This window comes from Telmatherina bonti (genome assembly GCF_933228915.1).
Source record: "Telmatherina bonti genome assembly, chromosome: 9".
Lineage (NCBI taxonomy): Eukaryota > Metazoa > Chordata > Actinopteri > Atheriniformes > Telmatherinidae > Telmatherina > Telmatherina bonti.
This window is the reverse complement of record NC_136627.1, coordinates 21,812,178-21,956,356: the sequence shown is the minus strand read 5'-3', so window position 1 is coordinate 21,956,356 and position 144,179 is coordinate 21,812,178. Positions and strand designations below refer to the sequence as shown.

At 37.2% G+C, this 144,179-nt stretch overlaps 2 protein-coding genes across 2 annotated transcripts; both read left to right on the top strand.

The window, feature by feature from the left end:
• The first annotated feature begins 43,685 nt into the window (after positions 1-43,685).
• On the top strand, positions 43,686-92,791 carry elna (elastin a). Its single transcript, XM_079245951.1, has 51 exons — positions 43,686-43,929; positions 57,065-57,133; positions 57,703-57,750; positions 58,877-58,975; positions 59,223-59,249; positions 70,271-70,306; positions 70,395-70,466; positions 70,924-70,953; positions 71,946-71,993; positions 72,242-72,316; positions 73,664-73,711; positions 73,817-73,879; positions 74,190-74,210; positions 74,318-74,380; positions 75,926-75,967; positions 76,060-76,146; positions 76,237-76,287; positions 76,397-76,483; positions 77,160-77,195; positions 77,289-77,504; positions 77,610-77,705; positions 78,954-79,061; positions 79,279-79,395; positions 79,509-79,592; positions 79,696-79,725; positions 79,923-79,994; positions 80,290-80,328; positions 81,148-81,273; positions 81,373-81,471; positions 81,664-81,783; positions 82,009-82,098; positions 82,326-82,364; positions 82,453-82,485; positions 82,778-82,879; positions 82,957-82,992; positions 83,224-83,274; positions 84,099-84,101; positions 84,196-84,222; positions 84,329-84,343; positions 84,481-84,507; positions 85,082-85,117; positions 86,604-86,633; positions 86,717-86,797; positions 86,929-86,976; positions 87,207-87,242; positions 87,584-87,649; positions 88,305-88,343; positions 88,929-88,973; positions 89,979-90,014; positions 91,062-91,160; positions 91,328-92,791. Exons 1-51 carry the CDS (start codon positions 43,854-43,856, stop codon positions 91,372-91,374), a joined length of 3,171 nt encoding a protein of 1,056 aa, XP_079102077.1. The 5' UTR covers positions 43,686-43,853; the 3' UTR covers positions 91,375-92,791.
• A 1,128-nt stretch (positions 92,792-93,919) lies between these two features.
• On the top strand, positions 93,920-142,815 carry limk1a (LIM domain kinase 1a; the record flags this gene model as incomplete). The annotated part of the gene is made up of 16 exons (XM_079247055.1): positions 93,920-93,977; positions 96,843-96,936; positions 119,255-119,393; positions 134,828-134,937; positions 136,051-136,266; positions 136,392-136,497; positions 136,725-136,936; positions 137,096-137,282; positions 137,541-137,627; positions 139,156-139,287; positions 139,424-139,483; positions 139,791-139,856; positions 140,168-140,336; positions 140,460-140,515; positions 141,759-141,916; positions 142,247-142,815. 16 exons carry the CDS (start codon positions 93,920-93,922, stop codon positions 142,413-142,415), a joined length of 2,019 nt encoding a protein of 672 aa, XP_079103181.1. The 3' UTR covers positions 142,416-142,815.
• Between the last annotated feature and the right edge of the window lie 1,364 nt (positions 142,816-144,179).

Genomic DNA, 144,179 nt, shown 5'->3' with positions numbered 1-144,179 from the left:
TTGCACCCAGAGTCCTGTTTGGTGTGGTATCACTCAGCCTCTATGGCTCTTGTGCTTAGTGCCTGTTCTTGTGCAATCACTATCAGGGCCTCCATGCTGTCTTTGACTAGCACTGATAGAACTTCTCGATGCCCACCACTTCTTCAGTCTGGTAAACACCATGTGGGTTTATCCCTCCATGATGTTTCACTCTTCCTGCTCCATACTGGGTTTCTACAGCCAATTTATATAAACAAGAAGCAGAAAAACTGATATTTCCCGTGGTCCACACTAATCATACATTAACATTTTGAATAAACTTAAGCAGGGAGGGAAAATGTCCTGTGGTCTGATAAAGCAAAAGTTAAAAATCATGAACAAAACAACCTCTTGTGTAAAGAGGAGAAGTGGAATAGTCACTATTCAGCTTGTTGCCAGCACACAGTTTAAAAGCCAGCGCCTGTAATAGTTCAAGGGAGCATTATTGCACAAGGCATGGTTGACTGGTACATCTGTGAGGGCTCCTTTAATACTGAACAATTTATACAGAAAAAAGATTTTTAAAGAAAGGCCTGGGGAAGACAAGACAATGCCAAAACCACATTCTGCATGTATTTCAACAGCATGACTTAGCAACAAAAGTTTGTGTGATAAAGTGGCCAAGATAAAAAAAAAATGAAATAAAAAAAAAAAGTTTGTGGCTCAGAATTTGACAAATTTCTATATATGTATATATATATATATATATATATATATATATATATATATATATATATATATATATAGAGAGAGAGAGAGAGAGAGAGAGAGAGAGAGAGAGTTCGGGTCCTCTGCCAGAGTCCTGTGAGCTTGAGGGTCCTGTGCTCTTAGCTGTTCTGAGGACCACATTCTTCTGGATGGAGATGTCTGATGTTTCTGTCTGTTGGAGCCACTTCTTCAGCATGGGAGACATGCCTCCCATGCCTCTCAGGTTTTTTTTCCAGTTTTTCTTTGAGGCCTTGGCTTCTCCAGTTTTTCATGTTCCTTTTTCCTAATATTTCCATTATTCTGGATGACTATATCTACCACTGTGGCTTTCCTCTGCTGCTTTTCCATGATCCCTATTTCTGGCAGAAGTGTATAATCCAGGTGCCATAAAGTCCTGTCCGACAGCTGTTCCAACCAGCCACAAAACCATATTAATTTAGCTTGCCTCCACTGCAAGGTAGATGGGCCTGTAAGTAAAAGCACCTGTTCCAAATGCACAGGTGGATCCAAAACCATAGTAGGACTTTTACTTTACGGTTACTTTTACTTGTACTTTATACAGCTCTGATGTCTGTTTGGTTGGCCACAACCAATTTGTCGTTTTCAATCTGAAAGTCAGGATCTTAGCCCTCTCATTCTTCACTACTTTGGGAGGGGTCTCCAGTCTATATTCTGCACAGATGTTTCTGTACACTGGGAGGATTTTAATTAGATTTACAGTATAGCATAGCAAAATTATACTTCTGCACTTCTAAAAACTACATGTAAAGTTTTTATTATTTGCTTTTTTTTTGTATTTCTTTATTACTTTTAGAAAAGATGAGGAGTACTTACTTCATCCTGCACCTTTCCAGACTTAGTCCTGTTTGGTTCCATTGAACCAATCTTTTTGTCTTTCTTGTCATTATTGGAAACAAATTTAAAAAAAAAAAAAAAAAAAGCGAAAACCAAGCACTGGTGCACAGATGAACTGTCATGCTATGTATCTCTGGCTTCCCCTGCACTTCCTTGTTGTGCTTAGATTTTCCTCTTTCCATACCTGCAGCTGAGAAACAGGATTGTTGCACACCCGTACTGTACATTCTGGTTATCTGAATTTTCCGAGTTTGCCTTTGTCTGCATTTCTCCTAGTTAAATAAACCTTTGTTTTAGATCAGCCTTTTAGTTCTCCATCTGCATTGGAGAACAGCAAGGCTGTTGGAGTCATGACATAAACACAATGAACCACTCTGAACATCATTATAAAGGATTGATTGACAATTTTTGTTTTGAAAATTTCTAAGGCAATTTTCTTGGTTAGCAGGATTGAAGGGTATGTAACCAAAAGACAGAAGAGTTATTTGATATTTTACAGCCGCTATCATAACTTTTTGAAGTAACTTTGAACATCTCACAATGAGGCAAACACAGGTGCATTCTATAAAAATGATAATGGGTCTGTTGTACTCTGGGAAAGTCGTGCCACAGAGCATGCATAATACCATAACCCTTGAGCTAAAACACCTCGCCCATTGCAGCTTTTCATTAAGATTGTTCGTTGCACATTTAGTTTTTCTGTGTTGGCCTGTCGAAATGTATATCATTATCTCATACACTGTTTCCTCTCAGTGAGTAACTGCAGTGGATTATAGCTGGAGGTAAAACTCCCCTTGCATTGCCACTCTCTAGAAGATATTGGTAAAATGAATTCCTTCTGTGGATCTTGATCCACTATTGTGAAAGCTAGTCTGAATACGTCTAAGATGTTTTAAATACATCAACATAAAAATATGCAATATTAAAGGTGATACATTTAAATCAAATTTTATTTTCAGTGCTTTTAAATTCACCCTGTGTATGTATATTATCGTCAAAGTTTGTAAGTATTATGGTCTTTCCTGGCAGTGCATCAGTAAAAATAAAAGTGAGCACATAAATAATGTATTCTGCTATAACTTAAAATGTCAGATAAGAGAATGTGCACAATATGGTGTGCTTTGCGGTTACCTGGATACTAAAACATATAACACCTTATAAACAGGTGAGGGCACTATAATCCAACATGACGACAGCAAAGAAGCCGCTTCAATCTGCAATCAAACAACAAAAAATTCTCTTCATTTATATCTGGCTGCTTTCAGTCAACAGAAGAGAGGTAAACGATGGAAGAAAGCTTTAAGAATGCAAACAAAGTATGAAATATAAAGTACTATGACATGCACTGCAGGTCCACATATAACTGACTGGTGGTGAAAGTAGGTGTTGAAAAGACGGTTTTCAGATTGTAAATTATCTGCAAAGTATTTCAAATACTGACATGTACATCTTGAAATGTTACGTTTTACTCGAGTCAGGAGCTACTTCTGCAATCTTTACCAAACTGACCTTTGGAAGTGTATATTTCAAGGTAAGTGGGGAGGCTGCAACCTCCTGTACTCAACATATAACTCAAATATAACTCAAATAAAAATGTAAACACTTTGGAGAAGTTGCTGGCTCTGACAAAGAAGAGAAGCTATGACATTTTTATATGCAGCAGACAGAAATAACATACTGTAGGAAAAGGATGAATTGTTGTGTTGATTCTTGAAGGCCTTCAGGAAGAACATGTCACTGCTGCAGAATCTAGATCTACATGGGTGATTGAGGGGACTGACGGGGTTGCAACCACTGAGGAATTCAGTACAATTGAGATTGATATATTATTTGTCATAGTGACTATGAAGTTAATGGAGACCATATTGCTAAATCCTACTTGGCAACTTTACCACCAATGGAATTCAGAAACTACGGAGGGATTTGTTTTAAGTTCGAAGACATGAATCAGAAGGGAGAGTTTGCTCCGTGAAGCATTTTTGAATAGCAAAAGGCAAAATGTTGATATGTCTGTGAATTCAACAAATGACTAGACTAATCAAAACTTAGATCTTTCAGGTTGTAAATTTGTAAAGGTTATGTATTTTTTAAATGTGCTTTTATTAGGTGAGGCAACATTTAACTTCTCAATGCATCATTTGAATATGTGCTTAATTAAAAGGATCACTCATCATCAACAAGAAACATTAATGTAATGCTTAGTCGTCCTTCCAATCTGATTAGTATAGTAATACTGATAATGGCAGTATTAACAATAGTAGCCTGATTTGTGTTTTAAACAAATTTAGAAGGACATGGAACAGTTTATTTTATTAATAGAAGAGGTGAGATCAACTTCGGTAAGGTACCCATTTACCAGTACAGAAAAAGGTGCTTTGTGGGGTTTTATAGTAATGTTGTTGGAACTTTTAATACATGTTGTACCTTGCAGAATTTAGTTTTATAGTTTAAAGCCCACAATTTTAAGTGGCCACCTTGAGTACTGAATATCCTCATCTGAAAGCATCCTGTGTGCCACTTATTTACTCCACAATGACTTGCAATTGTATAATGTTGTTAAATCACTGCAAGTGAGTCAACAATATGTCAGTCATGAGATCTTTTAATCACTTTATAATCCAACAAACATTTTTATTGTTCTCCTCACTTATTTGCAGGTCATTGAGCAAATCAGCTATTATTTCTTGAACAGCTTTATTTTTGTCATTTTGGTTTAGATGTGAAGCGTTAACCTTGAACTTCAAAGTTTTTTTTTTTGTTTTTTTTTGCCAAAGGAAACTTATTCAAAGAGCACTTTGCAGCTTTTTTACATCGTGACAACTGAGCAATTGTAAGCATGGGATTGGCTTGGCATCTTAAAAAAAGACCATTTCTACTTTTAAGAATACATTTTCACTGAAACACAGAGATTGGTTGTTCTTCAGGTCCTTTTTACCTTTGCACAACAGGTAAGATAAATGTAGTTTTGCTGTAAAAGTTGGAGAAAACAAACACTATGAGCAACACTGAAATTAAACTGCACTTTTGGCTTTGTTCCTCTAAGATGTCTTTTTTGTTTGTAACATGGCTTCCATGATATATGTCTTACACAGCATTTAGTAATTTGAGTTGAACAGCTGCCTATAATCTGCAAGCCTTTTAAAACTTGCTGGTCCTGATTTCTCAGACTTCTCTTTTGGTAACAACAAATTGATCCAAACCAAGTTTTTTAGAAGAGCAGCTGTGAAAGCAGCTGATATGAATCCTCTCCTAATGCACCAGAAATCCATGGATGCCATTATCAGGGAATTCTGAAAAATGAAAAACGGCTCGTGAATCCATACGGCTTAGCCCCCCATCCCAGTCTCATATACAGGATGGATCTTCTGTAAATTGAATATCTCAAAGCCAAATGATCTAACTGGCTGTCACTGCAGTCTCTTTTGCCCTCCTCTTATTATTTTTGGCTTTATTACAGACACACATGATGGTAAAAGCTGTAGAAAAAAATGCTGTCAGACCTGTGAGAAAATATTTGAGTCATTTTGTCGACAGTTTTCAACCTTATCATTTCGGGGCACTGCAGTGAGTGAATGCAGCTCAACTGTACACAGTGGCAGTAAAACATTTATCGTCTGCTTTATTTAGATTAACATCCAGAAATAAGTCTGTGTTTTATCTAGATAATGTAACATAGATAAGAAATGACTGATGCCAATCTTAACTGGTGGTAAACTGATTGTTGGAAAAGCATCACAGCTCAGTTGACAGACAAAGGCAAACTTTCACAAAGCTGTCTATTTTGCTTATTTAAGAAACATTATAAACTATGACAAAGCAAAAACAACTATGTAAGAATAGACAAATAGAGGATCACAGCTCTAAACCACTATCTGAACAATTACAACCAACATAACATTTTCTCCTTTTTTTAAACAAATCTGCAGAATTAATGTTTTATTGCCAGGACCACCTCAGGTTTCAAACAAATATAAAAAAGCTGGAGAAGTTGTATAACATTATTTTGTAAAAAAAAGATTGTGCCGAAGATGATGAAGGTAAAGATGAAGAGGGGTTCTGCTTTCTATGAAAGACAAGTCAGTAATTTACAAAAAAAAATGAATTATTTTAGAATTTCATGGATGTTTCCTCTTTTATACTGATGAGAGGGAGGTTTCCTTGTTATCAGCTCACCATTCAAAAGGCAGCATCCTCCATGGTACTGAGGTGCTTCGGTGTGCTAATCTTGTTTAAGTCTTTTGTCATTTAAGTCTACATTAATGTGGATTCTTATATAAAGGGTCTGAAAAATTGTTTGTGGATTCAGATGATGTTTTAGGACAATATCAAACTAAATCCTGGACATATTAAAACTGTTCTTTAATTAAAAAGTCTGGATGGTAAGATAAGATTTTTTTGCTCCAGAAACATAAAATCAAAGAGCTGAATGAGGCTGAATCTTCTTTTTAGTTTTTCAGACTTCTGAAACTGTTCCACCCTGTTTCTAAACAGGAATTTTTTTTGATGATTTTGTGATGCACCACATTGAACATGCCCCTGTCCCAACTCATTTTTCACGAGTTGCTGGTTTCACATTATAAAGAAGAATTCCAGGATACTCAGCAATGACAGACATTTTCTTTTTCATCCCTGTTTGTAATGTAGGTTTTGTAATCAATTTTCACTAAAAGCCAGAGGAACTTAAACAAGCAACCTAATCACTGAGAAGTATCGGTCTGTATTAAAACAGAGTGAACTTTACACAACTAAAACCTCTGATACCAGCACTCAACGAAGAAACGTTTAAATCAACAAAAGACAAGGTATTGAACTTTGTCAAAGTCATTTCTATTCTAATGATTGCTTTAGGTCACTGGTTTCCAAACTGGGTTGCGGGCCTCCAAGGGAGGGCCCAGAGTTATTACAAGAGGTGGAGGGAGGGGATGGCCGGGGGCAGCAAGGCTAAATGAAACTTAAATAAAGTAAGAAAATATGATGGAGCATATTGTCCCTGGACTTGACCAGGTAATGGTCAAGTAATAGTATTAATCAATGGTGAGTAATTTAGAGACCACAGTATATTGTATGCATCAAAATATTATCATTTGATATTGTGAAGTGTGAAGCCAAACAAGTTACAACACCACTTGGGGACTTTTCATCCTAAACACAAAGAAAAGCCTGTAAGGTACTTTAGAAATAAACCACCTGTCATATAGCAGAGTTGTTCAACAATAGCAGCATTCGTCTCATTGAAAACTCGGTTCACCTAAAGCAGTGTGAAGAGATTCCTGGTTTGAAACATTCACACCAAAGCAGAAGAATAGATAATAAAACTAACATAAAAATGGTTTTAACTATAGTGAACTACGCTGCAGCACTAAACTGATGACGCATTTGTTCTTGACATTATTGTCATCAATGAAAAGGGGACCCTGTAGAAAAAGTTTGGGAACCATCGCTTTGGGTGACCCAGGGACACTGATCAATCAGCAATATAAAGTCACATGTAAGGTTTGACTGTGCTGTCTGAAGTTCTTTCTTGTTAGCACAAACAAAACTTGACAGTAGTCTATTTTTTTGTTTCATTATAAATTATCCTTCCATCATCATGATATAAAGGGCCCCAGGGAAATGCAGGAATCCTACAAACTTTCTAAGCTATGCTGTATTGTGTCTGTCTCAGTTGCTGCAACATTTCATTTTTTCCACATAGCAAAACACTGACATTGTTGAGAGGTATGAATGAAAAAGTACACACTCAAGGCCAATAATAAGATTCCTGAGAGGGTAAGAGTTGCCATCTTGCGCCAGGGCTTCTTTCACCTATGAAATGTTTGTCTGGAAGCAATTTGGCCTGTACATCAAATCTTAAAACGCATAGGAACGTATCCACAGATTACAACAATGCTTTTCTCATACATCAGAGGCCACTCCACAAGGTCAGTCCACTGATTTTGAGTGGGCTGTCTTCCCACTGCTCAGCAGCAGATGCATGTGAGGGAATGTGCTTTGGAGATAATGATGGATGGATATAGGGCTGGATATTTTCTCCACTCTGTCCCGATCAAACATTTAGAGGTATTTCAGACCACATGGTTTTCTTGGTAATAGTGGATAGCTTGCCATAGTTAGATAGGTTATTGCAGGATCCACCCCATTACACCTGGAACAACTAAACTGGTATCTGCTGAGTCATTTTTGAAAGTTTCTTACCAAATTAAAGAAATATTATGGATTAAAACTGGATTACATCAAAGAAAAATACAATGGTATATAAAGGTGTTTCTACAGTTGAGCATCCTGATATTTTTTTCTGTCGCTTTGTAAAGTCTGTCGCTCATTTTCCATATCATCGTTTTGTCCCTCAGGATCACAGGTGGCTGAAGCATATTCCTTTTATTACCTCAATGACCTAATATCCCCATGTGAATGAATGAAGTTCTATCGATTAGAAGAACTTAGTTGGAAAGATGTTGATTATACATATGGGCATCTCATCAAGCTTACCGGTACTTTTTCCAGGCATCTTCAACTCATACCTTCTCCATCTAAATTTAAATTAAAGGTATGTCCCACTTGCCCAAATACAGTTTAGTTGCAAGCAGGTAACCATTAAATGTCAAACCCTGAAGCAATTTTCCTTGTCTGCAAATTCCTTTTAATTCCCACATTTTCCCCTCAGATTGGATGTGATTACCTGGAAGGGACTGGTGACCTGTCCAGGGACCCTGCTCTCGCCTGCTAATAGCATGGATAAGCTCCAGCTTCCCTGTGACCCTAATTTGGACTAAGAGGTACAAAGAATGAATGAATCCAAGAATGAATGAATGAACGAATGAATTAATGAATAAATAAATAAATACATAAATGCCATTACTCTCAAATGAAATATGTAATTTCATATTTGATATATTTTATTAACTTATACTATGTTTTACTATAATAAAAATCATATCACGGTCCATATCACGGGGCTAATATTCATGTTAAAAATGAATAGTTTGACCAATAGCAGATTGTGTTTGTGCAAGTTTTAATGAAAAATAACTACAAAATATTTTTTGCCTCATGGGTTCACGGTATCTCATAAGCCAAAGACAGTCAAACTGATGTTGGAACAATACATCTGTGAACCTGTAATTTCCAGGCCAAGTTGTATTACATCTGCAAGATTAATTCTGAAGATGATTTTATCTTAAGCCAGCTATTTCAGGACAAAAATGCTCTGAAGTTCTTTCCACTGCACATCTGAATTCTCCTGAATTTTTCTTCTGTGACAAAATGAAGACTTCTACTTCAGAAAACATCAGTCTTTGGTTCACTGGTTAGTCTGGCTTTTGTGGAACTAAGGATCGCATTGTCAAATCCTTGAAGCAAAACAAAACTGTTGTGTGACTTCTAAAAACTATCATGTGTTTTTCAGTCTTATGTAAAATTAATTTACAAATATCTCTTATTACTGTGGTTTGTTAATCATTACATCATTCATTAAGAGAAGCTACATAGAATGACAACTTTTCCAACCTTTAATGAATGCTGAAAAAAAATCATTATGTTGGTGGTTAAGATGTCTTATTTGGAGTTTCTTTGGAAATGTACCCTGATGTCAGCAACAAACACTGCATCTTCAGTGGTGCACAGCTGGGTAAAGGTAAGCACCTGACTGCACCTTTTAGTGATTTTCCTGACATTGCTGATGATATCATTTTAGGTTTGAATGAGGAACATCCACTCAGATATGGGAAACTATTCAGTTCCTTGTAAAAAAAAAACAAACATACAAAAACAGCAACAGATGTATTTAATTTTTTGATACTTTCAAGTCTTGCTTCTTCCATGGCAGTCCAGTCTCACAAAAAAAAAAAAAAAAAGTCACTCTACGGGATGATATTAACGTGTAATGCAAATCTATTTTGAATTGTAATAAACTCTGTAACTATTTATCTCAAACTATTATTGTGTTCTTCAAATACAATGACTGAAATTAACCAAGTGTCACAGAGGTATTATCGTAAAACACATTGATAAGAAAATTATACAGGGGGAAAAAAAAAAATCTCAAAACCACCTGATGCAGACAGTCCTTTTTGGTAGTGACTACATTTAGTTTTGTGGCTAGACACAGCTTTGACACATTATTTTTTGAGCCTAGATTGGCCAAAGCAATAGAAAGGTTAGGGAGGTTAGTGTTTGATATAGGTGCATCTTTTATAGCTGAAAAACAGGAAATCAGGAATAAACATAGAGTACATGGCATTAAATGAATCCATTATATCCACTACATCTCTGTGCCACATACAATTTGGGGTGATGGATGAGAGCCATATAAAAAGAAAAGCATAAAACGCATCCTTCTGTATGTGATGGTTGACAATGATGGATGGCTCGTTGTTAAGATCTAAAGGCCACGGGAGGACATACAATGCCAAAATACTGAAAGCTTTCAGCCTCTTTAGTAGCGTATAAGTAATGACCTAGAGAACTTTTTGATTTATCATCATTGAAAATGAGCTCTCAGGGTGCTTTCAGAAGATCATGCACCCACAAAGCATTATAGTGTGATTGTGGCCAGTTGGCCACACTTGGAAATATAAATAATCTGAAATATCAAGCTTTTTATCTGAATATATGATCTCACTGCCAGTTTGTGTTACAGCAAACCATTAATTTGTCTGACATGAAAAAGATTTTCTTTAAAATGACAAGCAAGCCCAACGCTATTCATGGGTATGTTAGTGCAATTTTATCGCCATTATCTGCTATATGTTGTTGAGACGACTGCATTGCTAACATCAGAATGGCTGGTCTGATGGCATCACTTTATGGCAAGAAGTTTGCTCAATGTTTAGTTAAAAACAATCTCACTTCCCCTTAAGTTCTCCTGCTTGCACTCTTTCGCTGTTAGATACTAGAAAGCAGAAGATGACTGCAATAATTTTGACATATCGCAGTATAAATGTTTTTTTTTCCTTTTACATTTGTTATAGGAACACACTAAGAGATTAAATAGAAAAAAAATTGGACTTTTATAAGTCTGTCTGTAAAGCGTCTTGAGATGGCATTGCCGTGATTTGACGCTATATAAATAAAGTTGAATTGAATTGAATTGAATATAACCATTACTTCATGGGTCTGGTCTTAAAGGATTAAGCAGGTCAAACAGTTGCATTGTGTTGTCACTGTCACCAAATAAATTTAATTTAACTTTATTTGTATAGTTCACAACAAAATCATCTTGAGGCTCTTTTACACATACAGTTCCATTTAATACAATTAATTGTATTTAAATTAATCTAATAAAAAATAATCATTAACAAATGAAAAAAAATGTATTAAGCAAGTTGAAGAAGGGAATTCTAATTTTGGGAAAATTGCATTTATCTGGTCCCTGTTAGTCATAATCTGAAATAATTGTACTCATATAAGCCAATTCATAAAAAAAAAATCTAATTTAGCTAATAATACCAGTAAATCTGTGTTTCTACCTGAGATATCTATGTGCGAGTACTGATAGGTAACATACATCTGTAAAATTTTGGTACTGGCTATAATTGGAGTTGAAAATGGTAGAAAACTGTTTTCTAGTCAGCTCTATTTTCAAGACTTTACCTGCTTAATGGCAACATTTGCTTAAACGAAAGAGATAATATATAAGACATTTTTATTGCATTTGTGTAATGGCCTTTATGGACTATGTTATTTATGCCTCTGGGTGAATAAATGAAACAGCTATCTGTCTTACTTTTTATCATAGTTTCATTAGCCTGGTAAGACAATATCAAGCAACATAACTGGAGGAACGTAGAGTCCTAAATATGAAACAAATGTTATTAGAGCTGAGTTAAGTTAAGAATTCAAGAGCGGTACTGTTGGTTTTGGAGAACAGGAACAGGACAGCAATATACATCTGCAAAGAAACATGCAACATGCAAGAAACTTGTGTTGTCAATATCTATCTAGTGAAGGGAACAAGTTCACTGAGCACATCAGGCAGCAACTCACTGTCAGGCTTAGTCACTATACAACAGTTACTGAAGTAAACCAAAGTAAAGCATAGTTTCTGTTGATAGTTTTTGTTAACCACCTCTATATTGCAACAGGTAGAAATGTGTAAAAAAAAAAAAAAAAAAAAAGGTAAATGTCTAACAATAGCTGTTTAAATATCTTTTTGGTGACTGCAAATGGAAAACTGTGTAAGTGTTAGTAATTCTTCACAAGCCACTGCTGAAGTATACTTATTTGATTATTTTTTCTTGGACAGCGAATATGGCTGATGTGCAAGTAATATTCCAGCAACAAATAGTTGAAAATCCTTCTGTGGATTCCATGTGTTATAGTACTGCATCAACATGTCTTGAGAAGTTCTCAGTTTAGTACCATATGTTCCCATGAATGACAATAACAGTAAGCTCATATGATGATTCGTTTAAGAAGAAAAGACCAACCAGCATCTGTGAGCAACTGAGCATCTAGATAGTACAGTTGAAAACACCGGTGAAAGTAGCAGATTATGCAGCTGCATTGCCTTAATGTACTGAATCTGCCTAAAAATGTTAAAATAATGCACATCACTGAGACACGTTGATGGATCCTCTCATCGACTCGACTGTTTACTGTTCATTAGTTAAACTTCATGTCATGTGCATTGTTCACTTTCTGCTTTTTGTATATGTCCAACATTGTTTCAGTATTTATAGCAGAGGCTACACATCCATACTTGTACTTAATTCCTTATTCCAAGCACCATCGACATTTATCAGCATTTTATGAGACACCATGTTACCTTTCATGCAGCCAAATGTTTCCAGTATTAGGTCACATGCAAAATGGTGTTCAAAATCATGAAGCCAGAGTGCACATCTGAATTTTATTATCATGAAATGCTGCTTTCCATTAATGAAAATGAGATGTATAGAGACAGTGTGGTGTATCATTAGGCTGAAACTTTAACAAAAACTTGATTGGTGTGTATCTGCTTGGTGTTTATCTACAACCTTAAGAACCTAAAGAACATGGATATGTCAAGTAAAAATATTGTTGTTCCAGCTTTTGCTCATTCAAATGCAAAGTTGTTCATAAATGACGTGATTAACTTGTGTATGGGTTTTGTCATTAATGCTGTCATTAACATGTCATTACTTATTATATTCTGATTATTGATGTAAGGATGCTGTTTGAGAGTCTATTATCACAAAAGATAGTAACATATGGCTTCACTCAAGGTGAATTTCCACAGGGTTTATTTTTTGATGGCTTCTGCATGTTTGATATTATTCTTGTTGTGGCTCGTGTTTATTATTTCTCAGTTGGCACAGTTTTCCAGAGAGATTATGAAAAATTCCTCTGAAAGAGATGAGGCTGTCAATAACACTGAAAGATATTTTGGCAGAATATGGGAAACATTACATCCATATGACAATAATTACCTGCGTACGTTCAAAGTCAAAAGAATCAGTCAAAAAAATGGACCTCAAACTCAAGGACGATTATTTTCTTTGTTTTTAGGTGGAGTTTGGATTGACAGATATGTGTCAAATTATGCCCTATGATTTTAAGCGTGTAAGACAAACCTTGTGTCATAACATTACTTTCTTTATAAAATGCTGTGATTTCTTTGGAATCAAGCTCGTGAGAAAGTGAAAACAGTGTTGGATGACTACATTGTTTGGAACTGCTCTCGTCTGTGCTTACGTTTTACCTCATTGTTACCACAGAATAATCGATAAAATGTGATGTGTATGACATGTCCAACAGTGTATTTTTTGAGGAGTAGTTTGCAGCTGTAAACCCAAAGATTGCAGTTGGCATGAATTAACAGCAAGGCCGCAACCCCTTCTTTCATTGTATCCTTGTTCCAGTAGATTTGAATCTCTTTTATTAATATTCAGTAATGTCATGAGGAAATTCTTTTCTCAAGAGCGACGTTTATGGTGGCATTTTTCATTATAATTTTCTTTTCTTTTTTTTTTTTTTTAAATTTTGAACAATAATTCTGTTAATGTATCCTGGGAAAGCTAAAACTTTGATGGGGATATGCAGCATGTGTGATATTGCTCCACCAGTCGGGTTGTGCCATAAATCAGCAGAGCTAACACTTGGACAAGGTCAGGAAAGTGGGATTTAAGCTCTTTTTGAGCTGAAGCCAGGGTAATGATCGCTCCAGATCTGTGCCCTGTGAGCACAGCTTTTAAAATATGTATGAAAAACGCTTTAGTTAAAGGGAACTTCACTATTTTGTCTTTTCAGATTATTCTTCAATGTTTTCATTAGAAGTGATGCACTGAAATCACTATTAACCCCAATGGCATGTTGACCTATAGATCCAAGTTGTGACTAGGTATGTAGACTGCAAATTTTAAAATGTATGAGAAACAATCTTTTTTTTTGCCTTTCTAGAGTACTCTGAACTTTCTACAAGGCAGGAACTCGTCAGTGTCAACCTTAAAACAGCTAAAGGTTTGTGGTAGATGTCAGGCTGTGAGATTAGTAATATCACCAACAGTTTCCACAACAGCAATCATGAACACAATATTAGATGTCAACACACAGCATTCTATCAGTTCTGAAGATGGATGTTATTTGACTGTGTTTGGGCCATTGGAGTCTGCCAGTCCAGTGCTGGTCTCACCAACGAACATTGGAAAGGTTGAACACATTCAATCATTTGAGGCTTTTTGGGCCAAAATGACCTTGAAATTAAGGGCTTTTGATTCAGTCTGTTGAGTATTGATTTTACCAGATGTGAATCACCTTAATGTTAACAATCCTTCAGTATTTATTACAAAACCAAGTTTGACATGAGTGTGTTTGTCTGTGTTCTTATAAACATGATTAATGTTTCATTATTGTGTGTGTGGCGTGGGGTGGGTGTCATTTAGGTAAGTTTAAGTATTGCTATGGGTATCAATACTCATAATCATCACAATTAGTTTTGCTTCGCAAACACATTCATTCTAATTAGACTGAAGAATTTCTAGGAAATGTTTATGTCCATTATAATTTGTTTGAGCTGTGGTTTTATGTTTATTCATTCCATATTTAATCCATATTTTGCTTCTTTTTATGACTGCCTTTCAAAACAACATGCTGTCAGTAAATGACACGTTGCAACTAGATTGATTTCCATTTCATATTTTCTAAATGACATATACCTACAACCCCCCCCCCCCGCTCCCAACTCAAAGAACATTAATCTGCAGGCACTTCACATGACACCTTGTTTTAATTTTGTCTTTGGGTTTTGATTTGTCTTCGCCGTAGGAGGAACTTTCTGTCCATACTATGTAAACAGAATTCAAATTTGTTCAGATAAGTTAATAGTTTCTTTTTGAATTGATAACTTGATTCGCATAAGTAACTATGAATTTGGCAAGTTTTGGCAAGAGTCAGCTGATGTTGATCTTTTTAAGCGAAGAGTACATGGGGATTTAATATAGAACAACTTCTCCTTAATTCTCTCTACAACACTAGCACAGCTGAATCAACAACTGGAGGCCTCGACAAAATGTCTGGAGGATCATCAATTTATTTAGTCTAAAAGCAGTCGAACATCTTTTGTATCAAAGCAGACCATCACAGCTGCCTTTATATTTTATACTTTATGTGTGATTGTAGAGTTTTAGACCTGTTGTTTTTAGCTCAGAAAAAAAATAATAAAACAACCAAAAAGACAAACAGAAATGTACAGGAGTGTGGTGGGGGGTGGGGGACGCGCAAGTGATTTATGACAGAAGAGGAATAAGCCTCGACTTTGTACAGTCCCATTGTGGATTTGTGGCAGTGACATATAACATATGAAGTTTATTTGAATGCAACCTCATATTTCTATCTCTCTGGCTCATCAGGAACTTTACAGTTGTCCCTGGAAAATACATTACGTTGTCTAGTTGACCTAGAAATGACATTAGCTCTTACAAAAACATGAACTGTTTCAAAGCTGTATTCACAATTTATTCAGAGTATATATGGTACAATTACAATATGGGATATGAGAGAGCAAAACATTTAAACAATTAAGACATAAAAAAAAAAAAAAAAAACCAGGAGCAGACATAAAAACAAAAAAACATGACATCAAACTTCTCTCTAACTTCAAGCTTGTCTAAGGAAAGAAAAAGCTGAAACACTAAAGCTGCTTTTTCAATAAGAACAACGTTTTATCTGACTGGTTGAAGTGTATTTTGCTCCCAAGCAGTGTGAAGAACTGCTGATAAGCTGTGGTTAGATGACCTAAAGCTCCAAAAGTATGTCTTTAACAAAACTAAAATATATTGAAGGGTTTGACCACACAGAGCCACAAAAGTCAACACTTAGATTTTAAATAGACCAGATAAACAGCAGAGAAGTATTAAAAACATGACTCATGTGGGTTCCTGTTGGTTTCAGCTGAGAGCCTTGCTTCAACATTTTGTCCTGTTTCAAGAGAATAAAAAATTTGATGTAAAGACAAGTAAAAAGTGTTTTACAGTAACTGTATGTGGAGAATATTAAGACTCATCTTTCACTTAAATTTTGGCACCGGATCTTTTTTTTATTCTTTGAGAGAAAATTCTCAAAGTTCTGTCAGATAGTTAAAACATAAAACAAGAAATTATTTCCAGAAATCTGAAATACTGAAAACTTAATACATGAAAACCAGAAAGCTCATAAAAATATTAAATTCTATTATCCAACCACTGTCAAAAGCCAAGCTAAGATCCAGCAAAACTCTAACTGTGAACCACCTACAGTCTGTAGACATTATCTGTATACTTTAGCAGACCTGGTTCACCTATGAAAGCCAGACATAGATTTGTCATTAATGTTATGTTGTTCTAAAAAATAATTTGTTCAGAAATAGCTTTCTCAACATTTTTCAACATTTATGTACGTAACTCCAATGAAATTGGTCAGAATGCTTAGAAAAAACATACAGGGCAAGCTTCCAACAGGTTGACAAATATCTCAAAGACTGATCCAGGTGAAGGAATCATTCCGGATACATTGATCCCGAATATGAAAAAATGGGGGGCCTTTGGAATTTTCATCAAAGGAAGAGAACAAATAATGACAAAATGAGGAGAACTGTGGCCATGGCGAAGGTTTGCACTGTCTGAGTGATTTTCTAGTTGAGTATACAAATACAAGAGGAGCATTTGAAGAGACATGGAAATGATAAAACAGGAGTTTTTTATTAGTCATATTTGTGGGTTGATAAGCGGTCCTGGAAATATTCATTACATACACCTGACTCTCTCAGACAAGCTCTGCACATCTCTGCTAAATACACATTGATTTGAATCAGGTGTGTTGCAGCTGGGACACTTGCAAAACCTGCAGGACACCTTTCCCTGAGGACCCGGATTGGGGATCCCTGCTCCAGAGGAAAGACACAAGTTCACCTTGGCAAAGAATTTGCTTATTGGAGTGTGATGAAAGGACAGTGTGGATGCAAAACCCGCTCTGTGTTTGTCTCAGTGTTATTAGACAGAGGTCTCCTTAAATGATCACCTTAAATAGATCAAACTTAGAAAAAAGATAAAAGAAAATGCAGCCATGAAAACTCATACTGAATACACACAAACATTACAGAAGCATCAAGTAGGGGGAAACACTGCAAGCCAACTAGCCTTAATCATCCAAGTCTGAAAAGCAGGATACAAGAGCGTCTCTATTTATAGCAGAACTTGTCCTGATTAAAACAACAACAAAACAGGACAACATCACACACTGCAAAAAGTCATCTCTCTCTTGTGTTCTCCCAGCAGAGAAACCCAATAATTAGCAAAGAGACCAACACTGTTCCAGCTGTATGTGCTTTCCAAAAACATGAAATATCCCACCTTTTTGTGTTATTTCAGACGTTTGCTGATTTAAAGTGTCATACTGAAAATATCTCTTTAGACTTGCTGGGACTATTCGCCTGCATTGGTGCGATTTTGCACAATTCCCAGCATAAGCTGCCCTGCCAGCGTGGTGACAGACAGTGTACTCTGCAGCACAGCAGAATGCTTATCTCTTTATTATTTTAGTGTGATTAACTTCCCCGGGACTGTTCAGTTCTGTTGAAAGTGATGGATAAACTTGCAAACCAGGGGTCATGTGAAATAATTTGTAGCATGCAACATTTGACTTTCGTTCTCATTTATCTGCAGTAAAATGAATAAAACACTAAAAAAATGACATCAGGATCAGCATTTTCAGCTTGTATGTACATACAGAATAAAACATTTTTGGAATATTTAAAGGCAATAAAGAAGCTATTTTTCCTACTTCTAACCATGGTAATAACAGGAAATTAAAATGATCTAAAACTGGTACCTTATATTGATTTTCTGTCATTTTTTAATTAGAAAAATGAGAAGATAGGAGACTGTCGCTAATTTAATTCAGATGAGCCTTTTACAACCAATGTTTTGTTTTTGAACACTGAATATATTTTCTACTCGCTGCAGTACAATAATTCTTCCATATGAACATTTAACCAAAGGGCACAAACTAATTTTGCTTGCAGCATTTGATTAATTGTTCTCTATATTATACTGTGATGAATGGCTTCCTTGATTTACTTATTAACAGTCATCCTGGCTGCTGAAGATTCATTTGGAACACAGAAAAACTCTTAAGTATTGTAACACATCAACCATGTAAATGATTTAACACAGGCCGACATAAGCATGCAGACAATTAATTCAATCCAAAGAAACGTATGACATTACAAAAATATGATTTACCAACACAAGGTTCCCTTTGAGATCAAGTGTGACTGTTGCTAAGAAAGCATGACAATGAAAACAAAACACATCAGCCATATGGCCGTCTCATGCTCCTTGTTAGCGGTTTGTCAGCTCGGTCTTGCATTCTTTGACTTTTTGTGTTTGCTCTTGACAATTTCTTGGCTTTTTTGGGTTAATGTTCTTTTTGTCCTTTGGCTGCGACTCGTGTTGAGCATCTTTTTAAAAAAAAAAAACAAAACAAAAAAAAAAAACCCCCAATCGTGGCTTGGTGGCTGGGTCTTTGCCCAAGGACCTGGTTAGGCTCCGCCTGACAGGGCAGAATGGCCCCTTACTCCTGTAGGCTCAATACCTGTGGGGGTGGGGATAGTAGAGTTTGGGTGCAGAGTGAGATGCATGGCAGCCAAAGATGGGAACTCTGGCGGTCTGATCTCCAGGTGAGGGATGTTCACAAGTGAGAGAAGGCTAGAACGGGACATCGACAGGCGGACCGGTGCAGCACCTGCAGTAATAACAGCTCTGAATCAGTTGTGCTTACTAAAAACGGAGCAAAGCCTAAAGCCAAAGTTCTCAATTTACTGGTGGATACACCCTCACCCATGGTCACAAGCTGTTGGAAATGACAAAAAGAACAAGACCTCAGATACTAGTTCATTTTACCCTTATTTCACAGAAAAGGAAACTTTAAAAAAAAAAAGATATGCATGCTACACATCGCATGAGGAGTACTTCAGATGCAGAGGTTGTTGTTAGCAAATGTTTACATGTAAATCCTGTATGTATGTGATATAACTGTTAATTTCACTTTTATTTGAGTTTTATTTATTTTCAAAAATGTATTTGTATAACGTCAACACCTGTATTTACAACTGATGAACGTCTTATTATCATGATGAACTCAGATATAAATATATTATTGGCCTGATGCCAGTGGTCATATTTATATACGGATTTGATATATGATCAGGTGTCTGCAAAAGGTGTTTCATTTTGAAAATGACCTGCCTCTTGTGTCTGCACTCCTGATAAACTCATCTGCTTTGTCCGGCCAGACACAGTTTCCATAAAAAAAAAAAAAAAGAAAAGAAAAGAAAAAAAGACTGCTTGTATTTATTGGTGTACTGGATCAGTGAGGATGGCTACTTCTGAATCTTGCTGTTATACATTTGATGTAATCACAGGTGACCATTTCACAGCTAGCAATTGTCCTCAGGTCATTGAAAAGGATCTTCATGGTCTCCTTTCAATTCCTCCCTTAAGTTTGTTTTTCTAGTATTTTACACACTTCTACTACATACCACTATAATACCAATGCTTAATGTAAACCTTGTTAAATATATTTCACATGAAATGTGTTGTGCAAATACAATAAACCTGCCTTGCCTTCCTGTTTTGCATAGGCAATGTGCTCCTTTTTGAATAAAGATATAGTTGCAAGGGTCTGAATGTTGAAGTGCTACTTAGCTGGCAAGAAGGCCTTTACAGTCTGAAAGGAAGGGGGCATTTACTTGACCTCTGAGATTTTAGGCTTTGATTGAAATTATATTGCTCAGATACAGTGGAAGGTAAAATTGAATGAGCAAAAAATGAATGGAACGAAAACATGTATTGCTGCCAAAACATGCTAAACAAGTGAAACTGGACTATTGAAATATTCCCATTCTTAACAAAGTTTAGACGTTCGTAGGTCATGAACCACTGGAGGGAAGTCTCTTGGATGCCGCCTTAATCCTTTGGATAGTTTAGGAATATAAAAAGATTAACTGTAAGCAAAGACATCATATTTAACAGCTATAAGGTTTTTTTCAAGAGTTCAAGAACATCAGTTTTCATGTTGGCGATTTTCCTCAGTATTGGATAAGAAAAAGAGCTTGGGGAGAAACGGAAATTACTTGGTTCTGATTTGTCAAGGTCATGTTTTTTAATAATAAGTGGTGCTATTTAATATTAAGATAATAAGAGAATGAGATGGTTCAACTTAAAAGGCTGATATTCATTTTAAGAAAAATTGTGAGACCCAGTCGTTTCCAAAATCCCTTGATAAAGAGCCTGGAAGAATAATGTCCAGGAGGCAGGCGGTGGCAAATGAATAAATGTGGGAGACAGTCCCAAGTTAAATTTCCTAAATCAATGGCAAAACAAGGATATGCCACACTGGATCATTCTGCAGGATGAATAAAAATGTTCATAATCTTATTTCACAGATTTGCTAGTTGACAAACATCCAATCTTTTTATGCTTACATTCTGATTTTCTGCTGTTTCTAAGCTGAGTGTTATCTTTGAGCACAAATAATGTTTCTGTACGGCTTAGACTTGGCTTTAAGGGAAGAAAGATGGGGAACCAGGAGAAGCATGTTTTAGAACTGAATCCTCTGATTCCTGGGAGACAATGGACAGAATACGCTATAAAGGCCAGATCTGCGAAGTGTTTTTGGACTTGAATCTGTAAAGTCATTTGTAAATATTTGATGTAATGGGTTGAGAATTTTTTGGGCTTGTTTCTACATCGTTCCCATGAGTCTGAAATGCAGTGAAATGTGAATTTCCATAAACCTGTGACCTATAATGTTCATCTGTCTGTGGTTAGACCTGTCTGATTCTTTATTATTGCCTTAATATTTTCCAGTGTGGTGTAATGCAGCTGTACTATTTGCATTTGTAGTGCAACTGGGAAATTTTTTATTTTGTGGTTCCAGTACCATCGTAAAATCCTCTCATTTCCCCTCCTCCAAAACAATACCAATGGGTCACATATCTGATTATAAATCTTACTATCTCGTCATTGTGGCTTTTTTAAATTGACTTCCTGACAAAAGGCCTACTGTAGCTAACTGCTGAAGATCAGGCAGGTGAAGGTTAACATATAGTACTGAATCACTGTGGTTCATTTAAAGACCTATAACACACATTTAAAACAAGGCCACAAATTGTTTGTGGTTACAGAGTAAGTATACCTCTCCATCCAAAATCCGCAAGGTATATTTGCTTTGAATTTAGAATTTATGGTTTATATGTAAAGGCCTATTTTTTTTCAAGAACTGCTTCTCAGATTATTACTTAGGCAGAGATAATGTTTCAGCGACATTGTTTTGGTCTCTCGGTCTGTTAACATCAGAACTCAAAAAGTTATTGATGGAATTTAATGATATTTTAGGAAATATCAACTTGTGATTGTATTTATGGGGTGATCCAGGTCACAGTCTGGATCCAGGAAGTGTTTAAAGGATTTTTTTTTACTATTGAAAGACAGAGATAATTTTGCCATGAGAATTTCTAACTCAAAACAATGGCCACAGTCATTGGCAAATGAAAACAAACAAACAACAAAAGACGACATCCTGGTAGATGGTTATTACGTTAACAGCTATACAGAGTCTGGCTAACCCACATTGGAAAAAATGTCAATTTCTTTGATAATTTCTATGCTATTGTGGTCTTTTGCAGAGTTTTAAGATTGGAAAGATGTGTGTCTTTAAGTCTTAATGGCACAGGGTTTTTGAAGCAGACTGTGGAATGCTTTGCTGTAATTATGATGCCTGTTGAAACTGGCTTTATGCATGTTCAAAAAACATCAAAGGGATAAGTTGATTCTATTTTATCCAACTGATCAACCTGTCTCTGTCAGCTGGTACTAAGATTTATATCTTGTTATGAGCACAGTGTTTTATTTAGTCCTATTTACCATAGACATGCTTGATTGTATTTTGCAAGATCTGGAATGTGGTATTGGAAACATTCTACACCATATCTTTGCATATTAAGTTATCCTTACTGTTTTTCTACGTTGTCTGTTTTGATGGGGGATGTTATTTAGATTTGATTTGACTGGACATCCAATTTTACATCTCTGAGGTCACGTAGGCCAGCTGAAGTGAGCTTGACTTAATACAAGATGAAAGCGGTCCACACTGGCTTACCATGAGGGAGGGTAACCTTAGTAACATTAGTAATTAGCTGTTAAAAAAAAGCCAAAGTACTGCATGCATTTTCCTTTAACATAAACACAAGCTGCTAGAACAACAGATTTTTTAAAATAGCATCTGTAGCCTTAAAACTGCAGTTTTGTCACCAGAAGCCCTTAAGATGCTTCACTGTGTTATCTTCAACAGGAAGCAAAAATCAAAGTCTGCATTGCAAGTAACAAGTGCAATTCTCACAACTGTAAGGTTTAATTATATAATCTGATGAAAAGATCTGCTACTCTATTACATAAACACATATTAAAGGGTTAATGAACTGTAAATATTTAACACCAGTGTACAAGCTTTCATTTGTCATTTATCATATGTAGTCATCTTTCAGCCAACAGGCCTTCAATCTTTCACTGCCTTTTAGAGTGCCTTTACAGAACAGGTCATAGAGGCAGAGTGCTGAATATGACAGGCAAAAAACAGTTGAGGTGTAGCAGACATACCATCAAGGAAATGGGAGAAGCGGGGCAGGAGTAGCAGAACATGCCAAAAGAATTAAGTCAACAAACCTGACGAAGTGGGCCATAACAACAAAGACCCAAGTTATTGTTCACAGTGAACCAATTTCCTGAAAGCCTTTAAATTCTGTTACATTACTTTTTCCTCCTTATGTTTAATTTCAAAGTGTAATTACAACCATTGTGTTTTTACTTTTACTTTTTTACAGAAACAGGGCAACATCCAAACCTGGGGGCGGGAGTCTTCGATTGCTTCCATCTTAACAAAATCAACATCCTGGCCAACAAAATTAAAAATGATATCTTTTCTTAAAGCTGGGTAGGTAATGTTGGGGAGCTAGCTAGATCTGAAAGTGGCACCCTGTCTTTGCTCCTCCCCTTCTGATTTTACTCCTTGCGTGATCCAAGGCTTTTTTCTTACCTCCGCCAAGGAGGTTATGTTTTTACCAGCGTTTAACTGTTTGTGTTCAAGATAACTCAAAAAGTTATTGACTGATTTTTAATTACATTTTTGCGAGTTGTTGGAAATGTGAAAAGGAAGAACAGATTTAATTTTGGTGGTGATTTGAATCACTGTTTGGATCCAGAAACTTTTTAAATGCCATGGTGGAAGTTTGTGCTTCTAGTTCGCAGCTTTTTCCACCAGCGATTTTCTCTTCCTCGGCTGTTTAGTGGGAGGAGGCAAATAAACCGAGCCAGGTCGGGAAATCCAGGTCAGTAATTCCTGCATTGTCTCAACCGTGAAGAAGCTCATGAAATATAAGAAATGAACAACTTCAATTCGCCCCGAACGTTTTGATTGGTCAGAGTTTTAACAGATTTACAGTAAACTGAGGGGTCTAACTATAATTTTCATTGTTCATGATTTAAAAATGTACAGACTACAATAAGGACAAGGAACCACTTCACCCAGAGTAAAAAAAAAAAAATGTCTCTGAGCAAGATTACCTACCCCAGCTTTAATGAGTCATGGATTGATTAAGTAGAGCTGATAGAATACCAAACAATACAGTCAAAGCATTAGGAACAATATATTCTCCAGTTATTCTGGATCACATCAAAGATTCCAGACTAGTAAACCCTTAGAGAGGAACAGTGTCAAAACACGTGGACATAATTTGCAGAGACATGATGGCACCTATCACACTGAAGGGCAGTGTATTATTTATTCTAACAAGCCAAGCCTTGTGTATACATGTTAGGCGAAGTCTAAGTTTTGTAAAACCTGATGTTGAAGCCTTGGTGTCTTCTTTTTCCAGATAAAAATCCAAGATGAGACCATGTACCTTTTTGAAAAAAGAAAGAGGATAAAAATTTTATACACAGTGAAAGATACAAAAAATGTGCTAAGATAATCATTGTGACAGAGTTACTTTTGGTTGCCATAGATAAATTAAGCAAGAACCATCATTTAAATATTTTTTTAATTTGAGTAAGAAATTGTTCTTATGTAGCTTATTCAAGCAAGGTGTTCGCAACATTCACTTCCAGACAGAGAAAACCAGACACTGAGATTTTAAATTATAAATTGTTAAGTGGATCTCTGGATAGTGTATTATCAGGAAAAATCTTACCTTTTAAAAAAGATTTAAGTTATATTCTGAGATCTGGTTAAATCATTTTAAAACTGCAAGCGTAGTAGGAATAGAACATGCTAGATCAGAAATCAGCAACAAAAGATCATCTGCATACAAAGCAACCTTCAGCTCAACATTTTTCCTTGGTATGAAAACCTTAAATCTCTTAAAATCAGAGTGAGATTTAAGGGGGATTGACAAAAGTTTCATAGCCGTAGAAAATAATAAGGGGCCTTGCCTTGCAATGTAAACTAAACTATTCTGAATTTGTACTATTTGTCCCGACAAAAACTCAAGAACAAGAATATAATAATTTAACCCAAGAGATAAATTTGACCCCAAACCAAATTTCAACGAGGCAAAATACCAATAACTCCATTCCACTCTGTCTCCATCTATTTCTACAAAGACTATATGGGCCAAGAGCCTGGCTATCTTGGCTTGCAGGCTAATTAACTGGTCCGCATGGTTGTTAATTGCTGTCAGTACCTTCTCATCTACTGGTCCCTGGGCAGTTGCCACTTCTTTCTTTACAGACTTGGATATAATTGGTCATTAGGTTGTTCTTCGTATGCCTGATGGTACATAGCATTTTTTTCATTGGCATCTGGATTCTCCTTAAACTGCTTCCTTTCATGTCTAGATGGGTTTCTGACTGTCAAATTCAGTGTACAATGGAATAAGTGATTTTTACTTTGCAGGAGACAAAACACGTTATTTAGTCATAATTTTTAATTAAAAATATTAGTATTAGGACTTCATTTGAAGGTAAATCAAGGCAGGTGTTTTAGTCTGAGGACACAGACATGAATAAGTGTATGGTTATAGTTACTTAAAGATTAATTTGGTCTACTTAACATGTCAACTCAAGTAGAGTCAATTATTCTCCTAAACAGTTTTCCAGATGCATTATTTTATTACATACAGAAAGTTATTGTGGATTTTCCTTTTCAGTTCACAACCTACTAGAGGTTTTGTTTCATCTACATTATGGATGTTAGGCAATATTGGTCAGAGATCTGCCAGCAAATGAGTCATCTGTGTTCAGCAAGTGACTGTGAGACAAGCTATTAAGTGATTTATCGATCCCCTGGTAGATATTAAGCCAATATAAAATCCTTGTGTTCTTATTTCAAAATGTGGCACTTCAGCCAACATGAAGATCACACAAGGTTTCCAGAGAACTGTTGCCCAAGATGAACATTATTAACAAAGTTAAATGCCTCTTTAAGTACAAAGGCAATGTGCAGTTGCCACAATAGGAGTCACTTAAACTGCCATTTTCATATATGCACTGGAGTCCTGAATACTCTGGAGCAGTGGAATATGGGGATACAAATAACATTTGATCTGGTTCATTTACAGAGAATTTCCACCCAGTGTGGGTGAGACAATGTGCAAACATGTCAGCAAATTTCTTTGAGAATTGACTGTAGCGCTGCAATGCGTGTGTTCTGGTTGAAGTCAATCCTTTCTGCAGACTGGATATCTTTGTGCAGGAATAGAATATATCCTTGAGTTTTGTTTGTGGTTTTGTGAGTATATAAATATCTGCAACATTTTTTTTGTCTTTTTCCATTTGCTGCAGCCAAGAACTGACAAACCAGATACTAGACTCAAAATGGGGCTTTTACACTGAAGTGGTAGCTGCACATTGCCCATCTTAAAAAGGCTAATGAGAGGCATTTGCACTTGGCTGTGTTCCGATTTTTATTAAAGACATGGTCATTTTACACTTGGTAGGTGGTGACTGAGCTGTTCTAACACTAATCTTAAGCATTCTCACAGCCTGGGAGAATAGCCACAAGCTCAGAGCCTGCAGTGTTCCAGGCCACCCAACTCTACTTTGATAAGATATGAGAACTAGGGCCAGCAATGACTGCAGATGCACAGTGCTGAGTGGGCTTAAAGGTAGGATTTAATATGTTTTCCAGGAGCATTTTTTATTAAATTATTTAAACTTCCCTTCTCACCCCAATTGCAGCCAGTTAATTAGCAGTGACAAAAACAGAAATATCTAGTCACCTGTGGAATAGACAGGACTGAGAAAATATTTTCCAATCATTTAAACCTGCCTGTTCTAAATAATTGGCTGGTAAAATGTCTATCAAACTCAACTACCATTTAAAATCAAAGACCGATGACCCAGTAATATTGTAATCTTCTGCACTCTGACTTTGTTCTTGATTGACTTGGATTGATGTTAAGCAGCCCAGCATGTAGTTGTCACGATCACTGACCAAAACAGTGTCCAGCCAGACAGTGATGACATGAATAACCAGATATTCATTGAAATCCTAACAGTACATCTGCATTTCTGGATATGATTAGGGAGATTACTTAAGTTAGAGTGATGCTACTAAGCTATATTTAGCAATGTTCTTGTTTGATGATACATCTTGTGTCTCATCTGGCCGGCTGCAATAATATCTCTTTCTTCTCCATTAAGGAATCAGGAAGCAATACAATATTCAAATATGGTTTAACTTTGGACACAAACATCTGGCAACCTGACAAAGACAGATTTAGCACCACTTTAATCCTGATGTGGCTCAGTCATACAGCTGTTTGGAATCAAATATGTCTAACTTCTTTAAAACAAATAATAAGGAAACGCAACCCGTGTGTGTACGTGTGTGTGTGTGTGTGTGTGTGTGTGTGTGTGTGTGTGTGTGTGTGTGTGTGTGTAAATTTATGAATGTGGTGTCAATGCAAAGCTCTTTAAATCTTAAACTAAACTAGATAAACTAGATGTAAATGTCTAACATTAGGCCTAATTAATATTAGGAAATAAAACAGAAATCTGATGCTTCAGTCTTCAACGGCCTATTAAATAATAACTTTTTTACAATAGTGTGATAGCAGGTATCAGTTTCTTAAAAAACTAATAGAAAAAAACTGGCACATCCCGGGCACATCTTAGTTCACATTTTCCTTTCGTCATCTTGTCCCAGGCGACCACAGCTGCTGAAAAACAGGAGAACAAGAGGCGCTTCAGAGGAACTGGAGTGCACGAGAATGAGAGTTTTTGTTTTTGTTTTTCATGTGCCCATATTCTGACTTGCTTATTTAATTAACTTGAGTACAGAACAATAATGCCAAACCTTTCCTGAACATGTTCAATCGACATGTCACTAACATTACGCAGTGGCTTTGCCCCATTAAGCATCCGCATGTTCATGCCAAGAACCACATCCAGAAATGAACAAGGGCAGCTTATAGCTGTAACAATGTTGTCCCACTGCAACAATGTGCCAAAGGGATTGTCAGGAAAAAGGCCTCAGCTGTTGAATAGTGCATCTGTTTCATGAGGAAATGTTCACTTTTCTCTCACTGCCACAGTAAGTGTACTGAGCCCATGTTTAAACTGGCTCAGCTGTCCAGGGCCACTTTTTTTCCACAGTATGTACAATATTTATGACTGAAACTAAGCAAATGACTGAATCACTAATGCATAACTGACTCAACACATATAATATCAGTAGATACTACAAAAGTGAAAACAATTAGTTATATAAAATGTTTTAATATGTGTTATTTTCTATTTGAATTTAATTTAACTTTGTCTTCAACTTATATATTTATATATACACACACACACACACACACACACACACACACACATATATATATATATATATATATATATATATATATATATATATATATATATATATATATATATATATATAATTAGCAGGAAGGAGCTGAGGAGGTGGCAAACAAACAAAAAGGTCCCTTCAACTTCAAATTCAACAAACAGTTTTTTCAACAAACAGTATTTTTTTCCCTGTACCCTTATCATTTGCATTTTCTTTTTTACTCATATTGCTTAAATTTGGAAAATCTGAAAGAATAAAAAAAAAAAACACCTTAAGTTTCATTGTTCCATTTCTTAGCCTACAGCAGGGTCAACAACCATGAGGGCAACTGGCCTATAAGGTTAGATAGTTCCCTGCAGCAGAAGTACCAGGAGTCAGATGTGTTGGAGCATGAAAGCATCTAAAACCTGAAGGTCAGTGGCCCTCGAGGTTTGAAGTCAATGATCCCTGACTTACAGTTATCTCTTTACAGATTGTATGAAATTTTCATTTACTCACAGGAAATGTAAAGTCAACATTAGTTTAAATATATGATGAAGTATTATAATATAATGTTAACATTTCACTATAAATTTGTGGTAATCATTACTATTGTATTTATCATTGAATTATTTAGTGGAATTAGTCAAGCTATGTTGAAAACCAAAAGGTCATTTTTCAAATAACAGATCCTTTGTGAAATTTGCATAAAAAAAACCCAGAGGATGTATTTAGAGTTAATAATTTAAAACAACTTAGGATTCTAGATGCTACACAAAAGACACATGATATACTGTTATGGTGACATTTTTGTAATGGGGCCATGATTAACAACGGGGGCTTATGATTTTGCAATCGTCAGTTGTACAAATTGGATCCATCACAAGGTTGGAGGGGTGGAATAATGTTTGGGGTATTTTGAGGACTGATACATATACACTTTCAGAAAGTGATCAGATTTTTTATTCTAATTTTTATTTTTCCACGTCAGTAATGTTTTTTTTTTCCTTTAGGACTGACCCTACAGCAGAATGCTATTGTTATTGAAATAGTTCAGATATATTATCTGACCTTCTACATTGAATTTTTTTGTTCCTTCTGTTGAATGTGAAGGGACCGCTCTGTCTTATTGCAAAACATCTATTATACATGAGATAGTTGGCCGCTATTTTGCCATCTCTCCACTTCAGACAGAATTCATTGAGATCCTGTTGTGCTTTGCGAAATGGGGGACATCTTTATAGAAACACTCCGACGTCCAGCCACTGGCAGTCTGAGACAGCCAAACATAGAAGTTCACCTTCGCAGCTGTGTTTTTTTTATATACAAACATCAAAGAGACGATTATCTTTAAGTTTTATTGCTGTTACTTTCTGAGGCAGCTGGATTTAAGTGCAGTCTCAAAAGATTACAAGAGAATCCATTTTTGCCAGGTTTCAGAGTTTGTATTTAGGGTCAGTTTTTTGGACTGGTTAGCACCCTTTTGCATGTTGTGTTTACTAAATGTGTATGCATGTAATAGCTAGTAAAATAACTTGGATCATTTGAATCTTCAATCTTCATGAATAAACTGGTGGCTTTTCCCCGTCTCTCTTTTATTGTTTCATCTACCATATTAGGAAAAAATATTATGATACATTTTCCCCAGTGCTTATCTATTGTTTATTTCTGCAATGCTTATACAAAGAAGATGGGAATAATTTATTGCGTTGATACTGGACCTGCCATAATTATGTATGCGGTTATCTCTCATTAAGTTCCATTAAGTCAAAGTTATTTTTCTTGGATTGATGAACCTTTTAATGTGATGTTGATTTATGATACAAACACAACTCTTTAGAGGAATATGTGGATTTGTGAGATCAGTTCAGACCTTTCTTTAAATGAAAATACCACAAATTTGTTCTAATTGCAGTCATTACAGCATCAGTGGTATTTAAGACATGATCAATTAAATTATTGTTTTATTAAATATAAATAATTTAACCTATACGTCTTAAACACAACTTATGATGAAGAATTATTCTTTGCACTCTGGACTGAGTGTTGCAGTGTGCAGCTCCTTGAGGTTGTGGTTTTTTCAAATTTATGGTTGAATCTCCAAGTCAGTCTAAATGATGGAGGGGGAAGCAGCTCTTTCCATTACACAAATACGAGTGAATCTGTCATGTGTCATGTGTATTTATTTTTGACGGGAACTAAAGACAAACTTGTCATGGTCTGGCTGACACTGGTCTTTTCCAGCTGTCTTTGAAGGCATCGTTCCTCAGCACTGATTGCTGATGCTTCCTACCTGTGTTCTTCCTTGTTTTAGTACCAGTCTTATTCCCTCTGACTGCCAGATTCTCAGACTTCTCTCTGACCATTATGTATATAGACCATTAAATATAATGGTATATTTATTTATTCATTATAGCTCTGAATGGTGATTAATCATCATTGATTCATTTGTAAACTATTTTATTAAAAATGCTAATCATTTGAAAGTTGTGTTACATCCGTCTTCTTTTAACTGCACTTGTCAGTGGTGTAGGAACTGCGCATAGTAGTTGTTGCAGTATTATGCTGAATACAAAAACTTTGCTATGTAATTCTGTGGCTGCTGTCTGATTCTCCTCGTCATGGTGCACCAGACATTTTTATTCGACAGCTCTGGACTCCAGGCAGGTGATTCAAGAACACATTATGTGTAGATTAAGCCACACCATTGTGAGCAAACCAAGGCTTGGCATTGCCCTGCTGAAGTTATCACCCACTTCCTGGTAAAAGACAATGTTAGCCCAATTGTCAATCCCAATTTCTAGTATACGTTCCTGTGTCCTTGGCACCTCTCACACATATGGAAGGCATCTATACTGTGGTGACTTATACAGTCCAATGTGCCCACTGTCTGACCATGGGAGATGAGCTTGTGAACATAGCAACATCACTTCACAGAGATGATTTATAGCTTTCACTTCAAGAAGTACAGTTTTAAATTACTTTTGTCATGTGTCAGCAGACTGTATTGTGAAGCGATAATTTTCCAATGTATCCCCGACCTGTGTTCATATTAATCAAAGTGAGATGACCGTTTCTAATGCAGCAGTGCCTGAGAGTCAGAGACTCACAGAAATCCAACAGAAACAGTGGTTTCTAGTCTTGATATATTATAATTTGAGTATCTAAAGTTTTTTACATTATTAGGTACTCCAGATTTAAAATTCCAAACCTTCACCATTGGGAACTTATTGATAATTATCAAATGTAGTTAGGATTAAGTCAACAGAAACATCCAATCATTGCTTGAATCGACTAAAATTTGGGTGTATGGTCCTTTTATACCTGATCCTGACACCCTCACCCCACAGTCTTATTACTGTAATTACCACAATATTACTCACAAGGTTATCTGAACTCTTTGGCTCTTTCCAGCCTTGTTTGGTGTGTTCAGCTCACATCAATTATTCATTTGTTTTATTTTATTTATTTTTATTTAAGTTTCTCTATAATTGCATTGTGTTTATGTTAAAAAGAATTAACAATATACAGATAACTGTCTGCTGCTTAAATCACCTGTCAGCCAGTATAAATAAGGCAAAATTTGTTATATAAATAAAAAAATATTGCTCAGCAAGGCATATTTTCACAAGGGTTTTTAAAAACAGTTTAATGAGACCTCTGGAAGGGACATTTTAAATGGCCCCTGCAGAAACCCTTCATGCCTGCTTTCTGCCTTATAGATTACAATCCTTTCCTACAAGTAAAACTGGTTAACCTACATATTGTGGATTTTAGCTGCTTGTTTGTACAGTATCAGTATTGCCTGTTTTTCTAAAAAGGTACATAGGCTCTGCCAAGACCCTGCTGGTGACCCAAAATGGGGGTTCATGCATCCTCAACATTTTAGGAGTGTCCCTCTGTATCTGATCACGTCTTCCTGTGCTTATCCGCTAGATCTTTTTGTTGTCAGGTTTTTTGGTGCATACTGTAAGATGGTACATGGAGAACTATACGAGCAAATTCCTTTAATGAACTGGGTGGAATAGTGGGCATTCTGCACGTCAGCATAGCCTGGTATAAAGTTTTAGTTGCTACATCAGCATCAACCTTATGCTGTTGAGAGGTGAAAAGTTTCTGGATGAAACTAAAATATCAGCTAGGAACTCTTATTGATTACATTTACCCAGTGCATTGCAGACACAACTAAAAAGGGGAATGGTATGGTTACTTTTGATTGCTATGAAAAGCCAGATTTTGTAAAGCATCTTCTTCAAGGGTGTGTCCTATTTGGACTTGGTGTGATTTGGACTGCCAGCTGACAGGTTCAGTTTATCAGTCTCTCCTCCAAGAATATTTATGAAAAAAATATTGATTAATTTCTCAAAATGTGAAATATGGTGCTTACACTTATCGCATGGGAACTCCCTTCTTTTTGCCTTGAAGCCAGTCCCAACACTTTCTTTATGCGGAACATGAGGAAGTTATAACAATGTTCAGGAAGTGTGTTAGTGTGCCTGTAGGAAATTTGTACCACTGTACCTAATTGAGCTCTGAGAAATAAGGTTAAACTAAGTGCAACAGAACAGCATTTAGAAGTCTTTTGCAACTTTGTAACTTTGATCTAGAAACAGGAAGCATCAGTTGTCAGTGATGATTGTTGGGTTGGAAAAGAAGTTGGGAAAAGTTTGTGACATGCATGGGAATGTCCAGGACTTCCTTAATTAGTTTTCCCATGCCCTTCCACCATGACAGCTTGTTGTTAACATTTCACCTAATGGTTTTGGTATCCTAAGCATGTCTCTTGCTGGACACCATCTGACTTGATGAAAAGTTGTTTCATCAGCATTTTATATTGTCCCCCTAATTCTGTTGCCAACACTCTATCTCACTCTTTAATGCTTTGCTCCTCTGTCCCAAAGTCCCAAAGGTAGCCTGAGAAATTCCATGATAAGGCAAATTTCAAGCATTCTGCAAATATGCACAGTTCACTGTTAATACACACTGCCTTATTTTTGCCGGTGGATATATTCAGTGTTCCTTCTCTTTTCTTATATGGGCTACAGGCAGATGGGTATCTGTGTGTTTTTAATGTATTTTATAAATGATTGCACAGTCATTGTATAGATTCAAATATTTAATTAAAAAAGTTTTTATGTTTTGCAAATGAAAATCATTTACAGCAGTATTCCTCCCACTAGTAATAACTCTCATCACCAGCCAGATTATTGCACTGCTCTTCTTTCTTGTCTCCCAATGAAAACTTTAGCACCACTGCAACTGCTGCCGATAATCCACATCAACCCATCCTGCACTTACTGCTTCCAGTCCACTTCAGGATAAGTTTTAAAGTTCTTTTACTGGTTTTTAAAACTCCTAATGGTCTTGGTCCTTCTTACTTTTTAAATAGTTTTAATTACTATGAGCCATCCAGAATTGTCCTGTCCTCCAATAGGAGACCTTTACAAATTCCAGACATTTTCACAGAGACTTACAGTGAGCCTACTTTTAGTTTTTATTCCCATATTAGAAGTCTGCGAGATGATGGGTGTCTGAAACAGTTGAAAATTTTAAAACCATGTTCAAGATCTGTCTTATTATCTATCCTATCTTACTGGCTTTTAGTTGGATATGTTTCTCATGAAATTTAAGTAATAAAAGAAATTTATTCTTCTCGCTTTATTTTATATTATTTTATTTTTTATTTGTGCTAATTTTAGTTTACTATTATTTTAATCCATGCTTACTTGATACTTACTTTGAATACATTTATTCAGGCCTTTTTTTTTTTTTTTTTTTTGATTTTTTGCTTTTTTGCTTTACACATTTAATTGTTTTTGTTGTAAATACTCCAACATCCCTTTTGTGTCAGCTGCTCCTGTTTTATTTATTTATATATTTATTATTATAACTTAATGGTTGCAGTGTGGGACCCGGTTAACCACGATTTGGGTGGCTTTGTGGTGGAGGCCTCTGTGGTTATGGGCAGTGTGGATGGATCCCCCGGACATCGCTTCAATGAGCCTGATACTAGGGACCATGGTTTGTCTGTGGGTATGGAATTACTGGTTGGGTTGGTGGGTGGGGGTGATTTTATGTGTTGTACCTTTCTAAGTGTACGAGAGATAATGATTGAATGTGTGTTTTTGTAGTACATACAGCCAAACTCTTAACCTGATTTAACTGTACCTGAGTCCAACATCATGAACTGATTGTCTCTTTAAAAGCTTTAAGAGAATTGATTTATCAAGAATTGGATGTTCTGCTTCAGTGCTTGCAAAACACCCTGAAATCTTCAAGATTATAATGCCAATCATGACTCATCCTGCTTCCTGGATTGGCCCTCAGCAGAGCTCATCAGTTTTTCTTGGGTTCCTGGGGTTGGATCTAATGCTCACAGGAACCTGCTTCATCTTCAGAGCAATGGTAGCTGCAGAGTAACCACATCTGGACTGTGGTCTGGTTGTGTGTGTCACACTTTGGAGATTGGCCAGTCTAAATGTCTGTGTTTGTTGGTGACACCACAGGCCATGATGATGATAATAGGTTTTTCTCTGTAGTGTCTCAGTATAAAAAGATGAAGATAAAATGCCTTCCTCTGTGGCTCGCCCATTGTGGTTTAATTTTGGCGTGTTTTAGAATAACTGTAATAGCATAAGTAAACCACAGAACAATCTTTATAGTGTCAGCTGTAATAAGCATCTCTGGCATAGTATGGTGCATACGCCTGAACCACCACAATCACTGATTATTGCATGATGATGGTATCAGAGCTGATCCAATGCAGCACCAACAGCAACATGTAAACACTTATTCAGGGAACAAAGGTTCTTTGTACCAACGTAAGCCCACATGTACACTGTTAAACAGTGATTTCCCTCATGCTGCAAGAAAAGTACATGAGAACACCACCATCTGTATCAGCATACTAGTTGTTTGAATTTGAGGGTTTGGCGTAGAGTCAAATCAGCTCACTTTGGATACCACCAGGTAACATGTTTCTGAACAGGGAGCAGATGTTGGATTCATTACATCTGAAATGATGCCTATACAGTGCGATTAAGTTGGTAAGGGGGAGTTGGAGCAACTGCATGTACAATTTTACAAGCACACAGTGGACAATTGTGTGGTTCTAGCAAGTCACATTTGTATCTCCAGCCACACCTTTATAAACTTGATGATTGTGTTCATCAGGACAGATTAGCTTGGATTGTATGTATATATGGAATATCATACCAACAGAAGTTGTCTGATTATGTGTTCCAGACTGAAGCATGTCTGTTTTATCTCCCTTTGAGATGCACCAACACCAAGTATTGGGTGTTGGTTATGTACGTATTTGTACTCTTTACTCAAAAAAGTGCTTCAACTATCAAACACCAACCTGAGAAAACTAAGGCTGTCAGAATTAATATGTTGATGCAAAGACACTAACTGAACATTTTAATCATTGGGTGTCCAGAAAGAAATTTATTGTAGGGGCTAATTTAAAAATCTGAATTTGGCATCTTCTCAGCGAGGAAAGCTGATTTTGGGCATATAGGTGCCTCCTCACAGCTGAGATCATAATCCACCAAAAACTACTATCCATTTTATTTATAAAAATTTGGTCCGTTTTCAAGCCTAACATTTAGAGGATGACCATAGAAGTACACATTTGATATGTTGCACATTTAACCACTCAGGTATGTGGCATTCCAGGCCACACTCTTTACCACTGAACTCTTATCAGATTTATTAATACACATCTTAGTACTCAGTATTGGCACATACTCAAATGTAATTATAGCTGTGCTTGGTTTGAAAAAATGTGATATCTGTGCATCCCTACTTTTCTTTTGTAACTTTAGCTACTTTGTCAGAATTCCATTTTTTGTTTACTTAAAGTACTTGTATAGGGTAGTTCAACAGACATATTTTGGTGTAACTTTTGACAAACTCCACATGATTTAATTTCATTCCAACGAAGCCATTTTAGCCAGCTGTCTAAGATTAACTTCTAATTTATTTACAGTAGCCACTAAACTTGTGAAAAATTCTATGAAGTGTTAGAGTGGCTTTCTATCAAAGCCAAATGAAGAAACAGATATTATTTTGAGCGTTTGCTAGCTATGCTTTTTTTTTCTGCTTTTTTTACTTTCAGCAGAGCCAAAAAAGGAATGATCTCTTGCAATCCTTTGTTCAGACGATTCGTTCCAGTGAAAAATCTGAATGTATGAGCATGTTTGTGCAATGTAATGTGACGCAAAGAAGACACAAACTCTTAGATTCGTGTTCAACTTTAATAATATTTTATGGCACAATTCCTTAAGACTCATTATTAGTGGATATAATTTTACGGTGACATTTGATTTATGAAAGACAACCATGTGATTTCTCTGTCTGCATAAGATCACAAAAACATTATTAGACCACCCTTGTTTTCCATACAAATACATCAGTTGTGAAGGATTTTAAAATGAATGTGAAACTCTGGCACACAAGGATGGTCTAATGATTTTTTTCCAGAACTGTACTTTCAAACCTGTTGACATGATCAGCAGCATAGTAAAATACCACCAATATATTTCTTCTTTACAAGTTTGTGATTTTAGTTTGGGATCTACCAAATAGGTTTAAATGTTTCAATGACAAAATAACATTAGTTTTGTGATGATGTGTATACTGCAGCTGATGTTCTCTTTTAGCTTCTATCTCTGCTAGAAGCAGGTAGATTTAATTTCTATGGAACTATAACATACAGGACAGTGTGGCCAAATTAAGTGAAGTGTGGTACATTTCTCCTCACTACAGTGTCGGGGCTGTTGTGCAGGCCACAGTCGTTGACAAAAACCAGTCAAATCATGAGCTTCACCTCAGCTTTATTAACTCAAAGCCTGCTAACGTTAGGTGGTTGTATAAGGTCGAGAGTGTTTACATTTGTGCCTTAGAGTGAAACTGTGAAACTATTAGAAGCTGTTTTCACACATGCACTGGACTCCTGATATTGCTAGAGAAGTTTTGAAGGGGTGGCATGTGAGAACTCAGTTGTCGCTGATTTGCTCGACTGTTGCAGAGATTTTCCACCCAGCCACCTTGTAAAATCTCCAGGTCAACAGCAGCTGAGACATCATGTAAACACAGCAGCAAGTATACTGGAGTATGAACTACCTCTCTGTGTGGTTTGCATGTGGGTTGTTGCTTTCTTTTGCTTTCTGACTTTATGCTGCTTTTCACATGTTTCTTGCTATCGTGGATAGGAACAAATTTATGCAATATTGATATGAACAAGAGCTTCATCTGTCACTCTCAAAATGTAAAAAATTTCGACACCATTTCCTACCTTTTCCATGGTGTGGAAACAAGATCCTTGCACCCAATGCCCAAATTTCTAGCTGTAAGCACACATCTCCAACAGACAGCTTCCAGCAGAAAACCTCCCACTGCGAAAGGTGTAAACTGCAACAGGAGAAAATGTCTGGAGCAGTATCTGGCCACGCTTCCTCCTGAAAACCTCTGTTGTTTATGTGTGAAAATTGCCAGAGATTACCGGTTATTGCTGTGATTCGTGACTTTGTTCACACAATCATCAGTTTCACTCTTCCATGTGGACAGACAAGGAGGTGCACTTCAAATCAAGTCAAAGCAAATCAAATATTTGCATAGATTTGCTGAGTTTTCTTTGTTTTGTTTTTTCTTACATCATAGAAACTCCCCCTTCTTCCTTGAAGTCCTTTCTTGAACTTGCTCAAATTGTGGTGCAAAGCATGTCTCTTCAACTGTTCAAGCATATAGGAATCATGTTGTGTTTACAAAAAAATGAGCAACAAAATATCCTGCAGCACAATCTAGAACTGACAGATTTTGCAAACTGTAGTACACATTAAATGCAAAATGATTGAGACGAGCAGATAGAAATAAGATATTTACGAAAGGTTTAGCGCTGAAAGCCTTATCCCTAAAGTTACAAGTGATTTAAAAATATACCTCCCTACCAGACAGGTAAATTTAGGGTAAAATAATGCTCTTGGTTTATGAAGTGAAAAGACAGGATTAAGGAACTTTCTTCCATTTCCAATGAATTTAGTGGTCAAATCTTTGATTATTTATTTTATTTTTTTTATTTTTAGTCAGTAGTCTGTAAGTGTGAAGGCGCATTTTGTCAGAGTGCTACTTCTACATTTTCACAGATAAAACATGCTGTCCCACTTAACAACAATTTATAGCATATTTTTTTGGAAAATATTTGTATGAAATCAAAGTTATGTGCCACCAAAACCTTCGGCAGACAACTACATGGGTTAATTTGATACATAGGAAATGCCTTATTTGTTTTAATTCCTAAGTGGCAGGTGTTATAACTATCTGCCACATATGCTAGCCCTAAACTCTGGAAAGGTTTATGTATATGTTGTAATCAACATTAAACCTAGGCATGGATGTTGAACCTGAGATAGTATACACATTCAGCTGCAGACATTTAGCATGCCCACAAAACTAAACATCACTTTGAAGGAAAGAGCAGAACACTTACATTATGTGCTTTGCCATTTCAAAGCAAACCTTGATGAAGATATATTCTGCGTGGCCAATTACATCACTACCTGGATTTAACTAATCAGGTAAGTCGATGCCTCCCATTGGTTAATTACAATAATGAAAGTAATTATCAATATAAATGATTCTCTCTCAGCTGACAACAAGACATTTAATCCCAACTGATGCAATGAGCAGCTTGCCATTTCTTTAACCACATGGAAAGACACATCCCGTAGTCATGGAAAAGATGTTAGCATAAACCAGTGTTTCTCAGTTCCAGTCCTCAGGACCCCCCTGCCTTGCATGTTTTATTGGCAACCCTACCTTAACACATCTGAATGAAATAAAGGGCTCATTAACAGGCTGCAAAGACCTTGATAAGGAAGTTCAATAATCTGACTCAGGTGCTCTGAAGGAGGAACCTTTCTATAAGATGCAGGGCAGGGGGGCTTGGGGACTGGATTTGAGAAACCCTGGTATAAATGTTTGGTACAATCAAATCAAAGAAAAACAGCAGTAGAACTCAAGGCTATTCTTTATAGAGTAACTTAGAACATTTCCATTAATGAAACAAAGTCAGTGTATTGGGACCAAACAGCTGTTTCGCTGCAAGAAAATCAATAACCAGCGAAATTAACCAGCTAGGGAGCATAAAGGTTGGGCTCTGGAGCAATGGAAGAAGGTCATGTGGATCCAGATTTACCCTGGTCTGGAGTGATGGGTTCATCGGAGTAAGAAGAGCGACAGATTAAATAATGACTGGCTCCTACATTGTAAAAGCCTGCATGGGAGCTCTATGATCTTGGATTGTTGGAGTTGGTCTGTTTGTCTAGGTTCAGCAACATTATCTGCCCAAAAGAAGTCAGCTGACTGACTTCTTTTAGGCAGACTGCAGGATTTATTGGGCTTAAAGAGTGGTTCAGGTAGCATGAGACATGGTTTTCACACATGGACTGGCCACCACATAGTCCAGACCTTAAACCCATCAAAACAATACCACATTGTATGCATGCTGTAATCAAAGCTAAAGGTTCCCCAACAAAATATTACTGTGTGACCTTTTTTGTGTTTGTGTGTGTGTGTGTGTGTGTGTTTTTTTGTTGTTTTTTTTTTGTGGGTCAGGCAGTGTATTATGTTGCTGTTAAAATATAAAACAATTAGCTTTGTTGTGACAGCAAAACAGCGAATCACTGTTAAAGAAGAACTAGGAATATATTCTATGCGACCTCTCATACTTCTCTAAAGTCTATGTTCAATCTCAACTTTATTTTGGCAAAAACACCATCTCACTCAGCCCAAAGGATGAATACCAGACATGAGCTAAAATAGACATTAAGACTCGCAAATAGATTGAGGAAAACATTGCTCTCATCCAGAGCACACTTTAGCTTCCCACACAGTCAGCTGGGATTTTTTGTCCCTAAATCAAACATGGAAAGACTAGTACTATGCATAATGCAGCATTAGGTCATTAGGTTTTTTTTTTTTTAAATTGAGTTGAGAGCTGCTCAAATATTTGCATGTTTTTGTGTTTTGTTAACTTTTTTTTTTTTTTTTACTTAGATAAAGTTATTTTGTTTGTTTGTTTTTTCATATGACAGATGAGTTTACTGGGGAAACAGATGTTTTCATTCATTGTTTGAATCACTATTCCAGGGTTCAGGATGAGAATATTACAAGCAGATAAGATAAATGTCTTGCTATGAATGATGCATTAAGGAGCACCAGCACAGTGAGATCTCGCTGGCTTTCGTTTTGCACTTCCTCAGGAAGGTTAAACAGCCTTAGGTAGATCTTACACTTAATGCTCAAAGAAAAGTGATTTTTCCCCCAATGAAAATATACACACTTAATGTTTTGTTCATTGGAAAAGCAGTGGCTGTGTGTTTTAAGTAGGTATATCAAAGGTGTGTTTGCTCAAATGTAATAAGTGGAATTAAAAGCAAATTACAGCAGAGGCAGAAGAAGATGCCCGGGATAAAACAAGAAATAATATCTGTTTGGCTGGAAATAGGAAGTTTGGCCATAACTGTATGACTCTCCTTCATCATTCAACTGAAAATATGTTTTGCATTTGTTCTGAGCAAACCTTTTAACAGCTGACATTGTTAACATGCCTTACCTAACTTCAAGCAAATAAACATTAGGTAATATGAACATTAATAGTGGACGTCACCACTGTGAAGGATACTGTGTGTCTTGGAAAGCAGAACCCATTAGCATGCATGCAACAGTCTGGTCTGTCAGGTCTGTGTCTGAGAGAGTAATGACTTTGGCTGCGGCTCTTGCCAGTAAAAGGACCTGTCTTAAACCTCCTCTACTTATAATCCCAAATATATGTCTCAGGACAGAACATAAAGATGGACACCGACAGCCCTGTCAGTGATGAGGTGTTAACTAAGTAACAGCCAAAACATGTTGAACAAAGCTGAAGTTGTAGGCCGATGTTTGCAGAGCGTCTGTCCTGGTATTAATAAAGCTCCAGTTCAAAATCACATTGTCGTAATTTCTCAGAAATAGTTAATCAGTTAGCAGTCAGTGAAAGACTTTAAAATTAGTAAAAGAACAGAAAATGCTGTCAGGTTTTTAACTATTTACCCTTCCAGTAATTGTTCTTGAAAATCTTATGCTAGACGTGACAGATTTATTCTTACCCATGTAAAAGTAATGATGTGGTGAATCTGGTAAATACTGAGATATGTGCTTCATGACAAAAGAAAGGAGATTTACCAGACTGATTTCAGCTCAACCAGTCAAACTTGTACTTTAAAAACCTTTTTCATATAAATATATTAAAGCAACAAACCATTTTCTTTCTTTTTTTTTTTTTTTTTTTTTTTTTTGTGAAATCCTTTTTGTAGGTACTGTTAAAAGTCGAGATAAGAAGAAAATCAAATGAAAAACCTGAAACTAAAATTTTGGTCTTTGGATCCTGGGAGCATGAAGTCAGACAATGTGAAAAATCTGTAGTATTGTGGGAGTGTATGACGATATTCAGTGAGTTGTTTTTTTGTTTTTTTGTTTTTTTTTTAAAGAAAACAGGTCAAAATGCAGCTTGTTATGCTTAAGGTGGGTACAAACTACAGCAGGCCAAAAACAATCATCACTGCTTCTTCCTGTTCATCTGCCATAGTTACACTGGAGTCATTTGAGTACTTGAGATTTGGATATTGCATGTGAAGAACCTGATACTCTTCTGAACAATCAGTTAGTGTGTAGTGTGCTCCGTAATGCCCACTTCACACTATAGAACACAGAGATGTTGTCGGATCTGTTTTTTGTTATCATCAAGTGTGTGGCCTCCAAACCTGAGAAGGTTTTAAAAGTCCTGTAATGTGTGCCAGCCTTTACATGTGAATGTTGAGTGCAATGGGGAAATGTTTAAACTGTTATAAGTAATACATTAAAGGCTCTGCAGCATTGGTGATTCATCAGCTCCAGCTCCATTTGGCTTTTTGTGGGAACACAACACCCGGGTACATGAAAATTGCAAGTAAGCACAGCTCACATCCTTTCTTCAAAGAGACTCATTTTCTCACTTACTGTCTCACACGGATGCTCTGAAACTGACAGCAGCAACATGACAAAAGGAGGGAAAAAAGACATGATTGATTTTAAATAGCAGCCCAGTCTCAGAGCCACTGTGTGAGGCCAATTTCCACTGTGCAAACAAAAATAATAAATTAACCCAATTATCTATGTAAGTTGTTTTTTATCAGTGTCATAGTCCAACACAGTCTGGATAATAGAGTGTAACTACATTTCTTCATGCTGTCAACCTCCTCTGGGAGGTTAACACATATTCTGAATTTGGTGAAGCCTCTGGAGCAGTGGGTGTACATAAACAAGTATAAGCAGGCCACTAAATGTTATGATTCAGTAAAGTAGGTGCTCAGGTGTGAAACTTCCTATTCCACATGCTATGGGAAAAACATCTCAAAGATTTTGTGGTAGCTTTTTCAGACCTCTTGATCAATCAACAACTTTTTCTCAAGCAGGACTGTGTTGCTTCCTTGTTCGACCTGTAAGGAAGCTGTAAGTTGAACTTCTCTTTATTTGTCTGGTTTCTTTTCTTTCTGATTTTGAGCCACTGCCATCCTCCCCATTTCAAACTTTGTAGATATATTTTATTTCCACCTTTTTATTGTATGATCTACAGTTCTGTGTACTGTGAGGCTCTTGGAAAAATATGGGGAATTTCTAACAAGGTGGGGGGCATTTTGCTGGAAGGGTTTGTATTCACCTGTTCCCTTTACCAGAAATATTACAGTAATACTTTACGAAGTTATTCTGAGTCATCACCTTGGATTTCTATCCTTATGGACATAGTATCTTCCAATTGTCTTTATCATCAGAACACAGGGGGGCACAGCTTAAATGGAGAAACAATGATCATCTTACAGTTACCAGATCTGAAAGACAAGAAAACACCTAAAGGAGACACAATGCAGAGCGTTTAGCAGTACAGTCATGAAAACACCAACAGAGGGAATGTCTTTTAGAGAAATTGGGTTTCATCCATCCAGTGAGTCCAGTGGAAGACATGACAAGATGTTCTGCTGGCTTTGTTGATCTCACACTGTACTAAGACACTTTATATTAGGTTCTTTCTTTGATTTCTCACTTATTTCTGTATTTGACAGATTTTGTGTTTGACAGATTTTGAGGACAATAGAGGAGCTTGTATTGTAATGAGCAATTCTGTAACGGTCAGTTTCTTCTGGTCTTGTTCAGAGTTCATTCACTAAAGGCTTCTTGAGTCTTTATTGATACATAACTCACTGTGACAATTATTTCTGAGGTTCTTTGCTCTTTGTTATCTATGATGTTAAGGCCTTTTCGATTCTTTCTGTCCACTCAGTCACGTCAGTTCATTTAGAAAGCCAGGGACTCAAATGGCTTGTCTGAATAGGTGCCATCAGCTGCTGTGCTATTTTTCCTCTACCTCAGTGTTTTCTGGTTCAGTCACCTTCAAGAAACAGCTAAAAGTAATGTTTTAGCCTTTATTAAAACCCAATGAACTGAGATTAGAGCCAAAGAGAACAGCTCATTATTCTGCAGTGATTTGCTCTTCCTCGCTCTCTTTCTTGACTGTTACAGATAAGTATGCTGCAAATCCATGCAAATGCTTGGCAGACAGTTGTAGTCCTTCTGGGGTGGGGTGGGGTAGGGGGGTGGGGGATCAGTGTGTATATGCATGTGTGTGTATCTTTTCTTCCCTCTCTCTTTCCGTGCTGGCAGCAGCGTCTGTGCTGTTGGCAGGAGTGACCAGAATAAAAACAGCAACACCAGACACAGAGGGGGGAATAAAGCAAAGTGATCCATTGAACAAGAGTTGTTGCACTCTCATAATTACACCGAGTTCTGTAACTTTTATCTTTCTCTCTCTTTTTTTTTTCTTCACTGCTGCTTGAGACCTTGGGGAAGTGGTAATTAGCAAGAAGAGAATAAAACCAGCTGATCGGGAGAGGGGTGGTGCATTTTGGAGCGAGATGGCTAACAGAAACATTCTCTTGCTCTTCTGCGGACTCGTCCTCTTAGCATTGAGTCAGCCCTCTCTTCAAGGAGGTAAGTGTGCTACAGGTGAACAGAGCCATAACCTTTGTTCCATCAGTCATAATGTTTTAACAGGTGCACTTTTTCCTCATTGTATGAAAATAAATTACTGATGAATTTCTAAATTGTGTTTTGTTAATGCCATTCAGCTGTTAGGTACAGAAGAGCCTTTTGTAACGGCTACTAAAACTATATTTGTTCTGTTTTTATTAATGCTGTTGAAATATTTTTTTGCATAACCTGAATGAAAATAAAGCTTAGTTTAGTGCTAAATTTTCAATATTTTATTTTCTCTTGCTCTAATCCCAAACCTTTATTTTTTTAATCAGATTGTACAGCAATGTAAAACATAACATTAAAGTTTCCCTGTATATCATTTTGGTATTACAGGTATATGCCCTTTGCCACAGGATAATTAGAGAGACCCTGTACTGTTTAGTACCCATATGTATCATAAATGGTTGATTGTGTTTTCTTAGTTTATATTCTTATGACCCTGAGCAGAAATCAACCCACATTTTAACTTCATAATCATTCTTTTTGTCAATTCATACAATAATATAATCTGAGTCTTTACTGTGGAGGAATTCAAAAAGTTCCTTCTCCAAATTTCCTTTCCACAGATGATCCATACATGATTTTCCTGTGTTTTTTTTGTTCCTACATGCACACCTAAGCATGAGTATGTGTATATTCACTTGGGTGCAGAACCAATCCCAAAAAATGTCAGAAAGAAAAGGTTCCAGCTGGCCCTCCTCCTGCTCAGACAAACTACAGTTTAAATTCACTCCTAATGAACCCCTGGGTGGGGAAACCGTATTTCGGAGTCACCCTGAAAGCTCAGACGTGATCCTCTGTTTTAGCAAGGTGGAGAAATGAGGGACTAGTTTGGAGTGCAGTTTGAAGTTTTGCTTATCTGGGGAAAGATAAGCAAAAGAGAGGTTCTGAGCATGCCTTTCCTCCCACTATCATTCAGCAAGTGAGCTTGCTTTTTCTTCTCTCTATGCGTTGCTTTGATTTGTTCTCAGTCTGTGTTTTGGCTGAGATTCTGAGTTAGTCTGCCTCCAAATGGAAAACATGTTAATCATCTGGAGCTGGAAATGCTGAAGTTAATTTTTTGTTGCATTTTTATGCTTAAAAGTCTCCACAATTTGTGCCCCCTCTTTTTCCTTGTTCTGTTGCTCTTTACAAAAACAGTACGTTACATTTCTAAAATAAATGTGCATATAAAAGTTCTTACACTTTAGTGTCATACTTGTGTCATACTTTTAATCCACTGATGTCAATCAGGTTTAGCTTCATCAGGTTGGGTCTCTTTATTGTTCTGTCTCGAGATATTTACATTTACGAGATATTTTTATGCATCATCCATCATTCAGTTAAAACTCTGAGGTGCTGTTAGACAAAATATACGGCCAGGAAAGGATCCAACAAAAATCTACATTAAATTAACTGGGAAACCTTTGATCCTACGTGTATTTTAGTCATCTTTTCAAAACATATTTTGGGATCAAAATGATTCCATCTGGGTGTGCTAGCTCACTAACCCAAAAAAAGAAATCCTCTGAACACAATCCACGGTTAATTGTCTGTGAGTAACATGAACCTCATTAACACTGCATCCAACCATTAAATGTTTCTACCCTAGAAAACGCCTCCTGTGCTGCAGAAATTCACCCTTTGAGTAACGACTGAGTGCCAGACCTGTCTGAAAGCTTTCCATAGACAAGTATAAATGAGTTATGGTCTTAGAGGAAACATCTGGCATGTACTTTGTTAATACACGCACCCCTTCCCAGGCTTCTCTGTGACTATCTGCAGGTAGACTAAAGCATGTTTGTTTGTTCTTCCTCTTGCAATGTATTAGGTCAACTTGCTTGACATTTCACAAACATGTCAGATGGAAAGAGTGTGCTTTCCTCATCAAAATTAATTTGCTTAATGACTCAAATGCACATAAGCTTTCTTTTTCTTTGCTATATTAGACAACTGACTCAAGCCCAAACTATTATATTGCATGGTAAAAGACCAGCGTAGATCAATCCCATCTTTTTGTTTTTAACCTTGACACACATACTTAGGTGCATTATTTATGAGTTACTGTCAGTCATTAGTTTCCTGTGAAGCACAGGGACTTTTAACGGCATAATTCTGACAGGAAAAAAATAGGTTTTGAGCTCTGATGAAACAGAGAAAAGAGCTGTTCTGTTTCTTCATCGTCTCCAAAGACTTAAGTGGTTTTGTGACGTTTTCTTTAGTACAGTTGGGAGCCCATGTAAATCATTTGGCATTCAGCAGATCAGACCTGCAGAATTAAAGAACAAATCTGTCAAATTTGTCCAGCATTTCTTGAAGTAACAAGAAATAAGTACAGCTTGGATGGAAAGTACTGACAATTAAAATAAATCACCATAACCCCAGCATTAGTAGTATGTACCTAAATTCAACGACTTGATACCCCAAGCTTGTGACACTCTTCTGGTAACCTTCATTGTAAACACCTGTCTGGCTCTAATCTCTGTTCTTGCAAGGTCGAGTACCAATTGTATTAATATGACATTTACTGTATTAATTCCAGCTCTCAACAATTCAACTCTATATTTAAAGAAACAGAACATTTGCGCCACTGTCTGAACAAGACACAGATGTTTTTTACTGTGAGGTTTTCCTTCAGCTTCTTTATTGCTGGTTTCACTAAAACATTTTAATTTGTTGATGTTGAGTGGCTTGGTGTAATTTGCAGTGAGGTGACTTCATTCTGCACTCATTTGGGTACAAGCTGTTCATTTACAAGCACTGATTGAACAGGATTTCTTTTTTTGTTAAATAATTCTATTCCTTGTTGTCATGTCTGTCTCTGGCATGCATCCTTAGAAAGTGTGTGGGAACTGGGCAGTTCCATCCACATTTACAGTTTTACATCAAAGTATTCTGCCTGGCTTGGAAGTCACTCTCTGCAACAAACCTACAACCCAGAAGTGATTACTAACATGTTGCAGGAGGTTTTCCTATCATAATCTATTGTATGCTCGGCAAGTATATGGGGGTATGAGGTCTGGGGTGTGGGGGTTATCGTGGGGTGGAGCATAGTGTAATTGTGAATACAAAGGCAGAAATATTAAAGGACAGACAACAGCTAGATGGATGGATGTATGGATGGATGGATGGATGCATGGATGGACAACAGCTAGGTAGCCATCAGCAAATTGGAAATCATTACAGATTCACAAAGTATCCACGAGATGAAACACTTGTCTCTTCCAGAATCTCTTCAGCTACACAATACAGTGGTGGAGGAAGGCCATGAAGCCATGAACCGTATTGGTCTAAGCCGTGCTGGCTTCTGGCAACAGCTCTGACAAGCTGGAGCAACTCGTTGCAGGTTGTGGCAGCTGCTCATAGTGTTGTAGGCATGATTTGAGCTTGCTGTCTGTTGCCAGAGGAGGATCAGCAGGTAAAGAATCAAGTGTAGGGTTACTTTTACATCCCTCAAAAGTACAAAGCCATCCCATTGCAGCAACATTTTCTTAAAGAGTTCAATAAAAGTCCAAAAGTTTGAAACTAGTGAATTTATGTCAGATGACACATTCATATCTGTACATGTGCATTGGTGGGTATGGTTTTCTGTGCCTGCCAGGTATAGTCAGATTTTTTAAAAGTTTCTTGTGATGTAGAGGAGCACCAGGTGTACATCCACATCCCAAAAAACAAAACCTGATTTTACTTTGTAGGAGGCATTTTGAGTAATTATTGATCCACAAAAAGAAATGAAAAAAAATGTTCATTTTAACAACAATAATATGGTTCTTTTTTTTTCTTTTTCATTTTATCACAATTAAGTAATCGCTACTATGTCATTTACAGCTCAAAAAGCACATTTTAGGGTGCACAGCCCCTTTAATGTGCAGAAGTAAAAAATGGCTTCAGATGTCTTGGACACAACTGCTAAGCGTGTTAGATGTACTTTGTTCATTATTAGTCTGACTTTTGTAAACCTAACAGATAGTTTAATCAGCCCAGGTGCTTTATAAATGGTTGACTTGTTAATGACTAAACACTGACAGGTGACTAAGTTAACGTTCAGATTTGTAAACTATTCTTGTTCATTTACTGTTAAAGTATTTGCATAGTCAGTCCTCACTATAGCTTGTAAGACTCATCAGTTGGTGGTTGCTTTAGCTCTTACTCTTTTGTTTTAGTTGAATATCAGTCTTCACATTTTCCAGTCATATGTTTGGTCTGGAATTGACCAGTGCCAAGTTCTCAACAAAGAAGTGCATTAATTCAGATGATTCATTCCAGCCGCGATGCAAGCAGCGCTCACCAGGCTATCAGCTATCAGAAACAGTCTCACCATGCAAGCAGTGTGAGCTGGCATAAGTCAGGATTTTTTTTCCCCCTTCTTCACCCACTGCTAATAAGGACAGTGATTTTAAGTTTAATAACAACCCAGTAAAATGACTAAAACATTAATTTGTTGGTTTTTTTTAAAGATTAAAAAAAACATATTTTCTGATTTGTCAGATAAGTGAAAGATTTTCTTCTAAAATGTTGCAGTGGATGTTGTGTTACAGTGGTAGTGGATGTTTTGTTTTAAGTGAGGAATTGTGGAGATAATATCAGCCTAGACCAGGGGTCGGCAACCCAAAATGTTGAAAGAGCCATATTGGACCAAAAAAAAACAAAAAACAAATATGTCTGCAGCCGCAAAAAATTAAAAGCCTTATATAAGCCTTATCATGATGGCAACACAAGCTTTATGTATCTATATTAGCTATATTAGCCTACTATCAAAATGACTAAGTTGGCTACAAATACATAATGAGCCTTAATGATAAAATGTTTATTTTCCTTGCAGCGCATCCTGTAGAGAATGACACACCACGTGACTGCTCTGTTGTACAATCCCGTCTCATGTTTAACTTCATTACAATATTAATGAATTGTGTTTCGTTGCATTGATCAAATTAAAACAACGCAATAAAGAAATCCGATTTTTTTTAATGTAATTTTTATTTTTAAGAATAAAAAAAAACCAACAAAACGGAATGTGCATAACGCGCCCCTTATCTGGGCAACAAACAGAGCGCAATAAAACGCAGCCTGCATTTATAAAAAATAAACCAGCAGCCTTTTAAAGAAAAAGGTAAAGTATATCAAATCAAATTAATACACTTTGATCTCTGTCAAGCAGGTCAGTGCAAGGGTAAAACGCAGCAGCATCCTCTTCTCTTTAGACACGCAACCAACGCAGCTATCCTCCGACCTGAGCACCAAAACCCGATTATATTACCAAGTGTCATTTCAAATATATACTGACAAAAATCAGAAATAATTTTATATAAACAGCCACTTTGTTACTCAATATGTGTCTATGAAGGATTACGTTCTTACCCGTTTAATTTGACTTCTGTTTTCGGACATCACTGGTCAGCTTCTCAACATTGGGCATGTAAGATGTAACTTGTGCTGAATTAATGTCCTTGATTTGCTGATAGGTGATGTTGCCGGCCATTTTAAAAGCCCTTTTCCTTCATTGCCTTAGCAGAAAGGGGCATGTCTTTGATTTTCTGTATTATTTCGGTTTTGTTTTTGAAGTTAGCAAATATATGTTCTGATATGCTGATGACTGACTCCTTCATATTGTCACCATCTGTGAACAGTTTTCCACAGTTTTCCACGCTTTATTATCTCCCGGGTTGGAAATGCAATCGACTTAAATCTATTTTTGCGCTTCTCGAATTTCTCCAGAAGTAATCCAATCGCACATGCTTTCCCTGGAAATTTCTTTCCACATTACTCTTTTTGTTATTTGACAACTTCTCGCTACAGAGCAAATATTCAGACAATCCTTCCGCATTGGCAATGAATACAAATGCAGTCATAGAAACGTTGAATGCTCTGTTCTCCTCGGTTATTTTTCTCTTTTTCGCTTTGGGATCCATGTCCCATCACACAGCCGCCGGTTTTGTTTACAACAAACACCTGCCTGGCATCCCGCGCTGCTGATGGATAGGCTATGTGTGTCGCAGGCTATGACGCAAATCTTCCTTGACAGAAATGTTAAAATTTAATATTTATTCTACACATTTTTACAGCACTGGAAAACGTTAAGAATGTTTGTGTCATGTTTGTCCTCCTACAGAACCATATCAAAACAAAAATATATATCCCTCCCCCATCTTTTTCCATTTTTTAAAAACATTTTTGAAAAAGCTCCACGGAGCCACTAGGGCAGCGCTAAAGAGCCGCATGAGGCTCCAGCGCCGCGGGTTGCCAACCCCTGGCTTAGACAGATGCACAAGGTCAATGTCCTGCAGGTTTTGGATGTTTCCTGGTGCAGGAGACCTGAATCAGACTAATGGATCTGGGTCTCGGGTAGAACATGACAACAAGCTAGTCGGGAGAGCCATGCTATTTAAATCAGGTGTGTAAGTTCAGACTGATATTGAAAACCTGCAGGATTGATCTCCTAGAGCACCAGAGCTGGACATCCCTGATCTATAACACACAAAATAGAAAATCATATAATTTTAGGTGCTGAGCTAAAATATATTTATTATGATAATATTCATATTTTATTTAATTTAAACCGCAGCTATATATTACACAGCAGAAGTATATGTGCAACAAGTTTCTGAACAGGGATGATAATGCAATAAACTGAATCAAATACCAAAAGGATTGATAGAATCATTTAATATTCTGAGCGAATTATCTCCTTTTGCTAAGAGCAAAGTACAATTCTGGATACAAGCCAGTAAAATAGCAGAATGGGTCTTACAAGGTCCCAGACAGTGCCGACTTTGTGTTTCAAAATGAAAAACTGATCCCAAACTTGTATCTTGAACTTGTATCTACTCAGCTGAACATAATTATAATAAACAAATTATAATATGCATGAACAGCAGCCTTCTAGATGACATGTGGCTTTGGCAATGCAATTACTCTGTGGAAATGTTGAGCTTTTTGCTGTCATGATCTTTCCTCAGCATATGAGATAGCCCCTTTATTAATATATTGTATATATTATATATACACTGATCATTCAGGTATGTTTCATACAATGGCAAAGAGACAAAGGATTTTTGAATCAATATTTTATCAAGGTGTTTTGGAAAACATTATGAAGTACGGGATGTCAACAACATTGTAGGTACTGTAGTATATAACACCATTAAAAAAACTATAATCCCACAGCATAATACCATTAAACAATTCATGCAAATGGGGACCACAAATTATATTGAATACCATCACTTGTACTGTATATTATCATATCATGGCATCAGAACAAATTAACTGTTGCTTGTGTCTCTTGTCTCCATGTATTGATCAACACATTGTGAAGGAGCTGCTAAGACAAAACATTGAGACTTTACAAAACTCACCAATCGTTTGTGTTTGTTACTGTAACTGTAACCAGCCATTTAATGGTTTTTTTTTTTGTTTTTTTTTTTGGCATTGATACAAAAAAAGGACAAGTTTTAAACAGTAATGTCATAATGAATATGTTACTCACTGGTCAAAAAATGATCTGAAAAAAATGTAAATAATTTCAATGGACTCCAAGGTGTACCATCACCACGGACATGATTGATAGGTGGAAGAACCCAAATGCACGACATAGAGAAACAGATGACAGTGGAACAGCAATGTCCACCTCCTTTCATCGAGGGCCACAATTCTCCAGGTTTTACGCGTATCCCTACTCCAACAACCTTGAATCAAAGGAATCAGTCATAGTACAGAACTTTGTAGGCCAATAAATCCATTGAATTTAAGTCAGATGTGTTGGAGCAGGGATACATCAAAAACCTGCAAGACAGCAGCTCTCGGGGACTGACTTTGGACACCCCTTGTTTAATTTAACAAAGCTACAACTGCAGACTAGACAACGCCACTAACACAAATGAGGAACTGACAGGATTAACTGGTGACATATACAAGGAACTGGCAATAAATTAAGGAACACCTGGAGCATATATGCACATTGGCTGATTACACGGCGAGAGGCAGGTGTGACATTTATTGATCGGAAGCAGGAAACGGGAAGTAAAGCACACAAAATACACAAGGGGCTTCAACTCTACAAAATAAAAGATGAAGTAAGACAGAACTCAAAAATGAGAAAAGACAGGAAAACTAAATGAACAAGAACAAAAACCGTCAGATCAAGACAGGATTTAAATCTGGCTTTGAATTGTCACTTTCTAGAGAAGGAAGGTAAAATCCGGTGGACACTGAAATGGGATAGTTTCAAGTATTATTTAAAATCTTATTTAGTTGTGGTATCCTTCACATTTTCCTCCTTCTAATGTGTTATGGAAAAATATCCCAAAAGCAGACCCCAGCCTTTATCTCTATGTAATGTTCCTGTTGCAGTATGACAACGTTATTTAAAGAAGACCAGACTTCTTTTCTTCAGAAACAGTTATATGTGCATGAATATAGACAACCATTGTTAATTTGCTAATACATGTATTATTCAACGAAAAGAGCATAAAAGATACTTCAAAGTTTTCTCCATAAAAATATCTGTCATAATGAGTACTTGTGGAAATCTGCTGTAAAGAGAATGTCAATATCAACTTCTTCGTGATGGTATCCGTAAGTAATTAAGTAAACAAGACATCTGTAAACATCGGTAAGTAAACAACTTGTTTCGCATCTATAAGCATCAAGCTGATTGCTCAGTCACGTCCAAAAATCAATTATTAAACAATCACAGCACAGGGTGGAGTTAACATCATATTATTCACCATCTTGTTGCAAATGAAGTAAAAATAAGGTCTTTAAAGCCAAAAGCATTATAAAACTTGCTGTAACATGGGAGGTACTGTGGAAAAAACAGTCATTGGCTTTGGTTTGATTTAATAACTAAACAAGTTCTGACTTGCACTTTCCTTCCCTCTCTACTATCCAGTCATTATTTTTGGGTGCAATAATCCATGTCCCCCCCATAAAACGAAGGCAATACAGCCAGTATAAATGTTCCACTTAGACTGTAATTTGTGATAAATCATAACGGTGTTTTCTGCAGGCTTTACTGCCAGTATTAATGCTAAATTATCTTGCTGGCAAATAAACATGTCAATTCCTTTCTTTCTGGGCTGATATTAAAAATGTGGTTTAATGCAAAAACTAAGCATACCAGGAGCTGGACAGATTTTCTTCTCTCTGTCAGATTGTGAATGGTTAACTACGTCACTTTATAGCTATTCAAAACAAGGAAATTAGAAAAGCCAAAGCACTTGCATACACATAAGTAATATGTGAAAAAGGTTTTCTTCCAAGTCTTTGAGCTTTACACATATTTTTCACACTATTTTTTGCGTAAAAGCCAATTTTAAACTTTGGAGTTTAAGTTCTACAGCTTTCTTTTTAATATTCATCATCTCAATGGGAATTCTTTAACAAAATGCCAGGAGCGATCATAGCATTTGTCTTTAAGCTTACATGTCATGTCAACAACTGTTTTGGAGGGCACATGAGACGGTACTGTACCTTCATTTTCTTTACCTAAATTGAATTGCTAAAGTGCAGTTTGCAGAATTAAAATAAAAGCATTCACTTCCAACAATGTTTCAAGGACTTTATAATAATATCTCAACATAATTCAAAGCTGGGTCAGCTAAGGGGCAGTTGCAAAATTAAGTTTATTATCTTTCTTAAATGTATTTTTTTACAGATTTGCATCTTTATTTTATGTATTTAGTCAGAAGCCACTCTCCCTTGTAGGTTGTGATACATTTCTTAAAACCAGAGCAAAGAGTTCACCAACACTGAATAACTTATGTAAACCCAAAAGGACAATTTAAAACCAAAAAATTCTCAACTCTGTGATCAACATGTAAAATAATCATTTCCAGACAATAAATCCCAATTTCCTTTTTGGTGAACACAACAGGCTATATTTCTGACTTACTGACACCCATCCACTGTGAGTGTTGGAGTTGGACCCCATTCAAGTCAACAGAATAATGCAATAAATCAAAATCAGTGTCAGGATTCCTGTGAGTGCATGAACAAGTTTGCTCTATTAATGCACTCGGTGCTCTCTGTGGTAATTACATCAGCATATGATAATTAGTTTGACCTGTTCATTTTGCAGCAGGGATTGTCATTAACTGATCACAAAAAAATGCAACTTGCAGAATAAAAAGGATTCTTCATAGATCTTAATTTTTCCTTCTGCAGGCATTGATTTATTGATGCTACCTTGACTTCCACTGTCATTTTGTTTGTCTCTTAAGGCCAATTGATGGTTTCTGCAGAGGCAAACACAGTTCAATTCATTGAGCAAATAGGATACAGATCCATCTGCCATCACACAATCTCTCATTGTTGAGTCATTTCTACTCACATCAAACTAAAATAAAAAAGCAGGACTCGTGGATGTTTCTGAAAAGTTGGCTGGGATTTTTTTTTTTTTTTTTTTAAATTTTGTTTATTTTATGATTATGGTATCTTCACAGAGAGACTGGACCGCACCAGCCTGCCCCTGAGTATTCTGGAGATTTACCAAACTCCTTGAATTAGTCAGCAGCCTGAGTTTATTCATCTTCTTGTCCACTGAACAGATATTACTGAGGAATTTTGGAGAATTTGAAAGAATTTCTGGATACAACTTCAATGCAATCTCTATGTCTTTTAACTTTCGTCATGATTAATAATTTACTCTCGGTGTGTTTAAAGTGAATTGAGTCCATACAGTTGCAATTTTTGGATTGCTTGCAGACCACACGGTTCTCACAAATTTTAAAATATAAAGAAATTAACAGCATACTGACTCTTGCAGTAATGCACAGAGCATCAACTGGTCTTTGACATGTTGTCATATCCTGTGTTTGACAGGGAAAAAAAATCCCCCAACAAATATGGACACATAAGGCTACACAGCAATCAACAGTCAACACATAGTCACACAGTATATATTTCTGTCTTTAGTCCCAGGGTTTAATATTTGTCTGACTTAATCATATCTTAAATATTTAAGGAAAGATTTTCCTCATCAGAATGAATTCTGTCTCATCTGATTTTGCTTGCTTGGTAAGTCAGTCTCACACACATTCCAGCATATTCCCATGATCTGGAGTTCTCAAGGAATGTAAGCACATGATGATGACTTAAGTTAGACAATTGTGATGAAATCTTCAGATTTATTGAGGTAGCCCAGGCCACTTGGCAGAAGTCAGTGTGTGCCTTACTTGGATGCTTGGTCTCAGTGAACCTGTTGCACTCGGTAAAAACACACTAACAGTAACAAACACAGGTACAGTTGAATGATGAGATTTTGAAATAGAGGAAAAGTGGAGCAGACTCCCATTTCCATTCGCCAGCTGAGACAGGAAATCCTCCTTTTGATTGTAAAATTAAGGAGCAAAATTTGGAACAATCAGTCTGCCCCGTTGGTGTGATGCCTGCACCTGAGATCTATACCGCAGAGATTTTGCCACAAACTATCAGATGATCATAAACAAAAAACATATGCTCACAGATGTTACTTTTGTTGTTTTAGCTTTGTACTAATCAGTTGCAGAACAATATTACTCACACATCATTTTTATTTAAGCCTGCAGGATCTTCAGCTTTTTTTTGTCAGAATTAGAAGGCCAAACCTCAAGAAATTTGATCAGCTCTACAACCGTCCAGCCCTGTGATCAAAACACATCTGCTGCTATAACTGTTCCCATTTACACGTCTGCTGGGAAAAAGGCAAATTCTTTCACTTTCAGCATGATCATACCGACTATAAAGCCGTCATAGCTCACTACTTTTTTTTAATGAAAAAAGGTTTTGTCTCACAAACAAATGCTCTACCAATCCGGTTATGAGAGGAATTTTGGAAAATTAAATAATGCTTTACTTGCTATTTTTAAGACAAATAAATCTGGACCAAAGTCAGCAGCACAGGCTTGCAGATCAACACACCTTCATGTTCACCATTTTCTATATTCACAAAGATGGTAAGGTTGCTGTCTATGCCTTGACATCTTTACATCCCATCCCACATGGCTCTTAAGGTGGGTTTCTGGATTTTGCAACTACTCTGATTCCAACTTTTCCTTTACTTAACCGCAGCGCTCCCATAGAAAGGATACTGATATTACTGTGGTGCAGATCCAATAAATATGTCATAGCTCATTACTGAAAAGGCTAGAGCCTTTTGAAGTGCAGTGAAGAAATGTGCCAGCATGCTCAATAAACTGCACAGATTTTTAATTTTTGCCTTTTTGTGTGTCATGATGCATTAATATTCCTTCAACAAGATGTGACTATAATGTCTTGTAATGCTCTCCACTAATGACCACATTCAGTGGACAGAATCGAAGCCCAGTGTTCACACCATATTCTCTAATAAACACATGTACGCTTTTGACATGTGGTTTATATGAATTGCTCTCCCAACACATGTATGAGCCATTAAACATAATCATTGTGGTCCTGCAGTCCAATTCTCTCATTTGCATTGTGTATTTTTGATATGAACCAGGTTTTTTTCCCCTTCAAAAAATACAACTCCGTAATAATTTTGGCTTTAGCTCACCAGTCCCATTGGAGTTAGCTGTTAGCTGTCCCAGAACAACTGCAGCCGTTCTTTTTATACCTTTTTTTAAGATTTCTGTTGTTATTCCTTACACACATGAGGCAACCATGTCTGGGATCCAGAACGACCATCTCAGGACTTACTTTGAGTTGCAGCCAGAAATCAGGCAGATATAAGCCTGGGGAATGTGACTGGGGCTTGGGGGCATCCACAGTGCTGCAGCAGTTTTCTGAAAAAAAAGTTTCCAACTGCAGTGCTTTAATATCAAAACTATGTGAATTTGCTTCTCATCTAATGTATCACATTTTTCTACTTTTTAAAAGAAGTTTTTACTCTAGTTCTAGCAGATGTGTTTATGTTGCATCATGCTCTCCATCACAGCTAGGAGGTGGGCCAGATGTGAACGTCAAGGACAGATCTTAGATTCTGTCTAGGTCAAAGAGAATGAATGTTTTGAAATGAAAATTACAAGCTCTGCCAAATAAAGCAAACAAACAAAAAGTATGAATAGTATTTTTGTTTTTACTGAAAGGGCACAATTTTTTTTAACTTTTACAAACTCTTTGGTGAAAAAACTTTTTATGATCTATGTTACAGGTGTGTATGTACCACCTGGTGCTGGATTTGGACCTGGAGGTACAGGAACTGGAACTGGATTCTTTCCAGGTAACAACCATTTGCCAAACTAAAAAAAATTTCTTGGAACACAACCACACCAAACAAATATGTTTGCCTTAGACAGAACTGCATAACAATTAAAATAAAAGTGAACCACAATGTTAGATGAACTCATCTACTTGAAAAAAAAACATGGGATTTTGTTTTAGGTAAAAGAAAAAAAAAATTAAGACTTACAATTTGCAAACTGTTACAACTGGAAGATGAGAGTTGATGCTTGAAGGTTGCTCACATACAATGTAAACACATGGATTTGTACTTACGAAGTACACTGAATATTATGTTGTACTTATACAAGTTTGCAATGTGGTGGTTTTTTAAAACACAAGTTTTAAACTATATGATTGTTTCTATGGACTAGTGCCGCATCATGACATAAAAACTTTGTCCATGTATCAAATAGCACAAGATGCAACAACAGACTCTCCAGGTATTCTACAAAAAATAAAATGAATGTCAGCTGCTGTGATGATAAATTACTGAGCCAGAAACAGTCCATTACATTACTTTCTAAGTGCATATCATAAATCAATAATGTGTATGACTGATTTTACTAGGGTCTGCTGGAGGAGGTCCTGCGGGTTTTAAACCAGCTAAACCTGGAGGTGAGTGGAGAAGACTGAATATTCATGATTTTTCCACTATTATGAAACTTTTTTGAAAAGAGCTACTTCTGGTTTTTATTAAACTGTTTAGGCACAGCTTTATCTGTAATTTCTATATGAGAAATTTTAACTGTTTCTGTGAAGAATTATTGATTTTCCTTTTTAGCCTTATCATGACTTTATATAGAATTCTTATTTGAAGTTGTGTTCAGCTTAACTTTTTGCAACTTCAGCCAATGAATTCTCTGCTTTTACTCCATTTCAATTTAGGTGTCTATGTAGTTACATGAAAGCGTTTTTGTTGTCTCACATTTTTTTATCAACCAAATGGCCATTTGCTCCCTTTGGCATGGTGCAGAGCCAGAGACATTTTGTCTGGTGTTTGTCACTTCACACATCTGCAGCAGATGCACTCAGCTCTACAGACCACTTAAGCGGGAGGTCACCAACAAGATGTAGAATCTTGGCACAGCTTCAGCTTCCATTTGCTGAACAAGTTTTACTTTGTGATCCTTTTTATGGCTATGACTACAAAATCTATAACTGCAGGAAGAGTGTTATGATGATTTTTGTTACTCTGGCTTACTTGTCGCGCCATCACAAATAATAATTTACTTAATGTTAGGGACATTATTAATAAACAATGTTTAAAGAGCTAACCACTGTTGAGCCAGTTTATCAGTGGACATTTAAAGCCTTGTGGTTTTGAAATTTGAGACTAATAGTTTTATGTATTCAAGCTGATTTGTTGATGAGAATGACTGATGTAACCTGGAAACCCCAAATATCCATTCATTATTGGAGACAGAAGAATCATTTCCCTGCTTATCTATTTCCTCACAGCATTAAAAGTGGCTGTTTCACCACTTTTAATGCTGCTTAACTAAAAATTCATCAGCTTTGCAAAATTTGAACTTGAAATTGGATTTACAGAACAAAACCCAGTAGTTTCATACAGGTAGTTTTATGTCATTTTCTCCACACTAGTGGAGAACTCTATTGCATTAAACTGTTTAAGGTGTTTGGTGTAAGTTTTCTAATTGTCTAGAAAGCCCTGTTAGCAACTCTAATATTCATATCAGTCTTAACTACGACAGTCATATTTATCTCTGTTTGACTCTAACAGTAGGTGTTTATGGACCTGGAGGCCAAGGTGTGGGCCCTGGTGGTTATGTCCCAGGAGGTGTTGGACCTGGTGGCCTTGGCATTGGAGGACTCCCAGCAGGTATGAAAACAGAAAAGACAAAACTATCTTGCATCAACTTACCTGGTTGATTAATTCAGTTTACAACCATCTTAAGGAGCTGCTATCTGTACATATAGGCTCAACATCTAATTACACCTGATCAAAAAAAGGCAGGAATCTTTCCAAAGTTAGAAATTGGGGGAATTATACATGCAATATATGAACATATGAAAATTGGCATGAAAAACAAGATTTGATCATAAAATCAGTTGTTCTCACCCAACAGGGCAAGGTGGAAAGGCCCCTAAACCAGGTAAGTTGTATGATTGTATTTTATGAAAGATTATATTTGGCACACAGTACAACCTCCTCTTCTTAAACCATTTAAATGTAACAATTACAGCTGTGAAGGCTCTAACAGAGGCTTTCTGTGACATGGAAAATCCTCCACATAGCATATTATGTTAGAGTGCCTTGCAGGGAAGGAAACATGATGTATTGTTATTGCATGGAAAAAGTAGACTAATGTATAGACTTTGCTGCATTCACACTTCATTAGAGCAGGCAAACTGCACAGATGCAGGGCAGTATACCATGGCCTTTCAAATGGCTGTCACCAGGTTTTTCTTATCACCTGTGTGTTTCTGTCAGAGTTGGTTTACACTGGCCTTGCAGCTGTTTGGGGCGTCTTAACTGTGAGGGGCCTATTGCAGATTCCACCACTCCTTCACCTCTGCTGTATTAAGTCTTAAGGAGTGATGATTGGCAGAGCGCAAACAATCATCAACACTTGCCAAACAATGGTGCCAGAGCACTGATGAATGTTATTGTAAAGTTAGAGCCTTACAATATATGGAAACCTCCGTGTTGAAACTTACCACAGCCTTTCTCTCCGATACTGTACTGTAAATATTTTCCTTTGTGGTATCCTACTATGAGCCCTTTTGGTGCTCGAGGAATGTTTAGCTATCGTTTAATTCCCCTAAGCACTGCTGATATAATCTCAGCCTACCTCTCTGTGTTTAGTAAGATAAGAAACCAAGCAATCATCTTGTGGTCCTGATAACACATGGAGCAGGTTACAGAAGGGTCCCCTTGGACTGCCACACCCACACCCACTGACAAGTTTTGCCAGAGGACCACTTTGTAAGAATGACCTAATATCCAGTATAAGGCGGAAGTTGATTTTGGCTTGAAAAATAGAGCATTCTTTGAGAAATATGCTTTGTTTTCATCTTAGCTCCACCCTTTCCCCCAGGTGTACCTGGTAGAAATTAAGTTGGTGAGAAAAAGACAAATTAAAAAATATTAAAAGCAGCTCTCTCCATGTTTTTTTAATCAGCATGTTTTGGCTTTCTGTGTAACCATTTATAATCTGAACTAATCTTAATTGTATACCAATAAATGTAAAGTGAATTACTTAGACCAAAGTAAGGCTTACTTTAGTGTATTAAATGAACGGCAAGACTTAAATCACAAAGGAGTTGTTTTATGTTCTGCTTCACAGGAGCTCATTAATCTGGGTTTCCATCAGCGGCATTTTCCATTCCATCAGAATAATACCAGAAATAATCCCTGTCTGGATACAATAACTTTTTATCTTACAAATATTAAATTTCCATTCATATACAAATATACAGCTCAACTGTGGGCAAGTCATACATAGTTGTAGGCTTAATTAGTCTTTCAGTGTTTGGACTGTGCTGCACAGAAAATGCCTGGTATAATTACTTTATATGCTACAGTTACATGGAAAATCATTGACCCCTTTTTTAAGACATGCAAATGATGCAATCACTGGTAAAATGCTATGGATGAATACATACACATATAAAAACCGTTGCCAGCCATTTCCATGTGTAAGTCATGCTGTGACATTACATTCCTTATACGCACCTTTGCTAGCCTGTAATGGAGATCAGCAGCTGGTGATGTGAGTAGCGTGACTACAGTGGATTGCAACCGAGCTCAGGCAAGACCTTGTAGATGTTACACTAATTGTGAAACCTGTCAGCATTCAGTTTTGACAATACACTGAAAGCTGGAAAAAGGAACTTTGCTTTTATGAACAGCTGTTGGACACGTCTCATTTCCTGTGTTGCCTCAAGCAAAGGTGGATTCAGTGTTCATGGCGTGATTGCCAAACCTTGGCTGTCGTTGGCTAGCTTCTTGTCACTTTCAAGCAGCTCAGAGGCAGCTAACATGAAACATGATGTTTACTTTTTTTTCTGTTCTATGAACTGTGTTCTATGATGAGAAAAGATGTGTCTGGATAGGTGATGGGAAGTGTTGGTCAAGTTAATTTATTCATATCTGTCTTCTTTTAAAATGCTGTAAAACTAGAAATGGTGGAATATACATGTTGTCTGCCTGAACTTTTAACAGTATCTAAAACGGTCAGTTTTGGAGTTATGAAAATGTAAATGGGGAATCAAGGATCTATCACCAATTTCATTTAGTCTCATTTCTAATATTTTGCCAGTAATAAGAGGGTCCCCCATACTAAACAGTGGAGAAATCTCTCATTACTGATATAAAAGTGATGGTTATGTCTGAGAAATTATTAAAGGAAAGGAACCAACAGGCTACCTTGCAGTAAGGTTAGCACCACAAGCCAGGTGTTGTTTGTCTTGTGCTTGCTTAGTTTTGTGTGTGTGCTCCAAAATGAAAGAAATCATCAGATACAGGATCTGAGATGTGTGTTAAAACATATAACTCAGTTATGTGTGTAATTATGTGTTACTACACTGTTTTTCTGCGATACTTCCACCACTTATTAACCAAGCAGCAAGAACCACACCTATATTGTGAGCCAATACAAGCTTACTGTTGATCTCAACATTGTGGCACAAATATAATTCTATGTAACTCAGTACCACAGTTTCTCCTTCTGAATGACTTCATGCAAGTAAGATCAATTTTTAGGTATTTTATTGGTGTTTACATTACACTGATTTAATTTAAAATAGGTGTACATAAATCAGCTGACATGATGTCATAAATAGTCCTTATTTTATTTTAATCACCTTTACTTTGGCTCCGGATTGCCACTGAATAACCTTAAAAATACAAAGGAAAAATTCCAGCAATTAGGTGCAAGATAAAATTGAAGTTGGAAAATTTGAAATGCATGTCAAATTTGATGGACTGCACTGGTCAATGCCAACTAAATGTTTTGACTAGTTGTCTTCAACAGACTTTTAAGATCTGGAATATCCTTGTATTGTTGAGAGACAACTTTTAAACAAAACTTAATCCATTTCAAAAGTGAAAAGTTGAAAGCATTCATTTAAATGTTACTGAAGAAAAATACTCATCAAAGAAACTCTTTAAAACTTCTTATCTTGGTTCATTTGGGTCAGTCAGTACACATGATATTCATGGTTTATCTTGTTTGGTTTTACATTACTGTCACTATTTGAAGAAACAGCAAGTAACCTTGTCAACTTCATAACAACACTAATGGAAAAATAACAAAAAATATGTGAACGACATCACATAGCAATGTGACATACAGAGTAAGAAAAGGAATAGTAGAGGTCTAACAATGGCAGTGACATGCCAAATGTCATGACACATCCTATCCAGCTCTCATCTTTACACAGAATCACTTGCTCATCCATACAAGACACATACTTTGAAAGCCTGCTGAAATAGAGGAGACTGATTGAGGGGAGATTAGACTGTTTTTCCAAAAGAAGACGAGCTCGGAGGAGGTTTATTCTCCTGGAACACATGTTTTTCATTACTGTAGCTCAGACCTGTCCTCTGAGTTGCCAAAGAATGGAAGTATCTGTATGCAGATACACTTGACCATATATAAATACGTTTGTGACTTTCAGATCAATACAATTAGAAGTAAAAACTCACTTGAGCACACACAAATGTAAATAGTTAAAGTAGTTCCTGACAATGTTTTAGTTTCCCTTTCAGCACATTGGCAGCTACATGTGTAAGACTTTTTTCTCAACTCAAACTGTGAAAGATCTGCATTATTTTTTACATGTCTTTCCTCCCACTTACGCTGTTTAATTTGTCCCACACTGCCTCTCTGTGTAAAGCTTTTGAGGTCTTGGAAGCTAAATTGTCTTCAAGAAAACTTTGTTGTATCAAAGCCATATCATCCCCACTCTGGACTCAGTCCACCAAAAATCTGTACAACCACCACAGCTTGTTTGTTCACATCAGAAGTTCCTTTAGTTTCCTGAACAATTTTTCGTTGATGATGTCACCAATTTGGTAATCACAGTCGTCAATAATCTCACTAATTTATCTCAGGAAATTGATAGCAGAGTAAAGTAAGATAAGACAGGGTCTTAATTAGTATTTATTAGCATCTAATCAGTCACACATACCACACATTACAGTTTCAAAGTGTGGTATTTTCTCCCTCATTGAACTAGTGCTTAAACGTTGAATCACTGATAACTCCCAGACTTTAACCAGCATGCTCTGTCATGTCTGCTTAGTTGTTTTCTATTTTTTCTTTTTTTTGTACTTTTTTTTTTTTTTTCACGTTCATTGTTGATGAACAATCTCTTGGCGTGCTCTTGCAACCTCTCCCCTTCTTTTGTTCCCAGCAAGTCTGGAGCATGGACGACTATCTCTGTCCATCTGGCAGCGCAGCTTCTGTGCTGTTTATGCAATGAAGAGATATTTTTTCCTGTAATTTCCCCAAAAGCCCGTAAAGACAGATCAACAGTGAAATAACTTTGTTTTAGCCAAATGCTAAAGTGGACTGTAAAGTCTGTTTGGTTTAAGGGGTGTCTAATAGTTCTGTAATCCCAGTGTTGCTGTCTGTATTTTAAGACCTTGGAGGCTTTTTTTAAAAGAGTGAAATATTTATTAATGAACAAGGGCCACGCTATAACAATATGAGTTTAGAGATTTGATGTAGCTTTATGGCAGAATGAGATTGACTTGGTGAATCATCTGGGGTGTCATGATGATGTTCCAGTTGGAGGAGATTCAGGATGGGGGTCCCATCTAAGGGATGCCATTAAACATGGCTATATAACCCCCCAGAGGGTGCATGGAAAGGAGTGTCATAGGACGGGCAAACAGTGACAGAAAAAATAATGAAGAGGTAAAAAGTGTAGATGATGAAGGAAAAGAGCAGGAAGAAAGATGAAAGGGCGGACAGAGGGAGGGTGGATGACTAGATGAGGGAGTAAAGGCTGAACAGAAGATGAATGAGAACAGTAAGGACTGAGGTTTGAGAGAACAAATAGCTTTAAATAACAAGTGTTTAAAACGTACATTTCTAATTTTCTTTTAAATAATTCTTACATTAATTTCCTTTTAAAATGTTTTTGTAAGTGAAATTATTTTCAGTCACGAACACGAAGGATGTGCATCACAAATTATCCAACATCATTGAAACATCTCTCTTGGATTTCTCAATATTTATCAGGCTTTGGGCTGAGCTAAATGACCTGCGAAGATTAATTGTTTTTAAATAACATCACTGTTTCTCATTCAGGCTTACTGTTGATGCGATAGTTTGTGCAGCAACAGCCCTGCATACTTATGTGCAATTCAGTAAATTGCGTTTCCAGTGTCAGTGACACAATTTCTCTCCCTCGCTTGTTTTCCTTCACTGAGTGTCCCATATGTTTTTCATAGTGAAATGCCTCACATGGCTGCACCGTGATCACAGCCTCTATAATGAAAGAACTTGGAAAATGCTTTTGACTCTGGCTCAAGGAACCAAACATCACTGTTTCTATTTGCATATTTTGAGCGGCGCAGGCCCATCAGGCACTTGTCTCTTCTCTCAACCCTGAGTCGTCAGAAAAGTATTCAGTGGAATGGCAGTCAGATGCATATGTGAACCATCTGGGAGATAAAACATGCTTAGCCAACTTTACATACCATGGCTACAGGCTGCATTTGTTGACTGTTTCTCTCATCCTGTGCATAATTTGCACATTTGAACCTCCCTGCACAAGGAACAAACTAATCAGAAATGATCACTCATTCGAATTGTTATTCTTACATGTTCTCAGCGTACTGCTGTGTACTCTAATGCATTCAGTGAGCCAGGTAAGGGATACTCTGCAGACATACTCGAGAAATTAGCACTGGCAAAGCAACTGTGACATTCATTCAGAGGTGGATAAAAAAAAAAGTAGATGAGGCTCTCATCGTTCACAGAAACAAAGATAAAGGAGGAATATTAGCTCAACTTCAAAGTCTATAATGTTATGCTCTCGCAAGGCTTGCAGCATAAACAATGACATCACAGACTGTGTTCATGGCGTAAGCCATGGTGCACAAATGAACAGTTCTAAGGAGGAAACGGTAATAATGGTATTTGCACAGATGTGTTTAGACAATGCTCATGTTTGTGGAGGTGAAAACTCAAAGACTCAGGCTGGTGAGATCAGGCTCCCACAGACGTCAGAGGGCATGGCAGTCTGGTTTTGTATGATGGCAGTGCTTGTAATCCACAATGGTGACTTTTATAGTTGCAGTTCGTTTGGAGCGATTTCTAAGAATTGCTCGGTGCCTCAAAGATGATGTATGTGTTCCTTCATGATCCTACCTCTTAATGAAACAAAGCACTCTCTTTAAAGTGACCTAACAACACTTTTATTACATTGATTTTGACTGTAATAGTGTCCCAAAAGCACAGATGTTAGAGGACAGGTTTGTCGCTGTGGGAGCTCTAGTAGTTTTCCACCTTGGGACCATCTGGTGAAAAGGGTGGCTCAGGCTTTGGGACCGCTCAATGACTGTGTTAATGACTGCATGGAAAAGGGGCAGCAAAAAACAATAAAAGGCTAGCAGCTGAATTTCAAGCGGCTCACAGCATCCAGCATGTAAGGAGTGTGTGCAGTGGTGTTTACTTTGTGGATACTTAATTAGTCCAGCATGTGACCAGTCCAGTCTGTCGATGCCCGTGACTGACAGCACGCCTGATGTTGAAATCTTGACAAGGAGCAGAAGGGGTCACAGGAAAGAGAGGGGGAGCAAGGAGAGCTTCACTGTCTCCACTTGCCTCACGCAATCTGGAATCATTACAGCACCTCACATCATCACGCTTCCATCCGTTTTGCCCTGCGTCACCTCTTAAGAATGCAATCTGCCCACCAACTTGGAAGTGAAAGTGTGTGATAATTTGATATTGATAAGAATCTGGTGTCAAGAAAGTGAGGGACATAATGATGGGCTTAGCTTTCAAAGTGAAAGCCTTTATAAGACTGAAGAACAGAAGAACAGAACCTGCCTGTCAATCACAGTGAAATGCGGATTCTCTGGGGACCTCCACAAGGTCACTGAATATCAGTTTCATCTTGAAAATTTTCTCATTACAAGAAATTGGTGTATTTGAACCGCCACAGCAGGCATCTGTGCTTCTTGGAACTGCTTTTTTTTTGTATGTTTGAGCATAATGTTGAGTTTTACAGAAGAATACCAATTTGTCATTCTTCTGTCACCTTCTTGCCACTATGCAAACCATCTCTGACTTCCAGCTCAGAAACAGAATTAAAGAAATATGCGAGCTGCATTCCTTTCCTCTTGCTTCTGAGAAGAAAAAAAAAAAGTTTTATTCTCTGTAACACGGGCCTGATTGAATAAAGTATTAAATAGCAAAAACAATGAAAAAGAAGTCCCAAATATGAAGTCTGCTTTCTTCGCCTCTGCCGTCAGTAACAGTGGACTTTTGCCATGGAATTCTTTGCACTCCTAAATTAAACCCTTCACCAGGCAGCCTGTTCACAAAGTAGGGAGAAGAGGAGAGGGGAGGAAAACAGGAGATGGGAAGGAATGAGCAAATACCTCTCTCACTTCTCACGTTTGGCTTCCTCTGGTTCCTGCTATTAACACCTCATGTCTGGTCAGCATAACCCCTCAGACACCAGCCATGGAGGAAAGAGTGGGGGAGAGAGGGAAAACGATGGCCAAACAGGGAGAGCAGCAGAAAGAGACCAAGAGCTGAGGACATTGTTTTGATTAATGGCTCTTGTATTGCTCTGGTCCTGAAACAGAGAATTACCTTACCTAACCCCAATGGAGAATGAGAAAGAAGTTTCAGTGAAGAAATTGAAACCAGATATTTCTGTTCACACTGGCTCATATCCATCACTTGTACTGGACCGGAGTTTGAGAACATGACTTGACTGCAAGAACTAGCCATACTGTCCAGGTTTTTCTGCTCCAGTGTCACTCTGGATAGTGATGAGCATGACATGGTACAACTGGAGGCAGGGAATATGGCTGCCTGTCCCTTGGCACATTCCCGTTATTAAAAAGCAAAACAGCTCTCTCTTTGCAAGAAGAGATTTGTCCTTTATGTGTGTTCTTGCTGAGATCATTCTTAGACTAGTCACAAAGAATGAATCACCGCTGTTGGGCAATGCTTATTTGTAACCCTGTTTCCAAAAAGTTGGAAAGCAGTGTGAAATGTAAATGAGAGCAGCTTGAAGAGATTTAAAAATAATTGAAACACTATACTGATTTGAAAACAGTACAATGACAACATATCAAATGGTGAAACTGACTAATTTTATTTATTTATTTCATATTTTATTTTCTCCTTTAATTTGATGCCAGCAGAACATTTTAGAAGCTTGTTTAACGCTGTGTTGCAATACTTCTTTTTAACACTGTAAGCTTTTGGAAATGGAGGTGACCAGTTGCTGCAGTTTTAAATGTGAAATGTTCGCAGCAGCATAATTCTACACTTGAGCTCAACAACCTGCTTGTGCACTTGCCACTGCATAACTGTGAAACTCAGCAATCTGTTTTGGATGAAAAGTGGGGAGTAAATCACATTCCTGTCACTCTTTTTTTTCTTTTTTGTCATAAATCTAAACAGAAGAAACTACGATGAATTGCAGCTCTGCATCATTGACCTTCCACTTTCTTTGGCCACTATTCCCTTCTCCTGTGTAGTATTAGGTTTCTTCCCCCTCCATCTTCTGTGGAGTGTATTGATCTTTTTTGTAGGGTTCCTTTTTTTTGGGGGGTTTTTTTTTGTCCGAGCTGTCATCCTGTAATAATAGTAATAGAACAAAAGCTTTCTTGTTAGAACTAACAAGACAGCATAAGTGTGACAAAACAGACAAATAGGTTTTTAACTAAAACCTCTACCCAAATATACAACCAGTGGATGGATCCCAACTAAAAGTTCTACAGATTTTGTGAGCATGACCCTGAATTATTCTATCACCACTGTGGTAGTTTTTAAGCTTGTTTTTTTTTTTTTTTTTTTTCTCAGTGTTTATCGCTGTTCTAACAACAGAAAATAGAACATTTGCCCCCTTTTTCGTGTGTCTAAGCCTTGTTTCTGCCAATGACTTGCACTCATGGTTTCACACACTTATGCACATCCACACACCATCGCTGACTGACTTTTGCATGTCTGTTTCTTGTCTGCTGATCTCAGATCTGAGAGTTGAGCTCAACGTGGCAGGTGCTGGTTGACCTCGGCGCTTGCTTGCCAGAGCCAGGTCATAAGCATATGTGAGCACAGGTGGGCCAGATGATGGATGAATGAGCTAAAGGTCTCCACAAATCCTGCCTGTCTCGACTCTGCTGTAAATTTCCAATACTCAGACTGACAAACACATACACCTCTGACTGGCCAATGAGACATTCTGTTATCTAGAGGACAAACCCACAGATGAAGTCATTTTAAGTGTCTTAGCCCTCAATAACTTTCTTGTAGCAGCTCCAGAACAATTTGAAGGGATATCATGCTCACAGGGGAAAAATGGAAAATTTACATCAGTCTTATTTATATCACAATTGATTACACTTTATTACCTCAAGGTGTGTCTGAAGATGGTTGAAGGATAGAAAGGACTCAAGTTGAAAGGTTTGAATGAGATGGATGATTGCAAAGATGCTTAGCTTATGTCTGGGTTTGCATTGCATGCTCTGTGTGTTGCCAAAGCTTTGGTGAGACCAGGGCCCACATTTGTTTCAACTAGTCCACGAGACTCCTCACAAGACTCCACATCTCTCCCTGCACATTCCTCCTTTTCATCACTATCATTACCTGTGTGCCACAGTTTGCTGGAGGGGCTCCACCCTGATGCTTCATTCTCTTGTTTTCAGCATGTTTCTCATGCGCAGATGTTTTCACGGCCCCTTTCCTTGTAATTGTTGATAAAAATGAATTCCTTTAACGTCCTCTCATGTAAAAAAAAACAACTAATTAGTGCAACTTGTGAAGAGCTCATTGACGAACTTGATCAACTTGCGGCTTCATCTAATCAATGTTTAAGTAATGTTCTGAGGCTAAAACATCCTTTCAGATGTATCAGCCCCACAAAATATGCAGGACTTCAAAAGTTATATGAGAAAAAGTGAAGAGTACATCTGTCACATTTTCACTTCTTTAAATATTTTATTTGAAATATACAGCAGCCTGTGATGGACTGGCGAGCTGTCCAGGGTGTACCCTGCTTTTTGCCCGAAGACTGCTGTGATATGCTCCAGCTCCCCCACGACCCTTAATTGTACTAAGCCATTAGGGAAATGAATGAATGAATTATACAGCAGTATCTTTTATATTTTCTAAGAAATAAGAGGTAGGGTTAACCTAATCCTAACCCTACCCTTGTGTTAGATTCCCTTTTTCTGGGGCACATGGTTGCAGGCCTTTCTCTAAATATCTTCCAGTATTATTGGTTTTCAGCTTTTGTGACCATATTATATCTTTCCAGTTGAGAACAAGGTCTTCATTTTTAATTTTCATGCTCTTCTCCTATCTTTTGCCCTTTTCCCAATACTGCACTCTCTTGTTCTGTTCTTATCAACAAGCAGAAAACCCAAGCTGGGTTATGACTTAATTTATGTGTCAAGTGAAGTCAAAATATTTTTGACGCCCATAGATCAGTGTGGATATTTCAGAGGCAAAAAGAACAGATTGCTCCCTCCAGTGTTTCGAGCTCAACATAACCAGATTGAAAAGCTTTTTTGTAATGTAGTTTCTATTGAGTGCTGAACGTATTGTGAGTCAGCTCTGCTTCTTTTGACCATTATTTGGCTCTAGAGACATGTAAGTGTTTTCAATCACATTTAATCAAACACACATGATATTGTGTCTTTTGCTGTTTGTTTATTTTTTTTTTAGCTCACAGCATGATGTTCTTACAGGTCTTGGAAAATGTTGTGATTAAAGATTGAATGATGGCTTGTTTTTCTCCAGGGGTAATTACTGCTGAAGAAACCACAAGCAACTTATTATAGCCCCAGTGCAGAAAATCTTGTTTTGTTCCTTTTGACTTTCCTCACCCCCCATCTATAGTTTGTTGTACACGACAATTCAGTTTCCTCTTTTCTGCTGTGCTTCCTGGATATCCTGTTTTTCTTACTTAGGTTACGGAAATCTAGGCGCTGGAAGCCTTGGAGGAGGTTAGTGCTTGTTGTCTAGAATTGAAACTATACTTGGTCCTGTAAGTGTTACACATTAGCCACTCATTTTTAACCTTTTGTCTCTTAGGTGGGTATGGGGGGTATGGTGGAGGCGTTGGGGGCTTTTTCCCAGGAGCTGGACAGAAAGCAGCCAAAAGAGGTACAGCAGAAAATGTCGTGATTGAAAATGTAATGCTGATTTTAACACAAAAGACATGATGTCATCATTCATTAAACATTCCTCCTGAAACCATTTTTAACAGGGAAAGCTCAGTGAAAATGAAAATTTAGTATTAAACAGGACTATGAATATTTGTTGTTGGAACCACTTGCTTGTCTTGTTTTTGTTTTGATTGTTACACTTATTTTTTGCCACTCTCAGTTGAGGACATGTAGACATACCCCAAACCAGAACTTGTAAACAAAAACTTCTTATGTGAAGCAAAGTTAGTGTAGCAGTAAAATTATTATCTATGCTAACTTTATTTCTACTTTACTCTCCCCTACTTCATGTAAAAGTAAATTATTATGAAAGAAACAAGTCTTTCTAATTGAGATTCCATGATAATTGTGTTAAAGATGAAATAAGAACTGCTGAAACATTGTCTTAATCACAGGTGCAGGAGGCCCTCTGCTACCACAAGGAGGTAAGCCTATTTTTGCCTTTTGGTGGCCTATGCAGACTTCACTGTACTGACTGAAGAGCTCTCTAACGATGATAAAGCTACATGCCTGGATGTTATGAGAGACCAAAAATGAATGTTTTGTATTAATGAAAACACTGTTTGGCATACATGCTCATTTTTATCATATACTTGCAAACCTCAGACAGTTTAAACCTCAACAGAGAGTGATCTGGCTTCAAACTCTGGACCGTGTGCATGCACATGATTTGCTTTAAATTAGACTGACTGATTAAACAAAAACTCATGGGGTCTCAATCATGTCCAGGACTGTTCTATGGCACAGAGCCTGCTCTTAAGTATTGGTTGGCAGTGACAAAATTTCAGTCCCTGGAATAAGTCTGTGCTGTTTTCGTGACACTCAAAATAACAAGTCCCTCCTCTGAAACAGCACAGATTTGGAAAAAAAATGACATTTCCTTGCCAAACTTTTCCTCACCATACCGTCCAGATCACATACTTACAGGCAGTGCGCAACGTCTGGTGGGCAAAGTGTGGGAATTTAAAACAGTAACAACCTTTAAATAAATAAATAAACAAGTGTGTTTCATCCTGCTGCCAAGTTCCCTTACAATGAAACTTGACAGCTCATTTCCTGCAAAAAGAGATAGACAAAGAAATGAGGCATTTGATGAGTTAAGGAAAATGCCATGGCTGCTGACTGCCTGTTCTTATTACTGTTAATGTCAACCATGCTGCTTTTTGTTTTGGAGTGAATTACAGACTGCTTGGGCCAGATTAGCTGCTCTCAAGAACTGTTCAGTGAATTTGCCTTAAACCACAAACAGGCCCATTTTTACTGTATATCATCACAGGGCCCTCTAGTGGCCGTAACATGTATGTCCCATGATCGCTTGAAAGAAATTCCAGTTTGACTCAATGTGGATCTCATCTCATATTTGAACATTTGTATTTATATTGTTTATATGTTACCTGAGTTCCTTGTTTGTAAACAGGAGGAGGACCTGGTGGGGGTGGAACTGGACCTTTAGGGCCTGGTGGAGGCAAGGCACACATTACTTTCCCATCTTTTATTTTAACCAAAATGAATGTTAAACAAAATCAACATTTCTTGTCCAAACTGTTGTTTTTATGATGATATAAAGACACAAAATCACAATTATAACTTTTCACTTTACGTGTTTTATTTTTGTATGTTTTCTTGTTAATTACTTTTTAAACAAAGCATTTGGAAAACTCTTTTTAATATAATAAAACAATAACCATGTTTTTATGTCATTTGTATGTGCAGCAGCTGTTATTCCTCAGACAGGCCTTCCAGGAGGGGGTGTTGGTGGTGCAGGAAAAAAAGCTGCCAAAGTGCCAGGTTTTGTAGACTCAGGAATCATTCAGGAGGCTGAAGACACACAGGATGCAGAACTTTAGGCAGCTTAGGCACTTCAAAGAAAAGTGCAGTCTGTGGCACAGGCATTAAGTGTGGCTGGAAATACTTTTTAAAATCATGACTATTTGAAACTTATTCTAAATTTCCTTAAGAAATAAATAATTTTTTTAATGCAATTTGTAGATTGTAGAATTATTGTAGAATTTGTTTTCTACTCACTTGTTTGTTGGTTCATCTTAATATCAGTGATAAACCACTATCTCCATACCACCGCAAAATGAGGATTGAACTATGAAATGTTTCTCAAAGAGAAAATTCTGTGGAGGGAGAAATTAAGTTCAATTTCCCAATGGGTTCCAAAAGTTTTATTGGACCTTTTGAGACTTTTAGGTTCAACAGGTGATTCAAACACATAACAAGTTAACAAGCACTCAGAGAGCACACCTCCTCCAAGCAGTTCATTTCCCCATATTATGTGATTTTCACCCTAAGTTATAGTCCTAAATTCATTTTTAGGTATCCACTATTTGATCTCTGGATTCACTGATAATAAATCCACTGGATCTTGGCTATTTTATGGTGTTTGTTGCATGTTTATATTTTAATTAGTTCTCTTGCACTGATGAAAATTCCAGAGAGCCCTCATTTCTTGCTGTTCATTGTATCCAGATTTTGAGACTTTTGCCAGGATCAGATCTATATTTGATATCTAGTAAAACCTGTTAGGAACTCTTATATTTTTTGGGCAAGCACTCTGGCCATTTACTGTGGAGTTATGTGTATATATACAGAAAATCAATCAATCATCTCATAGTGATAAAGAATTCTTTGAAAAATTCCCTGATCCAGATGGTGATCCAGAGCACTCCCACAAAGACCCATTTTTGGAAATTAATCATAAAAATCTATCCATCAGTTTTTGTATAAAGTTGCTGACAGACAAACAAACAGACAGATAGACACCACCTCCTTAGCGGAGGCAAAGACACTGTATTTACAGGATATGTAGATGCTTCAATATGCTTCATAGGTCATTGGAATATTGAACATTGAATGAAAGGACTTTAGAGAAAAAGATGTGACATCTGATCAAAGATCAAAGCACTTAAATTCACATTCAGTTTCTTAACCTGAAGATGAACCGAAACACACCAACATCTCCCCTGACAGATTATATCATTCCATCAGCTACTTTTATAACATTTTTTAATTCTGCATCTTGTTTGCCTTCACTATATTGTGTTTATTTAATTCTCTTGCTCAGAATTGTCATGCAAGTTTCACTGTCTATGAGCAAATACATAATGGTCCTCTCATTGGCTGTGACAGGTGTGGGTGTCCCTGGACTTTACCAAGGTGGACTAGTGCCAGGAAAAGGTTTGTCTCTGACTGGTTTTAGGAAACTCTTTTACTCGTATGTCAAGTTTCACACACATGAATTGTTAGCAAGTATGAAATTATTTCATATTGCACATGACGCAGGGTTTGGTGGCCGTGGAGTACTGCCTGGGGTGCCCACTGGAACTCATCTAAATCCCAAATCAAGTAAGATTAGGTTTTTTTTTTATTATTATTTATTTGTTTAGCTTTTGGATGACTTTGAGTATCCCAAGCTATATGGTAAATTGAAAGAAAAAACACTCCATATAAAACTTGTAAAATTTTAAACCAGACTGATCAATTAGATCAAAAAATAATGTTAATCATTTTCTAATTTGAAGGATTTTGACACAGAGTCACTGATGGACAACTTGTTTAGCTTAAATACAACTTTTCAGTTTGCCAGTTTTTCACTGCTGCACCTCCTCTTTCATAAATTTGAGTTGGATGTATGTTTTTGTTTTTCTTTATGCAGTTGGGAGAGGCCAAGACGCAGGTGATTTGTTGATGATTTGTTATCTTACAAACAGATACATTTTAAAGTCATTAGTATTTCTAGTATTTAGTAATTAGGGTTTAAAAACATTCCCTCTGTCTCACCAGGCCGTGGACAGATGCCGACAGGAGTTTTCCATGGGTATCCCCTCAAATCACCTAAAGCGCAAGGTATGATCCAAATCCACAGCATGCTGTTATTGCTATGTAGAGGATTCACATAAGGTTTTGTGTTTGTTGTAGTTGAACTTCATAGATGTTAAAGGTCTTTTCTACTAAAGCTTGCAGTAAGACAGAGATTAGCGTCAGTTTTTTCCAGTGTTTTAAATATCATTGAAATAACAAGGGAAATCCTCTCTCTTAGCTTTACTTTCATTTTACTTTTTAAATTATTTTTATTTATCAACCTCCGATGATGTTTCTAAAAGAAAAAAAACATTTCCTGTTTTGTCAAAATTCTTACTTTATCTCACCTTCAGTATACTCATGTATTCACAAACACAGATCCAAATCTGTGCTTCAGTACAGGAGGCTTGACCTGTTGAGGATGCTGCAAAATACAAAACCAATGAAAAGTTTTCATGCTTAAAAACTTTAGTTATTTTGAATGATCTTTCAAAGATGACTCCACAGAATGGATGTAATTTGTTGTGCATCAATTTGCTGGATGATCTGTAAATGTAAATGATCCACAGACAACAATGAACTCGTAACAAACCAGCTGGCTCGAACAGGGAATGTCTGTTAAACGCTATGTTAGTTATTGTTGTACTCTAGCAGCTGATGGATGTGGTATATGCTACACTTTCATGTGTAAATTACTATCTAAACATAGCATGCTTGTTGAATAAGGACCATATGAAAGACGCAGAGCAGACTGCACAATCCCAGCACTACTGGAGTTTCCAGACAAATGAAGCACTAATTCTTTGCCATGGTGGAGGCCAACCATGAGTAAGTGAACAAATCAATGAATGATCCAGTGAGCTCATGAAGGGATTTGTGCCAGCTGCCTCCAATAAAAAAGTTTGCAATACAAAATACAAGGACAACTGAGGAGCACAGAGCTTAGACAAGACTCCAATAATCCTGGGATATCCTGCTGTATTACCAGACACAACATCATTTGTTCTTTGTAAGCACATACAGTAAATACAGTTTTACTTCTAGTTTTAGTCAAGCCTTCTGGTGGTAAAATACTTTTTTTCTCTTTAAAATTGGGTTTCTCATTCCAAATACCAACTTTGGTTTTGATAAATGCATCTCTTTGTCTCAGAAATATGACTTATTATTGATTCACTGCATTTTTGTCCATGATGAACATTTCATAAGAAATAATCACAGGACCTTTTTTTGAGGCTTGGTATGACAATCATGTAATAATTTAGATGACTATGGAAAAGGTTAGCAGTCTGAGAACATTTTTGAAATTCCTTTTGTAGGCTGATTTTTCATTCAGATTTAAAAATCAGACATTTGCATACACCAAAATGTTTTTATGTTCTTTCATTGCACATGACCAACCCATTCATTCAAATTTTATATAGAAAAAAAAAAAATCAGATATACAAAAAGAGAGTAAGAAATACAGGAGCGGATGTGGACATAAAATTAGACATTGACTGGTCACCTGATGAAATAGGATCTCTAATTAGTTTAGATTTATTCTCTAATTAATTTAGACCGGTTAATGTGGTGTTTTTTTCTTGTCTGTAGGTGGGTATGGAGCAAAACCTGGAGGTGGGAAACTTCCCTTTGGTAAAGACCCTTTAGTGTTTAAACTATTCTATCTTTTATAGTACAAATCAGATAAAAGCAGTAAATGAATTACAACATTACATATAATTCAGGTTATGGAGGCTTTGGCAATGGAGGAGCTGGACTTCCAGGAGGAATAGGTGGCACTGGGTCAAATCCTGGATATCCAATTGGAACTGGTAAGTGTGTTTAAACTTGTAATGTTTAATGTTGTAGATATATAAAAGACAAACATCTAAATGTTTCTGTCTCTTCCTGTCTATCTGCAGGTGTTGGGCCTGGTGGCATCTCACCTGCACAGTCTAAAGCTGCCAAATATGGTAAACTGTTGTGCAGATTATTCTCTTCCTGAAAGGCTTCCTGATCAAAGAGAATATTCAAAACTGTAAAACACAAGTATATGACCTACGTTTGTTCTTGCTGCTCCAGGTTTAGGCGTCGGTGGTGTCGGTGGTGTCGGTGGTGTCGGTGGTTTTGGTGGCACTGGTGGACTGTATCCAGGACAGGTGCCAGGAGGTATGATATTCAATACATAAAAAAATTAACAGATCTAACTAGACCAGACTACTTCTGTGTATGTTAGAAAATTAAGAAGTAAATTGAATTGTTGGGCAGCAGAAAAAAAAAAAAAGAAGAATTTGCTGACCTGTTTGCTGTATATTTCTGACCTCATCCAAATCTATGCTCTGTGGAATGTCCTGCCATCCAGTGTCAAAACAGTCCCCACCTTGAAGTATTTTAAGTCTTGTCTGAAGTCTTAAGACTTTTATTAAATTACTTCTTTTTTTTTAACCTATTAATTTTGATTGATTTTAGGCTTATTACTTTGTATTTATCTTTATTTTAGTATAGTCCATATTTTTTCAATGTTTACATTTATTTGTGCAGCACTTCGGAAACTGTTTATGTTTGTCAAATGTACTATAAAAAGGTGTATTGGATTAGATTGGATTAAAAATAATTGAACATGACATGAAAAAGCAAGCTATATATGATCAGTTTTTGTCAGTCAATATGTCTGTGATAAAGGAAAAACCACTTCATTACACCTGTAAAAAGGTAACTGCACACTGTTTTTGAGCCTCACCTGAATGGCTTGACAAAATGCATTTACTTTTAAAATTTCAATCCATGTTATTTAATGTAATTTTACAAATGTTAATTTGATTTTCCAACTCTAAATTTTTAACAGCAGGATATGGAGCTGGGTCAAAGGCTGCTAAGTATGGTGAGAACTATTCAAACTTTTAAAACTCATATATTATCACTTTTTGTTTCTTCCCTTGTAAAAAAAAACAACATGCTAATTTTCCCTGACCAGGAGTTCCAGGAGGAGTTCCAGGAGGAGTTCCAGGAGGTGTTCCAGGAGGAGTTCCAGGAGGTGTTCCAGGAGGAGTTCCAGGAGGAGTTCCAGGAGGTGTTCCAGGAGGAGTTCCAGGAGGAGTTCCAGGAGGAGCACCAATTGGAGCTCCCAGAGGTGGTCAACAACTAAAAGTGGGTGGTGGATATTCCCCAGCTGCAAAAGCTTCTAAATATGGTATGGTTTATAAAGTGTGAATTTATTTTTAAGTTATTTTATAATAGAAACTTGGATTGTGTCTCTTACTGTTTTTCTCTTTTCATTTAACCATATCTAATAAAGGAGTAGGAGGAACAGGAGGACAAGTGGGAGTAGGAGGACTTGGAGGGCTAGGGGGAGGTGGTGGATACTATCCTGCTGCCAAAGGTCCTAAATATGGTACCCATTTGTTATGCTTAATTCTTCACATTCAAACAGGAACATTTGAATAACTAAATACTCACACTTCTTCGTGTTGGTTAAAGAAGTTTTCAGTAAAAGTGAAACAGCAGTGAACTAAATAGCTTCTCCTTTGTGATGCTTTCTCATGCTAAAACCTGGCTGTGTTCAGTTATTGTGTGTTGGACTGTTTGCCCTTTTCTGTCAACTGTATTGAGTTTAGACCAAGTGGTTGATCCAGAATAGCATAATATTTAACTTTATTTATTACCTTTGAAAACTCCTAGGTTTCTTTGAGAGCATATGTGATTTATAGTTATTTGTACTGTGAAGCACTGTCCAATCATCAGTTTTGCTTCAGTTGGCCAGAATCTCAGTAGGAAGTACCTTGTGACATTCTGCATTTGTTCTCATGAGTCTTCTCGATGGTAGACTTGGAGAAACGCTGTTTACTTCCTGCAGTGTGTTTTTAACTTTGGCTGGATATTGTGAAGGTATTTTTCTTGACAGTGAGAAAGATTCTGCAATCATCCACCACTGCTGTGTTCTGTGGATGTCCCAGGCTTTTCATGTTGACATTTTTACGTCAGGTGAAAGTTGCTTCATGTCTTTCTGAGCCAGTTAATATGGTCATTCTTCACATTGACATCATTCTGAAGGATCCATTTGTTGGAACAAAAGACAATCATATTTAAAATTAATTTAGAGTTTTCCTGATTGAATGCTGTGGGTTGTGGAAGCAACTTGTTCAAGTGATTAGCACAGGAAAACAGTTGTTCAAATCTGATGTTAATCTTTATTGTAAAGAAGTTTTTGTAAGGACCTGCAGTTTGCAGGGTAAAAATCTTAGGGATGCCACTATATCATTTCTACAACATCATTTTGCAAATTACAAACTACTTCATGAAAAAATGGACTTTATACTTCATTCATACCTAATTCATTAAAATATTTACTGTTTTTCTTCTGTTTGGGGGTATTAAAACCTGATTGGAGATAATTTATGTGTAAAAAATAGCTCAATTGTTGGATTTAATCTTTTCTAGAACAGTCATTTGATTGAGAACAAGATAAAAGATAGTGTTTAAAACCCAGCAGATGGGATTGAACAGCTCTTTTTGAAACTTCTCAAGGTCAGTCGAGCAGTGGGTTGTGTAATCAGTAAGCTTGTCAATTTGTGTAAATGCACTCTTACCAGGTAGTTGCCTGTACCTGAGAAGAAATGGGAGATAAACTTGTTTTCAACAGGAGTAGGAGGACCTGGAAGCACGGGAGGGGGACTTGGAGTACCAGGAGGACAAGGAGGCACAGGAGGCACAGGAGGGTACCCAAGTGGTTCCAAAGCTGCGAAGTATGGTAAACAGATTTTGTTTTGATAAGGTCTCTTAATGCTATTACTGCTGGTAAAACGTTCAACTGACTTAACAATAGTTTATGATGCACTTTGATAAGACTTAAACGTGAAAAGTCAGTGAAAGGACATAAAAGCTACATATATAATGTTTGCTTATGTGCAAAACACTTGGGCCAATTACACATCTACTTAATGTGTAAATGAATTTATCTTACACAGGTATAGGGGGACTAGGAGGAGCAGCAGGCCATGGAGGAACCGGAGGACTTGGAGGGACTGGAGGATACGGAGGTGGAGGATACTCTGCTGCTGCTGCTTCTAAAGCTGCTAAATATGGTAATCTCAAATTATATCTGTGGAACATTGATTGGAAAAATGAAATCCCAACCAAAATCACTGCACTGTAATTTGGAATAACAGAGGACATGATTATGTAATTGGCTGATAAGGTCAGGGTGGTGCAGGAGGAATCCCAATAGGTGGTGGAGGTGGAGGAGGAATTCCTGGAACACAGTATATACCAGGATACGGATGTAAGAGAACCTTTGGAATTTTGATTTTTATAAGCTACGAAATACATATTTTTTTCCTTTCAAATCATCTGGTAATGCAACTTTTATTCTTGTTCTGCTGCAGCTTTGGTTCACAGCAAGCCTCCTAAATATGGTGAGACTTGGATCTTCAAGTGTAGCTAGACTTTCTCCCATGATGGAGTACTGTAACATATATGTATTTGCAATGTAGATTTATAGGAATTCATGTTTTAATGATAGTTTTGGAAAATGACACATTAAACACATCAAAAAATTGTTATGTTTTCAAATATGATAATTGTATAGACTGAAAATTGTTCCAATTAACAGGAGTCCCACAAACAGGCCTGGGAGGTGGAGTACCAAGGGTACCGGGACAAATACCTGGTGGTGGCTACGGTGGTAAGAAATTACCTCTAGCTAAGAGATTATGTTTTTGTCCATGTTAAATCTGTCAATTTAGCAACTTTACGCAAAAACTACCAGGATTTTTGTGTATTTTTTTTTCTGAGAATGGGTCTTTGAATTTTGGAAAAAGTGATTGGTGGGGGTCTGCATCCTCCAAATGCTTTTTCTAATTAAGATTCAACTTTTATATCAAGGATTTGGTACAAATCAAGTGCAAATGCTGTTTACTCTTGATAATCTTGAAGGGTCAAACAAATTTTCCATCACAAATGATGTTATCTCCTGACAGGTTATGGAGCTGGTACTGGAATCAAACCCCCTAAATATGGTAAGGGTTCTGATAAAAATATTCTGACACAACAAATAATTCTGTTTATCTGTTTTTATTAACAGAGGAATTTATATGTTTTGATTGGATCAAGACTCAAAATGCCAACCCAGAAATAACACTTTTAAATGGGGTCAAAACATTTTTATTACTCAAACGGTTTGGTGTTTTTTTCCTGGATATTGATGCTTTTGTTCATGATGGTTTGTTTCCATTCTGTGTATTTTTAAAGAATAATTATCTGCTTATCTGTGGTAATATAGCTGCTCTGCACCTCCCATGCATTGATCAACAATGGGAAAAACCTGGGTTGGATTAGTGAGTTGATAACCAGTTTTGTAGTGTCTCTTATCAGTGTCAGATATCCAAATCAGAATGAAAGCTTGTCAACCAATTGGCAATGAATGAGTGTGACAGTATTTTAAGCCCTTAAATACTGAAGGCGATGTGATGAAGGGCAGATGACATGCTCCAAAGCTCCACCTCTGCCCAGAGCAGTGTTTCTTACTTCAGGTCCCCAGGACCTCCTGCCCTGTACGTTATAGACATGTTCCTTCTCCAAAACACCAGAGTCAGATTATTGAACTTCCTCCTCAAGTTCTTTGCAGTCTGTTAAAAAGCTGATTATTTCATTCAGCTGTGTAAAGGTAGGGTTTCTTATAAAACATGCTGGGCTGGGGGTTCCTGAGGACTGGAACTGGGGAACACTGGCCTAGATGAAGAGAAGAAAAGAAACAAAACCATCCCAACAGGAACAATACATGGACTAAACTGAAAAACTTCAACCCTGACAGGACCTTCTTAATGTTCCATAAACAGGAGTCTCTGGAGGAGCTGGAGCAGGTTTAGGATTTGGAGGACTGGGAGGGACAGGAGGAGCAGGAGGAGTGTCTTTTGTACCTGGAGTTGGACAATATTCTGCTGCTGTAAAAGCTGCTAAATATGGTAGATGAAATGACCATACTGACACAAACACTATTCAATTACTGACATTTCCCTTTAAAAGAAAAAAAAACAGACTGGCCTCCTCTTTCTCTGTCTTAGGGACTGCAGGAGGTACTGGAACAGGGTTAGGAACAGGAGGAGCAGGAGGATTACCAGGAGGTGGACAATATTCTGGTGCCGCAAAAGCTGCAAAATACGGTAGATAAAGTGAAAACACACAAACACAATACAATCTGGGCCATTTCTTTAGGACCTTAATTGACCCTGGATGGGTCTTTCAGTCTTTCATATTATCTCATTCTATTATTATTATTATTATTATTATTATTATTATTATTATTATTAGCTGTAAATGAGTGATATAATCTGTTGTTTTGTTCTCTGGTTAAGGAGTTGCAGGAGGTGCCGGAACAGGATTAGGAAGAGGAGGGGCAGGATTAGGAATAGGAGGAGCAGGAGGATTACCAGGAGGTGGACAATATTCTGGTGCCGCAAAAGCTGCTAAATATGGTAGATAAAGTGAAAAATACACAAACAAACACAACACAATCAGGACCATTTCTTTAGGACCAAATTGACCCTGGATGGGTCTTTCAGTCTTTTATATTATATCATTCTATGATGATGATGATGATGATGATGATGATTATTATTATTATGATTGTTATTATTATTGTTATTCAATTATTAGCTGTAAATGAGTGATATAATCTGTTGTTCTGTTCTCTGGATTAGGGGTGGCAGGAGGTGCTGGAACAGGATTAGGAACAGGAGGACTACCAGGAGGGGGACTATATTCGGGTGCTGCAAAAGCTGCCAAATATGGTATAATTAATAGGCATGCAAACACAAACATGATAGTGTGTTGTCATGAGATGTAAAATACTGAGTGCCTCAGCTGCCTGTAAAACTTTCACGTCACTGTCTCTTACCCTTCCTTTTTAATTCTATATATTATGGCATTTTTTAGTGTATAAACCGCTTTTAATGTAAAGGGTCAAATATTATAGTGGTGTACAGTTCATTCAGCTTAGTTTTTTTCCTTTACATAGGTCTTCCAGTGCAAGGAGTGGCAACAGGAGGAGGATCTGGTAGAGCACTTTAATTAGCCTCTTAATTGATGCAACATCATACAATGTGCCAATATAAAGATTTTGACAAAGGTGTCTGTCCTTGTAGGATATCCAGGTGGTGTAAAACCACCAAAACATGGTAAGTCAAGTCCAATTGACCTTTTTTAAATATTCAAAGTTTTATTTATTTTTAGGTCACTCTTACAAACAAATAGGAGGTTGTGGATTATTGGATCCTTTAAACTTGCTTAAAGTTCATTCTGCTTTTGTTGTACTTTTAGCATCAGGCTTTCCAGTCCTGATATTTCTGTCAGCTAAGGCAACAGGAACATTACAGGCATTATTTTTAGCAATTGAGTGAGTTTCAAACATTTAAAAGAAGAAAACAAAATATTTTTAGTGGAATAATTTCGCTTGTGTCATGTGCGCAGGAGGTGTTACTGGAGGAGGGCCTCTTGTCCCAGGAGGGACTCCTGCAGCCAGTGGAGTTCCAAACGGTTCTGTCATACCTGGTAGCATCCCTGGAAAACCAGGTAAAACTTTAAGTTCTTGATTTTGTCACACCTTTTTTTAAGTCCTGTTAGAACTGATGTTAATTTTGCTTGTACAGAAAAGGATACTGGTCTTGCTGGAACTCCTGCACCAGGTACCACATTCATTACACATGCATTTTTGCAACAGGTACATGATGCCCACTATTTTTCTGGCCACAAAACTTGCACTTTGTACTGCTAGCTACTGACCAGCTCTAGCTTGCAGGCTCTTGTTCTGGCAGCACCAAGGGCCATTTCACAGCTTCTGCGTTTCACTAGCCTCTCTCCTACTGCGCCTGTTGAAGCACACTGGATGAAACTGGAACATGTTGTCTTTTTGACAGGACCCACGCCTAGCGCTGTCCTTAGCAAGGCCCCAGAGGTCACACAGTCCAGTAAGACTTGCTGCTTGCATAAAGCTTTGAACCATAAAGTGAAATATGCATTCTTTTTTCTTTTCATACATCTGCTACTCTGATGTAAAATGGTTTATTCCTGACAGTATTCGCGAAAGTAATGCTTCGTCTAAAAATGGCACCTCAATGCTTCATTCACAGCATCCACGTTTACTATTGGAAGGCTACTAATATCTAATTTAATACTCTGCGAACTCTTAAATTATTGTAGATTAAGATCTATTTTCCAAATGTCAACAGTAATTTAGCTCTGTTGCCACATTTTATTTTAGTTTTGTTTAATTTTGCATCAGATCCTTCTATTCCAAGGGCCCCTTTTTTTTTATTTGTATGCTTTATGCCTTCTTCATGGGGATCTGTTTATCTTTTATATGCTCAAAAGCTATATTGTGGAAATACAGCTTTGTTATTATAACGAGGAAGTAAAAACAGTTTGGAAATAATATCAAATATTTCTGGATTAAATGTATTCATTAACAGAATGTTCTGCCTATTTTAGAAACTGTAAAGAAAGATGCTATTTAGTTATTTCTTTCTGCATTTTATTCACATTAGCATGAGCATTATCTGCTCTGTCAGAAGAACATATTCACAAACCCTCTTAAATGTCATGTTTTCCCATTTTAAATCCCTCTAAATATCCATAGATATTTGTCTGGATATTATCAATGCTTCCACTATTCATCTGGGTTTTGCAATTTTCAAATTGACCTATAGAAATAACTGTTGCAGCCATTTTAACTAACTTGCTTTTTTCTTTCTTTTTTTGTTCTCCTCTTCTGTAACTATTTTTCTGTAAACAGGCGGTGAGTTCAACATAAACTTATGTTTTTCAATCTTTTCTTGTATTGTGCCTCTCTATCTGTTGCAATACCATTTTATTTCTAATTCTGCCAACAGTTTCAGGTGGAATTATACAGCCCAGCGGTGAGGAGCACATTTTTATTTATTTCACATTTCACAATTATTCATTCATTAAATCTGCTGAATTGACATCTACTTTTCATGTCATAATACGTTTCTTACTTCACAGCTGGCACAAGTGTTGGTAAATATATCTAAAATTCTCTGAAATATACACTGGAACATAGTTTTAAAAATCCTGAATGTTTTGTTTTATATTTCATTTAAGAAACATTAGATGTGATTTTATATATCAAAAACTTGTGTTTATTGTGTTTTTAGGTGGTACGACAGGTCAAGGTCAAACTGGTAAGTGTGAAATGTGTCTTTATTAAAATAAAAAAAAAAGAAAAAATAGTCTTTGTTATATTCACCAATAAGAAATAAAGCTAAATTACTTGCTTTGTTGGATAAAACGTAACAATGAAGGCAAACGTTAAGCAGAAATGGCAGTATTTCCAAATGTGAAGCTGATACAGTCACTGGAAAGGTAGAATACAGGATTTAATGGACTCAGCTCTGTAATAATGTTTCGGATTTTATATAAAATGTTTCTTTATCTCTCTCTTTTTCTGCATCTGTGAAAATTCATATGAACGGTATTTAATATGCAATTGCTTTTTCCTTTTTTCTGTCAGTTTCAGTCTTGTAATGTTCCCAACACTATTATGTTTTTATGTGTTTTGTTTTTGCAGCTAATCTATTTAAAATTCTTATTGCCTTTTACACGACTGTGTCTAAATCGATACCATTAATATGTGAAATGTATGCATTACATCCATATGGTCACTTGGTGGCGACAAAGATAAATACAGCAGCTATCTCCTACTAGCTACAGTTTCTCCTACTGCTTTGTGACCAGAGACTCTAATGTTGCTTTTAGGTGCTGGTGTCAAAGCACCTAAACCATTCGTTCCAGGTAAAGTTTGTGATTTTATTTTATTTTTATTTTTTTTTTTGTATAGATATGTTAATTAATTTCTTTCTATATAAGTATGTTAAAACAGCATGTTTTTTCATTATCTTCACCAAGGTGGAGTTCATGCAGCCTATTTAGAGATGTTTGTTTGTTTGTTGTGTCTGTTTGCTACATAATTCAAAGATTAGAAATTAATTTTGATTAAATTTTCAGGAAATCTCAGAAATGGAATAAGGAACAAGTTATTCAATTTAGGTAGTTTACTATGAGAAGATAGGATTTTTTTTTTTTTTTTTGACATAAGAGCAATTCAATGGCCACAATCATTGGCAAAAAAGTAAGAAATAAAGTCTTGGCAGAGGCCTGCACTCTCTGATTGCTTCTAGTTTTAATTTAGTTACATTTTATATTTTTCATCAGTGATTTATTTAAGTCTTTGACCACAGAATTGGCATTAACTCATTTTTTAAATTTCTTTAATATGCTGAATATTAAGTCTTGTAACTTCATTTCATCCAGTATACTATTTACATCTTTTAGTAAAAGTTCTTGCAAAGAAAGGGTTGTAAGATATACAAATTTTACCATCACTATAACAAATTACTCTTCAAGACTTACCTGTTTTTTTTTCTTATCTTTCACGTACACACACCTGTGTGGGAAAGATATCCTACCTTTAAATATAAATAATGAATTTCTGATGAGATTTTAAATTTTGTCATTGTTGCTCATGTCTTCAACTATGATGCTACTGTGAGATTCAATTGTCGAATGTTAAACTTGTGTCGTTTGGATGATTCTAACACAGCATCTTGACTCTTCCAAGTCTCATCATTATAGAATCAGAGCATCCTCATTATAGAAGCAATACTCTTTTTATAAAAACTTATTTTCATGCAAGCTGCATTTATCCTAACAAGCACATTTTGTCTAGACAGTAAATTACTTGACTTGAATCAATGAAACCACCAGTTTGTGGAACAGGAAAAGCTTAATCAGGCCTTTCTAAACCCAATTATACCTTCAACAGACTCTGTAGTCATCAATTTTGCGCAACTGCAGGTTGCAGTTTGAGGATATTTTTGCTTTATTGCACTTTTTGCGTGTATACATACATGGCACTTTGAATACCAGTGTAAAATACAAACAATATTAGTTGAGTTGTATGTAAAAACACAAGTCACAGTCAAGATAAAATAGCATGAAGTAAGTGGCATTTCTAACTATATCCTGTATTTCTGCCAATCTAGATTCCAGAAAAGTCTAGATTTAATATTTATGTTCCTCACTACCTTTTGAATAAAAGAAAAAAAATGTCTTTAATAATGACAGTAACTACAGAAGTTTTGGTTTTTAGAGGAAATATTGTAATTGTTACCATAATCTTTAAAAGAAGTGACTGGAGAGAACTAACACAGCCAATAATGGTGTCTAGTGTTTATCATAGCCAAGAGTGCATCACACTTCCATATTTACTTTTACACAGGTCCAGGTGGATATCCCTATGGATATGGAGGCAAGTTTCCCAATTTGCTACTCTACCAGTGATACATTTGTTTTAAACAGTGAGTACTACTATGTATTCTTCCTATGTTTTAGTACCTTATGGCGCAGGTACTGGCACTGTACCTGGACAAGGAGCTGCAACACTACCCGGAGCAAAGCCTTTAAAACCTCCAGGTTCTGCCCAAACTACTCCATGAAATATATTAAATATATCTAAATTAATTATTGTAAAATATTAACTGTATGCTTTTCAGTGTGTTGTATAAGATTTGTGTGTAGTATTGCATTGTTGTTTTGCTTTGCAGTTGCAGGAGGTGGTGCAGGAATCCCGCTGGCAGCAGGAGGTTATCAAGGTCAGTGTACTTCATGAGTATTTTTTTTCTTTTTGTCAACTAAATTTTTTATCGACAGGAAATCAAACATAATGTTGACTATTATGCTTTAAAGAACAAAACAATCTTTAAATGATCGTGTATGGTTTTGTTTTCAAATTTCTTAAATGAGCAAATCCCTGACACTAAATGAAGGAGTAAGATTGATCTTCCAAACAATAATCCTCCTTTTTTCTGTCATCATGACTCAGGGGGATACAATCCATATCAACAAGGTTATGGACAGGGTATGTATGAAATAACGAGAAGAGCCCAACAGCACTAAAACACAATATTCCCTTGACTGAAAAGAAGGGAAAAATGTCGTTCAGCCTAATGCTTAAAGTGACAGTTGGTCAGGAGATGCAATCACATCAAACTTCCTGTGCAGGAAATTGGCCAAAATCTGATAAGCGTTTGTATGATAAGCTCACAGTATCAGGAAGAAGAACCGGTTTTGATAAAGGCTATTCTCTGTTGTTCTCATGGATGATTTATTCACAGTTTCTAGACTATATTCCTACATGTATATTTGTAAAATCTTTGTAAGCATGTATATATGCCACTCTTTTCTGTGTTTTGACTGCAGGGGCTTTGTATCCTTCTGCTGTTGGACCAGGAGGAGCTGCTGGTGGAGTGAAGGCACCTAAGCCAGGTAACAGCCCTCATATTGTTGCAGCAAATAGAAACAGGGTAAATGTGCTGTCAATTCAAATGCTGATAGAAAATCCATTTAGTAAATGCTAGTTTACAGTGACTTTACGTGGAATCTGTTGCACAGAAAATGTTGTGCTAAAGAAGTTTTCACATATTAAAATACAGGTTATTTTCTGCTTTGCTTGCCAATGAACTGCTGTTCATTAAAATAAAACATTCTTAAAGAACAGTGGAGTTAATGAAGAATTTCACTGTGGCATTCAGTTATTTGGGTAAAACCTTTGCTAAATCTAACTCCACCAACCACAGAAATTGCTGCAGCACTTTTGAACCGTCAGGAATTCGTTAATGTAGCATGTCAACAACACAAACCCTCCCACTTGAGAGAAACCGTTTCTAGTTGTCCTGAACATAACGTCACAGTGAGATTGCACTGATAACACAAACTCCTCTGAGAGCTCTGCCCTGAAATAACTCTAAACTCTGCCATAGGGATTTTGGATGTGGTTGTTTCTGTGACTTAAGCTGACCACATGCAACATTAGAGGGTGATATAATGACACTGTAACCATAGCAACACAAAACAAAAGGTATTCTTCATTTTAAACTAATAAGCATTTCACTGCTGGTCTATATGCTTTTCATCTGTACAGGTTATGGCAATCTTGGAGGTGGTGGTGTTTATCAGCCAGGTGAGAATGACACTATGCTCTTCAGTCAACCTCTTCTCGTTTCTTTTTACGTATTCCTTTTTTTTTTTTTTTTTTTAGCGTTTTGCTACACAGTGCACACCAAGATTCACATTTGATGTGCATCACTGTCTTTCCTCTTCCTCCTCTGTTCATTAGCGATGGATGAGTGTAATCACACAGCAGCTGCAGGCAACACATCCTTTTCTCACTTCCCAACACACCCTGTACAGGCAATTCACAAAAACTCATGGCCCTTATCTCTCTCCCAGTGGCAGAAGTCATGACTACATGTATGAAACACTAGATGGTTTTGAAACTTTCTGTAAATTGAACTTTTCCAGCTGAGAGATTTCCTAAGTTATTTACTGTGTACTTAGGTCCAGTTGTCATGTTTACCGTGTCCCTCTCTTATGTTTGACGAGCTTCTGTTACTCATAATATTAATGAAACCAAATGATTCTGCTAACAACACAAATTTCAGTTTGATCCGTCTCTGCCAGTTTACACGCCAGTGACACATTCCTGATTGTGAATTTTCAACCTGTCCATAACAAAGTCCATCCAACTTGCTTTTTAAATTTCCAGGTGTTGCTCCTGGTTACAGCGGCTACCCCCAACAGTTCTACCCAGGTACAAAAACAGCTTCTTATTACCACGTAAATGTTAAACTTTTTCTTGCTGACAAAGATTCTGTCATTCTCTTTTCTGATGAGCCTGATCAGCTCTGTTCTGTACATTGTGACGGTGCTAAACTCCCCTGTGTTCTTCCCTCCCTGCTTTTGTGCCATAGATCAGCGCAGACAACCCAGCAGTGGGCAAAATAGAACCATTTATCTTGAGATGAAGGAACCACAGAGAGAGGATAGGGTGTGCATGCACTACTTCTTGCAAGGAAAAAATAGGCGAGATCCAACACTTTCTAAAAACAATCTGTTGACTTTTAGGATGAAAAGTTTAAAGATTTAAGTCCTTTCATAGTTAGTTCTCCAATATCCACTCTGCCTCATCATAGTTGAGAATTATTGCAGCTCATTGAATCAGCGAGGTAAGACCAACAAATTTGGCTATCTGTCCTGGAAGGAGGATTAATGCTGATGGTAACATACATTAATAATGGAAGGGCAGTGAGCTAGTCCATCATTTTTGCCTGAGTATAAATAAATGGACAAGAAGTTTAATCAACCTCTAATTTCTTTTAGTTCTGAAAAAGGAAGAGGAAACTACATTTAAAAATTTCTTATAACTTATTGAACATAGAATTTTGTGAGATTTAGTCTTCTTTAACCTAATCTCACTGTGCTGGCTAATGTTGCTGAATACAGTTCCAGGCTTATACACATTCCTCCTGAGAAAGTGTTCATCTGTTGTAATATGTGTATTTATCATTTAATGAATCTTTTGTATCTTCCAATCTAACTCCAACACATCAAACTTGATAAATCTCTGACATGTATTTGCCAGATGACATTAAATATAGATTTTTCTTTTTATATTAACTGTGTAAAGTGCTCTATATGCTTCATTCTTATGACCTGTCAGACAGAAGAACGGCATTGATGTCAGAGAAAAAGCCAACGCTGTTCCAGCTTAGAACTAGTCTGCTGGTATTTCATACTTCTTTTTTATGTTTTCTAGGTGGATATGGACCAGCCCAACTGACTCCCCAGCAAGGTACCAAATACCCACAACATCACTTGTCATCACTGTCAGAAACTGTTCTTTCACCCTCTGCTTTTTTTTTTTTTCTTTTTTCAAACCTGTTAAATTAATCAGAGGTAGACAACATGTTAAATTATTTGGATTAATTTGGAAAACATGTAATTTAGGTGAAGAACATGTGGGATTCTAGTTTAATTAGAATTATAATAGAAATTACATAAAATATAGGGAAATAGGGAAAAACAACATAGAGAAATAGCAATATTTACAGTAACATTAATTGCTTTTGCAAAATGAATGTAATTGCAATATAGAGATAATTACAGGATATGCCTTATAAGATAAAATATGACTGCATAACACCAGCCAATCAATATCATAACTTTGATTAAAGGTCCCATGTTAAGCAAACATTCATATGTGTCCCCATATCTGGTGTATGAGCCTGTAAAATGAATCAATGAAAATAAATAAAATAAGTAAAATAAAATTAATTCTGTCATTTTGGTTACTTTCTTTATCCACTTCTTACTAAGATCTTTCCCTTTGTGACCTCAAAAAGAGAAATAATCACTCCCCACAGTAATGAATACCGGCACTGACCTGCCCCCCAGCTAGCTGAACCTGCCCTATAAATCATTAAGTGGGAGTCAGCAAAAGCTGCATCCTCTACCGGAGAGGGGCATAGAGTGGCCGTGTACAGGTGCCACTCATGATCATTTGAAGGTTCAGACACAGAAACAGCCCGTTCTCAGTATAGCTCCCTTAAGGCATTTTGGAATGGCTCAAATATAATGGAACAATGTTGAATTCGGGGTAAAACACTTGTACTTGAAAACAATGTAGTTAGACCGCTGACACCAATAGGAAATTGTTGAAAAATGTCTAAAATTGGACCTTAATATAAAAAAAAAATAAAATCACTAAGTAGATAAAAGAAGATGAAGTACCTATAAGATAAATCTGTAATTACCCAAATTGTGTCCTAATGAAGTACAACAGTTTTATTCTTCACTTTTTTTAAATATATTTTTTTTATACATTTTTTATGTTTTGCAGCCAAAGCAGCAAAGTATGGTCCACTACAGGGCTTCCTTGGTGGTGCAGGAGGAGGAGGAGGAGGAGGAGGAGGAGGAGGAGGAGGTGGTGTCTACATAGGTATGAATTAGTTTTGAATTATGATTTACACAGTATCTTGCGAAAACAAGACATTTTAATCACAGAGTCAAATGCTTTAGCCTTAATGCAAACAGTTATTACAAACTGCAACTAATTCATGTGTAAATTAGTGAACTGAGTCTAGACTGTAATGGTTTTTGCTGCAGGTGGTGTTGCTGGATGCCAGGGCAAATACTGTGGGAGAAGGAAGTAGAGAATCGCTTGAGATCCAGTGACCTCAAGAAACCATGGTGCTACTGCATGATCTAGAATGTACATTTTATATGCAAACAAGCCCCATTAGACGACTTGTAAAGATGTTTGTTTCTACTTACGTGACCTCAGCGTCTGTTTTTCTACGAACCCACCGACCCAGAATTTTGTACACGTTCTGATGTGACATATGTTAATGACAGTGCCTTTAATCATTATTGTGTTCAAGTTAATCAGCTTTAACTCTGCACTGCACCTGCCTAGTTATGATATAGGCCTACTATGTGTGTGTTGAGTTGCAACATGTGTGTGTATGTGTTGTTGGGCACATGGTTGTATTGCCGTGCTTAAGATTGTCTGAATCCTCATCTGCTGGCGCGACCAATGAATAATTTCTGCTCTGGTTTTGATGCCTGAAACTCAGTGATCTGTGTTACCTGGGTGCCAGAGCTCGTCACCTTCCTGACATTTCTCAGGGAGGGAGGGTTGGTCGACGCTACTCTAAAATCTGATTAAATCTGGTCAATCTGCGCCGCCTCTAGCTCCACGTTTTCTCTTCTGCTATTTTTAAGCCTGCTGGATATAAAGCAGCAGGAGCTGGGGCTCCGGCCAACCCATCTGCTATCTGCAACTTTGCTGATTCTAGTTGCCATGCAGATCTGTTTTCTCAGCATTTTTAATCCTGCTCTTTTGCAGGAGCTTGTTGACAGTAGAAAAAAATGTTTTATTCTTTTCAGGAATAGGAAAACTACTTTCAAAAAGACTAAAATATAATTCAATTACAACTCTGGCATGAACATTATGAATGGTTGAATGTCACTGTCTTAATGTGTGGAATAGACAAGGTGCTTTAGTCTGCTTATAATGTTTAATCTCATTAACATTGATGTAACTTGTCATAACTATTCATCATTTTGCAATGTGCTTTGACTCATAGCTTTATTGTTATCAGGAAGTTGTGAACATAAAACCCAAACAGTCCCTTGCTTTTGCATTTATTTGCTGTTATTAACTGTAGTACAGATTAACTCTTTGTTTAATGGGAGAGCCTGTTTATGTGAGGCATAAAATCCACTTGTTTATTTACTTGAGCTGTTTTTATAAAGGCTTTACTGACTAAAGGTTCCTGAGTGCTGTTGCCAAGTGACCCCATCTCTCTGTAACTGTGTACTGTATTTTGTACTAATTTGATGTTAGCTGGCTTCAGTTCCTTCACTCAGAGCTGTGTAAGAACTGTCTTTGAGCCTCACTGGGTCAGACCTTGTCTTATGTGGCGTGGGATAATTTTCATCTTTATTTAAAACTGTTTTTAAAAGGAGGAACAGTGTGGTTTTGCACTTTTTATATCTCCACGACACACATGTGACTTGTTCCCAGACCCCAGCTTTTTTATTTGCTTCAACAAATAAAATAAAATGTGTAAAAAGAACATGTCTGCATGTTGTTACTTCTCTTCATCCATAAACCACGGTTTGTGTGCTGTTTTTATCAGCAGGACAAAATCATGCAGGTGGTCTCACATTTTATGTATTTTAAAGTGATTTATATGATAACTTCATTGTAATGAAAACAAACTTCAGATTAAGGGCAGATGTTCTGACAGCGCATGTGTATGGTAGAAGTCTCGTAATTGTCCCAGCTGGAAATAATGAACTCATGCTGCTGTTCTTGGAGAATCTCCTGGGGGAACTGTTGACCTGTAATCCACATCCTGCAAAAGTAGCTTACTCAGTTGTTCCTTCTGCAGAAGCCTTCTCTGGTCCAGAAATACCACAGTATCTCTGTGAGGCTGTGTAGTATTCTCACTGCTACACAAAAACACTGCATACACACTCTTCATTTCCTAAAATGTTTCCCAAATAGAGCCTGCTTCCTGTAAATGTGTGCATACTGATTACAGAAGCACAAAATGCTAAATTCATTTCACTCCATGTTAGTTGAGTCATATTACCAGTGGAAAGTTAGTTGTTCTTTTTAAAAAAAAAAAAAAAAAAATTATTATTATTTTTACATCCATTTGCCTTCATACCACTCCTACATAATCATGAATTAAATTTCACCCTCAATTGCATTAAACAACTACTATTCATGTCATATCTCAGCTATCATTTTAACATTTTGCTTGCTTCATCCTTCATTGCAACTTGTTAACAAGTCTCCGGCAGGAAGTAGACTACATTTATGCTGTTATTATTCTGTATTTACTTTAGTGGTGGGTGGTGGCTGTGTTCTTCCCGCCTCCTCCTCTTATAGAAGAAAAAAAAAGAAAGAAGAAGAAGCATGAATTCGTCAGTCGGGGCGTGATCCTGGTTGGCTAGCCTGTGTCTTCCTCTCCGCGGCTCTGCGGCTTCATTGGTCGGCGGCTCTCTTGAATGAAGCCCCGCAGAAACGTGCAGAAGCCGTGCAGCCCGCAGGGAGCGACCGACGCACAGCGACACGACCGCCGGCAGCCTTGCGGTGGTGGTGGTGGTGGTGGTGGTCGGACACCGGTTATCTCTCGAGCAGAGGCGGTTGGCTCTCTCCCGGAGCTCGGTGTCGGAGAGTGAATGAGGTTGATGCTGCTCTGCTGCACCTGGAAGGACGAACGCATGGGTGAGGAGGAAGGTAGGAAGCTGCACGCTGTTTACAGCCACCGGGGCGGGAGATGCAGGCATGACGGCGCATCCTCTGCAGTTTAAATAGCTGCTTTCAAAGAAAATCCAACACTTTGCACTGTTTCTCACTTTGTTTAGTCATTTAGCTTCTGAAGAGACATGGACGTTATTGTGCAGGGAGCATCAGATTGTGCATTTTGTCACTGAAGCCATGTTTTTTTTTCCAAGTAGATCCATGAGGTTTGCATGCAGAAAACATACTCAGGCGAGGTGCACTCCTTATTTGCAACCCGTAGTTGTATAAACATGTAAAAAGAAGCAAACCCCAGCATTTTAAAAAGAGCATCGATGAGTCTGAACTTTTAAGAGAACACTACAAAACATTATCTCATGTCAAGATGCTCTGCTTGACTCAGTCCCAACCTCAAGACTCGTGTTTCATTTCTGTGACCTTGCATGTGTAACTAAGACTTTATTATATAAATCAGTAGCTTCTCTATCATAGCTACTATTATGTGGCTGGTAAAGCTGTTTTTTGCGAACTGCTTCAAGCCTCATGATTTAAGACATACATGCAGATACTGTTTGGTGAATTCGGTAGATAAAATACAAGATTACTGCATATTTGGTTTCGCAGTAATCTTTCATTTGTGAGTGTGTAAATATCTTGTTATTGTCAGGTTTACTGAACAAAACATAAGTTTTGTATTGTTTAAGTTTGTGTTGCAATGACAAAAAGCCGTTCATCGGCTAGAAATGAGCTCAGATGGCGACGTTACGTCACCTGTACGTAAGCGGAGGAAGGAAGGTGTGTCGTTGTTTTCTTTTACTGTTATCTCAGTCAAAGGTCAGCAGGACTGAGAGGGGAGCTCTGTGATGGCAGGTAGTCCAAAAATATGCTGAACACAATTAAAAATGAACAATTGCAAAGATTAACATCTGTTGCTGTGATAGAACATGTGGACAATAGTGGCAGTAAACACACACACACACACACACACACACACACACACACACATATATATATATATATATATATATAAAACTCTTATCACTGGTTTATCACTTGTGTCTCATTCTGGATCTGAACGTTCCACTAGCTTTCTTATTTTCCACCACCTTTGGCTGCCTCTTCCATCTTGACTGGAGCTTTTGGTCTTAAGTCAGTCAGTACAGCCATTCCTGTATGCAGCTCCAACCCCTCGGTTAAAGAGGCCCATGCCATATCTGCATGTATCTTACACCCTGCTGAAGTTAGACTACCTTTGCACACCCTGCACCTGGAGTCCTGTTTGTTGTAGTTGACCTCGCCCTCTTGTCTTCAGACCTATGCGGCTATGGCCACTGACTCTGTGCTATTGTTGATGTCAGCGTTCTCTGGCCACTGAAAGAACTTCTCAAAGTCTGTCTCTTCTTTAAATTTTGGATGTTACAAATAAGATTTTACCCTTCAGAAATGATTCCACCTCCTCTTCCCTAATGCTGGATTTCTGATTCTTGAGGCATTCCCTTTGCAGTCCTTCATTGGGGCCGTCTTATGTACCTGGATTTTTGTTGTTTAATCCTGGATTGTGGTTCTCACTGTCGGTAGCACCCACCCTACATCCTTACATCAAATGTACACTCACATGGTGCTGGATTAGGATTGAAACCATTGCCTCATTGTGACCATACTTTGTTGTCATGATATCAGTGGCTTCTTTCTTTCACCAGGTTATTGGACCTGTTGGGAGTCTGATGACTGGCAGAGCATACGTGTTGGGGTTGATGGCTAGGACTTTCCCATTAGGTTGGCTCTTCAGGACCTGCCTTACTCTTTGTAGATATGTGGCTGTGGTTTACATCTTTGTGGACTCTTCATGTTTGTCATTACCCTGTAGTGTCCCCAAAGTATATGTGGCTGTCCTGAACTTTGATACTGTTCAGGTGCATTTATCCAGTCAGAATGACATTCCAAAGAAGATAAAACTTTGTAAGTGAACATCTGTGATGCTACTGTTTAATAAAGCAGACTAAGATGGACAGAAGCAGGATCATTATATCTGATTTTAGTGTGTTAATGTAAGTTCTCTTGAGTCTTTATGTTTGATAGTATTTTGCATGCATCTCACTGCCTCTTCTTCCTCAGAATCTGAACATCATGTGATGTGTTACCAGGCAAATGAAGTGCAGCAATAATGTCTGCTGTAAGCTGCTGCTGCCACCTCATCCTTTGCAAGATACAGCTGCTGATTTCTCTTTGATGCATCACAGAATGATTCATACCTACTCTGCACAATGTTTTTCTACTAAACTTGATCATTTTCCACATTAAAGAGGAGGAATCTACTGTGATCTGCAGCTATTTACAATCTCCTATCTGTGAAGTTTAGCAATTCTAATGCTTGTCTTGATTTGCATTTTGTAAATAGAAATGGTTAAAAGAAAGTTTTGGTTGAGTTTCAGTAAAAAGCATTGCCATCAGTGACATTTTACAACAAAACAGTATTTTAAATCTGAAACTTTGATGCAAGAAATTCAGCAAAGACAGTTCTTTCACATGTTGCATTTTTATATAACAAATCAGTAGTTTTATTTGTGATATATATTTTGCTCATGAAACCTCTTGAGTAGAACTGCATTACTCATATTTTTCAGCCAGTAATGATGGAGCATAGAGGAGACACAACTTGTTGTGTGTTTGAGTATTGTTTCAGCCAAACTACAAGCCAGCAGCTGTGATTTACATAAAAAGCGTGATAGCAGTTCCATGCAAACACATGCACACATATGAACCTTGTGTAGGAGCTGGTGTGGGTTTAATGAAGCCTTTGAAAAGTTTTATGTCAGTGCTCTTTTTTTTTCCCTGATCTCCCATGTGTCATTTCAGCTGGAGGAAGTTTGCCCGTGTGTGCGGGATGCAAACAGAGGATCTATGATGAGCAGTACCTCCAGGCCCTCAACGCTGACTGGCACACCAACTGCTTCAGGTACTGTTCAACACAAACTGATTGCAACACAGCAACCCAAACTTAGTCCCTATTTACAGACAATACTGCAGCAGTTTTAGGTGGCCAGAACCGCAAATGATTGAAAATGGCATCTGCAGTAAAAGTTTTTTTTAAAAACAAAACTGCTGCACAATATATCATTTGAGCATCGTCGTCACAATGTACATTTGTGCAGTCGTCACATCACATGTCCTGCAAAGTAGGAGGCAAATGAACTTGATGTTGTCATCAATTTCAAAGGTACCTGACATACTGGTTTGTTTATTTCCAATGGCAATAAACAAACCTTTATAGTGAAACACATTTGCACATTATGGAACAAAACATGCGATCAGGACCTAGCACAATAAAAACAAGCAATAACACAAATAATATGAATAACACAAATACAGACAAAACCAAACTTGTAACATTTTTCACAAAAAAGGTAAGATTAGTGCAGGTTGATTATCCTTCAGATGGCAGGATTGCTGGATAATTTAAAGGATTATCTCTTGTGAATTCCTGTATTTTTTTATATTGCAATAAATGTCGCAGGGTTAAAAATAATCGCAATGTCAGTTGTTTTGGATATCATGCAGCCCTGCTTAAAATACTGTATAAAAGCCAGTCCTGTCTGTGTCAACATAAACTAGAATCTTTTGGCAACAGTCACATCTGTCACATCATCCTGCTCAATCACGCCCTGTTTACAAGTGTAAACAACAATGGCAGACCTCCGTGTTCTGTTTGTGCTTTGGGTTTTATATGGAAACATTGCTGTGCAAACAGGATATAACTGTAAAACCAGGTTTTAGCTGCTTGGTAATAAAACAGAAAACACCAAAGATATATGATCATCGTTTAGGCTTAGTTACACTGTTTTGTCATCACATAAGTTGTCTCCAAGTCCAGGTTCCACTCTATTGTAGCTCAAACCTAACTCTGAATATTTCCTGGGACTTTATTTTCACTGATAACTTAATGTAGTGGAGAGCAAAATCTGTCCTGCAAGTTTTAGATGTTTCCTGCTGTAAATAAAACAAATAAAACAGCTTGTTGTCAAGTTCTGCAAAATGACCACTTCATTTGAGTTTAGTGTGTTGAAATTTAGAAATGTCTTAAGACTGGGGCCTTCAAGGACTGGTGTTTGACATTCCTGACTTTAAGTGCTTTTAAAGGCAACAAATAAGAAGGTGAGGCGAGGGCTTCATTTATGGAGTCTAAAAGAAAATTAATCAGTATGACATCGCTTTTGCTCTCTTTTTGTCTTTTGTATAATGTCATAATAATGTATAATATTTGGTAGACATTCATTGCCTTTACCTGCATCTAGTGCCAAACATAAGATTGCAAAATATGACCAAAAATAATAGATCTAAGCCTCTCGTGTAGGAAAATATAAACTAAAAAAACAATTATTAAACTGGCAGTTTATTTACAATGGTCATTCAGGGATTTATGAAAACATTAAGATCAATTTGTATTGATCAAAGTAATATATACAGCTTTTTGTTCTATAACAGTAATTCCTTGCAACCTTGAAATATATTGCTGCAACTCAGCACCTTTGCTTCAATGAATATCTTAAAATCTATTAACATACTAACTGTCCTCTTCTTTTCCTCCTCTGCTTAGCTGGTTGCAGATTTTCACCCTCAACTCTTCACATTTTAGCCATCCTACCTTTTTAGTTCTTGATACAAAGGTCGTGAAAAGCTGTTGTATTCTGCGTGTTTACAGTGTTGTTGTTTCATTGGAGCTCAAAGGTGACGATATTCAGCCATGGTGTTGACCACTTGCTTCCTTCAGGACTTAGTCTTTAACGTATAATTAACACTATACTGTCATGTTTACAGGGTTAAAATATCATTCATTTGTTTTGTCTTCCTGGCATAAAACAGGGGAAGTTCAATGCAGTTTCTATGACAATGTGTTCACATTTACATTATCTATGAATACATTTGTTTGTTTGTTTCATTGGTTTTGAGTGTTTGTGATTAAATTCTTAATAACAAAGATGTATTTCAGGATTTTTTTTTTTTTGTTTTTTTTTTTAAATGTTTTTTTTAGAGAGGTTTAATAGGTCATAGCCTATTATTTACCTAGGAGTTGCAGTTCACTCAAATAAAAAGAAGAGCTTATTTATTTGACAATTTGTCAGATTTGCAGCAAAATGTTGGCAATCAAATATTACTAATGCAATAATGTAACCTAATAAGATTAAATTAAAAGAAAAAAAACTTAAAATCATTAAGCAGAATAATTTTTATAGTTATTCAAGTAAAACTTTGACGTGGCAGTAGTTTATAGATAAAATCTTAATAAGATGAATCTTTTGCAGAGGTGACCTCATGAGCACTGAGAATGCCTCACTCCATCTCATAGATACATTGTTTAGCGCAGCTCATGTCGCTCATATTAACAGTCTGCAAATATTTTTACATCAGCACGCCTTCAGGTTAAAGATAATGATTCATGACGATGCAGATCAACAGAAGCAGAAACATGTCTGTTTTCAACAAGTCCTGACTAGTTAACTGTGAACTTTAATGCTTAAAAATTTAGACTGACTGCGGCTTTCTTACCCGAGCTGTCTATAACTCACTTATTATTTATGTTAATAAAAGCATATGCATTCAGGGAAACTCAGTGACTGAGATGTTTTCTTCTTATTTGCCAATGCTGTTGTTGTTGGGTTGAGTTTTGCTGTGGATTCCGAGGCTGCAGCAGGATTATCACTCTTGTTTGGGGAGATGAACAGACGGGTTCGTGCTGCAGCATGTCGTGTATGTGGGCAGAGAGACTCTGTGTCTCTGTATGTGTCAATGAAATCTATTAACATTTCTTCATTTTAACCATTGCTAAATCCTATTTTTGATAGTTCATAAAATACTACATTTTCTCTGCAAGATATGAAATTTGTGTTATTCATAGTGATGTTTCTGTGACACGTTTAGCTTTTGTTTTGTTCATTAATAACCGGATACATTTGATACTTGCGATTACATCTCCACCTCTTTCTGCCCCGGTTTTCTTTCACTTGCTTTGATGGAGCGAACCTCCTTTCCAACAGACAGCAGATCAAACAGCTGCTTGTCGAAGAGTTCTCCTGATACATGTAACTTGTCGTCAATCATTTAAGCACAGCATCACACATCAGCCCGTTCTTACATCAGTTTCATAATAGATGGCTGTAGTATGAAGGTGCAATCAAAATAATTCACTTGATTATCTAATAATACTAATGTTAGAGATACTCATTACTACTTGTTTAAAGTGGATCAGGTGGTAGAACATGGCATCCAATGGTCGCAGGTTTGGCAGGTTGACTCCCACTCCCCCCAGGCATGTGTTTTTCAGTCTTTGAAAATAAAGCTGTTAAGGCAAGAAGTTTTTTCTTTTCCTCGAGACATCAACCAAGCAGTACCTTCTTCTCTTAGGGCTTCAAGAAGTATTGTGTGATTGGGCGGACATATTTGGAAATGCATGAAGCAGACAGTTGTGAGTTCTGCATTTTTGCAGATGCAAGAACAAATAGTTTTAATGAACAGCTGATCTGGTGAGAAGATTTATTACTCATACAGGCAAAGACCCTGTCAGGTGCACTACCTCACCCTGCTGCAGATAAATCTTCATATTAAATATGAAAAAACTGGGTTATTATTGCACATAAAAACACGGCCATCCCTCCCGCAGTAATCTCTGGCTTGTCGCCTACAAAGCTTCTCATGGAGTATGAATTGACTGGGCCAAATGTAACTTTTTATTTCTTGCATCCTTGAGAGCAAGAGCAAGTTCTAACTTCTTGTGGAGTAACAAGCTTAAAGCGTCCTCCTTCTTACCTCCAGTGATTTTATAAGAAGAGTCTAATGATGTATTGAAAGAGACCTAAAACCAGCAACATAAACTTTGCATAAAAATATTTCCTGAGGTAGTGGATCAAGTAAAACGTACAGGGATTTTCCCATAGACTTCTACATAATATAACGTCCTCTTGCAGGAGTCCCCTATTCAACAGAATTCCACTTTAAAACCTTTGTGCTTTGGCATAATCAGACTGAAAGGTTGCTTTCACATTTTACATGTCGTTTATGATCAGTAACATAACAAAAACAAGGGTCATGTAATTAAAATATATCCAAGTCCTCTCTCCAGAAGCAAAGTCTATGGAAATGCCTTTTAACAAACCGAATGATTTCTTTCTGGGACAACTCCACACTTCTGTCGCTGAAACATACACCATTTATGTCAACACTGAAGTCTTTTTCAATCTTTAAACTTTTCTTTGAAAATATATTCTTTCCATCCACCACTAGATGTTACAGAAGAGCAATATTTCAACTCACTGACTCTTTTGGGGTTTTATCTAGCCATCTAGCTTTTCAGTGGACATCCAGCCTCATCACTAACCAGAGTTCCTGCAGAGTCTTAAAAGTCTTGAATTAACAAATCTACACTGGTAGGTCTGAATTTATGTTGCCCTAAAGTTGTACAGTGTATTGCATTAAAATGTACCGGGTAAATGTCCAAACAGCAAAGTGACAGAAGTGAAATAATTGAGTAATGTGGCTGTAAAATGATAGGGAATAAATGGCCGTATCCACTACCTGGGGGGAGTGGTTATTTCTCTTCTTGAGATCACAAAGGGAAAGAGCTTAGACTTGCCCATTTGAGTACACGTTCACTGAAAAGTGGAGGAACCAAATGGGACTGGTGACAGAATTTTGTCTTTTTAGTGCCTCATACACAGGATATGGGGATGTATATGACTGATAGGAAACATTTAGAAGGTGAATTTAGCTAAATATGGTACCTTTAAATAATATTAGTCACTACTTTTTGCCAGTGTGGTTGTGAAACGGACATTAAATTCTGTTCAAATTAGTCTAAAAGTTTTTTTAAAAACTTAAATTTAACTTGTAAAAACATGTAGGAATCCTCTTTACGTCCTGTTTTTACTTTGTTCGTCAGAGCCGGTTGGTTGGTAGGTTGGCTGCTGGCATGTGGAAAACTCACTGCTCGATGTGTCATCAGTGATCTTACCTGGATGTTTGAATGGGAAATTTGAGAAGGGTATCTGGGCACAGAGTCTACGAGGGTTTTGTATGTGTGTTTGTGTGTATACGTGCATGTGTATGTGTGTCACATGCACACATCAAGTGTAGAAGCACTAATTTAAATTCTTTTCCAATAATTAGTTGTGATATACTGTTGATGGTCCTAGGTACCTGATTCGGCAAGCTGTAGCTTCATCACACTCCTTTGAGGTGTCAGAGATGTCATGCCAATACACACTTCGGAACTGTTGAGCAGGAGTGACACCGTGCGAGGATCTAAGCATGTGAAAAGAGAGTTGTTTTTTCCTAGAACTCTTAATAATGACACATTAATGGAAATCAGGGCAGAGTTGCCATAAAAAAGGAGCAATTGGTAGAAGCGCCTTGAACAGCCAGATATTAGTGAAAAACTGAGTAAACGCATAGCCCAGAGCAGCAAAGGTCCATGAGTTCAGAGAAAAGAAATTAAATGAGAGGAGAAGAGAAGAGAAAGGGGTGTGTAGCAAAGTAAAAGGGCCTAGAGTGTTTTTTTGGAGAATGTTCAGAGTCGTCCCCTGGGTGGACAGAATAAATAACTTTTTCTAAGCATCAGCAGGCTGTGAGTTTCATGGGAAAATGCAACTGAGCTCTTTTCTCACATTAGCTTTTTATTTATTTTTTCCTGCTGTCTGTTTGTTGCAAAGCTAATCTGCAAAACAGGGACTGATTATTGGGAATGCAGCCTTCATCTTTATTCATTGGAAGACGACATCATTGATCTGCTGCATGATGCATCTTTTTATAACCGGTCTAAAGCAATTGCTTTTCCATCATTAAGTGAAACGTATTGATTATGATGTGTTGGTTCACTGTTGTGGGCTAGTGTTAGACAGAAGTGTAGCAGTTGTTACCTGCATATTACTGGAAGAGGATATTGTGGACAGCAGCAGAAACATTGGGTGCTTTAGGATGAACAGAAGAGATGCTGAGCTGTTTGAATGGCAAAGCTTTAGGCTGATGGGTTGGTGCCATAAAAAATATTATGGAAAGGTAAAATGGAAATAAACCTCTGAGGGAAATTCACATTTCGTTAAATCTGTATTAATAAATTTGTATTTAAGAAATATTATCTGTCTCTATACATCTTATGTGCTAAAATGGCTGTAATATTGCCATTTCAACATGTTTGAGAAAAGCACCAGTTTCTTTCCAGACATGACGCTGCGTTCTGTTGCTGTCAGATTAATGCAAAGCTCTGAGCATCTGTAAAGCACTTCAGACTGACTTTAGATGTTTTTCTTTGCCTTTATTGTGAATTTCAGGGCATGAAGTAGCTCTCGACATTAACGCCTGCACAGTGAGAGAGTGTGAGACATAATCCTGAAACGACTGCCAATCATCCCCATCTGCTCTTACCACCTTTTAGAAATGATAAATAAGAGGATTTCCACTCTTAAGTTTGTCAACAATTATGTGAATCTTTTGGTTTTTCTTTTATTTTTATTATTATTTCATATTTCAGATAAATTTTAGTCTGAATCTGCAGCAGATGATCATGTAAATAGATTCCCATTTTTATTCCTCTACAGTTACATTAATAATGAAACAGCAGCAGAAATGTGCATAAAACAGCAGGGAAAACATGCATTTATATGTAGAACTCGAGAAAGTGCTGCAGTCTCTCTGCAGCATTCTGCAGCTTTGTGCTGCTTCTGTCAAAACTACAGTATGTCTGCTTAAGAGTCACTACCCCAACAGTCACTCCAAACGACTACAAAGGCCAGTGCTTTTTCAACACATATAACACTTTTTCCATCCTTTTTCCATCCTAAGTGCATGTGCAATACAGCTGCTATTCAAAAAGCTTTAATTAACTAATATGAATTAAATTACTCATGGTTGAACTAACATCAAGCCCTTCGGCTCTGTCCCCTTGTGCTACTACATTCTGACACACGTCTGCAGGGACAAGATTACACTCTCAGTGAAAGTATGTAGTGAAAAGACAGATTTGAATCAGTGTTGATTAAATGTGAGGAGTATTCAGATTGCAGTACAATTTGATTTGATCACAGACATAAAAAAGAGCTGCAGTGACTCAGCTGCTTCCACCTGCAGATCAACTCTGCCTGGTAACAAGCTGCAGGACATGATACAAGCAGCTGGGAAAGGTTTATGTGCTAGATTATTAACTGAATTATAAATAACATATTGATCAACACTTAATTGAGTATTTATACCCAGTTATGGTGATAAGTTGAGGCTGTAATGAAGCCAATAATGGTTTTCCTCACTAGGCAATTATATTTTATGAATTGGCAAATATAGTTTTATGATGGGAGGGAATACATTTGTGATTTTATTCTAGTGTGATGTGACAATAAAAATGCCCAAATAAAGTAAAACAAAACAAAAAAAAAAAAAAAAAAAAATAGAAAATGTCATTATTTCTCACTTTGTTCTGACATTTTCTAAACATACATAACAAGAGGAGAAGCCTGTCAGGAAAAATAAACTCTCAAAAGCTGTTTGTGTAAAATTTCGTCATATAAAAAAATAATCAGACTTGTAACAATGAACTGGTTTGGGACAAACAAACTGGCAGATGTATTGTTGTCCCAAGTAATCAAAACAAGACACAAAGTTGTCATCTTGGCCATTTGAGTAAAACATTATGAGTTTTTGGGAATTTTTCTCAACTAGGCACATTGTGACTCTTGTGTTGAGACTTTAGGCTGCGGATGTGTTTATTCTCTAGGAATGTAAATAGATGACTTCACAAGTGAACAGTCTCAGGGTTAACTTGTTTATTATTTGTGTTTTCTTATGCATTAATGTGCATCAACTTCTGTACAATAAAAAGGGAAAGACAGCATGAGAAGAAAATAAAACATCTTTTCTCTTCTTGAAAGTTGTGATGTGTTTTAATCTGTGCGTTTACATGGGAGTTTTAATTCCTCTTTAATTCTGAATAAAAGTTAATTCCGCTTTAAACTGATGAAAAACTACCATGTAAACACTTAACTCCTAATGCAAATTTCTATTCATAATTAAACTTAATTCCGATGTAAGTGGCTGGTTTATTCGCATTTCATTTCTGAACTATTTAATTCCTCTGTCATGTAAACCTTCATCCGCTTTAAGTTTATTCCGGTCATTCTGCTCATGCTCGTTACCTTGTCATGTCCTGACGTGCATTGTTTTGCCTCCAGTGTTCGATGGTCTGTCTTTCTTCTCCTTCTCAGTCGCTGCAAAAAGTGAAGTAGTATGCTCATGTTGAGCTGGTACTTCAAAATTATCATAAAAATAGCTGCGAAGCTGGTACTTATTATGTAGTTTTTAAAAGTTACGACTGAAAAGACGAGAAGCAGGGAGTGAACTTTCATTTCCGGTATACGTCATATGTCACGTGCGCCCTTTGTCCAATCAGAACCCTTCCCAACCCGCCGCTCTGTAGAGGAATTAAGTGAAGACGTGTTTCATGTCATCCTCCATTCAGAATTATTATTTTTATGTAAACTTGAAAGATAATACGTTAATTACAAATTATTTAATGCAGAATGATTAATTCCGAATTACATCATGTAACCGTAACCATTTTCTAGTTACACTGTTACCATAAACTTTGATAATGTGCAAATTTGAAATGTGCATGAAAGTAGAAACAAACTCATTTAAAAACATGACTGAAACATGACTACGACAGCTGGTTGTTGCATCCATCTGCAGCTGCCAGTATGTAAAACAGTTTAGTCCAAACTTTGCTGTTTTGGCCACAAGCTACCTTGCAAGACACAGAAGGAAACAAAGAAAACAAACAAACCCATGTATGTCAAATACATTTATTTAAATATAGAAGTGGCAGATAATTACTTTCACATGTGTTCATAAATAATTTATGTATTTTTGTTCTCTAGTGTATTAGTCAAAGTGAGAAAACAGAGGGCAAAGTGAGAAGTGAAAGTAAAGAGCAGCTCTAGAGCCTGACCAATGGTTAATTTTGGGAGCTGATGTCACAAATTATTTTTAATGAGATAGAAAGAAATCAGATATGTTTAAACTAGTTTAGGTTACATTCCATTAAATATGCACCCACATACAGAATGTTACAACTATGCTTCAAAAAGAAAAAAACAGCTGTGAATTTATTCTGATCTCGTGTGTGAATCAGCTAATGAGTGAGTGTAAAAAAAAGTGGATGTAAATACAGATTTGTCTGTGTATTGTCTTCCTTAAAAAAGGTCTTCAACAGCTGTTGAAACATGGTTGTAAAATACCTTATCAATGCACAATTGTTCACATCCATAATATTACTGTTAGCTTCCCAATGATGCACATATTCCGTGCGTTGTTTTGCCTTCCATCTTTGGTAGTCCTTTCTCCCTCTCCTTCTCAGTTGCTGCAAAAAGTAAAGTACTATGCTCATGTCAAGCTGGTACTTCAAAATTATAATAAAAAAAAGGGGCAAAACTGATACTTATGTAGTTTTTACAAGTTATGACTGAAAAGACGAGAAGCAAACTTTGTTTATTGCCGGGAGACATCAATACGTCACGTGCGCCCTCTGTCCAATCAGAACTCTTCCCAACCCGCCGCTCTAAAGCGGAATTTAGTAAGGATGTGTTTTATCTAAACCTCCATTCAGAATTATTATTTCCATGTAAACTCGTAGGAGAATACTGTTAATTCGGAATTTTTTCATTCAGAACTATTAATTCTGAATTAATAAACATAATGTAACCGTATGGATTGAGGAGCATCTTAAAACACATTAATTCCATACTTTTACTAGCGTATAGGTAAACATTTTTGATAATGCTGTTATGTCTCCAATCAGCTGATTAGTGATCTTTTGCGTCAACAGCTCGTTTTTCATTTTTGAGTGAGCTTACACTTCACTTGGGATAAAGAGAAGCAGTCATCTCACTTCACCTCATCTCATCACTCAGATTGCAAAGTACCTCAGTGCCAGGAGGCTATAATATCTGATTATCAGAGAGGATGTGGAAGGGTTTAACAGATGATGGACAACTGGAAAATTTGATTAGTCCTGCCAAAATCTTTAAAAGGATAGACGAGTGCAGGAAATAGGTTGTTTGCATTTCTCCAGGAAGACTCTGAACAAAGTTTAAAAGGAACAAGTAAGCTATCGACAGGCGGGAGGGGGGGAAGCTGTGGGCAAAGCCTGGGCTGTCACTGGGTCAGGTCGTCCCCCAGAGGACAGGAAACGGCCAATAAAGAAATGTGACCCTCCTCTCTTGATGCAGCTGCACTCAGAGAGGAAGTAGAGGAAGGGAGAGACAGAGCACAGAGAGATAGTATCACTGATCCATCTGACAGCCAGAGAGAGCAAGCTGAACATCAGAGCTGCTGACATGAGCCTGTCTTCAAACTGTCAAAACAAGACTTTTGCTCCCATGGGTGACATGTCAGCAAAGAGCAGACGCAGAGGGAAGCAGCCGCAGCACAGACTGTAAGTGATGAATTTGTATGAACTGGCTTTATAGTTTGGTGAAGTCGCTTTAACCTAAAAGAGTAAAAGTCAACTTGAACTTAGAGGCAAGTGAACTTGACTCAAGCTGCACTTATTCTCTTGTTTCTGGGTTGTTGACTGATTCACGTGGTCTCGGTGGCCTTGTGGATCTTTGCTGGTAGAGCTGAGCTAAGAAATGCTAGAAACTGAAAATTTCTCATAACTGTTGTTATAAATGTGAACACTGTTCATCCTCGTCATATCTGCCACGATGTGCCACATTTTTATTGATTCATTAATAAATCAATGATTAACCAATGAAGCAAAGTCATTGATTTTCAAACAGTGGATTTCTAACTTTGAAGTGCTCTATGGTTAAAGTAAACAGAAAAAAATTTAATAGACTTTTTGGGTAATTAGGTCAAAAGTTTTTAATGGTTAACCATTTTTCTTAATAAATTATTTTATTATTAAATAAGTTATTTTTGTATTTATTTAATTAATTAAAAAGAAGTGATCTGCACATTTCTTTTTTCTTTTTTCTGAAAACTAAACTTCAGAACAGTTAATTACCCTACACAGAAAATCAATAAATCCTCCAAACTGAGAATTAGAACAATCATGTCCCACTGGGGCTTTTGTGTCGATCAGCTGATGACCTGTGCCATCAGCTGTAATGATCTGCTCCATTTTTGGATAATCAGTTAGGTGATACTGTCCAGCTGTGTTTCAGTTCCTGTTTTTCTAAGTCAGAAACCCCAAAACTAATGTATTTGCAATTAAAAGCAGAATTATCCCACAGTGTTTAAAATACATAAACCTCAATTAGTTTATGAATTGACTGCATTAAGGGGATGCAGTTGTAACTGAAATGTTCTCATTCCTCTTAAAAGTTATGTCTCACTTCCCCAAAGTACAACTTTACTTCAGTTCACTGTGTTGATCACACTTCTTTATCTCGCGACGCAAAAACCCAGACTTTGTTTTGACTTCCCTCTAGTCAGTGTGACACTGAACCAAAGCTCCATGTGACTCACCTCATCAGTGTGGTTTGGACCTCACTGCTGTTTATGACAGTCTTTTCATTTTGAAATTTGATATTTTTACTGACCGCAAATGTTTGAATTCCAGTGTAGTTTTTGTGTCTTTGTAAACGTGTGTGGTTGCTAATGTGTGTCATACAACACAACCAAGCAGGTAAATTCATTCATCAAATTTAATGTGTAGTTCCTTTAGTGTGAGATTTTTAAGAGTCTGGTGCTTTCTGGTGAACCAGTTTATGTGAAAACACAGTGGTAATGTAATTACCATAGCAAAATAATCAAGTTTATTATCTGCATTCTGTGTGTACTGTAGCAAACCAGCTGTCTTTATTTGTAGAAGACCAAGGGGTGGAAGGCAATCCTCAGCTTCTTATCAAGCTGTAGCTACTCTGGTGGCTTAATTCAGAACCCCTGTTTAGCTGGTTAGCTGAAATATGAATCATCATGAAGAATAATTTTTTATTGGTTCCAGTTGAAAACTGAAAGTATTAGTTGGTTCAAAATAAGGTTTGGGAACTGACGGAGCCTGTCACTGTCAAAGGGTTATTTATGAAACTAAAACCCAGAAGCGAGACCCTGAATTTAAGCCACAATGCAAAAATGCAGGTTTGGCTGCACTTCTGTTCCCATCTCTCCCTACCAAGCTAAATAAGAGTGTATTACTGTTTTTAATTGTTCTGTATCTGGTTTTGGTCAGTAAGTATGAAATAAGTTTTTTTTATTTTTACTTGTTTTTGGATATAGATAGATAATTGATATTTTATTATTTTGTAGCTTAATAGTTTAATGGATTTTCCATTTAATTAATAAGATACAAAACATTATCTGTCACAACTTAATATTGTGAATGACATTGTTTGGAATTTAACCCTTTAAGCCACATAAACACAGCGTGACATATATGATGCATATAATTTTTGAGACATTTGGCATCACTTTCAGGTACAAATTTCCTCAAAACGCAATTGTGGAACGCAATAAGACTCTTGTCTTCTTCTCCTTTATGGCCACCAGAAAGCAGAAGATTACACAAAAAATTTTTTGACGTATCTCATGGTAATAAATGGTAAATGTCCCTAAAAAATGTAGGTACTTTTTTTTTTTTAATTTACATTTTGTTAAAGCGACAAATAATGATCTCATATTGAAAAATTGGACACATCTGATCATTTTTCATGAGCTGGGTCTTTATGGGTTAATATCGTCATATGTTATCTTGTTTTATTTTTTGATGGAAACCTGTCATGAAAAGAAAGAAAAAATTCATAATCCCTTTGAACCTCTTTGTCGTGTCCCAGCTGATAACATTACTCAGAAGGGAGAAGTTGTCCTGTCCTTCATTGCATTTTGATTAAACACCCTCCTCTCAGTTCTGACCTTTGACTCTTATTACTATACTTTAATCACACTTTGAAATTCCATTTTGTGGCGCTCAGAGCTGATGGGGTCCAGACTTAAACCCTGAATGTGATTTTAAAAAGAATGCTAAAGCCCTCACTTTCAGCCATAGTACATTTGACCTCAATCATTTAGCAAAAATATTCAGTCGTCGTGTGGATTCACCTTTTAAGATGTAGATTGTTAGGAAATAGGCTTCACCTTTAGTTTTAATAAACAAGTTTTGGAGGCCGAACAGATATACATATAATTACTCTGTGACAGGAAATATTAAAGGTGGCAAACACATATTTTTCTTAAACTAGCTGTTACAGCAAGATGAAAACATGTCCTTAATTATTCTCATTGTGTTGAACCAACTTTTTAGGTTTCAAAGTAATTTAATTTGGAACCTAAAAAATAATTTTAATTTTAATTTGTTCCTGTAGTGGCCATAAGATGTTTCCTTACAGCTCTAGCAGCTGCTTCTCTGATTTGTCTATTTTGGTTTTGATTGCTGTTTTTTTTTTTGTTTTTTTTTTAAATCTTTGTCTCCTATTTATTTTCTTTACCTTCTTCAATCTGTTCCATCCTTGCCCTTCCTTTCTTTTGTTCCCTGTCAGGTTCAGCATTAATATCTAATTCAGAAATATTACAATGAAAATAAAGAGCAATTCTCTAGTATGGAAGTCTTTTATCTACATAGCTTCATTCCCTATAAGCGCCCACTTGTAAAAGTACATTTGTTTAGCTCAATGTTGCAGTCAGATTGTCATTCTGCTTGATAGGATAATGGAGAGAACTATGTAAAACAGGGATCCTCAATCCTGGTTGTTAAGGGACGATGTCCTGCAGGCTTTCCAAGTGTTCCCACTGCAACACGCCTGACATCAGTCAAATAAACGTGTATTTTGCAGACATGAGCAGAGCTTGTCTGAGTCTGAACCAGATGTGGTCCAGCAGGGACACTGGAAAAATCTGCAGGACACTGGCCCTCAAGGACCAGTCATGAACATTCCCGATGTACAAGAAAAAAAACACACAGTGTCTGCTGGAGATATCAAATCTCAAATCTCAGATCTTTCAATCATTTTGTAAAAACTGTAACAGGTATGCCTATCAGCACCTACAACCACAGAAACCGAAGGTTCATTGATTAACTCTTATAAAATAAATAGATAAATGAGACAGTAAACACAGGTCAACCCCAGACCACAAAGTGTCATACTTCCCACTTTTTAATTTAAATTCATACAAAATATGTAATATGTCTCCAGTTTCAGTCAGCACTTACTTGTGTATATTTTCATGATCTCTTTTAAAACTGTGGCAGAAAACTGACCTGAACTAAAACGGAAATATTTGGTGCACATTAAAAGGACTTCTGCAGTTATAAACAGAAATTTTTTAATGTACATACTTTATACTCTTTAATTGATATTAATAATACACTGAAGATTAGCTGAGCATGCCCTGGTAATGTGTTTTAGTGAACAGGCATGCATAATACAACTAATTGAGATCCTAAATTAAGCTGGAACTAAAATGAAACCCTGATGCTTCTTCCCATACATGTTATAGTCCCTTTGTTAAGTTTAAGCCTGACGTTAAAAATCTTGCCGTAAACGAGAACTGCCAATGAATGAAAGGTGCTGAACAACACTAATTCTGATTCCCAAAGCTCCCTGAAACCTTTTCATCATTTTTTCTGCTTTGAAACAAGGCTCCAGACCAACTGCAGCCAGCCAGTCAGTGCAGCTTAACAGTTACAAAGGAAACTGCTGTGTGCACCTCATTTACTCACAGTGTTGGGGCTTCTCTTTACAGCCTGAATAGACCACTGGGCCTCAGATACAGAAACTGCTTCCCACAGTCCCAAGTATTTGTTTGGTGGTGCTCAAGCCATGTCGGTTGAAGCTATTTCTGCTGATTAAAATGCACAACCTGCTCTCTCTTTGCATTAAAGAGCAGCAGCCACTAAATATACGTCTATGTATGAACGCTGCTGAGCTCGTATTTGCCATGGTCAGGGGAAAACACCTGGAATCTGATTGGCTGTGGGATTTCCTGGTGGAGTTTTATGCCACCCAATACAGAAAGACTGAGGTTTAGCGGGAGGAGATGAGGTAATGTCGACTTTATTATCTGACAGGGTGACATCATTGCTGTGGCATTCTGTGTTACCATGGAGAAGAAGGAGGGAGGATAGAGGGCGATAATGTTGGGGCACAAAGAGGGGTCCGTGGGAAAAAGACAACTGCATTTGTGATGATGTGTGATTGTATAAAATCAGAGTGAATCAAACCAGTTCACTTTAGACAAATGTGATAGATTACTTTTGGAGATAAGTCCACATCTCACACATGGACAGTTTTTCCTGTAATCTATGGAAAATGGCAGGATTGGAAATTTGGCTCAGGATCAGGAATACTGGACTATTGTGTCTCATCTAAAGGGGGAGACTAGGGTCTCCCCCCCAGACAGTCTGCCATTTCCTGTGATCGACTTTCCCTCATCTTTGTGTGTAAGACCATCCCTCAAACCAACACCCCTGTCGTTCCTAGAGGTTGCTCTTTCTCTTCATTAGCCTGTGCGTACACTACCAACAGCTGAACATTCAGCTGTTACTCCCTGCAGACACATTTGTTTCTGTCACTCTCAGACTCCACATACTCAACATTCATTGTCTGATTTTTCAGCCTTCCTCTAGTAAAAAGACCAAGCATCGGTTTATTGATCCGAAGCATTTTTGCTGTGTGTGCAGAAGAACACAAGACGGATGTCCTCCTGATCTCCAAGGAGATGGTGAAAGAGTTAATAATTAATGAAGGGATGCACATGTGTGTGGGTGTGTGTTTTGAAGAGCTTGTGCTCCTCGTAAATCTTTCAGTTTTGCATCTGTCAGTCAGTAATGATCCAACTCCACACCTCCAACACAACACACACACTGTTTCCTCTCAACCCATCCTATGTCCTGTAGCCGCCTCAGCTTCCACGTCATTAAATGACCTAAAGTTGATATGTACACACCCACTCACACACCAACACACACATCATAAAATGCTGATCAGACCTTGACGGTCAACAAGGTTTATGAGTGGGAGTCTTCACTCTGGTTTGGATTTATTTTACACACCTTTTCTCCTGAAATGAGGGCATATGCTGCTTCTTTTAAATGCTGGGCCATACAGTGAAAAGCCTTTTACCTTTTCAACAAATTACATGACTTCACAAATGTATCTTAACACAGGTTTACCCTAAGCAAAAAGTAGTTTATTCAAACGTACTTTAAGTACACTTGATATATCCCTAAACTGAGGCAGTATACTTGACATGTACTTTTTCTGTACTACATTTTTTATACTTGAAAATAGTATATTGAAGTATACTTGACTTATACTGAAAAAGTGTAAGACTAAATGCATTAATATTTTAACTTATATTTATAGTTTAATCCCAAAGCTTATACTTGTACTTTAGTATACGTTTTACTTCTCTCTGCCATAAAGTACTAATTCTATAGCTTAATCCAAGAACAGTATGAGGTAAAGTCGTTGACTCATGCCTCCATTAGCAAAAAGAAAGTTTACTTGGAGTGTATTTTATGAAGTATGGTTGAGTATAAGTTTAATTATAGCTAGTACACGATGGACTATATATTTAGAAGTGTACTAGAAAGTGTTCTAACTTAAAACATCTTTGGACTAAATTGGAATATTTCTAAGTCAATAAAAGTATCATTTAAACATACTTAAATAAACTATGATGTGGACAAGAAGTATATACCTACTAAAATAACAGTATAAAGATGAGTGTACTTGTTGTATACTTGAAAGTGTACTTTTGTAAACATAAGTAAGCTTCATAAAGAATGCACAAAATCTAAATAGAGGCACAACTACTGGTACTATCGGGAGTGCTGCACAGTGGCATAGTGGCTAGCACTGTGGCGTAACAGCAAGAAGCCTCGGCTGTGCTCGAACGGTGGCCTTTCTGTGTGGAGTTTGCATGTTCTCGTGTTCCCATGTATGCGTGGGTTCTCTCCGGGCACTCTGGCGTCGTCCCACTGTCCAAAGACAGACATGTTAGGTTAATTGATAATTCTAAATTGTCCCGAGGTTGTTTGTCTCTGTGTTTTGGCTCTGTGATGGACTGGCGACGTGTACTCTCGCCAAATGATTGGTGGCATTGACTCCAGCTTCCTGCAAAAATAGTCTCAGCCCTCATTTAACCTACAAGAAAACCAGTATGACATTGATGATACATAGAGTTTCTGAGTGATTTTGCATAACTTTATGCTCACTATCCTGTGAAACACAATCTGAGTTTTGTCTTCTGTCCCTTAATGGACACCAGAAAGCAGAAGATTGCACTATAAACGTTTTCATTTATTCCATAGTAATAAATGGGAAATATCTCTATAAAAATGTTGGTACTTTTCTATTTTGCATTTGGTTAAAGGAACAAATAAAGATCTCATATTCAGAGAATTAGACTTATCTGATCATTTTTTTCATGGATTGGATCTTTGCAGGTTTACACAACAAATTTCATCTCATGTCAGAACAAAATTTTTGTGTAAGGACTACAGTTTATATTTGCAAGTGACATTTTTCTGAGCACAGCTCTTTATGACACATAAGAAATGTTATATTTGTTCTAGATGAAGCAGATGAAGTAGTGGTCAGGAACTCCATATGCAATAATCACTAATTAGTCTGTGTCTAATGAAAACAAAACACTATAAATTTACAACTTTAGTTCCTGTAAATGGGTATGAAAATTAGAATTTTACAAATTCAAATTAAGTTTTTAGGCTGCATGGTGATGTGGTGGTTAGCACTATGGCCTCGCAGCATGAAGGTTACTGGTTTGAGCCTTGGCTGTGGAGAGCACACTCATCTATATACTGCCATTGTACTAGTTATATACTTCTAGTATACATACTAGCTTATTTAAGTATAGTTTAAGTATACTTTTATTAAGTTTAAAATGTTCCAGTTCAGTCCAAAGAAATATCAAGTTAGTAAACTATAAAGTTAGTAAACTTTATAGTTTACTAACTTGTTGTTTTTAAGTTGTTTTTAAGTTAAGATTTCCACTGTTTTATTGTTAATATGATTCTTACAGCTTTTTTCTAGACTTATTTGTCTTGTTTAATATGCCGTACAAATATTTTGCTGCTTTCAAGTATGATTAACCCCATTCCCAAAACTACATCTAGCTCATAATCCGGATCATGCAAAAAAAAATGTGTGCCCTGGTCAAGAGTGCCTCCTTTTGACCTATTTTACTATTTTATGTCTCCCTCACACACTTTAAGCTAATTCCATCAGTGATTTGAACAGAAGGGGGCAGATGCAGACTTACAAAGTCTCCTCCCTTTATCTCAGCCCTTCTATCATTGGTCAGTTCTTGCCCTTGGGACTCCAGATGGATTTTTGTGGTTTTGGGGGGGTTATTTGTTTTTGAGCAGCCTGTGTGTACATTTCTTTGTTATTTTCCTTCCATCCCATTTTATGTTATTTTCCATATTATTACCTTTTTTTGTCTTACTACAAGTAATCTCAACTCATGTTTTTCTTTTGTCTGATTTTTTTTTGCAATATTCCTTTTCCTTCCTTGCAATATTCATTTCCTTTAATTCCTTTTGTGTGTGTGTGTGTGTATTTGTGTCTAGACTGGAAAGTGTCATAGCTCAGCCACCACGACACAATATCAAGCTTTGATCCCGTTAAAATTTTGAAGCATCATATCAGAGCAAGCAAAGGCTTTCAATAAGTCTTTAACACTGCTAATCCTCTTAAACATCAGTGCCAAAGCTTGCACCAACACATATGCACACAGAAACACAAAACTGAGCCCACAATCACATGTTAAACACACTAACAGCCATCTTGGAACAGGCTTTCATTTTTACTGTGTGCTTGTATAAAGTCTTGGGTTGTAACTGTTTTACCTCTGTGATAAGATTCTTTTCCTGAAGATAGGAATTTTGGCATCTCCATCAGGGAGTCTGTAATGTATTCACTCATATCTTTTATACTCCCATCTCTGCCCAGAGACATTTTTGTGAACCTCATAGCATTAAAATCCTCCCAGCTTTTGCGAGTCTGAGCATTCTTCCCAGACATGACTTTGCCTCAGAAGCTTTCTGCATTGAAAAGCAGTTATCGCACGGCAAAGAGCCAAGATAGCTGCTGCCTCAGTGCTGCGGACGTCTTCTGAAAGCCTTGACCCACTTCCAGGTCTCCTCCTCCCCCCATTTTACTCAAACAGGCTGCATACCGAAGCAGCTCTGCAACAATCTGCTGAGCTGCAGGGAAGCACTGCATGCAGACTCTCGGGAGACTATCTGTGTCTGTCTAATAAATAAACTGCATGTGTGTGAGTGTGTATGTGTGTGTGTCTGACTGTGCCTCAAGGTCAGTCAAGGTGTCAGTTGTGGAGCCTACAAAAGGTGCAGTAGCTAGAGCACTGGATGACTCAATGTTACATTTAATATAAAATAAAATGAAAAGAAGAACAAGAAATTTGTGCAACTAGTCAGAAATATATATACATACATATCAAGACAGCAATGGATTGGCAGCAGAGCTACAGTCAGAATATCAGCCTCAAATGATGAAAATATAGGATTAGATGCAGGATGTTGTGAATTATTGTGCTCATGCCTCTTTGTAATGCTATTGGAGCAATCAGATGTTATTTAAGCAACCCTGAGCAGAGACATGGCCAGACTGCTGGCTGACAAGAGGGAAAGCTGGAGTCACTTAGTCATGGATGTTGGACACAGAGATCTAGGCAGAAAACACACACACACACACATGCTTGCATTTACGTTAACTGTGCACTAACTCACATGTGCATCAAGAGGAGTATTGCACATTTTAATTAATGTATTTACATATGTGTCTGTACTTGTATTTGAGCGATTACTGAATGGGCATAGACATTCCAACATGCCTTTTTTACCTGACTTTTTTTCTGAACTTGTGTTAAAAAAAAACACTCTTGAGTGGTGAGTAAACTATCCTTTACTCACCCATTTTATCTGGAATCTCAGACTAGCATCAGGGGAGAAACTTGAAACTTGTGTTTTTCCACGCTCTGGTTGGCTGTATCCTCCTCATCAGACTGTCCCGTTGTCATGTGTGATTCAGTCTGTTGACATCTGATACTGCAGGATGACTGACCAGATTGTGACTGAATTATGGTAACAGATCCTGAATTTCTGTTTTGGGCTCAGTAGCCAAATGTCTGCCAGCAGCTGTACCTAGTAATGGATTACTCCAGCTGATCAATTGCCAAAGTTGATGGGTTCAAGTCTTATTTTCACAGGCTTATTTTCAGAAAATATGATGACTTTGTAATGCTAGGTTTGTTTATAAATGTGTAATTCATATCTCTTTTTTTTTTAATTTAAGATTAAGTGAAATTTTATTTGAACAGATGTACAGTATTTTCATGTAAAGAATTTTATTAATAACTGAACTAATCAATGATGCTTATATATCACATGAACTACTGTGCACACATTTTCATACAGAGAACAAATTCACAAATTTGTTTTATGATGTTATATTTAAGGCATCTTTCGGTGACCTATGTTGACAAATGTTTAAAATTTTCCTAATAGATGTAAGAATCTTTTGGTGCAATAAAAATGCACCACATGTTGTGGTAGTTTCATGTGTTTTCTATTGTAATTTAGTTGTTTCTCCGGGTTATCCTTGTCTCTGTTCATTGGTTCACCTGAGTTCATTTAGTTTATCCATTCACCTGTATCTTGTTGTGTTTTCTGTGTATTTATAGCCCTCAGTTGCAGTTTTGAGTTGCTGGTTCAATGTGTTGTAGTTGTCTGCCTTTGTTTCTTTGTTAAAACAAGATTCTTAGCACCTTCTCTGCATTTGGGTCCACATCTCCACGTCTCCACAGTCTCCATGACACCACATATATGATCGGCTTGCAGCTCAAATACTATTTACAGTGTGCTAAGAAAGTGGCACTACAGATGATGAGTGGTAGAAATAAGCTTGTATAACATAAATATATTGCTACATTTGTTAGATGAGTTATTGTTGATCATAGGTAAATGAATCAAAAAATCAAATGAACTAGATCAATATGTGTTCTAGGGGTGGGAAAATTGAATCGAAAATCGTGATTTCTTTTGCTTCACAATTTTAAAATGGATTTTTTTGTTAAAAAAAATCGATTTTTTTTTAAACAAATAAAAAAAATTCATTATGAAGAAAATTTCATTCCTGTTGTTTTTATTAATTTTTTTTTACTTGTCCTCTTGGCCATTATAGCAGCAGAATGATGGTCTGGCTACTGTGTTGTTTTTTCCTAATTGAAATCAAGAAAATGCCGAGCAAAAAAATAAGTTTTACACATTTATCTTTTTTTTAATCTACAAAAATCAGCAATATCAAAGAATTGTGAGAATCGCAATTTAAAGTGAATCGCCACCCAAAAAATCGGAATCAAATCGAATCGGGACAAAAGCATATTGTCACAGCCCTAATGTGTTCTAAAATACTTATGGAAGAAGTCTTATAGATTTATTGATTTAAATATTAGATGTCTTTTGGTTGTAGTTAATAGAATATTTTGTTTTTTCTCATTCAATATCAGTTTTCAGGGCTGGTGAAACATGGTTTTGACAGCTGAGATTAAATTTTATGAAACTGTGTGAACTAATTTACTTTGGAACTTATGACTCTAGCCCATGGAAACGATCCATGTAAATCAGCTTAAGGAAATGTTAAAATAATTTTGATTCCCTTAACCCTCATGAAATAATTGGTAGTTTGTTATGTGAACTATTATTCAGAGATAATCTTTTAGACGACATATAGTGAGCAGTGAACTGTTTGCAGATGCAGCTCCAATCACATTTATGCTGGTTGATGTTGTCTTTGGGTTCCACTCTTTCCATTACACTGTTTTTCAAACGTTTTGGTGTGATCGCGTTCATCTGTTGGGTGCTGTATGTGACACATCCACAAAGGGGCTTACTGTGACCAAGAAAATGGTAGTTTGCGTCCTCCAGGTTGTCATTAGTAGACCTAAAATACAGTTTACAGACTCCAGCATTATATGATGTTCTGTCAACACAAAAACAACTTAATGTGGTTTGTAGTTCTTAAAGTTCCTGGTGGTCTGATCTTGTGATGGAGGGAAGTACACACATTCTGCTCACACACGAGAATACAAGTATTAACATTTAATAATGAGAAATTCAGTTGCGTTGTTAATTAATAGTTGGTTTAATTTTTTAAGATGTGATGTCCAATTTATTACAATTTTTTCAATCTTACATCAGTGCAAGTCTAATTTTATAATAATGTGAGTGAATATTGTGTGTTTCTGTGTCTCAGGTGTTGTGAGTGCAGCGCCTCACTGTCCCACTGGTATTATGAAAAAGATGGACAGCTTTTCTGCAAAAAGGACTACTGGGCAAAATTTGGGGAGCTGTGCCATGGCTGCAACGACCCAATCACCACCGGCCTCATCATGGTAAGAGGATTGACCTGCAGATCTCTCATCACCCCCCTGGTGCTTTGTTTGGTTATAAAACTCGAGTTACATCCCAGAGCTGTGACACACAGAACAGGCAGACTTGTGCACATGCTCGAGTCCATACATTTACAGTGTGACGGGTGGTCCTGTGCCAAACCTACCTGGCTGCACCCTGTAACAGACTCTGATGCCTTTGGCGGCTTTGTCGGATTGTCTTACGGACCACCAGTGAAAGTCCGGTCTGTTGTTGTGGAGGAGAGGATCGTTTGCACAATACATGTCGTCACAGAAGCAGGAAGCAGAACAACAGTAGACTATGCCACTGCTGACATGTGTTGCTGAATTATAGAAAGGACAAGAAACAAGCATCAAAGGAGTGATGTGTCTGTTTGTTGGGTCAAAACTGAATCACCGACATTCAAAGCCTGAGAAAACGTATTAATATTGACGGTTAGTGTAATAAAATATGATGCCTTCATACGTCTTAGAGCCCTGTAGTCTTGTCAGCAACAGCACAATTGCAGATGAAAGCAGTTTGCATCAAGCAGTAATTGATTTTTGTTATTTCTTTTCAGTTTAGTCATTTATTGGTTTCGAAGATTAACATTGCTGTTGAAGTGGTTAGAGAGGCGCAGCCAAGGCAGTCTATGTGTGCGTGAGTGTTTATATGCATTGATAGCTGTAATGGGCTGGTGTTTATCTACCACTGAAATCGCCTCTCAGACAAGTCATTATTACAGCCTCAGTATGCAGCAACACATGCAGGCAACCGTCCAAATTGATGGAGTGAAAATGTACATATGAACCAGCTTGCTCAGTTTGACTATAAATTTGTCAGTTGTGTGTTTTCAGATTCTTTTTGGTGATTAAAAAACAAAAAAAAGCAAACAAAAAAACAACAACCCCTCAATTCATTCATAGTACCTGTCAATAAGTCACAAGACAAGATTCATTTGAATATACAGTGCTCATAATATAACTGTGACTTCATGTCATTGTGCAATGCAAAAATGCAGCATGACAAAATAAGTATGTGTCGGGGTTTGTGGTTGTTCCCCTAAAATATGGTGCATTCGGGGCTTGGTTTGAGCTGGTTTATTAAACCCCAGTAAATCTACCAAAGTGCAGTAATATTTACAGTGAGAAAATATGTACAATATTTACACTGATCTTGCCTCCAAAAGATCTCTTGCTAAAAACAACACACGCTCCGTCATAGGCTTCGATCTGTACTCCAACTCTCCACACACCCAACTTTGAAATGAGCTCTTATTAATACTAAGCCCCACCCCAACAGGAACTTCCCCAATTACCACAAATAACTGTTTTTCCTGCAATCCCCACAGTTATACATATCCAAAAATCCCTAACAAGTTTAAACTTAATCACTATTTCCCACACTAGAAACATACAGAAACATACATATAATATACGGGCATAATGCCGCATTCAGTGGGTCACACAGGTGGCGTTAATGCCGCATTGCAACATCGTCCGTATAACTGTCGGAAAACCATGGACTCTGTTTGACACTAACCCCACCCCCCAGCTGACATAGAAAACACCCCGATAAGTTCCCTTACCGTGACCGTATCTCAATAGCAAAACTATTAGGTGTGCACCCCTAACACTTCTGACACTGACAGGTAATTTGCCTACACGGGGACCCGGGGGCGAAAATCCGGGGAATAGAACTGTCCATGACTCATTCAGGGAGGTGGGTGTGGGTGTGGGCGTCTGTGACAAGGTGGCTTTGTCACAAAGTAGTTCTGCACAGTTGAAAGTCAAACAGGTTTGTTTTCATGTAAATATCTGAGGATGAAAAGAGTGCTGCTCCAGTCGCTGAACAAACCTCCTGTTATATTCTGATGTTATCAGGAGAAAAACCTTAGGCTGGCAGACCCTTCTATACACATGGTAGAAAACAACACATCTGCTGGGTGTTCTTCCCTGCACTTCAGTTTTATCCACTTGGTCAGTTTTTTTTTATAAATACTCAGGTTGCGCAAATTGAAGTTTCGATTTTGATTGTTACTGTGACAAACCCAGCTACAGTTGTTGCTTTACATGTTTTATATTATTGACATTATTTGATTATAATTAGTGTTATTTCAGCAATAACGCCTGGGCTATTAACTGAAGTTTAAATGTATCGGCCGTTGTAGTTGTTATGGTATTGTGCCCATTCTAGAGTAAAAACAGGAAGATACTATTTTTCATTTTTGTGTGTGTGGACATGAGAACAGACAAGGATGGTAGGCTGTTTTGTTGTCAGGAGCAGGACAAGTTGAAGCAGAAAATTCTGGACGCCACTTATCTCCAGTCATCACACCTTCCCAACAGTGTGTCTAATGAGCCAGCTCAACCCGCACTGTTACATGAAGGCATAGTCATAACTTTTCACCTGTAAAAACATGTAGGATTCATTTAGCAGAGTTGGTTTGAGACCTCCTCATTGAATCTCTTCTTTGTGTGGTATAATATTGTATGATGCAGGTGTCCTGCAGTATTATATAATTTGATGTTCAGAATTACTTCTCTGCTGTTTTTGTAGTTCAAACATTGGTTGAATGTTAAACCTCCTTGGTCTTTTAGGTGTACTGAAGTCTGTCAGTCAAATGATTAGCAACAGTAAGTCCTTTTCCTATTGCATCTGTTAGAAAGCAATAAACACAAACATGCTCTTTTCTTGTGTCGTGAAATGATCTTTTATTCTGTTATTAAACTGATGTGTTTGAAGGTATCTGACCATTGCTGAATTTAGAGAAAGAATCACATATATTTAAGTTTAACTAATGTTATCAAACTGATTAAAAAAAAAAAACCTCATTGAACTGAATACTGAATAATGTATTTAATCATTTTATGAGGAAGCGAGATCTTTGATTTATGCTTCTTTTTTTTTTATCATGAAATACTTGTTCATTCATAGTAGGTAAACTGAGAGTTGATTTTTGGGAAACCTTGTTGTGATCACCGTTCCCATGAATTAGAATGACAAGCATCATTCATAGTAACAGAAAATATGAAAATAATTTCAGCCGGGAGAGGAAATATGTGTAACGAGGACTGTGGAAAGCTACCTGTTTTGCATGAAGAGCATATGACAGGAAATGATCCACATAAAACACAGGCTAATGATCTGTTGTGGCTGTTAAAGTTTTCTTTGAAGTGGAATAAAACTAAAATTATCTCACTTTGTGTTTTTATGTAATTATGAGCACTTCAATTATATTTTATAGCTTAATTTTAGACACAAAATCACTTCTCCAAAATTATCTAACTTCCCCTTCCAGTGCCTCTAAAGCTTTCTAAAAACCATGCTTTTTTTTTTTTAACATTAATTAATCCCAAACTTTTGGTAGTCCTTCACCCTGAGACACTGCTTTAAGTGTGAAACTGAGGTCGTTTTTGCACATAAACACTCTGTTTTGGCACATTTTCATCAGGTGAGATCCATTCAGCATCGTGTCTCACAGCCATGATGAACAGACATTATTCATTGCACTGCTTATTGGCTCTTAGGCTACATTCAGACTGCAGGCAGAAGTATGTGACCCCAATCCAATTTCTTTGCCCCAATGCGACTTGTATCAGATCTTTTCATGATTGTATGAACAACACAGGTCTGATTTTTTTTTTCAAATGCGACCCAGACCATCTTAAATCTGATACGTCTGATCTTTTGCCAGACGACTTCAGTCTCAACCGCCAGGTCACATTCAATCTCCTGGAGATTGCTGTCCGAGAGGCAGTTCAATGTACTCAGGCATGACGACATGATGCACACAGCTCTACAAAAGTCATGGACTCTAGAGCAAACAGAGTGCCAAACACGTTAGCCAAGGTGCAGTAACCTGCCCCGGTTGCTATCCAGTATAGCTCTGCTTCTACTCACGTTTTCAGGATTATGGGTCTCCTGAATGATGTGGTACACCTCCAAAGTCTTGAGGCGATGTGTTGATAGACATGTAAAAGGTCTTTCTTGGCATTCTAAAGTTTTGGAAGTACTACAGCTTTGTGAAACCACTTGAATCCTGATCCCATCACTCCTAGCTCGGATGCTACATCCACTCATTCTTCTGTACTGATGTTGATGTAGCAGCACTGAGTAGGGACATCATAGCCAAATTACATTTCTTTGTCCTCTTCATCCTTTTTAACAGAACCCGCTCACAAAATTTGCCACCACAAACTGTTTTAACATAAACCCGTAAATGACAGAACTGGTTCCCTCCGTGTTTGTTTCTGTAAACACTGTTTTGTGCATGACGCCATTAATGTTCAACTGCGCATGCGGGTCACCTTAAGGAGCATGAGCTATTCACACAGCAGTCTGCACACAGGTCACATTTAAATTTAATATGAACAGCTTTGCAAAAAAACAGATTTGACCAGAAAATTGGAATTCAGCATTAAGGCCTAAAGTGTGAACGTAACCTGTAGTCTGTGGGGGTTTTTTTGTGTGTCCGTGTTTTAACATTTACAATGCCTTTAGATAGATTTGACCCTTTCCAGTGCAATCTCAGTAATGCAACATGTTGGAGACTCTAAAGTGAATTATGTGGAGTGGTTGCTGCTTCTCTCCTGTGGTTTATTGCTCCACTTACTGTGCAAAGTCACTGATTGACTGTCTGCAGTTGCACTTTAGCAAATTCGGGATCCGTCAGGCTTTAGATGCAGTCTTTGAGACTAAGGTCATCCCAGGACGTTGATGCTATCTCAGAAAGAAGGTGAAGGTTTCCAGTCTTGCTGTCGCTCTGACACCAGTGGAGATTTGCAGGTAAACACAATCCTATTTTTAAAATCCACTGATGGCGCTGCACCTAACACACTGCTGCTACAGGGAGTGAAAACAGCTCCATGATGCAGTGACGAGTCAGTCGGCAGATGGTCTGCCAATCACATATGAGTGAGGAGGAGTTTGTTTTCCTTTTCATGGAATGTCATAGTCGCTCCTCCTGCATTGTCCACCGTACAGCTTGACTTATGTTTGGGGCTTTTTTATGATTTAAAAACAGTTGTTAGACCTTAACTTTGTAGCAGCAGTTTTAGTTCATCAGCCAACATTATATCTTAACTACAGTAAAATAAGTAGTTTTGAGCTCAAGCTACATTTCTTAATACAATACACTTTAACATTCTGTAATTCTGAGTGTTCTTGTTGAAAATAGTTGTGATGAATGGTTAGATTTGCTTCTTTTCTTTTTTTTTTTTCCCCCAGTGACCAGAACTCCCAGTGGATGGGACCATTGTTGTAACAGACAATTTTGCCTTACATTATATTATTTCATTCAGTGGACCAACACTGACAGTTTACTATGTCAGCAGCTTCAGCCTTGAGTAAAGTAATTCAGTCAGAGAAGTGCTTTTCAGTTATTTACTATCTCAGACTGATTTACGTGCTGAGCACTGAGTTAACGGGTGTAATTGAATTTCTCTCCTTCCACCCCTCCATTCTTATGTCTGTTCATCACATCTCCACCTGACTGATGAATCTGCAGTAATCCCAGCCAATCCCATATTTAGTTTAAACTCTGCTCACCAATTTGCCAACAACTCAAGATAGAGATCTGGAAGATTGGAACTGAGCCATGTGGAACGTTCGATATCCTTGTTTAATCTTTCCTTTGCTGCTACAGTCTGTGGTTCAGTGGAAGGTTTGCGGTCAGCTAAAAGGGTGAGAAGGAAGACAAACTCAAAGATGTCTGAGCCTTTTTGGTCTATACAAGTACAGGCTTTTTCAGACCCTGAACAAACAGTAGTTTATTCAAGTGTACCACAAATATACTTAACATATACTAAAACTGAGGCAGTATACTTGAAGTTTACTTTTGTTTTTATACTTAAGATAGTGAAGTAAACTTGACTGATCCTGAACAGTATAAATAAAGTCTAAGAGTAGGGCCATTAATACTTGTACTTACATTAATAGTTTAATACTAATGTTTATGCTTGCACCTTAGTATACTTTTTACTTCTCTCTACCACAAACTACTAATACATAGTATGTCTTTATCCAAGTACAGTATAAGATCAAAGATCAAAGAAGTCATTGACTTGTGATTCCTTTAGCAAAAAGTAGTTTACTTGAAATGTATTTTATTAAGTATGTTTGAATATAATTACAGCAAGTATTCTATGGACCATGAACTAGAAGGGTACTAGAAAGTTTACTAACTTAATATGTCTTTGACATAAATTGGAACAATTTAAGTTCACTGATATCACCAAAACTCCATTTCCAGTCATGAATGTGACTGTGCAGCAGGAGGAACTGGTGTTGTCTCTAAGCAGAAGGGTTGTCACGGCTTAACTGCATTAATTTTGGAAACATCCTCATTCCTTTCAGTTTCCACTTAGCAAAAAGTAGTACACTTAAAATTTATTTAATTAAGTATGTTTGAGTATAAGTTTAAGTATAACAAGTATACTACTAACCATGAACTAGCAGTATAGAAAGTATACTAACTTAAACTTCTTTGGAATACATTAAAACATTTTAAGTTCATAAAAGTATACTTAAAGTATACTTAAGTAAACTATAAAGTGGACTAGAAGTATATACCTAGAAGTGAACCTCTTGTTTTAAGGCCATTCTGCTAACCACCACACCCTCAGGCAGCCCAAAATTCGGATTTGAATGGTTAAATTCCTAAATTTTAAACGCACTTACAGGAACTAAAGATGTAAAATGATAGCGTTTTGTCTTGATTTGGCACAGAATAAAGTTGGTGCTTGAACTTGTCATGGCATCTTCCTTCTCTATCTCTTCATTTGAGCTCAGATTGACTCCATGATGTGGAAGCCAGATTCATGTGGGTCCATGTTGTCGCTTTTCGCATTACTTGTTTTACTTGTTGCTGAGATCAGTTCTGTTTGGCTTGTTTATGTGTTAAGGGTTGTTGCCATGGTTTTGAAACTTGCAAATCCCTCCCTGTTGATATTGCACAGTAGATGAGAAACTAAACACTTAAGGTGAGTAACACGACTACTATGGGTGGAAGACGCGACTGAAAAAGTAGATGCATCATCTTGGGTTAATGCTTTAGAAGTAACCACAGAAAAAATAAATGATGTGATCATTTAAACCGCATATTTTTTTAGTTGTAAACCTCACATATTGTGGGAAAGAAAAGGTAAGGAAACTGAATAAACATGAAAACATTTGCAAAGACAGCACATCCATATGGTTTATTTTATTCATTGTCACTTCACAACACAACAATGCAGCTGCTGTCCCATTATATGAATTAATCGATTACATAGATGTGTGTTGCCATCCACTGACACCATTGCTGATAATTTCCATAATGTGTTATTGTAAGAAATCACTCAGATGATTTGAGGTTCAGCCTTACTGGAACTGTGTTAAATCTTTGGGACTTTCTTTGTTTCACTATTACTCTTTTTGCTCTGTCATGTCACAAGATGTACTGAAATAGTTGGAGGTGAAATCCAAGATGTTTCTTCTGAACTCACACACACTTTGGGAGTTGTTTTTTTTTTCTTTTTCTTTGAGGCATTGTACGTTCCTTCATGAAAATCCCAAAAACATGTTGTGATGTTACATCATGTGCTGTTCCTCTATCAACCCACTCTTGTTTTCACTTTTACTCTTGTGTGTGAGCATTTATACAGCACTTAGCTCATCTTTTACAAACCTTTAGCAAGTTTAAATAACTAAATTAAAGTTAAATTCAACCATTGAAATAATGTATTCATTTTGTTTTCATACTAAATCTGTTCAGCAGCTTTGAGTATAAAGCCAAGACTTTGACATTTGGGATACACTCATATCTACACTTGTGGTTAAAATTGAGAAACTGGGTGGTTTCTTTTTTTATTTTTGGGGGAAATGGCGACTAAACCAGTGGAAAGTCCAAGATCCAAAAATTGTTATTATTTCCCACTGGTATGTTGTAGCAGTGCATGACTGGGAATCTGCATGTTGTTACTGTCAAGGCTTAATTATTGTTTGGCCTCTAAGTTCAAGCAGACAAAAGTGATTATTATTGTGAAATTGTTTTTGTTAAGATGTTTTTTTGGAGCAGCAGTTGTTGATATCATCTCTATTATATAGTTGGTTTTTTTTCACTCTGTAGGAACTTGTTTAAATTACAAAACACTGATAAATGAGACTTGTGTTTTCATTTTAATACTTCAAGAAGGTCTGAAAGATGAGCATCCAGCTAAATTACACTTCAACAAGACGACTTCACGCTGGGAGCACAAACTCAGGGGTTCATATTCAGTTGGATCTCTTTGCCTGAAGTGACCTTGAGTAACTGTATCAAAACACTTATCATTTCCTCCTCCTGTGTGGAAATATTGACGAAAGCAGCAGCCTCTGCAGGCTGAAATCCCCCCTAAGGTGTTGACGTGGGTTGTTTGGTTTTTGTTCTCTGACCTTAGTGGTGGCAGAAATGACTAAATGTAACTTGCTATTTATAATGTATAATGTTTTTAGGTAGAGGCAAGTTTTTATTCTACCATTAACTTGATAGAATTAGAGGTTTTTATCTCCTGGTGTGACCTATTGGTAAGTTTATAAACCAAAAAGAAGAAGGAAAAACTCACAAATCCAGTTAACTGATCATTTAACATCTCTTTTACGGTTTATTCTGTTTTCAGTTGATAATACCAGATCAAGCGAAGAAGAAGTAGCTAAATATAAGTGTAATGATGACATCAATTTCTCTAGAAAAGGGATTTTCATTTTTTTTTCTTTGTTATTGAAGACATATACTTACATGTTAACACAGAAAAAAATTCTCCCTCAGTCAAAGTTAGAAGCTGCAGAATATTTTCAGCGTTCACACAGTTCAGTGAAAGCCAAGTCAAAAACTTGATTCCCCTCCCATGCATGTGTACTTGACCAAGGGTAGTGCTCAAGTTAAATGAGCAGGTCAAACTCTTCTTGTAGCTCCACTCAAACGTGCGTGTGACCATGCTCACAGTCTTCATTTAAAGTAGCTTTACTTCATAAATTACGTGCTCATAAGCAGATTAATGTATCTTCTTCCTTTAGTAAAAATAAATCCATAAAATATATATGCAAACATATCTACTGCCCAGGGTAGATAATCAAATGTCTAGACACAGAATTAAAGGACAAGTGTTTTATTTTCAGTATTATGGATGTCCTTTAGTCCCATTAGAGACAAAAGTTCACCATTAAAAAATGTAAAAATGCAACTTAGCAGCCAAATAGCTGCAAATCTACAACAGGACACCATATCAATGTCGCAGTTTGCTTCACCTTGATTTAAAGACTAACTGAGGTTTAAAAGGGAAGCAGGAGGCAACAGGAAGGAAGCCATAGTTCAGTTGTTTATTGAGTTAAAGAACTCATATTAATGTTATATAAAGTCTTTCTCATACTAGAAAATATGAGCAAAACTGACTGAACACAAAAACAATTTTAAGGTTAGTCTCAAACATTAAGATCCTGGCTGTCCTGACTGTTACTGTTCAGGATTTAAAAGTATTATTCAAGCCTCGTGTATTTTTTTTTATACAGCATCTGTTCAAAATCTAAATGAACTGCAGTCGTATCGTCTGCCTTTCGACCTTCACCCTCCTTTTTTTTTGCAGTATGGCCTCCAGAACTCCCACAGCAACTTAATCATGTTTAGCCTAGCAGCCGTCTCTTTCTGCAGTCTGTCTCCACCACCTTATCATGACAGCCAGCAGGCAGTACAGAGTGAAGCCCTCTATTAATATCTACACTCAGATTTTCCTCCAGTCCTGGCTTTAAGTGAGGACGGGGTATACACTCAGTGGTATTCAGGTCATGATGAGGACGCGTTATCTTGATCTGTCCACTTTAAGTATAGAAAGGCAACAATTACAAAACATCTACATCTTCTCTAGAGTGTATACATTCACAACTTCCTCAGTTGAGAGCTGAATTTCTTTCAGTTTTATTCGCTTTTGTCATATTATGTCAACCAATGTCCATATGCTCCTCTCTTTCACTTGAACTACTTTACTGTTACAAGCTGGATTTAGACATAACAAACACAAAAAAAGCAAATTTAAAAAGTTGTTTTCAAGAAGAAATTGCAGGGCAGGAGGCAGTGTGGGAGAAGCGGGGGATGAAGAAATCCTTGAAGACATCAGGCAGTAGAGGTGGAGGGGTGTGCATTGGAAGCAGCCGGCCGGCTGGCGCATGTGCAAAAGTAGGTGGAGCCAAGCAGGAAACGATGAGGTCATTGCAAAAGTAAGAGGGAAGAGGAAGGGAGGTGTGCGTGTGTGTGAGTGTGTTTATGGTTTGAGGGGGGTGACATTGATTCAGAGATGAGCTCAGCTGCAAAGGCGTGGGCTGCCCTCCCCCTGCAGCTCTCTGACTCTGCCCGGCTTGGCTGCTGCCAGTGTTTTGTTGTGACAGTGGGGGAATCGGCTGCGTCGGTAGAATGAACTAGAACAGTGAGGAGAGACGCCGGCTCTCGCTGACATGGTGGGAGATTTGTTTTTCTGGAGCTTCTGCTGTCTCAGGTTGTGGAGGAAGGACAAGAAGGTGAGGCTGCTCTCGGTTAGTTGCTGTCTTGTGGGTGATGCTCCGTGTTCATGAGGGAAGCTGCTGCTGACATGATTCGCCGGACACTTCTGCAGAGTCTCTTTTCCTCTCATTGCTCTCATTTTCAAAGAGTCAAACTTTGATTTTTTTGTGCTATATGGGTCATTTTAATGTGGGTTGGTGTGTTGCTTCGTAATTACAGATCTGCCCCTCTTTTTCTTTCCCTGCACTCTTTCCTCATGTCATGAAAAACTGATGAGACATTACATGCCTGCCTGCTATATTTAGAAAGCATTCTATCAGATGGCCCAGTTAAACTAAAAATTCATCGTGTTACAGGAAGGTTATTTTATTTACCATCAAAACAACATACGGGCTAAGTGTAATCAGTTTCCTCATTACAGTGATGGTGAGACTTGCAGAGAGGGGTGAGCAGGCTGAAGCCGAGGCCTGTGTACTGTGGTACTGTAGTGTTTGTGGCAGAAGGGGGTTTCCATTCAGAGCACATCAATGTGGCTTACTGTCTTCTATCTTAGGCTCTCAGTCTAATTGTATTTGACTAAATGATGTCTACTGTAGCTTGAATGTTTGTGAAAGTTCTTGGCAAGCAGTGGCTTCTTCTTTTGACCTTATTTCAGCTCAAACAGCCTTGATTGCAGCTTTCTGCAGGATTTTGTTCATCCTCTTGTTTTTAAATATCAGGGATTCCCTTTGACACATTTTTTGGAAATTGGCCCAGATGTAGCTCACTTTCTATGAGTAATATTAGCGTCTAAGTATTTACATGGCTTGGAGTATTTTCTTAATAATCCACACTGAAGTAAATTTTTATCTTAAATTTTTTTTAGTAACATTTTGTGTGATGTTGGAGTTTAGGTAATGAAAGACTTATATTTATTACAAAATGTGACCTTGGTACATTAGTTTTAATATGAGGTTAGTTTTGATTTATGAGTTTTGAGTTGTATTGTTATTATTTAATATTATTGATATATTTATTAGTTTTAACATTAGTTTAAATAATTTATATATAATTTATCCAGGGATTCATTAGGTGGTTCTTAATAAGTTTGATACAAGTACAAATAAATACATTAAACTCAATGTACCAAGGTCACATTTGTTCTGTATCTTCAGACAAGTAGCCGACTACAGATGAATAACATATGACTAGGACTGACTAAAGACCACAAATCTTTGTTTAATATGTACAACCTGGGAGCCAACGACTCAGAGTTACTTAATCAGTAATGACTCTTTAAACAATAGTCGTTTTGACAGGTTTAGTCAGTGTGTAATTTTACTGATGTGCCAACTTCTCAAACCCTGCTTAAGCCAGTTTACTATATTCAAATAATAAACTTAGTTTTTAAATGGAAAAGACTAAACAAAATGACAAACAAGCCCTCTCATATGACATTAGGAAATTAAAAAAAGTCACAAGGAAATGTGAAATAACTTATGTGGTTAAAATAGGAAACGATGACTATGAAACTTGAGGAACTTGAAAAATACAAAGAGCAACTAAGAAGTAGGAATAAGATGGAGAACTGCGCAGGCCCAAGATGGAAAAAAAAGAAAAGATAATAAAGTTCAGTATTTTTGTAGGATTTTTGCGAGTTATTTGAATTTTTCATGAGTAACTTTTAGTGCAGTTTTTTCGCATGTCTTTCAGACATTAAAATGTCTACAAAGGTGATTAAAGAGACCTGTGTTCGGGAAATGTCAACAAGTCTGAGTTGAGATAATGTATTTTACTGCCAACAATGTTTTTAGCTGTTTAGCTTTGAGCATTAGACTGTAAAACTCCGGAAGTGGTATTTGAAGAATCAGTCACATTCCACAGCCTCCTCATGGCAACTCATACAAGTCACTGGGAACAAATCGCATTCGAGAGCTATTAAACTTCAAGTGTATGGATGACTTTTTACTGTTGAAGTAGAAAGTGCTGTTGACCATTGAGATATATGTCAAGCCTCACAGAAATTTTTTTTTTAATCTGTTGATTTGTCTTTTGTAGATTTAATTTCAATTTTGTGTTGCGCCAACAAAGGCTGTAATGTTGATGGTGAACCAACCCACATGACTTCAAATATAGCTTTTCTTGTTGTTTACTTTGTTTTTATTCACTGTATTGGCAAGTTCAGGCATCAACCACACATGGTTGGACTTAGAACAGACCCCTCCTTTATGTTCACCACATTGTAGAAATCTCAATTTATCTCAGTTGCCCCAGTAACAAGTCCTGCCCAGTCTACTGACAGCACAAAACATGATGAAAGCATGAAAGAAACTTGCAGTTCTTTTCAGTAACCCTAAGCAGGCATTTTCTGGAGTGAGATGTTTATATTGTATAAGTTTAGTGAACTACCTATTTATCAGCAGTTGCATTGAAAAGTTGATTAAAATTGTAAAATGAGTCAAAACTAATCAGGGAAATGGGTTGTTTCTGTTGTTGTTTTAAAGTATATTAAGTTATATTTCTATTGGTTTGTGCATAGTCAAGTTAAGGTAATACACAAGTTAGTCAACATTGTGCCCCAATTGTACCCAGTTAGTCCTGGTCCCTGTGGACCTGCAGCTTCCAGGGAAGCCTGTGCATGCACTTTAGTTTCTCATCTCTAAATGAAGCACCAACATAACCACAAGAAATAAAGTTACATCAGTCTGATAAAGAATTTAAAGCACACAAAACACCCTTCAACACACACACCCATGGCATTCATGCTAAGATAAGAAGTGGAACCACTGTAATAAACATCAGGTTTCTCGACTCTAATGAAGGCTGTTTGTCACAAGGTTATTGTAGTGACTGATGGTTGCCTTTATTGAAAAAAACTTAAATTTGCCTTGATTTTCTTTATATTGACATTTTGGAGTGGAAGCATCTCCTCTTAAACATGAGGACAGCAGCTGTCGCCTGTTTGATGTGGTCATACAGTGGGTGTGTGCAAGTGTGTGTGCCTGCATGGCAAGCAAATGGCTGCCATGTCAGCTTGTACAGAACTGCTCATCCTTTACATCTCTATCCAGCTCTGCTTTCGTCCTGTTTTCTATTTGAAGGGTTGCACCTAAACACACACATACAGGAAAAAATCCACAAACACCGTGGTAGAAATTTAACTTTAGAATGTCATCTTATGCCATAATTATCATCTTTCTTCTTTCTGTTATGTTTGCAGTAAATATTTGTCATTTTTATAAGGCTGCTTACAGTGCTTATAAGGAAATTCAGTCAGTTAGCTCTAAGTCTACAATGGTCTCTTTTACATTTTCTCCCTTGATTATCTGTCTTTCTTGCCCATTTGCTTGCATTTTAAATCGTTTATTCTTTGTCGTTTGCTGGCAGCAAACTCAACTGATTATTTTCACTTGACAAAGAAGCAAGAAAGTATGGAAGCCAAGTGGTAGCATCCCTTCTTGCTGTTTCGCTGTGTTTCACCTGAGGCAGTTGAATTACTTAAAAGGTCCTTAATTAATAACCATTGCAGACTCTTACTCACTGCAGCCTGAGGGCTCTGGACATGTGTTTATCTGTTCATGTGCCCTCGTGGTTTCACTGCTGTTTCCCAGGAGGGTGGAGCAGTAAACATATGGCTTTAGACAATCATTTTATTGATTCATTGATGTCTGCATTATTTGTTTTATTTTAAGTTTTATAGAAATTTAGAAGTGCCTTTCTCTGCATGGAGTCAGTTCTTTGGGTTTTCTCGTACTATCAAGATATCAGCCCACAGTTGAGGTTCATTTGGGTTTTAAGCCATGAGTTCTTACTTTACTCTGTAGTGACGCTGAGATGATTAAAACAAAAAAAATGTAGCTTGCATTAGCAAATAATTTAATGTGGCCGCAGCTAATTACTGATGTTATCATATAATTTACTCTCAAGAAATTCAGCTACAAAATTGTAGAATTTATAATGATGAATTTCTTAAGTTGTGATGGATTCCTCCTAGTCAAGGGCTCCTGAATGCAGCGGCCCTTGTTACGGTAGTTTTTATCCTCTGCATTTGCATTGCAGATCACTGTTGTTGAAGCCAACAAGGGGCTGACACCCCCTTGACATTTTATTGCTCCTGAATGTAAAAAATGAAAGCAGCCTCAAGGGAGCAAAACGCTCTGGTGGTTTCAACCTTTATTGCTTAACATAGTTGCAAGCATTTTATTGGATGGGTCATTTACAACCACATTACCTGAAGGAGTTAAAGAGGGTTGATAATATTATATAGTATAGGCCAGTAGTATAATATTAATAATGATAAATAGTGGAAATTTTGGACAAGATTTATGTGATCATTTTTTACTGCATGTGGTCTAAAAAAAAGCACCAAACTAATTGTCTTCCTGTGAATTATCTGCTCATCCTAGCTCTGTTGTTTTTCCTATAATTCAATTCCACCTCTTGTTTGCAAAATTGCCCTAAGCTTTAGAAGACATCTGGCTGCAGTAAACTCAGTCTCAGAGACTGTAGCTCTGCCTTGCTCACAGTGGCCAGACCTCACCCTCCACTTCCTACACTGGTCATAAAACCCTCATGTTACCCATCACTCTACCCGCACCATAACAATCATGGTGAACTTTTGCCCTCAAGTGTTTTCTCTTTACATTTGGGAACAATCCATTAACATCCTACTAAATGTTTATTAAAAATAAAAAAAATAAATAAATAAAATACATATATATATATATATATATATATATATATATATATATATATATATATATATATATATATATATATATATATATGTGTGTGTATGTATGTATTGTATATGTGTGTGTGTGTGTATATATATATATATATATATATATATATATATATATATATATATATGTATATTTTATTTTTATTTTTTTTTTGTATTTATTTATTTTTTTGTATTTATTTATTTATTTTTATCTCTGACAGGTTGCAGGGGAACAGAAATACCACCCTGAATGCTTCAGCTGTCTGAAATGCAGGACGTTCATCGGTGATGGAGACACATACGCTTTGGTGGAGAGATCCAAACTCTACTGGTAAGCATCTTGTACTACATAATTAAAAAGTAGATGCAAATTATAGCAAAAGTGTGGCAAATGTCTTTTGAAATAATTTAATTACAATCAATAGATTATGCAGCCTGTGGTGCAGCTGCCTCACTCTTACTTACCTAGCTGTTCTTCATTCTAGTTGATGTAACTTTTGCTTTTCTCTACAATAAACTAAGTTATTTTAAATCCCCAGTCCTGAAATCTCTCCAGTAAGCTTCAAAGGGCTCATTGTCAGTGTTCTAGCAAAGATGACAATCAGGAGAATAGATGATGGAAATTCAGAGTAATCACATGCATATTTCCAATTCCAAATGTTCAAACATAAAAGTACACATGAAACCCCCTTTTCTTTTTAAATTTACACCACTATGAATGAGTTGGGTTTAGCAAACTGTTGTTTCTTTACCAGACATTAAATCAGCCTTATCAGAACTAAGCCTTATTACACAGAGATGCACTACTGTGCAAAATCTTTAGGCATTTTCAATTCCTATCCATCATGTAACACATCTTTTCATGCTGCAGGTCATTTAGAAAACTGGAGTCATGAACAAGAAATTATCTGGTTATATCGAAATATAACTTCTTTTTTATTTTCTACACTTTGAATGATGAAATGTTATCATCTCCATATACTTGCACATTGACCTTGCAGTGGGCTTTGTATTTCTTTGTAGATAAGACAAGTTATTACATTTGCAGAGAAAGTACTCTATAGATGCTAGAAGAAAAACTAGCAACCACAGAAAACTGGGTACTGCTTATTCAAAATGAAGCTTCGTCGTTATTTGACAAGTCATTCTTACATTTATCAGCACGTGTTTGGTAAAATAAAGTCTTATTTGTTAGCCAAACTGATGTAACTGATTTGTACTTATTTAAGGTCATCATCAGCTCATGACACTGTTTGCACAGTGTTGTCTCAGCTGCATCTTGTCAACATCATGTGATGCTATAAAAACTGATGTAATGAGAACTTGACTCTTCCACATATGACTGCATGGAAACCTCACAAGGTTTTCCATTTTCTGTAATTCATCTTTCTCTTCTAACTCCTCATCCTCAACTCTTGAATTTTTTTTCTTCTTCTGGTTCCAGTGGTCACTGTTACTATCAGACCATTGTAACTCCAGTGTCCCTACCGGACTCGCCATGCTCTCGGATACCTCATACCGTCACACTGGTGTCTATCCCAGCCTCAGCTGAGGGGAACAATGGACGCAAGGGTAGAGGCTTCTCTGTAGCCATCAACCAGCCGCTCAGCCCAAGCAACGGCTATAGTCCTGAAAATGGCCACACTGTCAGAGTCGCCGAGTGAGTCCAGAAAACATGAGGTTCAGAGTTTGAGTAGTGGTGCATGATGAAAACTAGCAGAGAGCTTGTGTATTTTTAAGTAAACAGTATGTGTAAAAAGTTGCTTATAGAGCTTCTTTTTCCAGGGTGGATGCTGACTGCATCAGCCCAGATGTGAAAAACTCTATTCATGTTGGAGATAGGATCCTGGAAATCAACGGGACACCCATTCACAATGTTCCCCTGGATGAGGTATTCACTGTCACTATTTCTGTCCTTCACAATGAAAGATTATACATTTATTTTGAGGTTTTTTGTCACATTGCTTCTAAAACAATTTTAAAACTCTTCCAACATGCTGTTTCTGTTTTACAGATTCAAACTACACACATCTTTGCACTTCATTCAGTCACAACCTTAAGCCATAAAAAAGATTTCCTCTTATATAGTTTTGGTCTGAACTTGTTTTTTGTCTTCAGATCGACCTGCTGATCCAGGAGACAAGTCGACTGCTGCAGCTCACTCTCGAACACGACCCTCATGCTCAGGGACAGGAGGGAGGCTCCACAGAGGCTGAAGATCAAGTGGGTGGTACCCTGTGCACCCCCCTATCAGACGGTCCCAGCCCCACCCTTCCAATCACCCAGGCACCCAACCCTGACATCAGAAACCTGAAATCCCGCATCATTACGTAAGAAGTGACATTTTAAACTCTTTGCTGCAGCTTCCAAACTCTTTAAAGCAGATTATTGTGTTTAAAACATAGATTTACTTAATTTTACAAGAGTTAGTGTAAATCTAAATCAATGTTGACCATCTGCTGCTCTCCTGTACATCACTTTCACTGCAGGAGGAGTTGCAGCATTGATAAATCGCCAGGATCCAGCAACGCAGCTTCTCCTATCTCCCAGAGGAAGGAGATTAATCGATCAGAGTCCCTCCGAGTTGTCTCCAATCGGACTCACCGCATCTTCCGGCCATCTGATCTCATCCATGGAGAGGTGCTTGGGAAGGGATGCTTTGGACAGGCCATCAAGGTAATCTGATGGGTTCAGATATTCTGTTTTCGCCATCTTGTGTGAATTACAAATGTGTAGCATTTGTCCAGAAGGTGGCAGCATTGAGCTAAATAATGGAAATGTCTAGAAAAGGGAGGATTTGTGACTGTGGTTTCAACATGTTATTTAAAATTCCCATGCAGTCATAAAGATGGTGTAACATTTATGGTTAGTATTGAATCACATATATCTTCCAGCTTGTTGCTCAATGTAGTTTCTTTTGCATCACTGTTTTAGGTGACCCACAGGGAGACAGGGGAGGTGATGGTGATGAAGGAGTTGATTCGGTTTGATGACGAGACACAGAGGACATTCCTGAAAGAGGTGTGTACACACTGATGGTCATAGACATTTCATCTTTCAGCCTGCTAGCCAAATAGCTAGTTTTATTTTTTCATTATTGAAGTTAATCTGGCCTGTGCCTAGACATTAGTACAGCGAACTGCTACAGGCTGTGGCAGATTCAGGGATTAAGTGTGCTGAAAAGTAAAATGTGATATTATATACATGACAATAAGTTAAAGATGTAGTTTAACCCTTTAAAATTAACACTAAGAAAAAAGAAACAAGTGAAAAGCATGTCTTTGCTTATTTCCATATCTTTTGGAATAGAATAAATCTTTTAGCGAGTGGTTGAGATAAAAGTTAAAAACAAAATAGTAATAAAACTGAAACAGCACTGGGATAACAAACACTTTGAGTGTTAAATGCTCAAACCAGCTCATGGAGATGGCTGAGGCATGTATATTTAAACAATTTTAAAAATAAAATTCATGGTAGTCACCGCAGACTTTGCTCTACCAAACGGTAGACCAGGACCATAAAGGGTTCAAAGTTGCACCTGCTTGCAAGAATTTAGGATATGAATAAATTATCAGCCTATTAGTGTGTGCTTTCATATAAAAAGCCTGAAGAACCAGAGGAATGACCATAGCAGTGATGGTTAGACTGGTGTGTTTCACCATGCCGGCTCTCCTACACAAATGTGTCAGTCTGGCTCTGTAATTACCTAAACTGTGAGGATCAGGTGCAACAGAGGAGCATTAGTCATATTTGATCTGAAATACTCCCCACCACCGATATGATGTTTAGTCACACATCACATCAGCAGCATCTATATGGGAGTTCCACTTTCAGTGTGCATATTTATGTGTGACTTCTGCTTTATCATTAGGCATCAGTAGCTCTGAGCCGCTCCTTTATAATTTGTGCAAACAGGAGGGATAAAAGGACAAGCTGTAAAACAAACCCCAACCACAATTAAGCATGATTTTTACTCCCGCTTGCTGATTGTTTGTAGGTGGTCCCAAGTCTCACATTACTGAATCTCTTTACATCTTACTTAGAACAGAAAAGCAAAGGTTTATGTGTTACAGTGAGTTGCCTCGAATGGCCACTCAACCCAACCATCGCAGAGGAGAAATGCAGAACTCATAGTCGCAAATATATCCCTCATACAACAGATAACTGTGAAATTGTACAAATAAGAAAAAGCACAAATTGTGTTTTGTGAACTTTATATATCTTTTGTAGAAGGAAGCTGTTTCTCCCTTTTTTCAAACTGTTTTACTAAACAAAACCAGATGACTTAATTTGATTTTATATGTATTAATGAGAGGGCTATTATCTTGATATTAACTATCTACTGAAACAAAACAAGTTTGGTTGGATTAACATTAGTACTCAGTTGTTTTCTCCATGTTTAACTACTAAGTTGATCATGGTTGCTAAGCAACAGATTTAACTTCATAGTATTTGTACTGTGTCTTATCATAAATTGAGCTGAAGTGTTTAAATTTAAGGATGACAGACTTTGCGGAAGGATGCTGTGACAGTGTAAAAATGTCATCAGGTGAAGGTGATGCGCTGCTTGGATCATCCCAACGTACTCAAGTTCATTGGAGTCCTCTATAAGGACAAGAGACTCAACTTCATCGCAGAGTACATAAAGGGAGGAACCTTGAGGGACATCATCAAGGAAATGGTAAGCAAGCCATGTTTTCAGCACGCACTTTCTACAAGTTTGGAATTAAAAATGTTCACAGTTTTTTAATGAGCAGTTTTGATCATTTGTTGGCTTCAATTGATGTATTAAATTTAAGTTTGATTTCTGTTTGCAGGACAGTAACTATCCATGGAACCAGAGGGTCAGCTTTGCTAAAGACATTGCTTCAGGGATGGTGAGTTCAAAGACAGATTACTGCATGTCCTTTTTATAACAATAAACAAAAGTCACAGTTTTTCCTGCGAGTGCTACAACTGTCTCCCTCTAGTGGTCATGTTGTGAGCTGCAATCCTTGTGCTAATAAACTGCACCAGATTACCACAGGATTAAAATAACACATCTCAATTCTTTGCCCTGATATGAATGCCATCCCCTTAACAGTAGCTACATGGCATGAAATGATACAATGGTGTTCTACCTGGCACGAGTTTTAGATTTACCTACAGCCTCTATTCTCTCACATCTATTTTTCTGTCACTCAGGCATATCTACATTCCATGAACATTATCCATCGAGACCTAAACTCACACAACTGTCTAGTACGAGAGGTAAGAACTTGTTGAGTCACTTCAGATACAAAAACAAAAGAGTGTTGTTTTTTCATAGCTATTCCAAAGAAAAGACAGCTTTATACTTTATACTAGTGTTTTTGTTTTACACTTGTTCATGCTAAGAGAACTTTAAGGTGTAGAGTTGAGGTTTCTAAAGGCTCTTTAGAAAATTAGGTTAATAAATGAATAACATTAATATTTTAAATGTCTTCAAATACTTTAAATGTCATCTCATTTATCAAACTTTCTTTTGTAACAAATTCCACCTAAGCTGATAATGACATTCGATGACATGTTTGATTATTTAGGACAACACAGTGGTGGTGGCTGACTTCGGCTTGGCTCGGCTCATGGTGGATGATAAGCATGGGGAGAAGCTAACGCAGGGAAAACTGTCCGGCCTGAAAAAGCCTGATCGCAGGAAGAGGTACACTGTGGTGGGAAACCCATACTGGATGGCTCCCGAGATGATCCATGGTATGAAATGCAAGAGCAGATAAGTTTTACTATTCCATAGCGCAACTTCCTAATTATTCATTACATTTTCCTTTACTCATTCAGAGAAAATAAGACCTTATTTTTACTTAATGTCCTCTACAGGGAAAAGCTATGATGAAAGAGTTGACATCTTTTCCTTTGGCATAATGCTCTGCGAGGTAAGCAGCCGTTCATAACATAAAATTACATAACCAGTCAGGTAGAATTAAAAAAAAGATTAGTTTAATTAATTAGCCTTAAAGTAATTTGTAAAGTATTCAATGAGCTTTCTTTAGCATAATTTTGGATTAGTCTTACATTTTTAAACAACCCCGCGTTTCATTTGTAAGCTGGACTGTTTTTTAAGAAGTTTTACAGTTTTTTATTATAATTAGAGCTGAAAGTCAGCTTCTACACCACAATCTTTCATTTTTCTTCATTAGTAAAGGGTACAACATGATCTCAGTTGCAGGTTAAACGATTCTGCAGTGATCAATGGTATTTTGGTTATTTATCCTGTCGGCACTGATATAAATATGTGAGCAAAAGACAATTTGGACCTAAATGTTAACTCACTAAAGTATCTCATATATCTCTAAAATTGACAGATGGACCTGCAAATTTAAAAAAAATGTAGCAGATCAGTTTTCCCAGTACCCAGCTGTTGGCACTCGCCAAGTCCTACTGTGTTGGGATGACTTCTGTGGTCTAGTCAGAAATAATAAACTATTTTTTTCTCAGAAACTCATATTTAACAGAAACTGTGGTCCACCACAGCTGAATGCCATCATTTCCTGTTGCATGGTTTTCCCCAGGAGGAATAATGGCATGTGTCATACCAGCGTGCTGAGGGTAACCATGCTGCTTCTGGCAATGGAAAAGGAGTCTGTTTTACAGGGTGTACACATTTAATTTAGCCAGAGCTAAAACCCAGCTGTAATTTCCACTCATCATTTCCACTCCGTGGTGCACAGTGTGTGAGAATCTTGCATTTTGACAGCTTTTTGTGCAATTTGTCACTGCTTTACATTCTGCTTTGATTAAATATGATATCCATTTCATTTGGGAAGGTAACAATATTATTCTGCCAAACCTCAACATTTCTAATAACCTTACAGAACCTTCAGCCTGACCACACACATAATCCTCCTAGTATGGACTCAGCACAATTCAGTATACTTATTCAGAGGCCCCAAACACAACTTCTCCAGATGGTCACCATTATCCAGCGTATATAGGAGGGATTAGAGGGAGCAGAAAAGCTTGTGTGGCAGCTGACAGGCAGACGAGCAATAGTTGTGGTCTGTTGGTGATGATCAGCTTCGGTTTGGAGGGTTTGCTGGTTTGCAACACTGGAAATGACACTTCTGTCCTCATATCTTCTGACTCTTTCTCTCTAATTTTGTTTTCTTGCCCCTTCAGATCATTGGTCGAGTGAATGCAGACCCAGACTACCTCCCAAGAGCGATGGACTTTGGACTAAACATTTCTGGTTTCCTGGAGCACTACTGTCCCCCTGATTGTCCCCCGGCTTTCTTCCCCATGGCCGCTGTTTGCTGCGATCTTGATGCAGACAAACGGTTAGGCATCTTTATCAGATTGGCATGGAGATTTAGGCCTGAAGTTACAGGTTAATTTGGAAGTGGTAAAAGGCTATATTTCTTTAAAAAAGATGCAGCAGTTGTATTACTGAAAAGCATTCTTTACTGAAGGGCTTTGACAGTCAAGAAAAAAGGGATATGTGTATGAAATACAACTAACTTCTATGAAATATTGAAACTATCTTGATAGTTTAGATTAAACTGTCAAAAATAACCTGATTTTATTGAGTTTTGGGATAAAAGTCTAGTTGCCAATACTGAAATGGCCAAAATGATGTTAAACTGACATTATGTTTTTTTCATACTTAGACCTGCTTTCTCCAAACTGGAGGAGTGGCTGGAGAACCTAAAGATGTACTTGGACATTGGTCTGCCTGTGATGTCTGAACTGGACCAGCTGCACAAGGCCTTCTGGGAGCACCACAGCATCACACACACCGAGAATGGCCTGCACACCCACCCCGAGCAGCCAGAGTAGGGCTGACCACTACAGGAGGAATGAGAAGGTGGGGTTTAGCCCAAAGGGACAGAGGGGGTCAAGGCTTCCTGACTTGGGTGGTGTAGCATGGCAGTTGGGGTGACTCTAAATCCCCCTCCATGTTTGAACCAGGTGACATGGTCATAAGCTGGCTCAGGCTTAATGAATAGACTCAGGGGGAAAATGTGGATCTAGAAAGCCACCTGTGTGAGACTCACATTGGATTTGGCTAAGCCTGATGCAAGTGTGGAAAAAGTCATATGCAATCAGACACAAATTTCAAACCATGACTCTTGAATTAAATAGTCTGGCCACACCATTAACAAAACCATCACTATACTTGTCATAGTGTGTAAATGTAGAAAAAGTTATCAAAAAAGTGAAAGAAGTGGACCTTCAGCTGCCTCACTATGGGCTTCTATGATGCATTGTGAGGTTTGTGTTTGCAGATGTTGCTGTGTGTGTGTGTTTGGTTTTTGGTTTCAAGACTGAACTTATGAAAAGGGCAAAGATGAAAGGCTCATTTCATGCCTGAGACACATTTTAGAGCCACTTGTACAAGTGAAGCAAAAACTTTGAAGCTTTAAGTATCTCACTGCATGACTATAAATAATGTTACCGGGTTAAATCCTGCTTTGTCCTCATCTGGTCAAAAACCACTAATCTGCACATGGCGCTGCCCGTCTCCCCTCTTTAATGTGTAGCACTGATTTTACATTAAGGTACACGTCTTAAATTTGGTAAGTTGCCTCTAAATTTTAGGAGCTGTTTGCGTATCTCATTCACTTTGAAATTAAAACACACCAGTGTACATAGTCAGCAACACTGTAAATGTTTTAAATAGTGTAAATGCACAGACATATTTTATATACGTATGCTACATTGCCATATTTTTATTGGCTTGTTTGGAAAGAAAGAGTGAAGGCGATTGAAGTTTAAAAGGCCTTTTTTCTGTAGGTTAAAGGTTTCAGCAATTGAACTGCAGAACAATAAAACGTTTCCAAACCTCAGTTTAATCTCAGCAAAGATTAAATTCTGTCATTTACCTCCATCTGAAAAAAAGCATTTGTCTGTGTTTCACTGGCCATCTTAGAGTTCCATGGGCTGGGAAGTACACTGGAACATATTTATCACCCCAGTTACCCTTTTGAACTAGAGGAATTAAAATATATATACTACAGTTGACTGTTAGCAGAAATTACTACAGCAGTCCTATACTTAACCCTGAACTAAACTTCATCACAACTGTAAACCACTTAATTGATTAAAGATTAATGAGAAAAAAAAACTCTATCATAAGCTCCGAAACTAAACCTACACATTCTGACAAACTCTAATTATGAACCCCCTTCCCCTGTAGACTCCAAGCTGTCTATCCCTTGAGCTGGAATAAATGTGTTCATACTTGATTATTTAATCCAGTTATGTTTTTGAACCCGCTGTCACTCAAGCTCTGTTACTTTTCAATGGCAATCAACCTGTTATTGGTGATTCACTCTATTCTCATGTACTGTACTGTGGTTAAGGTGAATAGCATCACCAGGTACTGCCTCATCATGTCAGCTGTCTGTTCACAAAACAGTTTCTCCTCCTGAGAATGACCCACTATTTGTTTATATGTAAAACAAGCTGCACTGTAAATATCTCTGTATATACCTGTCTGTCGATACATTTGTCTGCAAGCGTCGCCTAAACATGCACACCTCTCTGGTAATAATCTACAACATTGTCACATCTCTGCACCTTCTAACACAAGATTTCTGT

Bases quoted from the DNA above. Each gene is read 5' to 3' on its own strand.
- elna (XM_079245951.1), top strand. From the start codon at position 43,854: ATGGCTAACAGAAACATTCTCTTGCTCTTCTGCGGACTCGTCCTCTTA. The intron at 79,062-79,278 runs GTAAACAGATTT...TATCTTACACAG, and splicing joins TTCCAAAGCTGCGAAGTATG to GTATAGGGGGACTAGGAGGA. The intron at 82,486-82,777 runs GTAAGTCAAGTC...TCATGTGCGCAG, and splicing joins TGTAAAACCACCAAAACATG to GAGGTGTTACTGGAGGAGGG.